This window comes from Mobula hypostoma, chromosome 2, assembly GCF_963921235.1.
Source record: "Mobula hypostoma chromosome 2, sMobHyp1.1, whole genome shotgun sequence".
NCBI classification, from domain to species: Eukaryota; Metazoa; Chordata; class Chondrichthyes; order Myliobatiformes; family Myliobatidae; genus Mobula; species Mobula hypostoma.
In genome coordinates this window covers 173207045-173351223 of record NC_086098.1, presented here as the reverse complement: position 1 = coordinate 173351223, position 144179 = coordinate 173207045, and the positions used below count along the sequence as shown (strand labels likewise).

General features: G+C 43.2%; 1 protein-coding gene and 1 pseudogene across 1 annotated transcript; both read right to left on the bottom strand.

Annotated features, from left to right (window-relative positions):
- Nucleotides 1-43628: 43628 nt before the first annotated feature.
- Nucleotides 43629-113345, bottom strand: LOC134357761 (deoxynucleoside triphosphate triphosphohydrolase SAMHD1-like). Its single transcript, XM_063069393.1, has 16 exons — nt 113171-113345; nt 111477-111543; nt 102681-102750; nt 87733-87893; nt 86143-86258; nt 85712-85782; nt 83931-84089; nt 70690-70790; nt 65528-65636; nt 63110-63201; nt 62602-62717; nt 53097-53236; nt 46288-46380; nt 45450-45554; nt 44583-44720; nt 43629-43679 (listed from the first exon to the last, which is right to left on the bottom strand). Exons 1-16 carry the CDS (start codon nt 113343-113345, stop codon nt 43629-43631), a joined length of 1764 nt encoding a protein of 587 aa, XP_062925463.1.
- A 5763-nt stretch (nt 113346-119108) lies between these two features.
- The window catches only part of LOC134357753 (deoxynucleoside triphosphate triphosphohydrolase SAMHD1-like), a 73050-nt pseudogene continuing 47979 nt past the window's right edge, over nt 119109-144179 (bottom strand).

The following is a 144179-nucleotide window of genomic DNA, read 5'->3' as shown; positions in this document are numbered from 1 at the left end:
AGATGGTAGTTTGCCTCCCTGGTGCCAGGGTCCGGGATATTGCTGATCGTGTCCAAGATATCCTGAAGTGGGAGGGTGAGGAGCCAGAGGTCATGGTACATATAGGTACCAATGACATAGGTAGGAAAAGGGAAAAGGTCCTGAAAGGAGAATATAAGGAGTTAGGAAGGGAGTTGAGAAAAAGGACCGCAAAGGTAGTAATCTCGGGATTACTGCCTGTGCCACGCGACAGTGAGAGTAGGAATGCGATGAGGTGGAGTATAAATGCGTGGCTGAGGGATTGGAGCGGGGGCAGGGATTCAAGTTTTTGGATCATTGGGACCTCTTTTGGCGCAGGTGTGACCTGTACAAAAAGGACGGGTTACACTTGAATCCCAGGGAGACCAATATCCTGGTGGGGAGATTTGTGAGGGCTACTGAGGTGACTTTAAACTAGAATGGTTGGGGGGTGGGAATCAAATTAAAGAGACTAGGAGAGAGGAGGTTAGTTCACAATAGGGGGATGGGAACAAGTGCAGAGAGACAGAGAGGTGTAAAATGAGGGTGGAAGCAAAAAGTTGTAAGGTGAAAAGTAAAAATGGCAGGCTGGAAAATCCAGGGCAAAAATCGAAAAGGGCCATTTTTCAACATAATTGTATAAGGGCTAGGAGTGTTGTAAAAGCAAGCCTGAAGGCTTTGTGTGTCAATGCAAGGAGCATTCGTAACAAGGTGGATGAATTAAAAGTGCAGATTGTTATTAATGAATATGATATAGTTGGGATCACAGAGACATGGCTCCAGGGTGACCAAGCATGGGAGCTCAACATTCAGGGATATTTAATATTCAGGAGGGATAGACATGAAAGAAAAGGAGGTGGGGTAGTATTGCTGGTTAGAGAGGAGATTAACGCAATAGAAAGGAAGGAAATTAGCCTTGAGGATGTAGAATTGATATGGGTAGAGCTGCATAACACTAAGGGGCAGAAAAGCATAGAACCATAGAAACTACAGCACAGAAACAGGCCCTTTGGCCCTTCTTGGCTGTGTCGAACCATTTTCTGCCTAGTCCCACTGACCTGCACATGGACCATATCCCTCCATACACCTCCCATGCATGTATCTGTCCAATTTATTCTTAAATGTTAAAAAAGAACCCACATTTACCACCTCATCTGGCAGCTCATTCCATACTCCCACCACTCTCTGTGTGAAGAAGCCCCCCCCTAATGTTCCCTTTAAACTTTTCCCTCCTCACCCTTAAAAACGCTGGTGGGAGTTGTGTACAGGCCACCTAACAGTAGTAGTGAGGTTGAGGATGGCATTAAACAGGAAATTAGAAGTGCATGCAATAAAGGAACACCAGTTATAATGGGTGACTTTAATCTACATGTAGACTGGGTGAACCAAATTAGTAAGGGTGCTGAGGAAGAGGACTTCTTGGAATGTATGCGGGATGGTTTTTTGAACCAACATGTCGAGCAACAGAGAGCAGGCTATTCTAGACTGGATATTGAGCAATGAGGAAGGGTTAATTAGCAATCTTGTCATGAGAGGCTCCTTGGGTAAGAGTGACCATAATAGAAACATAGAAACATAGAAAATAGGTGCAGGAGTAGGCCATTCGGCCCTTCGAGCCTGCACCGCCATTTATTATGATCATGGCTGATCATCCAACTCAGAACCCAGCCTTCCCTCCATACCCCCTGACCCCTGTAGCCACAAGGGCCATATCTAACTCCCTCTTAAACATAGCCAATGAACTGGCCTCAACAGTTTGCTGTGGCAGAGAATTCCACAGATTCACCACTCTCTGTGTGAAGAAGTTTTTCCTAATCTCGGTCCTAAAAGGCTTCCCCTCTATCCTCAAACTGTGACCCCTCGTTCTAATATGGTGGAATTCTTCATTAAGATGGAGAGTGACATAGTTTCTTTTTTTTCTTTTTAAATCTTTTTATTAGTTTTTCAAAATTATAAACTCAATAACAAGGTTGGTACAAAGAGATTGGAAAAATGTTCATCAGCATATATAAAATGAATTTTAAGTAAGATAGAAATAAAAGATTTCCAAACTCATAATGAGATTAAACATTAACAAAGAAATAAAAAGAAAAAAAATATATAAACAAAAAAACCCAAAAGAAAAAGAGAAAAAAAAAACCCAAAAAAAGGCAAAACAGGGCTAGACCAACAGCTTCTATCAGACGCAATCAATAATGTCGTTAACTCCGCTCCTCTCACCATATAATTTAAAAAAAATTTGGAAAGGTCAGATTACATCATATGAAAATGTTGCATAAAAGGTTTCCAAGTATCTTCAAATTTAACCGAAGGGTCAAAAATATCACTTCTAATTTTTTCTAAATTTAAACTTAATATGTTTTGAGAAAACCATTGGAATGTAGTTAGAGGATTAGTTTCCTTCCAGTTCAACAAAATAGATCTTCTCACTATTAAAGTAACAAAAGCTATCATTCGAAAGGCTGAAGAAGATAAAGATCTATGTTCTACCATTGGCAATCCAAAGATTGCCGTAATAGGATGGGGTTTTAAATCAAAGCATAGAACTGTTGAAATAATATCAAAAATGTCTTTCCAATATTTTTCCAAAAGAGGACAGGACCAAAACATATGAGTTAAAGAAGCCACTTCAGAGTGACATCTATCACAAGTAGGGTTTATATGGGAATAAAAACGAGCTAGTTTATCTTTGGACATATGAGCTCTGTGTACTATTTTAAATTGTATTAAAGTATGTTTAGCACATATAGAAGAAGTACTAACTAATTGAAAAATGTTATCCCATTTCTCTATAGGTAGGGAAAGTTGAAGTTCCCTTTCCCATTCATTTTTAATTTTAACAGATATATCTGGCTGTAATTTCATAATTATATCATAAATTATTGCTATTAATCCCTTCTGCAAAGGATTAAAACCTAAAATTTTATCAAAAATGCCAGAAGGATTTGTAGTCGGAAAGGTAGGCAACGTAGTATTTAAAAAATTTCTTATTTGTAAGTATCTAAAAAAATGGGATCTAGGCTAATCAAATTTCTCAGATAACTGCTCAACAGAAGTAAAGCAGTTATCCAAAAACAGATCACGAAAACATATTATATCTTTTGTTTTCCATATCAAAAAGGCTTGGTCCATTACCGAGGGTTGGAAAAAGAAATTAGACATAATAGGGCTTGATAACATAAATTCATTCAGGCCAAAAAATTTATTAAATTGAAACCATATTCGCAATGCATGTTTAACTATAGGGTTGAAAATTTGTTTATTCAAATTAGATAGTGCAAAAGGCAGTGAAGTTCCTAAAATGGAAAGAGTGACATAGTTAATTCAGAAACAAAGGTTCTGAACTTAAAGAAGGGTAACTTTGAAGGTATGAGACGTGAATTACCTAAGATAGACTCTATCTATTCCTCTTATTATCTTGTACACCTCTATCATGTCTCCTCTCATCCTCCTTCTCTCCAAAGAGTAAAGCCCTAGCTCCCTTAATCTCTGATCATAATGCATACTTTCTAAACCAGGCAGCATCCTGGTAAATCTCCTCTGTACCCTTTCCAATGCTTCCACATCCTTCCTATAGTGAGGTGACCAGAACTGGACACAGTACTCCAAGTGTGGCCTAACCAGAGTCTTATAGAGCTGCATCATTACATCGCGACTCTTAAACTCTATCCCTCGATTTATGGAAGCTAACACCCCATAAGCTTTCTTAACTACCCTATCCACCTGTGAGGCAACTTTCAGGGATCTGTGGACATGTACCCCGAGATCCCTCTGCTTCTCCACACTACCAAGTATCCTGCCATTTTACTTTGTACTCTGCCTTGGAGTTTGTCCTTCCAAAGTATACCACCTCACACTTCTCCGGGTTGAACTCCATCTGCCACTTCTCAGCCCACTTCTGCATCGTATCAATGTCTCTCTGCAATCTTTGACAATCCTCTACACTATCTACAACACCACCAACCTTTGTGTCATCTGCAAACTTGCCAACCCACCCTTCTACCCCCACATCCAGGTCGTTAATAAAAATCATGAAAAGTAGAGGTCTCAGAATAGGTCCTTGTGGGACACCACTAGTCACAATCCTCCAATCAGAATGTACTCCCTCCACCACCACCCTCTGCCTTCTGCAGGCAAGCCAATTCTGAATCCACCTGGCTAAACTTCCCTGGATCCCATGCTTTCTAACTTTCTGAATAAACCTACCGTGTGGAACCTTGTCAAGTGCCTTACTAAAATCCATATAGATCACATCCACTGCACTACCCTCATCTATATGCCTTGTCACCTCCTCAAAGAACTCTATCAGGCTTGTTAGACATGATCTACCCTTCACAAAGCCTTGCTGACTGTCCCTGATCAGACCATGATTCTCTAAATGCCTATAGATCGTATCTCTAAGAATCTTTTCCAACAGCTTTCCCACCACAGACGTAAGGCTCACTGGTCTATAATTACCCGGGCTATCCCTACTACCTTTTTTGAACATGGGGACAACATTCGCCTCCCTCCAATCCTCCGGTACCATTCCCGTGGACAACAAGGACATAAAGATCCTAGCCAGAGGCTCAGCAATCTCTTCTCTCGCCTCGTGGAGCAGCCTGGGAATATTCGGTCAGGCTCCGGGGACTTATCTGTCCTAATGTATTTTAACAACTCCAACACCTCCTCTCCCTTAATATCAACATGCTCCAGAACATCAACCTCACTCATATTGTCCTCACCGTCATCAAGTTCCCTCTCATTGGTGAATACTGAAGAGAAGTATTCATTGAGGACCTCGCTTACTTCCACAGCCTCCAGGCACATCTTCCCACCTTTATCTCTAATTGGTCCTACCTTCACTCCTGTCATCCTTTTTTTCTTCACATAATTGAAGAATGCCTTGGGGTTTTCCTTTACCCTACTCACCACGGCCTTCTCATGCTCCCTTCTTGCTCTTCTCAGCCCCTTCTTAAGCTCCTTTCTTGCTTCCCTATATTCCTCAATAGACCCATCTGATCCTTGCTTCTTAAACCTCATGTATGCTGTCTTCTTCCACCTGACTAGATTTTCCACCTCACTTGTCACCCATGGTTCCTTCACCCTACCATTCTTTATCTTCCTCACTGGGACAAATTTATCCCTAGCATCCCGCAAGAGATCTCTAAACATCGACCACATGTCCATAGTACATTTCCCTGCAAAAACATCATCCCAATTCACACCCGCAAGTTCTAGCCTTATAGCCTCATAATTTGCCCTTCCCCAATTAAAAATTTTCCTGTCGTCTCTGATTCTATCCTTTTCCATGATAATGCTCAAGGCCAGGGATTGGTGGTCACTGTCCCCCAGATGCTCACCCACTGAGTGATCTGTGACCTGACCCGGTTTGTTACCTAGTACTAGATCTAGTATGGCATTCCCCCTGGTCGGCCTGTCCACATACTGTGACAGGAATCCGTCCTGGGCACACTTAACAAACTCTGCCCCATCTAAACCCTTGGAACTAATCAGGTGCCAATCAATATTCGGGAAGTTAAAGTCACCCATGTTAACAACCCTGTTATTTTTGCACCTTTCCAAAATCTGCCTCCCAACCTGCTCTTCTGTATAGCTGCTGCTACCAGGGGGCCTATAGAGTACCCCCAAAAGAGTAACTGCTCCCTTCCTGTTCCTGACTTGCACCCATATTGATTCAAAAGTAGATTCTGCTACATTACCCACCCTTTCTGTAGCTATAATAAGATCCCTGACCAGTAATGCCACCCCTCCTCCCCTTTTTCCACCCTCTCTATCCCTTTTAAAGCACTGAAATCCAGGAATATTGAGAATCCATTCCTGCCCTGGTGCCAGCCAAGTCTCTGTAATGGCCACTACATCATAATTCCATGTATGTATCCAAGCTCTCAGTTCATCACCTTTGTTCCTGATGTTTCTTGCATTGAGGTACACACATTTCAGCCCTTCTCCCTTACTGTCTTTACACCGTTTATTCTGCTTCTCTTTCCTCAAAGCCTCTCTGTATGTTAGATCTGGCTTTACTCCATGCCCTTCTTTCACTGCTCTATCGCTCTGGCTCCCATCCCCCTCGCAAATTAGTTTAAACCCTCCCGAACCATGCTAGCAAACCTACCTGCAAGGATATTGCTCCCCCTCGAGTTCAGGTGCAACCCATCCCATCTGTACAGGTCCCACCTTCCCCAGAAGAGATCCCAATGATCTAAAAATCTAAAACCCTGCTCCCTGCACCAACTCCTCAGCCACGCACTCAACTGCCATCTCCAATTCTTACCATCACTGTCACGTAGCACTGGCAGCAATCCTGAGAACGCCACCCTTGAGGTCCTGTTCTTCAGCCTTCTGCCTAGTTCCCGAAACCCACACTTCAGGACCTCATCCCTCTTCCTGCCTATGTCACTGGTCCCAACATGTATCACAACTTCTGGTTGCTTTCCCTCTCATACCAGGATGTCGTGCACCCGGTCAGAGGCATCCCGAACCCTGGCACCTGGGAGGCAACAAACCATGCGGATGTCCTTCTCACGTCCACAAAAAATCCTGTCTGCTCCCCTGACTATAGACTCTCCAATGACGACAGCTCTCCTCTTCTCCGTCCCACCCTTCTGCACCAGCTGTCCTCTTCTCCGTCCCACCCTTCTGCACCTGACTGTGTGGATAGATTCTCTATGTGGATAGAGGATAGAGAATTGGTTAGCAGACAGGAAGCAAAGAGTGGGAATAAACGGAACCTTTTCAGAATGGCAGGCAGTGACTAGTGGGGTACCGCAAGGCTCAGTGCTGAGACCCCAGTTGTTTACAATATATATTAATGATTTAGATGAGGGAATTAAATGCAACATCTCCAAGTTTGCGGATGACACGAAGCTGGGTGGCAGTGTTAGCTGTGGGGAGGATGCTAAGAGGATGCAGGGTCGCTTGGACAGGTTAGGTGAGTGGGCATATTCATGGCAGATGCAATTTATTGTGGATAAATGTGAGGTTATCCACTTTGGTGGCAAAAATAGGAAAACAGATTATTATCTGAATGATGGCCGATTAGGAAAAGGGGAGGTGCAACGAGACCTGGGTGTCATTATACACCAGTCATTGAAAGTGGGCATGCAGGTACAGCAGGCGGTGAAAAAGGTGAATGGTATGCCGGCATTCATAGCAAGAGGATTCGAGTATAGGAGCCGGGAGGTACTACTGCAGTTGTACAAGGCCTTGGTGAGACCACACCTGGAGTACTGTGTGCAGTTTTGATTCCCTAATCTGAGGAAAGACATTCTTGCCATAGAGGGAGTACAAAGAAGGTTCACCAGATTGATTCCTGGGATGGCAGGACTTTCATATGATGAAAGACTGGATCAACTAGGCTTATACTCTCTGGAATTTAGAAGATTGAGGGGGGATCTTATTGAAACATATAAAATCCTAAAGGGATTGGACAGGCGAGATGCAGGAAGATTGTTCTCGATGTTGGGGAAATCCAGAACGAGGGGTCACAGTTTGAGCATAAAGGGGAAGCCTTTTAGGACCGAGATTAGGAAAAACTTCTTCACACAGAGAGTGGTGAATCTGTGGAATTCTCTGCCACAGGAAACAATTGAGGCCAGTTCATTGGCTATATTTAAGAGGGAGTTAGATATGGCCCTTGTGGCTAAAGGGATCGGAGGTATGGAGGGAAGGCTGGTACAGGGTTCTGAGTTGGATGATCAGCCATGATCACACTGAATGGTGGTGCAGGCTCGAAGGGCCGAATGGACTACTACTGCAACTATTTTCTATGTTTCTATGTTTCTATGTTTGAGGCTTGAGCTTGGAGACAGGCTGTAGTCTTGAGGTTCCAGCTTGGAGACAGGCTGGGGTCTCGAGTCTTGGAATGCGGAGGCTGATAACTCGGAGGCTGGAGCTCGGAGACAGACTGGGAACTCTACATCAACATAGAACCGGGACTCAACCTCTCCACACCAAGGTGGGACAGGACCATCCATCGGGTAATGGCAGAACAGCTGGACTTACCCAACAGAGGCAAAGACAAGACAAGACAAGACAGGTCCCCCAGCAGGGCAATGGCAGAATGGCCTGAGCTACCCCACGGAGGCGAGGAAAAGAAGAGACAAACACCAAAGAATGACAGACAGTTCCATCACTGCATCGGCGTTGCTCCGAGTAGCAGTTACGGCCAGCAGCCTCGACTGGCTACGGAAACAGCCGGATCCCTATCTAGCTCAGAGTGGCTGACGGCCACTCAGCTGGCCCAGGAAACAGCCGAATCCATACGGCAAAGACAGCTCCAACTACTGACAGCAAGGCTCCATGAGGGGATGGTTCCCCAACGTGGCCTAAAGATGGCAAGTGGCTGCTCTAGCCTTCCACCAGCAGGTTGCTCCCAAGGGATCTTGACAAGACAAACCAGCAGCCCACACACGACCCCAAGGCCACTTATATTCCAAGCCCCAAGATGGGAATCAGGTGCCTATGATTAACCCAACCAAAACAAAGGACAGCTGGAAGACCTGGAGTCCTGAGTCCACGGACCGGACCGTGAACCGGAATGTGGACTTCACTGACCGGACCATGACACTCATTGCTGGTTCATCACCTCAGCAGTGCAGCTACGCTTGTTCTGAGCTGCCGAGAATGGGTCGAGTCGAGAGCCTGTCATCCACTGTTCCTAGGTCGAGTTAAGAGCCTGTCGTTTGCAGTTCCTGGGTCGAGTCGAGAGCCTGCCGTCCAGCTGAGTTTTGCCAGCCGTTTGCTGCTTCATGTGCTACCCGGAGTCGAGATACAAATGGATTGTCATTGTTTGGTTTTTGTCGTCTCGTTTCCAGCTGAGTAGGGCCGGCCGTTTTGCCACTACTCCGAGTTGGGAATTCTGTCTTTTCGTGTCCAGCTAAGTGATTGCCAGCCATTTGCCACTTCATGAGCTACTCCCTGTCAAGATTCGTATTGTCTGGCGTTGGTAGGTTTAGTTTTCTTGTTCCCAGTTGAGTAGGTCCGGCCGTTTGCTGCTACTCCGAGTTGGGAATTCTGTCTCCTTGTGTCCAACTGAGGTTGCTGGCCGTTTGCCGCTGCTCCAAGCCAAGATATGAATCATCTGTCTTTGTTTGGTGTTGTTGTCTCTGTGTTCCAGTTCCAGGTTCCGAGTCCAAGTCATGTCCAAGTCCTAGCTCCGAGTCCAAGTCATGTCCAAATCCGTCTCCATGTCAAGTCTCCGTGCCTGTGTCCTGCACCTGGGTGCACTTCCAGTCACTCCAGCTGCTCATTGCAAAATCAACTTCAGGGCTAGGGATTTATGCAATGCCTTCTGGGAAGGTTGATACCATCCTGCAAAGCATTTGCATTGGCAAGAGGCATTTCTGTGCATAGTGTAGTCTCCTACTCCTTTCACAGCTCAGGTCTGGTTATCAAAGTAGAAAACAGAATCAAACTCTGTACATTTTGGGGATATATTCAATGGCAACCTATACAAGTATAAGACCATAAGACTGAGGAGCAGAGTTAGGCCATCTGCCCATCGAGTCTGCCCCACCATTCGACCAGGGCCAATCCTTCTTTTTAATCTCCCCCTCAACCCCAGTTTCCGGTCTTCTCCCTGTAACTTTTGATGCCATGTTCAATCAAAAACCTATTAATCTCTGCCTTAAATATGCCCAACGACCTGGCCTTCACAGCTGCATGTGCAACAAATTCCCCAAATTCACCACCCTTTGGCTAAAGAAATTTCTCCACACCTCTTTTGAAAGGGCGCCCCTCTATCCTGAGGCTATGCCCCCATGTCCTAGACTCTCCCACCATTGGAAACATCCTTTCCACATCTACTCTGTCTCAGCTTTTTAATATTTGAAAGGCTTCAATGAGATCCCCACTTATCCTTCTGAATTCCAGCCTAATTCCTTTCATTCGCCTGCTGTAGGTGTGTGAGCTTCTCTAGATTCATCAGGCAGGATTTTCCCTGAAGGAAACCATGCTGACTTTGTACTAGCTTGTCCAGTGTCACCAAGTACTCCATCACCTCATCCTCAACAATTGACTCTAACATTTTCCCAACCACTGAGGTCAGCCTAACTGGTTTTCAATTTCCTTTCTGCTGCCTTCCTCCTTTCTTAAAGAGTGGAGTAACATTTGCAATTTTCCGGTCCTCTGGCACCATGCCAGAGTCCAACGATTTTTAAAAGATCATTTCTAATGCCACCATAATCTCTAACACTTTTGGAACCCTAGGGAGCAGTTCATCTGGTCTGGGTGACTTATATATCTTTAGGTCTTTCAGCTTTTTGAGCACCTTCTCTCTTGTAACAGTAACTGCATCCACTTCTCTTCCTTCACACACTACAACATCAGGCATACAGATAGTGTCTTCCACAGTGAAGACTGACGCAAAATACTCATTTAGTTTATCAGCCATCTCCTTGTCCCCCGTTATTATTTCTCCTGCCTCATATACTAGCGGTCCTATAGCCACTCTCACTTCTCTCTTATTTTTAACAGACTTGAAAAAAATGTTTACTATCCTCTTTAATATTATTTGCTACTTTGCTTTCATCTTTCATCGTTTCCTGTCTAATGAATTTTTAGTTGCTCTCTGTAGGTTTTTAAAAAACTTCCTAGTCCTCTATCTTCCGGTTAATGTATGCTTTGTTGTATACCCTTTCTTTTGCTTTTACAATAGCTTTGACTCCCCTTGTCAGCCATATTTGTACTACTTTACCACTTGATTATTTCTTCATTTTTGGAATACACATGTCCTGCGCCTTCCTCATTTTTCCCAGAAACACACACCATTGTTGCTCTTACCAGCAGCTCCTTCCAATTTACTTTGGCCATCTCCTCTCTCATACCACTGTAACTTCCCTAACTCCGCTGAAATACTGCAACATCAGACTTTGCTTTCTCCTTATCAAATTTCAAGTTGAATTCAATCATACTGTGATCACTGCTCCTAAGGGTCCTTTTACCTTAAGCTCCCTAATCACCTCCAGTTCATCACATAACACCCAATCAAATATAGCTGATCCCCTAGTAAACTCATCGACAAACTGCTCTAAAAAGCTAACTCTTATGCATTCAACAAACTCATTCTCTTGAGATCCATTACCAAACTAACTTTCCCAATCGACCTGCATGTTAAAATCTCCCATGATTACCATAACATTGCCCTTTTGACTCGCCTTTTCTATTTCCTGTTGTAACCTGTGGTCCACCTACCAGCCACTGTTGGGAGGCTTGTATATAACTACCATCAATGTCCTTTTACCCCTGCAGTTTCTTTATTCAACACACAAGGATTCAACATCTTCCGATCCTATGTCACATCTTTCTACTGATTTGATGCCATTGTTTACCAGTAGAGTCACACCACCCCCTCTGCCTACCTTCCTATCCCTCTGATACAACGTGTAACCTTGGGCATTCAGTTCCCAACTACAACCACCCTTCAGCAATGATTCTGTGTTGCCCACAACATACCTGGCAAGCTGTAATCGTGCAATAAGATCATTCACCTTAATTCTTATACTACGTGCATTTAGATACAACAGCTTGAGTACCATATTTGCTATCCTTTTTGATTCTGCATCTCTTGTGATTTGATACTCAGCCTGTTGGCTACAACTAAGTCCCATCACCTGCCTGCCCTTCCTGACAATCTGACTGCATGCTATATTTACTTTTTTACCATCCGTCCTATCCTGAGTCCCTTCACTCCGGTTCCCACCCCCCGCCAAGTTTGTTTAAACCCTCCCCAACAGCTCTAACAAACCAGCTCGTGAGAATATTCGTCCCCCTCGGGTTCAGGTGCAATGCGTTACTTCTGAACAGATTGTTTCTCCCGCAGAAGAGATCCTAATTATCTAAGAACCTGAAGCCCTGCTCCCTGCACCAGCCACTCATTTATCTGTCAAATTGTCCTGTTTCTACCCTCACTGTCCTGTTCACCATCTTTAGTAATAATTCATTTTATCTGACTGTGTTCAATGACTCTATCGTCACTGCTACAACACAAGAACTGCACCAACAAAGTTACACACAATAAGATAGTGATCAGATTAAACCCAAATCTATTGATTTTCCACAGTCATTAATTATATTTTGTAAGATTCAAGAAACAGGCAAAACATTAAAAAGAAAACCCAATTAAAGGGTAAATGATTATATAACAAAGAAGAGAAAATCTGCTGATACTGAAAATCTGAGCAACACACACAAAATGCTGGAGGAAGTCTGCAGGCCAGGCAATATCTATGGAAAAAAGTATAGTCGACATTTCGGACCAAAACCCTGCTGAAGTTACTTTTTTCCAATGATCATATAACCTCATTCCAGGAGAGATACATTAAGCAGGGCTGACAGAGAGATGTGACCTAAACTCAAATGTCACAAAAATATTTCCACAACCCAAAGTAAATTCAAATCAAAGTAAATTTATTTTCAAAGTACCTATAGGCCATTCTCATGAGATTCATTGACCAGCAAAGACTCCTCAAAGTGAGTCCCGAGGTTGTATTTTCAGTTCAGTGTTGGATAACTTCACTCACCCTACCTCTGAACTGATTCCAAAACCTATGGATTCACTTTTCAAAGACTCTTACTCGTGTTCTCGATATTTACTAATACAGTTTTGTTTTCTTTTTTTGTAGTTGCAGTACTTGTCTTTTTGACACTGGTTGTTTGTCAGCCTTTGTTGTATGCAGATTTTCATTGATTCTATGTGTTTCTTTATCTTTACTGCGAATGCCTGCAAGAAAGTGATTCTTGAAATGAAGAATAAATGTAAGGAAAGGGAGTGAAGTGACATTCAGTTATCCAATCACAGAACACTTGTACATTCAGACTACCCTGAAATACCCCAATCAGGCAATTTATTGCACAGTGTTACAGCCTGTGCCCCACCAGAGATAATACCCTCCCACTTCTTGCAACAGATTGTGCAAACAGAGTGGCAGAATCCGTTCTTGCATATCTATCTCTCTCTCTCTCCCCCCACCCCCTTTGCACACAGGCCGGCTTCATCTGGGGACCACCTGAGCACCAGTAAACAACTCACATTTGTACAGTAGAATTAAATTCACCTGAGAACAATTGGGATGGGAAGGAGGAGTGAAAATAACTTCAGGTCTCCACTAAATGTCAACAAGGCTGCGGACTGCATAAACAGAGACATTACCAGACCTCAGTGATCGATTGTACACCACACTGTACTTGCATTGTCTACAAACCTGACCTGTTATCATTCAGACCACCCTCATCATTCTTGTGATGGCCAATCTGCACATTCTCCATTCTCTCACATTCTTTGCCAAAGCAACTAAATGAACTTCCATGCTAATCTGGGAAAGGATGGAGCGGGGAGTGGTTGTCCATCGTTAATACCCATCAGGAATTATCAATTGGGACACCAGATTTCCAGAAGCTATGGATTCACTTTTCAAAGACTCTTACTCGCAGACTCGATATTTACTATTATTGTTATGTTTTCTTTTTTTGTAGTTGCATTATTTGTTGTCTTTTTCACACAAGTTGTTTGTCAGGCTTTGCTGTATGCAGATTTTCATTGATTCTATTGTGAATGCCTCCAAGAAATTGAATCATGAATTGAAGAAAAAATATAAGGAAAAGGAGTTTAATGACATTCAGTTATCCAATCACAGAAAACTTGTACATTCATACTACCCTGAAATACCCCAGTTAGGCAATTGATTACACAGTGTTGCAGCCTGTGCCCCCCCAGAGATAATACCCTCCCACTTCCCTCAATAAATTCTGCAAACAGAGTGGCAGAATCCATTCTTGTATCTCTCTCTCTGTCTTTGTCTCTCTCTCCCTCCCTCCCTCTCTCTCCCTCTCTCTCCCACCCCGCCCCTCCCCCGGGCATAGGCTGGCTTCACCTGGGGACCACCTGGGGACCATCTGAGCTCCAGTAAACAACTCCCAGTTATAAGGTAGAGTTAAATTCGCCTGAGACCATTTGCAGTGGGGAGACACAGAAAAGAACCTTAACTCCCACTAAATGTCAACAGGGCCATGGACAGCATAAACAGAGACATTACCAGCTCCTCAGTGATCGATTGTACACCACAGTGTACTTGCATTGTCTACAAACCTGATCAGTTATCGTTCAGACCACCCACAACATTCTTGTGTTGGCCAATCTGCACATTCTCCTTTCTCCCACATGCCAAAGCAACTAAATGAACTTCCATGCTAATCTGGGAAAGGATGGAGTGGGGAGCAGTTATCCATTGTATTATTCCTGATAATACCCATCAGGAGTTATCAGTGGGGACACCAGATTTCCTAGTTGCAAGTCAATCACAGAATTAGTTCTGTCCTTCCATTTCCCCATATCTATGAAATTCACAAAAGCCCAAAATGTCTTTCATCTCTTAACTGGACCAGACCATGACAACCAGCCTCTCTCTTTCTAAGGAAATTCCTGTCTTCAAATGGTCTCTCTCCATCAAATCTATCGGAGGATAGTGCTGGGCTTCTGGTTTTTGGACAAGATTTAATCACTACACTTTGTACTTCTGGTCACATGGGCCAGATGGTGAGCACCACAGGGTTTTAAAAGAGATGACTGAAGAGATTGGGGAGGCATTAGTAATGGTATTTCAATTGTTGGGAAGATGTTGGAGTTGATCCTTAAGGATGCGGTTTTGGGGTACTTGGAGGCATGTGATAAAATAGGCTGTAGTCAGCGTAGTTTCCTCAAGGAAAAATCTTGCCTGACAAATCTGTTAGAATTCTTTGAAGAAATAACAAGCAGGGTAGACAAAGGAGAATTGAATTGTCTTTATTTCTTACATCCTTCACATACACATGGAGTAAAAACCTTTATGTTATGTCTCCATCTAAATGTGCCATGCACAATCATAGTAATTTATAATAATTTATAATAAATGGAACAGTCAATGTAATATAGAGTACACTCAAATCAGCATGAGTTCATCAGTCTGATGGCCTGGTGGAAGAAGCTGTCCTGGAGCCTATTGGTACTGGCTTATATGCTGCAGTACTGTTTCCTGGATGGTAGCAGCTGAAATATATTGTGGTTGGGATGACTTGGGTCCCCAATGATCCTGTGGGCCTTTTTTACACACCTATCCTTGTAAATATCCTGAATCATGGGAAGTTCACAACTACAGATGTGCTGGGCTGTCTGCACCACTCTCTGCAGAGTCCTGCGATTAAGGGAGTGTCATGGTCCGGTCCGTGAAGTCCGTATTCTGGTTCACAGTCCAGTCCATCGACCCCTTGCTCCAGGTTTTCCTGCCTACCCAGTTTCTGTTCTTGTTGAGCTCTAATTGAGTCACCCGATGCTTGTTGGGGCTGGTTGCATAAATACCTTCAGAAACCAGGGCATGGCTGCTGGATTGTTCTTGTCCTTACTCCATGTATCCCTTCCTCTGCCTTCTGTTTCCTGGCCTGAAGCCCTGCCTTGTCTTGTCGGTAACTCTCGCCTCGCCTGAAGTTCTGTCTTGCTTTGCATTGCTTGAAGCCTTGCCTTGTCTTGCTGTCTCGTCCTGGAGCCACCTCGTACCTAGCTCCCGTCCTGTCCCTTGCCTCCGCCGGGTAAGTCAGACGTCTTGCCGTTATCTGCGGTTGGTTCTGTCCCTTCCTGTCCCGTGCCTCCGTCGGGTGATGATCCGCGCTCTGCCCAGGAGTACCGCGCCCTGCCCAGGAGGAGTCTGCCTAGCCTCAAGCCTGAAGACTCCAGCCTCCTGCCTCCTGCCAAACCTCGTCTCTAGCATCTAGCCTCAAGCCTGAAGACTCCAGCCTCCTGCCTCCTGCCAAACCTCGTCTCTAGCATCTAGCCTGAAGCCTGAAGACTCCAGCCTTGTCCTGCCTGCTTGCCAAGCCTCATCCTTGCCTAGTTCTGGGGTCCGAGCCAGAGGCAAGACCCAGGTACTGGGTCCTTGTCCAATCTCTGGCTCAGAGTCCAAGCCCGGGCTCTTAGCTCTCTGGTCCTGTTCCAGGTTCCCGGTTTTTGTGTCCATGTCCTTGCTCTCACCCTGTATCCTAGTCCTGTCCCTAGTCCTTCAGTGTCTGTGTCTTGCACTTGGGTCCGTTCCCAGCCACCTCCTTATGACAGAACAATCCGGCCAACCGTGGACCCAACGACACAGACACTGTTGTTTTCCTCTTGACACCCGGGGTTCCTTTCTGATAAATACCCTCCCACCTGCCCGGGTCATCCATAGTCTGGATACCCTGTTTGGTTGCCAGGAGGCACTCGTGGGTGGGTGGGGGTACTGTCATGGTCCGGTCCGTGAAGTCCGTATTCCGGTTCACGGTCCGGTTCATCGATCCTTGCTCCAGGTTTTCCTGTCTACCGTTTCTGTTCTTGTTGAGCTCTAATTGAGGCAGCTGATGCTCGTTGGGGCTGGCTGCATAAATACCTTCAGAGACCAGGGCATGGCTGCTGGATTGTTCTTGTCCTTACTCCTTGTATCCCTTCCTCTGCCTTCTGTTTCCTGCCCTGAATCCCTGCCTTGTCTTGCCGGTAACTCTCGCCCCGCCTGAAGTTCTGTCTTGCCTTGCATTGCCTGAAGCCTTGCCTTGTCTTGCTGACTTGTCCTGGAGCCACCTCGTACCTAGCTCCCTTCCTGTCCCTTGCCTCTGCCAGGTAAGTCAGTCCGTCTTGCCGTTACCTGCTGTTGGTTCTGTCCCTTCCTGTCCCTTGCCTCCATTGGGTAAGCCAGGCCGTCTTACCATTACCTGTGGTTGGATCTGTCCCTTCCTGTCCCATGCCTCCATCGGGTGGTGATCCGTGCACTGCCCAGGAGGAGCCTGCCTAGCTTCAAGCCTGAAGACTCCAGCCTCCTGCCAAGCTTCACCTCAAATCTCTAGCCTCTGGCCTCAAGCCTGAAGACCCCAGCCTCCTGCCTCCTGCCAAGTCTCATCTCTAGCCTCAAGCCTGAAGACTCCAGCCTCCTTCCTCCTGCCAAGTCTTGTCTCCAGCTTCTAGCCTCAAGCCTGAAGACTCCAGCCTCAAGCGTGAAGACTCCAGCCTCCTGCCTCTTGCCAAGTCTCGCCTCTAGCCTCAAGCCTGAAGACCCCAGCCTCATCCTGCCTGCCTGCCAAGCCCCGTCCTTGCCTAGTTCTGGGGTCCGAGCCAGAGGCAAGACCCAGGTACTGGGTCCTTGTCCAGTCTCTGGCTCGGAGTCCAAGCCCAGGCTCCTAGCTCTCTTGTCCAGTCCTGTTCCGCGTTCCCGGTTTTCGTGTCCATGTCCTTGCTCTCACCCTGTATCCTAGTCCTGTCCCTTGTCCTTTAGTGTCTGTGTCTTGCACTTGGGTCCATTACCAGCCACCTCCTTATGGCAGGGAGGTACAGTCCCCATACCAGGCAGTGATGCAGTCAGCACGATGCTCTCAATTGCGCCCCTGTAGAAAGTTTTTAGGACTTGGGGACCCATATCAAACTTCCTCAACCACCTGAGGTGAAAGGGGTGCCGTTGTGCCTTTTACAGAACACAGCTGGTGTGTACGGACCATGTGAGGTCCTCGGTGATGTGGATGCCAAGGAACTTGAAGCTGGTTATCCTCTCAACCCCAGATCCATTGATGTCAATAAGGGTTAGCCCATCTCCACTCCTCCTGTAATCCACAACCAGCTGTTGACGTACTTTTGGATTTTCTGAAGGCCTTTGACAAGGTGGTGCACATGAGGCTGCTAAACAAGCTATGAGCCCATAGTATTACAGGGAAAATTCTAGCATGGTTAAAGCAGTGGCTGGTTGGGTGGAGGCAAAGAGTGGGAATAAAGTGAGGCTTTTCTGGTTGGCTGCTGGTGACTACTGGTATTCAACAGGCATCTATGTTGGGAACAATTCTTTTAACATTACATCTTAAAACTGCCCAGCGGATTGTCAGCACCCAAATGCCCACCATTGAAAACATCTACCATAAATGCAGCCTGGGCAGGATGAAAAGCATTATCAAGGATGCATCTCACCCTTCATGGACTTTTTACTCTCTTCCCATCGGGTAGGCACTATAGAAGCCTCCGCTCCCGCACCAGCAGGCACAGGAAGAGCTTCTTACCTGAGGCTGTGACCCTGCTGAACCTCACGTCACAGCACTAAGCAGTATTGCACCCATATTGTTCTGTCTCAGTAACTTTTATATTTGTATGCTGTAGCATTTACTTTTTATTCGCTGTTATTTTGTAAATAATACTATTCTTTTGCACTTTTGGTTAGATGCTAATAACATTTCATTGGCTTTGTATCTGTACTCGGCACTATTCAATAACGTTGAATCTAATCTTAATGATTTGGATGAGGAAGTGGAGAGGTTATGTAAGGAGTTAGACAAATTAGGAGAATGGGAATGGAATGGCAGATGGTATACAATGTCAGGAAGTGGAAAGTCATGCACTTTGGTACAAGAAATGAAAGGGTTGACTATTTTCTAAATGGAGAGAAAATACTAAAATCTGAGGTACAAAGGGATTTATTTGGGAGCCCTTGTTCAGGATTCCCTGAAAATTAATTTACAGTTTGAGTCTGTGGTGAGGACGACAAATGCAATTTTAGCGTACATTTCAAGAGAACTAGAACATAAAAGCAAGAATGTAATGTTGAGATTTTGTAAAGCACTGGTGAGGCCTCACTTCGAGCATTGTGAGCATTCCTTTCGAAAAGATGTGCTGAAAATGGAGAGGGTTCAAAGGAGGTTCAGGAAAATGATTCCAGGATTGAATGGCTTGTCAAATGAAGAGTGTTTGATGACTCTGGACCTGTATTTCCTGGAATTCAGAAAAATGAGGGGTGACCTCATTAAAACCTATCACATGGTGAAAGGACTTGATAGAGTGGATGTGGAGAGACTGTTACCTATGGTGGGAGAGTCTAAGACCAGAAGACACAACCTCAGATTGGAGGGGAATCCTTTCTGAATGGACATGAGGAGGAATTTCTTGGCAGCTGTGAAGGTTGTATGTATATTTGAGGCAGAGGTTGATAGATCCTTGATTGGTTAGGGCATGAAGGGATATGGGGAGAAGGCAAGAGATTGGGGTTGAGAGAGAAAATGGATCCGCCAGGACGGAGTGGCAGAACAGAATTGATGGGCCAAATGGCCTAATTCTGCTCCTATATCTTCTGGTCTTATATACATACTTAAATAATGAATTGACATTGACTCTGAATTTACTTTGGAAAGCAAAAAACATTTTTGTGAAGTTTGACCTTGGATCACATGGCTCCATCAGCCCTGTTCAAGCACACCCAACAACTTCCAGTGGTTAGATGGTGACACATCAATCTGTGAAAACTAAAGTGACAAGTGTGTTAGTGTCATGATACAGACCACAGAATACACTAAACTTATCACAATTAGAAATGAATAAAAAGTTTAGTTAGTCAGTCCTTGTCAAAAAGGGTTTTCTGGCCATCGGTTCTCTGCTTTGTGACACTGTTTTCTTAATGTCTGATGTGCGGATCCTCATCGGCTTCACTTGCACCTTCAGAGCAATGTACCTAGTTAGCTGTACTTAAAATGGGCCTTCCCACCAAGGCTCAAGGCAATGGTTTCGTCAGTTCGATCTCACCAGTATCCCATCTCCAGGCTGGTAGGTGTGACTCTCTGAAGCCAGTACAATCTTCTGGCCTTCAATACCTGTTAATGAAAACCTTTGAGTGTGTATCAGTGCCACACAATACAGCAACATGTTTTCACTCATGGTATGGATGTCATCTGTTTAACCCAGAGGGGAGGAGCAACTGGTAAGAGCATGAGGCATCCCAATACTATCTCACTCACAGATAAGCCTGTCACATGACTGGGAGCACAGCATGTAGTCATGAGAACCATATTACACTGTACTGCTGTCACAAAGCAACAACATTCATGATGTTTGCAAGAGAATAAACTTGAGTGTTTCCTTGAATGATGACAGTTCCTTGTTGAATTGTACTCCTGTGATCAGTAGTAATTAGAACAGGAGAAGGGTATTTGGACCCTCAAACCTCATGATTGATCTGATTTTGGCCTCAGTCTCTTCACTTTCCACCCTGAGGCCAAAATCTATCTGAGACTTGAACCTATTGAATGGCCAATTCCACAGGTCTCCAGGTAAAAAGTTCCAGAGATCCAGGAACCTCAGAGGGTGAAACAGTCCAGTTCACCGTCTTTGGAAGTAATTCACTTAATCTGACCGATTGTGTTAAATGACTCTGTCGTCACTGCTACAACACAAGAACTGTACCAACAAAGTTACACACAATGAGATAGTGATCAGATTAAACCCATCTCTATTGATATTCCACAGTCATTAATTATATGTTGTAAGATTCAAGAAACAGGCAAAACATTAAATATTGCACTGTTGATGAAGAAAACCCAAATAAAAGGGTGAACAAAGAAGAGAAGGTCTGCTGATACTGAAAATCCGAGCAAACTACACAAAATGCTGGAGGAACTCAGCGGGCCAGGCAACATCTATGAAAAAAAGTACAATCGACATTTCAGACTGGAACCCTGTTGAAGGTACATTTTTCCAATAATCATATAACCCTAATGTGATCCAAAGTCAGATGCCACAAAAATATTTCCCACTATCCAAAGTAAATTCAAATCAAAGTAAATTTATTTTCCAAGTCCTTATATGCTATTCTCATGAGATTCATTATCCAGCAAAGACTCCCTAAAGTGAGTCCATAGGTTGTGGATTCAGTTCAGTGTTGGATAACTTCACTCACCCTAACACTGAACTGATTCCAAAACCTATGGATTCACTTTCAAAGACTCTTACTCGTATTCTCGACATTTACTATTATTGTTTTTTTTTTGTGTTGCAGTACTTGTTGTCTTTATCACAGAGGTTGTTTGTCAGGCTTTGCTGTATGCAGATTTCCATTGATTCTATTGTGAATGCCTGCAAGAAAGTGAATCTTGAATTGAAGAAAAAATATAAGGAAAAGGAGTTTAATGACATTCAGTTGTCCAATCATAGAAAACTTGTACATTCATACTACCCTGAAATACCCCAGTTAGGCAATTGATTGCACAGTGTTGCAGCCTGTGCCCCCCCAGAGATAATACCCTCCCACTTCCCGCAATAAATTGTGCAAACAGAGTGGCAGAATGCATTCTTGCATCTCTCTCTCTCTGTCTCTGTCTCTCTTTCCCTCCCTCCCTCTCTCTCTCTCACTCCCTCTCCCACCTCCCCCCTGCCCCGGGCACAGGCAGGCTTCACCTGGGGAGCACCTGAGCTCCAGTAAACAACTCCCATATATACAGTAGAATTAAATTCACCTGAGACCATTTGGAATGGGGGAGGGGGGAATCAAAATGACTTCAGCTCTCCATTAAATGTCAAAAGGGCCATGGACAGCATTAGCAGAGACATTACCAGCTCCTCAGTGATCGATTGTACACCACAGTGTACTTGCATTGTCTACAAACCTGACCTGTTATCGTTCAGACCACCCACAACATTCTTGTGTTGGCCAATCTGCACATTCTCCTTTCTCCCACATGCTTTGCCAAACAACGAAATGAATTTCCATGCTAATCTGGGAAAGGATGGGGTGGGGAGCATTTGTCCATCGTTAACAACAATCAGTAATTGTCAGTGGGGACACCGGACATCCTAGTTGCTAGTCAATCACAGAATCAATTCTGTCCTTCCATTTCCCCACATCCATGAATTTCACAAAAGACCATAAGACAAAGGAGCAGAAGTCGGCCATTCGGCCCATCGAGTCTGCTCCGCCATTTTATCATGAGTTGATCCATTCTCCCATTTAGTCCCACTCCCCCGCCTTCTCACCATAACCTTTGATGCCCTGGCTACTCAGATACCTATCAATCTCTGCCTTAAATACACCCAATGACTTGGCCTCCACTGCTGCCCGTGGCAACAAATTCCATAGATTCACAACCCTCTGACTAAAAAAAATTTCTTGGCATTTCTGTTCTGAATGGGTGCCCTTCAAACCTTAAGTCTTCCCCTCCCGTACTAGACTCCTCCATCATGGGAAACAACTTTGCCACATCCACTCTGTCCATGCCTTTCAACATTCGAAATGTTTCTATGAGGTCTCCCCTCATTCTTCTAAACTCAGGAATACAGTCCAAGAGCAGAGAAATGTTCCTCATATGTTAACCCTCTCATTCCCAGAATCATTCTAGTGAATCTTCTCTGTACTCTCTCCAACGTCAGTACATCCTTTCTTAAATAAGGAGACCAAAACTGCCCACAGTACTCCAAGTGAGGTCTCACCAGCGCCTTATAGAGCCTCAACATCACATCCCTGCTCCTATACTCTATTCCTCCAGAAATAAATGCCAACATTGCATTCGCCTTCTTCACCACCGACTCAACCTGGAGGTTAACCTTAAGGGTATCCTGTATGAGGCCTCCCAAGTCCCGTTGCATCTCAGAACTTTGAATTCTTTCCCCATTTAAATAATAGTCTGCCCATTTATTTCTTCTGCCAAAGTGCATAACCATACACCTTCCAACATTGTATTTCATTTGCCACTTCTTTGCCCATTCTTCCAATCTATCCAAGTCTCTTTGCAGACTCTCTGTTTCCTCAGCACTACCAGCCCCTCCACCTATCTTCATATCATCAGCAAACTTAGTCACAAAGCCATCTATTACATCATCCAAATCGTTGATGTATAACGTAAAAAGAAGCAGCCCAAACACGGACCCTGTGGAACACCACTGGTAACTGGCAGCCAACCAGAATAGGATTCCTTTATTCCCACTCTCTGTTTCCTGCCAATCAGCCAACGCTCTATCCACGTATGTATTTTTCCCATAATTCCATAGGCTCTTATCTTGTTAAGTAGCCTCATGTGTGGCACCTTGTCAAAGGCCTTCTGAAAATCCAAATATACAACATCCACTGCATCTCCCTTGTCTAGCCTACTTGTAATTTCCTCAAAAAATTGTAATAGGTTTGTCAGGCAGGATTTTCCTTTAAGGAATCCATGCTGAGTTCTGCCTATCTTGTCATGTGCCTCCAGGTACTCTGTAACCTCATCCTTGACAATCGACTCCAACAACTTCCCAACCACTGATGTCAAGCTAACAGGTCTATAATTTCCTTTTTGCTTCCTTGCTCCCTTCTTAAATAGCGGAGTGACATTTGCAATCTTCCAGTCCTCCGGAACCATGTCAATATCTATCGACTTTTGAAAGATCATCACTAATGCCTCTGCAATCTCCACAGCTACTTCCTTCAGAACACAAGGGTGCATCCCATCTGGTCTGGGAGATTTATCTACCCTTAGACTATTCAGTTTCCTGAGTACTTTCTCTGTCGTAATTGTGACTGCACACACTTCTCTTCCCTGCCACCCTTGAGTGTCTGGTATACTGTTGATGTCTTCCTCAGTGAAGACTGATGCAAAATACTCATTCATTTCCTCCACCATCTCCTTATCTCCCATTACAATTTCTCCAGCATCATTTTCTATCGGTCCTATATCTACTCTCACCTGTCTTTTACTCTTTATATACTTGAAAAAGCTTTTAGTATCCTCTTTGATATTATTTTCTAGCTTCCTTTCATAGTTCATCTTTTCCCTCTTAATGACCTTCTTAGTTTCCTTTTGTAAGTTTTTAAAAACTTCCCAATCCTCTGTCTTGCCACTAATTTTTGCTGCGTTGTATGCCCTCTCCTTTGCTTTAACTTTGGCTTTGGCTTTGACTTCTCCTGTCAACCATGGTTGCATCCTTTTCCCATTTGAAAACTTCTTCTTTTTTGGAATATACCTGTCTTGCACCTTCCACACTTCTCGCATAAACTCCAGCCACTGCTGCTCTGCCGTCTTTCCCGTCAGTGTCCCTTTCCAGTCAACTTTGGCCAGTTCCTCTCTCATGCCACTGTAATTTCCTTTACTCCACTGAAATACCGACACATCAGATTTCGGCTTCTCTTTTTCAAATTTCACAGTGAACTCAATCATGTTATGATCACTGCCTCCTAAGGGTTCCTTCACCTGAATCTCTCTAATCACCTCCGGTTCATTACGTAATACCCAATCCAGTACAGCTGATCCCCTAGTGGGCTCAACAACAAGTTGTTCTAAAAAGCCATCTCGCAGATATTCTACAAATTCTCTCTCTTGAGATCCAGTGCCGACCTGATTTTCCCAATCCACTAGCATGTTAAAATCCCCCACAATTATCATAACACTGCCCTTCTGACAAGCCTTTTCTATTTCCTGTTGTAATTTGTAATCCACATCACTGCAGCTGTTTGCAGGCCTATAAATAACTGCCATCAGGGTCCTTTTACCCCTGCGATTTCTTAGCTCAACCCATAACGATTCTGCACCTTCCGATCCTATGTCACCTCTTTCTAATGATTTAATATCATTTCTTACCAATAAAGCCACACCTCCCCCTCTGCCTACCTTTCTATCCTTCTGATACACCGTGTATCCTTGGACGTTCAGCTCCTAGAGACATGCATCCTTTAGCCACGTCTCAGTGATGGCCACAATATCATACCTGCCAATCTGTAGCTGTACAACAAGATCATCCACCTTATTCCTTATGCTGCGTGCATTTAAGTATAACACCTTAAGACCAGTATTTGGTACTTCTCGCTTTGATTTCACTGCAACTTTATTGCACTGTAACTTATCCCAATGGCTACAATTTTGCACCATCACCTGCCTGTCTTTCCTGACATCTTTACTGCTCACTATCTAAGATTTATTTCTGTTTTCCCCTTCCTCCGCTCTATCATTCTGGTTCCCATCCCCCTGCCAAATTAGTTTAAACCCTCCCCAACAGCTCTATTAAACTTTCCCACCAGGATATTGGTCCCCTTCGGGTTCAGGTGTAACCTATCCATTTTGAACAGGTCATACTTCCCCCAGAAGAGATCCCAATTATCCAAGAATCTGAAGCCCTGCCCCCTGCACCAGTCTCTCAGCCACACATTCATCTGCTAGAATCTGAAGGAACTCAGAGGGGATTTGATCTGAAACATCAACAGATCCTTCCCACACTCCAACCACCCCCGACAGATTCTACTCAGCCTGCTGAGTTCCTCCAGCCTACTGTTTATTTCTCTTTCTACTGAGCATGATTCTTTTCATCCAGAGTTTTCTTTTCCAACTTTTTGGTGCTTTTCAAGATTCAGGATTAGTTATTGTCCTTCTTCAATACATGAGTGTAAAGGAGCCCAACATATCGATGCGATTACAAAGATTGTCACCAAAACTCCCACAATTTTCTACAGATGTACCACAAAAGCATTCTAAGTGGTTACTTCACTGTCTGGTATGACGGGATCTCTGAACAGGATCAGAAAAAGCTGCAGAAAGTTGTAATCTTATCCGGTTCCATCATGGGCCCCAGCTTCAAGGACATCTGAAAGAAGTGATGCCTCAAATAGGCAGCATCCATTATTAAGGTTCCCATCACCCAGGACATGCCCTCTTCTTATTACTACCTGCAGAGAGGTTTCAGGAACCTGAAGACACACACTCAACATTTCAGGAACAGATTTTTCCCCTCCATTATCAGATTTCTGAATGGTCTATGAACCCATGAACACTACCTCACTACTTTAGTAATTTCTAATTGTAATTTATAGTATTTTTCTGTATTACACTGTCCTGCTGCCACAAAACAACAAATTTCTTATAAACCATATAACAATTACAGCATGGAAACAGGCCATCTCTGCCCTTCTAGTCCGTGCCGAACTCTTACTCTCACCTAGTCCCGCTGACCTGCACTCAGTCCATAACCCTCCATTCCTTTCCTGTCCATATATCTATCCAATTTAACTTTAAATGACAACATTGAACCCGCCTCAACCACTTCTGCCAGAAGCTTGTTCCACACAGCCACCACTCTCTGAGTAAAGAAGTTCCCCCTCATGTTACCCCTAAACTTTTACCCTTTAACTCTCCACTTCTGAAAATCCAAATATACAACATCCACTGCATCTCCCTTGTCTAGCCTACTTGTAATTTCCTCAAAAAATTGTAATAGGTTTGTCAGGCAGGATTTTTCTTTAAGGAAATCATGCTGAGTTCTGCCTATCTTGTCATATGCCTCCAGGTACTCTGTAACCTCATCCTTGACGATTGACTCCAACAACTTCCCAACCACTGATGTCAAGCTAACAGGTCTATAATTTCCTTTTTGCTTCCTTGCCCCCTTCTTAAATAACGGAGTGACATTTGCAATATTCCAGTCCTCTGGAACAATGCCGGAATCTATCGACTTTTGAAAGATCATTGCTAATACCTCTGCAATCTCCACAGCTACTTCCTTCAGAACACAAGGGTGCATTCCATCTGGTCCAGGAGATTTATCTACCCTTAGACTATTCAGCTTCCTGAGTACTTTCTCTGTCGTAATTGTGACTGCGCACACTTCTCTACCCTGCCACCCTTGAGTGTCCGGTATACTGCTGATGTCTTCCTCAGTGAAGACTGATGCAAAATACTCGTTCATTTCCTCCGCCATTTCCTTATCTCCCATTACAATTTCTCCAGCATCATTTTCTATTGGTCCTATATCTACTCTCACCTGTCTTTTACTCTTCATATACTTGAAGAAGCTTTTAGTATCCTCTTTGATATTATTTTCTAGCTTCCTTTCATAGTTAATCTTTTCCCTCTTAATGACCTTCTTAGTTTCCTTTTGTAAGCTTTTAAAAACTTCCCAATCCTCTGTCTTCCCACTAATCTTTGCTTCCTTGTATGCCCTCTCCTTTGCTTTAACTTTGACTTTGACTTCTCTTGTCAACCATGGTTGCATCCTTTTTCCATTTGAAAATTTCTTCTTTTTTGGAATATACTTGTCTTGCACCTTCCTCACTTCTCGCATAAACGCCAGCCAATGCTGCTCTGCCGTCTTTCCCGTCACTGTCTCTTTCCAGTCAACTTTGGCCAGTTCCTCTCTCGTCCCACTGTAATTTCCTTTACTCCACTGAAATACCGACACATCAGATTTCGGCTTCTCTTTTTCAAATTTCACAGTGAACTCAATCATGTTATGATCACTGTCTCCTAAGGGTTCCTTCACCTCAATCTCTCTAATCACCTCCGGTTCATTACGCAATACCCAATCCAGTACAACTGATCCCCTAGTGGGCTCAACAACAATTTGTTCTAAAAACCATCTTGCAGACATTCTACAAATTCTCTCTCTTGAGATCCAGTGCCGACCTGATTTTCCCAATCCACTCGCATGTTAAAATCCCCCACAATTATCATAACACTGCCCTTCTGACAAAGCCTTTTCTATTTCCTGTTGTAATTTGTAGTCCACATCACTGCAGCTGTTTGGAGGTCTATAAATAACTGCCATCAGGGTCCTTTTACCCCTGCTATTTCTTAGCTCAACCCATAAAGATTCTGCACCTTCCAATCCTATGTCACCTCTTTCTAATGATTTGATATCATTTCTTACCAATAAAGCCACGCCTCCCCCTCTGCCTACCTACCTATCCTTCCGATACACCGTGTATCCTTGGACGTTCAGCTCCCAGAGACATGCATCCTTTAGCCAGGTCTCAGTGATGGCCACAGTATCATACCTGCCAATCTGCAGCTGTACGACAAGATCATCCACCTTATTCCTTATGCTGCGTGCATTTAAGTACAACACCTTAAGACCAGTATTTGGTACTTCTCGCTTTGATTTCACTGCAATTTTATTGCACTGCAACTCATCCCAATGGCTACAAATTTGCCCCATCACCTGCCTGTCTTTCCTGACATCTTTACTGCTCACTATCTTAGATTTATTTCTGTTTTCCCCTTCCTCCACTCTATCATTCCGGTTCCCATCCCCCTGCCAAATTAGTTTAAACCCTCCCCAACAGCTCTATTAAACTTTCCCGCCAGGATATTGGTCCCCTTCGGGTTCAGGTGTAACCTGTCCATTTTGAACAGGTCATACTTCCCCCAGAAGAGATCCCAATTATCCAAGAATCTGAAGCCCTGCCCCCTACACCAGTCTCTCAGCCAGGCATTCATCTGCATGATCCTACCATTCTTGCCCTTGCTAGCACGTGGCACAGGTAGCAATCCCGAGATTACTACCCTGGAGGTCCTGCTTCTCAGCTTCCTTCCTAACTCCCAGAAATCTCTCTTCAGGATCTTCTCCTTTGTCCTATCTTTAGTATTGGTACCAACATGTACCAAGACAACTGGCTGCTCGCTCTTCCCCTTCAGAATATTCTGGACCTGATCTAAAAAAGCCCAAAACATCTTTCTTCTCTTGACTGTGGATTTACTAAATCCTTTAGTCAAATGTACTGCTTAAATATTTCTCATCATCACATTTATAGAATGCTATATTTACACTAAAATAAGCTTGTGAGAAGACGGTGGATACAGATGGCTAAAGTTACACCACACCCTAGTTAAGACCTTTACTGCAATGCTGTAGGTATTTCAATTCAGCAGTTCTTTCTGTAAGAGCAGTTTGTTCTGCTTTCAGCCTGTTTGGGTTTGAGCTGAGTAAGGGGCTTTACTGTTCAACCCTGTAACTGTATGGGTTTCCTCCAGGTTCTCTGGTTTCCTCCCAGAATCCACAGAGGTACCGATAGGTTAATTGCTGACTGTAAGTTGCCCCATGATCAGGTGATGGTTAAATCAGGGGTTTCTGGGTGGCAGGTTTCGAAGGGCCGGAAATACCTGTTCCACGCATTATCTCAACCAGGCAATCAGTCAATGCATAAATAAACTTAATGAGCTGAATGACCATCTACATCATAAAAAAATATAAAATGTTGATACCAGAACCCCACCAGACATGGGTTTCAGTCACCCGATAGAGGCTATACTATGTCACCAGGGAATGCAGATGCTAGAATCTGAAGGAACTCAGAGGGGATTTGATCTAAAACATCAACAGATCCTTCCCACACTCCAACCACCCCCGACAGATTCTACTCAGCCTGCTGAGTTCCTCCAGCCTATTGTTTATTTCTCTTTCTACTGAGCATGGTTCTTTTTATCTGGAATGTTCTTTCCCAACTTTTTGGTGCTTTTCAAGATTCAAGATTATTTATTGTCCTTCTTCAATACATGAGTGAAAAGGAGCCCAACATATCGATGCGATTACAAAGAAGACATGTCACCAGTTACATTTCACAAGGACTTTGAGGAGATATTGTATGTCACCAAAAACTCCAACAATTTTCTACAGATTTCCCATGAAAGCATTCTAACTGGTTACTTCACTGTCTGGTATGGCGGGGTCTCTGTACAGGATCAGAAAAAGCTGCAGAAAGTTGTAATCTTATCCCGTTCCATCATGGGCCCCAGCTTCAAGGACATCTGAAGGAAGTGATGCTTCAAATAGGCAGCATCCATTATTAAGGTTCCCATCACCCAGGACATGTCCTCTTCTTATTACTACCTGCAGAGAGGTTTCAGGAACCTGAAGACACACACTCAACATTTTAGGAACAGATTTTTCCCCTCCATTATCAGATTTCTGAATGGTCTATGAACCCATGAACACTACCTCACTACTTTAGTAATTTCTAATTGAAATTTATGGTATTTTTATGTATTACACTATCCTGCTGCCAGAAAACAACAAATTTCTTATAAACCATATAACAATTACAGCATGGAAACAGGCCATCTCTGCCCTTCTAGTCCGTGCCGAACTCTTACTCTCACCTAGTCCCGCTGACCTGCACTCAGTCCATAACCCTCCATTCCTTTCCTGTCCATATATCTATCCAATTTAACTTTAAATGACAACATTGAACCCGCCTCAACCACTTCTGCCAGAAGCTTGTTCCACACAGCTACCACTCTCTGAGTAAAGAAGTTCCCCCTCATGTTACCCCTAAACTTTTACCCTTTAACTCTCAACTCATGTCCTCTTGTCTGAATCTCCCCCACTCTCAATGGAAAAAGCCTATCCACGTCAACTCTATCTATCCCCCTCATAATTTTAAATACCTCTATCAAGTCCCCCCGTCAACCTTCTATGCTCCAAAGAATAAAGACCCAACTTGTTCAACCTTTCTCTGTAACTTAGGTGATGAAACCCAGGCAATATTCTAGTAAATCTCCTCTGTACTCTCAATTTTATTGACATCTTTCCTATAAATCGGTGACCAGAACTGTACACAATACTCCAAATTTGGCCTTACCAATGCCTTATACTATTTCAACATTACATCCCAACTCCTTCATTTCGTGACATAAGGCAATGCTAATAAACTTGATTCTGATTCTGACGGAGAATTATTGTTACTCTGGATCTGGTGCAGAGCAAAAAAAAACACAATAAGCATAAAAACACAATAAATGTAAATATGAAAGCAATCCTATAAAACAATGAGTGTTGCTGTCCTGTATGTACATAAGATTAGCTTGTATACATAGACTGATTGAATGTACAGGTCGACCTTCACTAATCCAGCACCACTGGGACCTGAGGAGTGCTGGATTACTGAAAATGCCGAAGTACAGAAGGATCACATTAAGCATTAGCTAACCAACTCATCATACCTTTAAAATATCATCTAAATCACTACAAGTTAGATAATAATGAAACAGAAATATTAAATGAGTAGCAAGTGAAATTTTAATAAAGTAATATACTGTACAGGCACAGTTAAAATAAAGGGGACAGGTAAATGTACAGGAATTAACTTGTACAGAAAAGTTGAGTACTTCCACTTCTAAAGTGAGACTTTAATATACCCTCAGGCAAAGTTACATGTCTGCAAGTGTGGGGTTGTCAGGATCATCAACATCTCCATCTTGAAAAATGAATGAAGCATCAGGAACTGGTGCTGAAACTGGCACAACAGTTTCTTCAAAAATGTCTAGCAAAGTCACACGATCTCTCAATGCCTTATACCCTGTTGGCAATTCAGCATCTGCTGTTGTTAGTGTTCTTCTTGGTGTACATCTCCAATACAAAGCAGTCTCATCAGCATTGTACACCTGCTCGGGGCTTAATTTTTCATCGGAGACTAACTTGGCAAACACGTCAACAAACTCTGCTGCTGCTTCCTTGTCTGCTGAACGTTTTTCACAACACACTGAACAAAATTGTAAGCCGTGACACTGCTTGAACCGATGAAGCCAGCCTTCACTATAGTCACACTCATAATTTAGCCCTGGTTCTTCGTGAAACACTTTTGCTTGTTCCTTCACCACATCTCCAGATAGTTCAACACCTTCACTTACACTGTTACGAACTGCAACGTTTTAGACATAAATCAGCAGCAAGAGATTTCACACTGAGTCGGGTTTTAATGTTAAAACCACTATCTTTATTAGTAACTACTTATAATATCGTGACTTAACCAAGATAAACTAAAGTTAACAGTGTTATGTGTGTAATATAACTCTCAAATTAAGTTAAGCTTGGGGAAATAAAGCTTAAAGTCTCGAGATGATGAAGTAGGGAAAGTTCAGTCATCTACGGAATAAGCGATAGGAGAGAGGTATTTGTAATCCAGGGTGAAATGTAGAGAAGAGGTAATTACAAAGTATTTCACAGATTCCACAGTGGTAAAACGAGATAACAGTCGCTGTAGATCTGTCCGTCGTGTCGTTCCAAATCCACATACAAATTATCACCGAAAGTGATCTGTCACAGGGATATCGTCTTCAAGTGATCACCACACAGCATACCCAGGCAAGGGTTAACACATAAGCAGTCTCCATCCCAAACAAAATCCTCTCCTTTGGATTATAGGAGGTGACAGTCCCACATTCATTGTGCACTCCGTGCCGATGTTTAACCCACCCTTGCGGGCACAAGAGAGTTCCAAACCCCAGCTGTGACAAGCTGAAGCTACCGGCTTCCCAGTCTCTCTCTCGACTGTGACTGTCTGTGTCCTTGTTTTAAAGTTAACCAAGCTGCAAGTCAGTCAGTGAACAACATCATAGTCCCGCCTCAATTAGGTGCTCTTAAAGTGACAATCCACAGTAAAGGAAACCTGTGGGTTCATAACAACACCAAGATTAAACCACGTTATCAGCACTTTATCTAGTTCCGAACTTCTCTCGTCTTTCATTGTTTTTCTTACGCATATCTGTTTCTTTGAACCACTATCAGCAAAAAAAAAGCATCCGTTGTTTTTCTGTTGCTTTATATTGTACACTGTGAAAGAGCCAGTGTTGTAACACTCGCACAAGCTTTTCACCAATACACCACTGTCCAGTTTTCTCAAGAGTTCAACCTCATCTTTATGGATAATGTGCCGTGTTTTCGCTTCACAGCACGGGGTGCATTTCCTTTACTCACTGGGGCCATAACTGGGGCTAAAAAAGAGCCAATGATATTAATAAATGCAGGAAAACAAGCAGGAATGACCTGTCTGTGCTTACAAGAGCACGCCAACACGTGAACAGATGTAGCGCAACCAAAATAATGCGCAGCAGAATGGTACGGTGGCCGGGAAATTTGAAATTACAGTTGTGCAGAAAATTTGAAATCAGTACCGGATTATCAAAGGAACCAGATTACAGGTAGTCGAATTAGTGAAGGTCGACTGTACATAAAGTGAAGCTTGGTGCAGGAGTATCTGAACATAAGGTGACGCTGACGGGAAATGATTAAGTGCCTGATGTGGATGTAATGGTGGTGGGGGGTGGTGGGGTGGTGGGGTGGGTTCGTGGGTGGAGACGTTGATCAGCCTGTCATTGTGGGGGAAGTAACTCTTGTTGAATCTAGCGGTCCTGGTGTGGATGCTGCACAGCCTCTTCCCTGATTGAGTGGGACAAACAGTCCATAAACTGTTTGGGGAGACACAGCAGCATAGTGGTTAGCCCAGCACTTCACAGTATCAGTGACCCAGGATCAATTCCTGCCGCCGTCTGTAAGCTGTTTGTATGTTCTCCCCGTAGCCGCGTGGGTTTCCGTAGGCTGCTTTGGTTTCCTCCCACAATCCAAAGGCGTACTGGTTGATAGGTTAATTGGTCACTGTAAATTGTGAGTAGGCATGGATTAAATCTGGGGTCGCTGGTCAGCTTGGCTCCAAGGGCTGGAAGAGCCATCTCGGCGCTATATCTCAATAAATAAATAAATAAACAAACAGGGTGGGTGGGATCCTTCATGATGTTGCTGGCCCTTCTCCATTTCAAATTGTTTCTATGCTCTTTCTGAAATATTCTGAGCAACCAGAGATAATCATTTAATCATTTTTTTCCCCTTCAGGTGAAGAAGTTGCAGAAACAGGCAATGGAACTAAGAAATTGATCTCACTCTTTTTGAGGCTGTGGAAACCTCTCAGCTAGTCTGCCAATGTTGCTGACAATTGGGTCCCAGTTGGCCATCTGATTGGCGAGCTCTTATCTACACATTTGGATGTAATGTTTCTTATTTATGGTATAAGAAAGAGTTGAACACAAAACTTTGACACCTTTATTCTTTTACTCTTTGCTTCTCCTTTCCCTTCTCCTACTACAACTACTGTCAGTTTCTATCAGCACTTAATCAAACGATCATGAAGTAACACATTTTATGCCTCATTCTTGACTTACAAAAGAATTTTGGATAAAAAGCATCAGAATCCAACACCCTAGAATCCTTTGTTTGCATCTTTACCTTGTCTTGGTAAACAAATGTCTCTTTTAAGAGATTTCATACCTAGGTTGACTACCTAGGCATATCTGTACATTATCTTGCAAAGTACAAAGTCAATTTATTATCAAAGTGTGTATATATATATATGTTATCATATGCAGTCCTTGCCTTGTCACAACACAATATCTTACAAAATGATGGTCACCTTTCTCTATTCTGAAGTGTATGCACTACCCCTTCTCCCATCTCTCCCTCCACTCAATGCTCCATCACACAACACACCTTCCCCATGTGGTGCAGCAGATGATCTGGTATTTCTGCAATAGGAGAGTGTCACAGAAAATACTGGAAGGAGGAACACTATTACAGCAAACAGCTGGAGGGTCAGATCCTTGTTCAGACGCAGAGATGGCTGGACAGCGTGCACAGCTTGCAGGCAATCTGGTAGGTCGGAGCTGTGACTGAGTATAGATTTCAGCAAGGCATTTGATAAGGTACCCCATGCAAGGCTTATTGAGAAAGTAAGGAGGCATGGGATCCAAGGGGACATTGCTTTGTGGATCCAGAACTGGCTTGCCCACAGAAGGCAAAGAGTGGTTGTAGACGGGTCATATTCTACATGGAGTTCGGTGACCAGTGGTGTGCCTCAGGGATCTGTTCTGGAACCCTTACTCTTCGTGATTTTTATAAATGACCTGGATGAGGAAGTGGAGGGATAGGTTAGTAAGTTTGCTAATGACACAAAGGTTGGGGGTGTTGTGGATAGTGTTGAGGGCTGTCAGATGTTACAGTGGGACATTGATAGGATGCAAAACTGGGCTGAGAAGTGGCAGATGGAGATCAACCCAGTTAAGTGTGAAGTGGTTCATTTTGGTAGGTCAAATATGATGGCAGAATATAGTATTAATGGTAAGACTCTTGGCAGTGTGGAGGATGAGAGGGATCTTGGGTTCTGAGTCCATAAGACGCTCAATGCAGCTGCGCAGGTTGACTCTGTGGTTAAGATGGCCTTCATCAATTGACGAATTGAATTTAGGAGCCAAGAGGTAATGTTCCAGCTATATAGGACCCTGGTCAGACCCCAATTGGAGTACTGTGCTCATTTCTGGTTGCCTCACTACAGGAAGGATGTGGAAACCATAGAAAGGGTGCAGAGAAGATTTACAAGGATGTGGCCTGGATTGGGGAGCATGCCTTATGAAAACAGATTGACTGAACTCGGCCTTTTCTCCTTGGAGCAACAGAGGATGAGAGGTGTTCTGATAGAGGTGTGTAAGATGATAAGAGGGATTGATCGTGTGGATAGTTAGAGGCTTTCTCCCAGGTCAGAAATAGCTGCCACAAAAGGGCACAAGTTTAAGGTGCTTGGGAGTAGGTACAGAGGATACGTCAGTGGTAAGTTTTTTTACGCAGCGAGTGGTGAGTGCGTGGAATGGGCTGCCGGCAACGGTGGTGGAGGTGGATACGATAGGGTCTTTTACGAGACTTTTGGATAGGTACATGGAGCTTAGAAAAATAGAGGGCTATGGGTAACCCTAGTAATTTCTTATTTTTTGTAATTTATTTATTATTGAATTTCATCATCAAACATTTCCATAAGATGTATTTCAGATACGGTGTGTGTATATATATAATATACATTTGTCACAAATCACCACATAATATTTTTCTGAGGTATACACTTATAGAAAGGAGAGGAAAGAAAGAACAATCAAAATAATAAAACTATGTCAGAGTAGGAAGTAATCTTTTTTTAACAACATATTCATTGACTTGTGAGAATAAAATCAGGCCTATGAGGTGTTATGTCATTAAACCATTTTCCCAGTACGAATAAAATTATTCCAACTTATGATTAACAGATGCAGTTATCTTCTCCATTTTGTAAATGTCCATTGTAATTTCCATCCATATATTTAAAGTTGGACTCTCCTGTGATAACCATTTCCTGGTAAGAGTCTTTTTACCAGCCATCAGCAGTATATTCATTAAATATTTATCTCTTTTCAACCATTCTTGAGGTATATACCCAAGATATATGGTCTTACTCTCTAAGGGTATTTCACTTTTAAAGATGTCTTGTAGGGCATTATGTATCCCACTCCAATAGTCTTTGATTACGTGGCAATCCCAGAAAATATGATAATGGTTTGCATTTTGATTTCCACAATTTCTCCAGCAAACAGGGACGTTACTATCATAATGGGATTTCTGAGAGGGTGTAATAAAATATCTTATCAAGTTTTTCCACCCGAACTCCCTCCATTTCTGTGAACTGGTATACTTCCATTGATACCTCCATATTATTGTCCGGTCTTCCTCAGATATTGTTATCCCTCCTTCCTTCTCCCATTTTGTTTTAATGTATGAAGTTGAATGTGTTTTAAGATTTGACAGACCCTTATACACGCTTGAAATGATTCTACTACCGTTATCTGAATAATATGCTTTTCTAAATAGCTCTATCAGACATGTACTTGCCTTGGTTACATTTTTAACCATTCTAGTAACATACTGTCGCATCTGTAAATACCGGAAAAAGTCTTGTTTTTCTAATAAGTGTTTCTCTTTGAACATTTCAAAACTGAACAGTGTTCCTTCTTTCATTATATTGCAAATAGCTGTTATTCCTTTAGCTGTCCAGTCCTTAAATCTAGCATCCAGTGTATTCGGTGTAAGATCCGAATCATATGCACACCATTTAAGAATTGCAATGTCTCTCTCCAGTTTATATTCTTTTATAATAGTTTTCCATATTTTAAGAGACCATTTCACACACGGGCTGGCAATATTATTTATGTAACTTTGTAGGTTCTTATCAGCCAAGTTTGCCTGTATGGGGATGGGAATTATCCTCTCCTCAATTTTTTTCATTGAGCGTCATATGATGGGTTACACCAGCATATCACAGCGCTCAACTGTGCTGCAAAATAATAATCTCTAAGAGAAGGTAGGCCCCATCCCCCCTTTTCCTTGGCTAATTGCAAAGTTTTGAGATGAACCCTAGGCCTTTTACCTTGCCATATATATCTTGATAGCATCTTGTTCCATTCATTGAATTGATTTTAGTTAATCTCTATTGGTAGGGTCTGAAAGAGATATAGTAATCTGGGCAGTATATTCATTTTAATAGATTCAATCCTTGAACTGAGACCAAGAAGAGGAATTAGGTTCCATCTTGTTATATTTTCCTTTTTTTGTTATATATAGGCTGATAATTGCATTCTGATAATTTTGCCAAATCTTTTAGCATAATGATGCCCAAATATTTGACGGACTCTGTTTGACGTGCCCAAGGATATCGACTTTCAATTTTTCTTGGTGAGCTATAGTTATATGAAAGTAGTTGGGTTTTATCTATGTTGATCTTGTATCCTGATAATTAGCCATATTGTTCAAAGGATTGCATCAATTTAGGTAAAGAGTATGTTGGCTTTCCTGGATAGATCAAAATGTCATCCACGTAACAGGCCAATTTATGCTCTGTCCCTATAATAGTAATTCCCTGATATCTTCATTTTGTCTGATATATTGAGCTAATGGTTCCAGATATAATGCGAAGAGTAGCGGTGACCATGCACAACCCTGTCTCATGCCCCTTTCTAGGGTAAAACTATTAGATAAGTATCCATCGATTTTAATCCTGGCAGTAGGATTGTCATATAGTGCCTGTATAGTTTTAATAATTGTGTCATGTAGACCAAATCTATGTAAAACTCTGTACAGAAAATTCCTATTAACCGAATCAAATACCTTTTCAGCGTCCACGCTTATCACTATTGCTTCAATTTCATTTTTTAAAATATGATTCATAATGTGAAGTGTCCTTCATATATTGTCTTGTGTTTGGCGTTGTTGTATAAAACCTGTCTGATCATTATGTATCAGTGTGGGTAGAAACTCTTCTAATTGTTTGGCCATGATGGATTCTATAATCCATATTAAGAACGGATATTGGTCTAAATGACCCACGTTCCATTTTCTCCTTGCCTTCTTTCGGTATAGCTGAGATTATCGCCTCCTTCCAGCTGGGTGGCATTTGCGCCTTTCTTAGGGCCCAGTTCAGTGTGTGGAGTAAAACAGGAATTAACTCACTTCTAAACTCTTTATACTACTCTGCCAAATATACATCTGATCCTGGTGACTTGCTTAATTTAAGCCTGCTAATTGTAGTTTTTAGTTCAGCTTCAGTTATGTCAGCAGTCATCGTTCTATTTTGTTCTTTGCTTAAAGTGGGTAACTCTAAAGAATTGAGGAAGGTGTCAATTTGGGTTATGCTTCCCCCTGGAACTTTGGAATATAGAGTTTTGTAAAACATTTCAAAAGCTTCTTGAATTTCACTTAGCTTATTTTTTATCACTTTTGTTCTTGGATCCCTAATTCTATGAATTGTATTTTCTGCTGTCTTTTTTTTCAGTTTCCACGCCAGTATTTTCATAGATTTAGATCCACTTTCATAGTGTCTCTGTTTCAGAAACATTAAATTTTTTTTCTAATTTCTTGTGTAGCCAAACTATTAATTTCATTCCTAATTTTTAAAATTTCCTCCAATGTATCCTGTGCCAAACTCAATTTGTGTTTCTTTTCTAGTTCCTTCAGCTTATTTTGTAATTACTCTGATGTTCTATTCCTTATTTTTTATATGAAGATATCACTGTAATTTTCCCTCTTAAGACAGTCTTCAGAGTATCCCATAGAATGGGATGTGAAACCTCTCCACTACCATTGAGTTCTAAGTAATTTGTTCCTTAAAATAGGGATCATTGAGTAGACTTGAATTTAGTTTCCAAACAGTATTCTTTGGTTGTTGGTCAAAATCAACAGATAAATATATAGGTGCATGGTCACTTACATCTATTGTCCCAATTCCACAGGTGATTATTTTGTCTCTATCTTTTCCAAAGGTTGTGAAATAGTCTATTCTTGTATATACGGAATGGGGGGCAGAATAATGTGTGCAATCCCTTCTGTCGGGGTAAAGGTCCCTCCATATATCAATTAGACCAACATCCTCAAAAGGAGTGTTAACTTTCTTATGTAAGGACTTTGTTTCATAAGTTTTTCTATTGGAAGAGTCTTACTTTGGCTGTAATTGTAAATTTAAGTCTCCCCCACATATCAAGAGACCTTCTGTTTCCGTTACCATAATATTAGTAATTTTCTGGAAGAAACTAATTTCACTTCCTGGGAACACACATCAAAGTTGCTGGTGAATGCAGCAGGCCAGGCAGCATCTCTAGGAAGAGGTACAGTCGACGTTTCAGGCCGAGACCCTTTGTCAGGACTAACTGAAGGAAGAGTAAGAGATTTGAAAGTTGGAGGGGGATGGGGGGATCCAAAATGATAGGAGAAGACAGGAGGGGGAGGGATAGAGCCAAGAGCTGGACAGGTGATTGGCAAAAGGGATACGAGAGGATCATGGGACAGGAGGTCCGGGAAGAAAGACAAGTGGGGGGAGGGAACCCAGAGGATGGGCAAGGGGTATATTCAGAGGGACAGACGGAGAAAAAGGAGAGTGGGAGAAAGCATGTGTGTATAAAAATAAGTAACAGATGGGGTACGAGAGGGAGGTGGGGCATTAGCGGAAGTTAGAGACGTCGATATTCATGCCATCAGGTTGGAGGCTACCCAGATGGAATATAAGGTGTTGTTCCTCCAACCTGAGTGTGGCTTCATCTTTACAGTAGAGGAGGCCGTGGATAGACATGTCAGAATGGGAATGGGATGTGGAATTAAATGTGTGGCCACTGGGAGATCCTGCTTTCTCTGGCGGACAGAGCGTAGGTGTTCAGCAAAGTGGTCTCCCAGTCTGCGTCGGGTCTCGCCAATATAGAAAAGGCCACATCGGGAGCACCGGACGCAGTATATCACCCCAGCTGACTCACAGGTGAAGTGTCACCTCACCTGGAAGGACTGTTTGGGGCCCTGAATGGTGGTAAGGGAGGAAGTGTAAGGGCATGTGTAGCACTTGTTCCGCTTACAAGGATAAGTGCTGGGAGGGAGATCAGTGGGGAGGGATGGTGGTGATGAACAGACAAGGGAGTCATGTAGGGAGCGATCCCTGCGGAAAGCAGAGAGAGGGAGGGAGGGAAAGATGTGCTTAGTGGTGGGATCCCGTTGGAGGTGGCGGAAGTTACGGAGAATAATATGTTTGATCCGGAGGCTGGTGGGGTGGTAGGTGAGGACCAGGGGAACCCTATTCCTAGTGGGGTGGTGGGAGGATGGAGTGAGAGCAGATGTACGTGAAATGGGGGAGATGCGTTTAAGAGCAGAGTTGATAGTGGAGGAAGGGAAGCCCCTTTCTTTAAAAAAGGAGCACATCTCCCTTGTCCTAGAATGAAAAGCCTCATTCTGAGAGCAGATGCGGCGGAGACGGAGGAATTGTGAGAAGGGGATGGCGTTTTTGCAAGAGACAGGGTGAGAAGAGGAGTAGTCCAGATAGCTGTGAGAGTCAGTAGGCTTATAGTAGACATCAGTGGATAAACTGTCTCCAGAGACAGAGACAGAAAGATCTAGAAAGGGGAGGGAGGTGTCGGAAATGGACCAGGTAAACTTGAGGGCAGGGTGAAAGTTGGAGGCAAAGTTAATAAAGTCAACGAGCTCTGCATGTGTGCAGGAAGCAGTGCCTATGCAGTCGTCGATGTAGCGAAGGAAAAGTGGGGGACAGGTACCAGAATAGGCACGGAACATAGATTGTTCCACAAACCCAACAAAAAGGCAGGCATAGCTAGGACCCATACGGGTGCCCATAGCTACACCTTTAGTTTGGAGGAAGTGGGAGGAGCCAAAGGAGAAATTATTAAGAGTAAGGACTAATTCCGCTAGACAGAGCAGAGTGGTGGTAGAGGGGAACTGATTAGGTCTGGAATCCAAAAAGAAGCATAGAGCTTTGAGACCTTCCTGATGGGGGATGGAAGTATATAGGGACTGGACATCCATGGTGAAAATAAAGCGGTGGGGGCCAGGGAACTAAAAATCATCGAAAAGTTTAAGAGCGTGACAAGTGTCACGAACATAGGTAGGAAGGGATTGAACAAGGGGGGATAAAACCGTGTTGAGGTATGCAGAAACGAGTTTGGTGGGGCAGGAGCAAGCTGAGACAATAGGTTGGCCAGGACAGGCAGGTTTGTGGATCTTGGGTAGGAGGTAGAAACAGGAAGTGCGAGGTGTGGGAAATATAAGGTTGGTAGCAGTGGATGGGAGATCCACTGAGCGGATAAAGTCGGTGATGGTGTGGGAGACAATGGCCTGGTGCTCCTTAGTGGGGTCACGATCGAGGGGTAAATAAAAGGAGGTATCCGCGAGTTGTCGCTGTGCCTCGGCAAGGTAGAGGTCAGTACGCCAGACTACAACAGCACCCCCCCTTATCGGCGGGTTTAATAATTAGGTTAGGATTAGTGCGGAGGGAGTGGAGAGCACAGCGTTCCGAAGGAGTGAGGTTGGAATGGGAACAAGGTGCGGTGAAGTCGAGACGGTTGATGTCCCGTCGGCAGTTAGCGATAAAGAGATCCAGAGCAGGCAGAAGACCAGAGCGGGGTGTCCATGAAGAAGAGGAGGGTTGAAGACAGGAGAAGGGGTCATCGATGGGGGTGGAAGAGTCCTTGCCGAAGAAGTAGGCTCGGAGACGGAGACAGCGGAAGAAGAGTTCCGCATCATGGCGAATGCGGAACTCGCTGAGGTGTGGGCGAAGGGGGACAAACGTGAGGCCCTTACTGAGGACATTCAGTTGTCTAACGACAGAAAACTTGTACATCTATATTACCCCTGAAATACCCCAATAAGGCAATTTATTGCACAGTGTTGCAGCCTGTGCCCCACCAGAGATAATACCCTCCTACCTCTCGCAATAAATTGTTCTGCCAGCAGAGTGGCAGAATCCATTCTTCTCTCTCTCTCTCTCTCTCTCTCCTCTGCCCCTTTGGGCACAGGCCGGCTTCACCTGGGTAACACCTGAGCTCCAGTAAACAATTCGCATTTATAAGGTAGAGTTAAATTCACCTGAGACCATTTGCAGTGGGGAGACAAAGAAAAAAACCTCAGCTCCCCACTAAATGTCAACAGGGCCGTGGACAGCATAAACAGAGACATTACCAGCTCCTCAGTGATCGATTGTACACCACAGTGTACTTGCATTGTCTATAAACCTGACCTGTTATCATTCAGACCACCCACACCATTCTTGTGTTGGCCAATCTGCACATTCTCCTTTCTCCCACATGCTTTGCCAAAGCAACTAAATGAACTTCCATGCTAATCTGGGGAACAGTTGTCCATCGTTAACACCCATCAGGAATTATCAGTGGGGACAAGTCAATCACAGAATTAGTTCTGTCCTTCCATTTCCCCAACTCCATGAATTACACAAAAGCTCAAAATGTCTTTCTTCTCTTGACTGTGGATTTACTAAATCCTTTTGTCAAATGTACTACTTGTATATTTCTCATCATTACATTCATACAATGCTATATTTACTCTAAAATAAGCTTGTGGGAAGACGGTGGGCACAGATGGCTAAAGTTACTTGCGATGAGTAACCAGTGTCTGCATGCACCAGTTTACACTACATGAAAACACCATTCAGTACAAAGGACTGACCTCACCTGTAATCTTCTCACTTACCCCCTTGGACACTAACCACCCAGATTGAGTAATAACTGTGCAGTCTTTGAGAATTTGGCTTCCAATGTTGACTAGTTTCCACTTCGGCAAGGATGAGATGTTTGTGATATCTGAACAAGATTCCCCATGTCATGAAGAGTGAAGGATCGAATGAGCTTGTATTTCAGAGCTGGGAATGAAGCAGCTTGGGTGGGGTTTGACAGTACTTGGGACGATCTGAATACTAATCTACAGTGTTCCTATTTGCGTCTACAAATGATATCACATCATGATGCTTGTATCCCTCATATAAAACATTGCATTAAAAACTCTCTATTATTGGTCAGAAATCCATACTGTTCTACAATGAAACCTGGAAACACTGGTCCATTCTCACCCTGCAGTGATTGAACATTAAGTGGCCAACAAAGCGGGAGGAGAAACTAAGCTTGGCTTGAATTTTAACAGGTTTAAAGTTTATAAAAGCCACAAATCATAACTTTTAACCCCACACATATGGGCAAGGAATTTGCGTAAAACATGTTTTAATGCACTGATTTCTATAGTGCAAATCCAGCTGCCTTTTCACAAGATAAAAACATCCTAAGGACGTTAAAAAGCAAGTGATTCCGCTGACCATTATTAAAAAGTGCAAAAGCAAAATGTCGTCAATTCCCAGAAGGGATGGAAGGTGTAGCTCCTCCACCCTGACGGCGGCCTCACCTTGGCTCAACAAGGTGTGAGGAATACAAGGTGTCGGAACAGGAATGGGAATCAGAATTAAGAAGTTTGGCCACCAGGAAGTCCTGCTTGTGGCAGACAGTGTGGAGGTGTTTGACGAAGCGGTCCCCCAATTTATGATGGGACTTACCAATGTAGAGGAGGCCTCATCGGGAGCACCGTATACAATAGACAACGCACCTGATTTACAGGTGAAGTGTTGCCTCACCTGGAAGGGCCATTTAGGTCCCTGAATTGAAGGAGGAGGTGAATGGACAGGTGCAGCCTTTAGGTTGTTTGCAGGGTTGTGTGCCTGGAGGGAAATTAGTGGGAAGGGAGAATGGAGAAGGGAATCGCAGAGGGAGCGATCCCTGCAGAAAGCTTGGTGGGGGGTTGGTGGTGAACTAAAGATATGTTTACTGTGAATGTTGTATTCCACACTCTGCAATGTTCTGCATAGAGACACAAACTACATGGTTTACAGTTTGAGGTTAGGTATCAAATGGAACAGGAAGCAATCAATCAATAAGATATTGTGTTGACAAAGGAAACAATTCTTCTCAACTAACTTGCTGCTAAATCATTTAGATTTCAATTTCTTCACACGAAGATTTCTTTTCACTATTGAAGCAAGCGCTCTGTTAACTGGGAATCAGAAAATAATCAAGGAAACTACGAGATTAAACCAACAAGGACGAGAAATAAAACAATTACATGATGCACAGGAAATTCCCTACTCTTCCTATTTGAAGAGCTACAACATTCTCTTTCTACTTAAACAGCTTTATCGCTCCATGCCTGACGATGTGATTGATCGTCACTCCTGGGCTTGTCGCAACACCGGCGCAGGGTCAGTATCATCACTATCCTGCAGGTGGATACAAACATGCAATGATTACCCACCATTCTGAAGGGAAAAGAAAATCACTTCACGTTATTTAAACTTGAAAAGGGCTTAAGAAAAATAATTTCCTTGCACTGCCACACATCCTCCAAATCCACACTGATTTCACCTTTCAACGAAAGCCCCTTCCACCCCCTCAGGTTGCAAACCCCTCCCACCCATCTTCTCCTTGCCATTATTTCTGAGGAAGGAAAGGGGACATTTCCACAGTCTCCCTGCATAACAAACGTCAAACTATGACTGGAGAAGCTCACACACCCACAGCAGACGAAAACCAACACCAATATTTCCGGAGTATAGCAGCCAAACGGAAAAAGGATTGAGAACATCTGCAAGAGGCAATGTCTCAGGACAGTGAGATCATTCAGCACCTTATCCCTCTTCCTGTCGTTGCCATTGGGCAGGAGGCAGAGAGCAGCAAAAAGCTAATTTTGTGGCATCTATATGCAGGGTATGTATGCCCATGATAGTCACATGACATTACAGCACAGAAACAGGCCCTTCAGCCCATCCAGTCCATGCCAAACTATTAATCTGTCTAGTCTCACTGAGCTGTGCCCATACTATCACCCTATATACCCCTCCCATCCATATACCTAACCTAGTTTCTCATAAGTGTTGAAACTAAACCTGAATCACTTCTGCTGACCACTCATTCCACACTCTCATCTCCCTCTGTGTGAAGAAGCTTCCCATCATGAGCTCCTGAAACATTTTGCCTTTCTTCCTGAACCCATGGCTTCTTGTTTTAATCTCACCCAATCTAGAAAGCCTGCTTGCATTTCCCATATCGATATGCATCATAATTTTATCGAACGACTTTGCAGAAACCATTACAGTAGCACTGAGACAACTTCCTCTTCTTACCCATGACTTGGGTAACTTCCTGTTCCTACACCATTGGGCAAAGTGTTTCCGTGCAGCTCGCACACTCTTCTTGTCGGTCTTCTTGCAGTACGCTTGGATCAGCTGCTCTGAAAACTTCTTTGGTAGTATCTGAGATACCTGGGTGGGCACCAGAGAAAGAGAGAGAGAGAGAGATTAATACCCACAACCACGAGGAGATATACAAACATACGAGGTTGTTGGCCACACAGTCCCTCGAGCCTATTGCACCTTCCAGTAAGATCACGACTAATCTGTTGTAACTTCCAATCCACAACCTTGACTACCCACAGTGACCACTCACTAGTTTATCATGCCTTTGTCTTAAAAATACTCAAGTTCTCTACTTCAAAGAAAAAAGTTCCAAGGATGCATGATCACTGAGAGAAAGGGCTTTGCCTCACCTCTTAAATGAGCATCCATCTAGTTTTAAAACTGAACGCCCAGTTCTACAGTTTCAAAAAGAAAACACCCTTTTCACTTCAATCCTGGCAAGCCCCGTTCGACTATGTTTCAAACGATTCTCCTCCCACATTTATAAAGTCCAGGAAATGCACGTTAAGCCTGTCCAAACTATCCTGTTATGACAACTGACCACAATGAGCTTCCTAGAGCAATGGAGCAAGGTTCAGATCACAGACACACCAAGTTCAGAGCTGGATCCCAGTGAGACGGCCAATATCTCCAGAGACTATGATGGCTGGAAAGCAAACTGAAAAGACTGGAAAGCCCACAATGAGAGCCCCAGTCACACCCCCAACAGTGGCCGGTGCAAGGCTGGAAGGAAACAAGTTCACACACTGCTTCAGCAGCCAGATGTGTTTATACCTCTGATGCTCGGGAGGTTACCTGCTCTCTTCTGATTGGGAAGGCCTTGTCGGGGTTATTCTTGCGGTAGAATCGAACATTATTAATGGGGTTTTTCTCTTTCATCCCGTAGTTCATTGGAATAACCTAGTGTGAGAAATTTTAGTTATATTTATTCACAGTAAAAAACAAATTACTCTCTCGTAAACAGCCACAAAATAAAACAAACTGTGTTTTTTATCGCATTGGTCGCAAGCCCATCGATTATCAAAGTTACTCTGTTAATAGAAGTGCAGCCTCTTAGTTCCACAGTGCAGGCTCAATCCCAAACTCCTGTACAGAGATTACACAATTTCCCTGTGAACACGCAAATTTCCCTGAGGTGCACCAGTTCCCCCAACATCCCAATGACATACGGGTTAATGTCTGTGGTAAATTACACCTACAGTGTGAGTAAGTGATAGGATCTGGGGGGATTTGACGGAAATGAGAGAAGAATCAAATGAGATGTGTGCACAGGTGTTTGGTGATTGCCACAGAGTCAGTAACCCGGGTTTAATCCTGACCTCAGGGACTGTCTATGTGGAGTTTGCAGGCTCTCCCTGTAACCAAGGGGAATTCCTCGGGGTCTCAGATTTTCTCCCAATTCCCAAACTGTGCACATTTGTAGATTAATTGACCACTGTACTGTACCCTTGGTGTGCAGGTGAGTGCTGGAATCTGTACTGAGTTAATAGGAACATGTGGAGAATAAAATAGGTGAGGGTAGGATGAGGTAAATGGTACTTGATGACTGGCCAAAGGGCTTGGTTCCATAATGGCACAATCTGCCAGATGTATGGAGAACTCTCCTCTCCATCATTAACGAGCCAGTACTCACATTTACAATGAGATCTTTTGCCTCGAGTTGAACATCCACAGGTTCTGAGGGAACAGCTGCAATCACTTTAGCCTCCAGATCATCAAACTCCTCCTGATGGAGAGAGAACATTTCAAGTGAGTTTGATTAAATTTGTAAATGTACAAATAAAATCCAATGTACAATAAAACAGTGACCACGGTCTGTGACAGTCAACGCCTACAGGGATTGTAATTTTATAAATGACCGTCTAGGGACACCAAACGTTTTTGAGAGCATATGCCCAAATTCTCTCGAATGCCATTATAATTTTGAGCAGAGATTATCAATGGTTGATGAATTAGTAACAATAATTATGGACTTTTATTCCCAAGGAAATATAATGAGTCCCGTTGCTTATTTATGTGCATTCATTGTGTAACGCCCTGGTTAAGATTTTTACGATGCTGTAGGTATTTCATTTCAGCAGTTCTGTAAGAGCAGTCTGTTCTGCTTTTAGCATGTTTGGGCTTGAGCTAAAGATAAGAGGCTGTATCTTTCACTTAGGAATGTTGTGTCAGCCAATCAGGATGGTGGAATTGGGAGAAGGTTGAAGAAAACACTGCGTGGAGAGGTTTTTGTAATGGACACTGTGGTGTGGGTTGAGGTTTTTTTGGCAGAAGCTGGGAGAAGATGGAGGGAAGATGGCTGAGGATGCCATCCCTGTTGCACAAGGTGCTTTGTTCAGATTAAAAGCTTCAAGGAGGAAGGACCAGTTCCCCCATGGGGGAGCCTGTTTGTTCAAGATGGATTTCCAGCGACATTCGGAAAATGGTGTGTGCTTTCGCGCAGACCGTGGTCCAGCACGTGAGTTAAAGATGAGCTCCAATGGATGTGCACATTTGGACTGGGTTAACTGCAATCGGCCCTTTTTATCTTTTTTTCTTTTCTTTTCCCTGCTGACTGTTTGATAAAGCTGACGTTTGTAAATATACTTTCTTTATAATTGTATGCAGTGCATCATCTGTTATTTCTTGTCAACAGCTAATTGCATGGGGGCAGTATTTGCACAGTATTCACACAGACCAGGGTTCCAGTGGTTCAGACATCCCAACTTCCCAGTTTTGGTGGGGCCCAAGTCATACCAACCCTAGATATATGGAGTTTGAGGTAGGTGGTTTTCTCATTGCTGAGTCCACTGGCTGTCAGTGAGGGGCTAATGATACTTGTTAGAAAAGGGGTTTCAATTGTTTTACTTCAATAAACGTATAACAGAGAGAGATTGAAAAAAATGAAGCATTTCAGAAAATCTGTTCAAAAATTATTGTAGGAGCAATGTATCTGTTCTCTGTCTGCTTTGTACTTTTGTGCTATGGGGTTTATTATGTTTATGATGGTAACTGGCTACATGAGTGGAGGTGGGGTAAATCGAAGGGAGTAAGTTGCGTATTCTTGTTTATTTCATTGCAGTTTATAGCTTGGGACTGGTGGAGCTTGTATTGTTTGCTGACTGCTGAGATAACACTCAATAATGCTTAGTTGAATGTTTGCTAATTGCTGATAAAGGATCAAATGAAAGGATCGACTTTTGGAGCAATCATTGGAGCTGTGGGCACGTCACCCAAGTTTAATAGTCCATATGGTCGCAGGTAAGAGGCAAATGTTCTGTTTAGATTTTGGATTAGTTTTGCACTACTTTTCTGTCAGCAAAATTTTTCAGTAGTTATACTAAATGAACATCAGCTTTTGGATATGCTGAGAAATTAAAAGCACCACAGCTTGGAGCAGCTTGTTGATTCATGTTGTGTATTTTAGATTTGAAACAAAGCATTGAATGGTCAGTGTTGCTGTGTCTGACTGGGTTGGACGGAAAAGCTCTACAGTGTTTTCCTGAAGTGCTTGACCCTTAAGTCTGTTGTAAAGCTGAAGAAATGAATTGCTTCCATTGTTGAAAATTGGAATTGAAACTGCCATTGTTTTGTCTGGGACAAGATGAGTTCAGCTGGAAGCAGTAACTTGGAAGGCAACACCGAGAGTAATTAAACATATATGCGATGTGGAAGGTCATTTCCCTGGGGAAATGAAAATATTTACAAAGTGAAAGAACAGTCTGTAACCAGGGATACAGCTGATGAGTTACAGGATGATGTATGCAATGAGGAGAGCGTGTCTAACGTACATATAGCACGTATTGTAACCACAAGCCAAACATCCCATGCGTCTGATACCACATCAGTATACTTTAGAATAGAGGCTGATTTAGCTGATTATATGCAAGGAAACACATATTAAGGGATAAGCACGGTCGGATTGGGTAACAAGGCAGTAAAGACCATTGTGTAAGTGGAGCAAGAAATTAGGAAAGGCAAAAGGAAATTTGACCTTTTCTCTAAGATCATAGTGAGTACTGGGTAAGTGACAGTGGACACATGTTGTTGCATTTGTCTTAGACCCAAATGAAATCCCGCATGGAGTCTGATCCAGCTTTGGTCTCCTAAACTGGCGAAAGGACATGCATGACATTGTAGAAGAGCTGCACAAGAATGCTTTCAGAGTTGGCAGAGAAATTAAACAGACTAAATGTGGATTTGAGGTTAGAGGAACAAGAGGTCCTATTGAAATCCACAGACTGAGAGCTCACAGGATAGATGCAGGAAAGCTGTGTACAAAAGGAATGGGGTTGCACCTGAACCCAATGGGACCAATATCCTTGCAGGCAGGTTTGCTGGAGCCATTGCGGAGAATTTAGACTAATTTGGCAAGATATTGAGAACTGGAGAGACAGGGCTGAGGATGGGGCAGTTGGCAGACAAATAGAGGCAGTGTGTTGTGAGACTGCATGAACAGGCTGAAGATTGGGCAAAATTGCAGTCAATGGGATGAGTGACAATGTAAGAGGGGGTCAAAGTTGAAAAGGGTGATGAGTACAGGACTGAAGTTGTTATATTTGAATGCACACAATATATGGAATAAGGTAGATGAACCTGTAGCACAGTTACAGATTAGCATGTAGGACACTGTGGGCATTACTGTGAGTGTAACGTCGATGGATACACATTGTATCGAAAGGACAGGTAGGTAGGCAGAGGGACTGGGTGGCTTTGATGGAAAAAATGCAATCACATCATTAGAAAGAAGTGACATAGGGTCGAAAGCTGTAGAATCATTGTGGGTCGAACTCAGAAACTGCAAAGTTAAAAAGACCCCAAACAGTAGCAAAGATGTGGCTTACAAGTTACAACTGGAAATAGAAAATGGATGCTAAAAGGGCAAGGTTATGATAGTCATGGGTGATTTCAATATGCAGGTAGATTGGGAAAATCAAGTTGATGCTGGATTTCAAGAAGGGGATTATGTAGAATGCCTAAAAGATGCCTTTTTAGAGCAGTTCATGGTCGAGCCCACAAGGGGATCAGCTATTCTGGATTGGGTGTTGTGCAATGAACTGGAATTGATTAGAGAGCTTAAGGTAAAGGAACATTTAAGAGCCAGTGATCACAATTGACAGAATTCACCCTGCTATTTGAGAAGGAGAAGCTAATGCCACATATATCAATATTACAGTGGAATAAAAGGAATTGCGGAGTTATGAGAGAGGAGCCGGTGAAAACTGACCAGTCTATGTGGACTTCTGGGGCACCTATTGAGTGGCGATCTCGAGCAGCACCAGAGCTCAATGGATATTAAATATTCCCATTTCAGCCTGATACAGATGGGAATCACAAATACATCCAAGGTCTGTACAGTCAATAAAGATGTTGCAATGCAATTGAATAAACTATCACTGCTTAAAACCAATGGAAACAAAGCTGATTGTAGCTGTATTTCTCACTGGATTCCATGTTGGAAACGTGGCTGCAGGTCAGGAATACAAGTGCGTTTAAAAAAATGAAGCTTTAGACTCACAATATCAACTATTTTGCTGGCAAAGCAAACATACAGTATACAGAAAATAAAATCGAAGATCTTAGAGCTAAGGTGCTGTATCAGAGGGACATTAGGATCTCATGCATCCTTTGCTTCCAAGAATCCTGGTTAACCCCTTCCATATGCAGTGCAGTGATTCAGATTGTCAGGTTTACTATACACTGTCAGGATGGGACTATTGATGTCTCAAAAGCAGGGGTGGAGCTGTGTGCCTCATGATCAACTCCTCTTGGTGCACAAACGTACAGTGCTGACCCAATTTTGCTCACCAAACCTGGAATGTCTTGCAATCAATTGCCATCCATTTTACTTGCGGCAGGAGATTTCTGTGATCATTTTGGAACCAGTGTACTTTCCACGTCAACCAGTGTCAAACAGGATTTAGATGATCTGAGCAATGGGATCAACATGCAGAAAACAGCAGAAATTGATGCCTTCATCATAATTTTGGGGGATTTTAACCAGGCCAGCCTGAAAAACTCACTAAATAATTACCAACAACAGATTATTTGTAGTACCAGTGCGAACAACACATTGGACTGTTACACCATCATTAAGAATGCTCTCCGTGCTCTTCCATGCCCTCACTATGGAAAGTCTGATCACCTGGCTGTACTTCTACTCCCTGAGAATAGGCAGAGACTGAAGACTACAGCACCAGTAGTGAGGACCCAGGAGGTATGGACAAGGGAAGCACAGGAGTGGTTGTAGGACTGCTTTGAATTGGTAGACTGGACTGTGTTCAGAGATTCATCTTTGTATCTGGATGAGTATGACACAATTGTTACTGACTTTAGTTCAGCTGGAAGTAGTATTCTAAAGGCAGGATGATGCAACCCTGGCTGACAAGAGAATTCCAAGACAAAATAAAAGCCAAAGAGAGAACATCTAATACAGCAAAAATAGTGGGAAGTGAGAGGATTGGGAATCTTTCATAAACCAACAGAAGGCAACTAAAAAAGTCATAAAGAAGGAAAGATAGAATTTGAAACTAACCTTGCCAATAATATAAAAGACAACAACAAAAGTTTGTTCTGATATATAAAGTGTAAAAGAGAGGGGAGAGTAGATATTAGACCACTGGAAAATGATGTTGGGGAGGTAGTAATGGGAGACAACAAAATGGTCGATGAACTGAATAAGTATTTTGCATCAATCTTCACTGTGGAAGACACTAGCAGTATTCTGGAAGTTTGAGCGTGTTGGGGACAGAAGTGAGTGAAGTTGCCATTACTAGGGAGAAGGTGCTGGAGAAACTGAAAGGTCTGAAGGTAGATAAGTCACGTAGACCAGATGGTGTACACTCCAGGGTTCTGATGGAGGTGGCTGAACAGATTGTAGAGGCATTAGTATTGATCTTTCAAGAATCGATGGACTGTGGTATGGTTCCAGAGGACTGGAAAGTTGCAAATGTCATTCCACTCTTCAAGAGTGGGGAAGAGGCAGAAGGAAGAAAATTACAGGCCAATTAGTTTGACCTCAGTGGTTAGGAAAATATTGGAATTGATTGTTAAGGATGTGGTTTCCGGTATTTGGAGGCACATGAAAAAATAGGGTGTGGTAGGCATGGCTTCCTTCAGGGAAAATTTTGCCTGATAAATTTGGTGGAATTCTTTGAAGAAATAACAAGCAGGATAGACAAATGAGAATTGGAGTACGTTATCTACTAGGATTTTCACAGGGTTGTGGCAACTGAGGCTGCTTAACAAGTTAAAAGCCCGTTGTATTACAGGAAATATATTACCATGGATAGAGCATTGGTTAATTGGCAGGAGGCAAAGAGTGGAAATAAATCGAGCCTTTTCTGGTTTGCTGCCGGTGACAAGTGGTGTTCCATGGGGTGTGTGTTGGGACTGCACTTTTTAATTTGGATGATGGAATGGATATCTATGAAGACAGGTGGAGGAGCAGGTAGTTTGCGGAGGCAGAGAGGCTACAGAAGGACTTAGACAGAGTGGCAGAATAGACAAAGTGGTAGATGAAATACAGAGTTGGGAAGGGTATGGTCATGCACTTTAGTAGAAGAAATAAAAGGGTAGAATATTTTCAAAATGAAGAGAAAATTCTAAAAACTGAGATGCAAAAGGACTTAGGTGTCCCCGTGCAGGACTCACTGAAGGTGAATTTGCAGGTTAAGTTAGTGTTGAGGAAGGCAAATGCAATGTTAGCATTCATTTGGAGAGGATTATAACATAAAAGCAAGAATGTAATGTTAAGGCTGTATAAGGTGCTGGTGAGGCCTCATTTGGAGTACTGTGAGCAGTTTTGAGCCCCTTACCTAGGAAAGGATGTGCTGTCATTGCAGAGGTTTCGATGAAGGTTCACAAAAATGATTCCGAGATTGAAAGGCTTATCATATGAGGAGCGTTTGATGACTCTGGGCCAAAAATCACCGGAATTCAGAAGAATGAGGGGCATCTCAGTGAAACCTAACAAATGTTAAAAGGTCCGCACAGAATAGGTTTGGAGAGAATGTTTCATCTGGTGTGGGAGTCTAAGACCAGAATGGAGGTACCTCTATTGAGAACGGAGATAAGGAGGTATTTCTTTAGCCAGAGTGTGGCGAATATGTGGAACTTATTGCCACATGCGGCTGTGAACACCAAGTCATTGGGGTATATTTGGGGCAGATTAGTCAGTGCCTGAAGGGATATGGGAGAAGGCAGGAAATTGAGAGAAATCCATCAGCCATGACAAAATGGCAGAGCAGGTTGAATCAAGGGTGTTGGAATGGTGCAGGAACATGATGCTGAGGTAGAACAGCCATAATGTTGAATAGCAGAGAGCCTTAAAGGGTTAAAAGGATTACTATTACAGCTGACTCTTCCATTATCAGCTTGTTCCAAGGGAAGGTTCGCTGCTCTCTGGTTGTGGGAGTAATATAGAGAGCTGTGGCAGAGACTACCAGCCAAAGTAATAATTACCTGCTTAATTATTGTCCTTGCTTTAGACTGTGTCTGCCCAATACATTTGTACAATCTGCGGTTTAGGATGTTGTTCAGGATTGTCTGTGCCTTTTTCATCCCATGTTTAGGGGAAATCAGAATCTGTTGAAAGATACTGTCTGTAAAAGCAAAATAGAAGATCAAAGGAAAACATTACACCACCATGTAATTGCACTGATTTAACAAAGTTTTGTTTTCCGGTTGACTTAAAGCGAATTAGGAAGATAAATGTGTGATTCATTATTAGCAATGGAGTTGTACAGTTACAGAGCAATATAACACAGACCCAGGCCTATCCTGTACATGCCAAACTGTTATTCTGTCGAGACACTTTGGCCCGTTCCTGTACCATAGTCTTGTAAGGAAAAAGTTCAATGTGATTCTTACTTGTTATACACAAAAATAAAATGGAAGTCTGAGAGACAAAATAGTGCTAATTTGCAGTGAGATTATTTAGGAGAGTACAAGAGACCCAGTTGACAGCAAAGTTTGAGAAAATTAGGGGAGTACACGTGTACAGCCATAACAGTGGAAGATGGTGAAAACTTGACTTTCACTGGAAGCTGATTTCATGGTGCAGGTATCACATGCATGGACTCCTGAGTGCTTTCCATTTCTGCTGGTTCTTTAACCCGTCACGGGGTACGTGACAATAGGTACATGGAGCTTAGAAAGATAGAGGGCTATAGGTAAGCCTAGTAATTTCTCAGGTTGGGGCATGTTTGGCACAATTTTGTGGGCCGAAGGGCCAGTATTGTGCTGTAGGTTTTTTGTGTTTCTATGTTTCTAAGAGCAGCAGTGTAGAAATGAAAATATTACTTATCATCCTCTAAATGAGCTGAACTGCAGAATGCTGACATATAGATGACAAACAACAATGGACTCAGCACCGATCCCTACGCCACACTAGTCACAGGCCTTCAGTTAGCGAGACAACAATCTACAAACTACTCTCAGGGTTCACCTATGAAGCCAATGTAAAATCCAATTTACTAACTCATCCTGAATGCCAGGAGACCGGATGTCCTGTTGTTAACAGTCTCCTCCGAGTTCTGCATCCAAAGAGTTTGAACTTTTCCAAAAAAAGGGAATGATATTACTTTAATTTAGAAAAGTGATTAGTGATGTACAGTTTTCTGTTTAAATCTCTCGGGACTCTCTTGGCGGCGCTCGATGGAGTAGGTCATTTTTGGCTGGGCTCCGGAGTTTTTTCAATTTTTCTATCACCCTTCTATTATATATATTGAAGTGTCTTTAATACCTTTATATGTTTGAAATTTGAACTTTAATCAACGGAAATGTCTAGGCAAAGAAAGGCATTAGCCAAGGGCAAAGAAATTGAAAATGGATACAGGAAGAAGAAAGGTACTTTTGAACAATTTATACAGCCTCAACTTACTTTGCAAGCTATCTCGAATTTACTGGATGAAAAACTCGACAAGAAATTCGCTACATTGGAAGCAATGTTGAAGGAGAATCAAAGTAAATTGATAGCACTTGGAAAAGAGAGCGAAAAACGGTAACGGCAAATTTCAGAGCTTACTGAAGCGGGGAAACAGAGAGATTCCAGAATGAACTCTTTGGAAAAGAAATTAAATTTGACTACTCGTACATTGGAGCAGTATAAAGCCAAGATTATTGATTTGGAGAGTCGTAGTCGCAGACAGAATTTGTGAACAATAGGACTCAGTGAAGACGTTGAGAGTGGGGACCTTACTAAATTTTTCTCTCAATTTTTAATGGAAGGCTTTGGATCGGAGGTCTTCTCTTCCCCTCCAGTACTTGATTTTGCCCATCAATCGTTAAAACAAAAACCCTTGAAAGAATTGCATCCGCGTCCTGTAATTCTCCAGTTTCACTACGTGAGTATTAAGGAGCACTTAATCCGAATTGCTCGTTGGAAAGGAATTATCGTTCATCAAAATCTTAAGTTTCGTTTGGTTGAAGATTATTGCCCTAAGGTAATTCAAGAAAGATTGCGTTTTAGATCGATGATGTCGGAATTATATCAAAGGAACTTTCGCCCGGCGTTGTTATACCCCGCCCGCTTAAGAGTTGTTGTACCTGATAATTCGATTAAATGGATTAAAATTGTGGACGACGCACAACAATTTCTCGAAGAACATTCCTCGAGCTCGGATGTTTAATTAATTTACCGTTCTTTGGAGTTTGTATACATCTGGTTTATTAGTTAATAATCAGCATATAGATTTGGACATTTTACATTCGTAGAGCTTTGGCCTTGGGCTGACTCTTCTGGTACTTTGTTTTCGCATATGTCTGCTCTATGTTAATATCCCTTTTCTTTTTCTCGATTATTTTATTTTTCTTTTATTTTTAACCATCTGTTTTAGAAAATTATTAAGACTTTGACTTGGTGATCATTTGATTTTTCTTGAAATATTATTAAGATTGTACTTTGTTTTATTTCTTAAGACCAGGTCTTTTAAAATGGTCTGTAAAGGATTGTTTTTTTTCATCTATGTTTGGCATTTCAATTGTAATGTTTAGACTATGGGCGGTTTTTATTTTTATAATTGGAGATTTGCCGTCAGAGAGATGGGGGTTGGGTGGTTCTTAGTTAGTTTACTGGCTGCCTATTGGCCAGGGTTCTGGGTTTTGTGGGAGGGGGAGGGGATTAGTTTTACTTTATTTTTTCTCACTTGGGCTGACTTGAAGCTCCAAAAATGTCTGTATTGTCGTAACTTCTGGTTCCTCTTTAAACTTTTGTTCCTCTTCCTGATTTGTGAGTTTCCTGTGCAATTTGGTTAACCCTTTACTTACCATATGGTTTATTTAAGGAAAATGGATAATATTATTAACTTTATTTCATGGAACATGAATGGTTTGAATTATCCAAATAAATGGAAGAAGATTTTTAAAGTTTTTCAGAGATTGAATGCTCAGATTATTTTTGTGCAGGAGACTTGTGAGGAAGGAGGATAATCAGCGTTTTTTTTTGGGCTTTAGAAAGAACAACAGTTTCATTCAAACTCATCGACGAAAGTGAAAGGTGTTTCCATTTTTATAGACTCTTCGATCTCATTTGTTCATTATGATATAATTTCAGACCCATATGGTAGATTTCTATTAATTACCGGTTTACTTTATAACCAAAAAGTAGTTTTGGTTAATGTTTATGCACCAAACACTGATTATTCTGAATTTTTTATACACTTTATTTGTATCTCTTCCTAATTTAAATGAATATATGTTAATAATGGGAGCTGTACTTTCTTCCTGGTTATGTAGAATTTTTAAAGATGCCTTATCCATGGGTAAATTACCACAATCCTTTTATGAAGCATTTATCTCATTAATTCCTAAAAAAGATAAAGATCCCACTGAATGTTCATCATATAGACCTATATCTTCATTGAATGTGGATTCTAAAATTTTTTCTAAAATATTAGCAATTAGAATAGAGAAGGTACTATGACAAATTGTCTCCGAAGATCAGACATAATTTATTAAAAATCATTATTCACATTTTAGTGTTAGGAGGTTAATGTACAGTGTATACACTACTTCAGTTAAAACTCCAGAATGTGTTATTTCGCTTGACAGAAGGCCAACAGAATCCAACAGACTTGAATGGGAATATTTATTTGCTATACTTGAGAAATTTAATTTTAGCTTGAATTTTATATCCTGGATTCAATTGATATATTGTATATATCAGGCTGCTGTATTTACCAATAATCAGAGATCCCTGATTTTTAGGCTTTTCGAGGTACTAGACAGGGCTGTCCTTTAAGCCCTTTACTTTTTAATATTGCCCTGGAGCCCTTGGCAATTGCTATTGGTGACTCACCTAATATATTTGGCATTATTCGTGGGAATGGGGCGCATAAAGTATCACTATATGCAGATGACCTGTTACTATATATCTCTAACCCAGAGAAATCCATCCCTGCAGTAATAACACTATTTGCTCAATTTAGTCATTTTTCTGGTTATAAATTGTATTTTAATAAGAGTGTGCTTTTCCCATTAAATATGCAAGTTCCAATTTATGGACAAACACCATGTAGATTAGTTACTGATTATTTTACTTATTTGGGTGTTAAAATGACTAAGCATAAGGATCTATTTAAAGTTAATTTTTTACCCTTAATTGATCATGCTAAACAACTGTTTATTAAATGGTCCCCTTTGTCCTTATCTTTGATTGGTCAAATTAATACTATTAAGATGATTATTTTACCTAAATTTTTGTATCTACTTCAGGTGGTATCAATTTTTATCCCTAAATCTTTTTTTGATATTATTGATTCTAAAATTTCTTCATATATATAGCAGAATAGAAATCCCACGTTAAGTAAGAAATATTTACAGAAATCAAAAAAAGGCAGTTTGGCTTTGCCGAATCTTAGATTTTACTACTGGGCAATCAACATTTGATATTTAATGTTTTGGACATAAGAATTGGATGAAACTCAATGTCCATGATGCATGAACCTCGAGCGGGAGTCTGTACAGGGTTTTCGTTAGCTTCTATTCTAGGAGCTGCGCTTCCCTTCGCACTTACTAAATTGAATAAACGAATGATAAATCCAATAATTAAACATACAATACGAATATGGTTTCAATTTCATAAATTCTTTGGATTGAACAAATTTATCCTGTCAAGTTCTATAAAATCTAATTTTTTCTTTCAACCATCTAGAATTGATCAGGCTTTTCTTTTATGGAAAACAAAGAGAATAACTTGTTTTCGTGATTTATTCATGGATGATTGTTTTATGTCTTTTGAACAATTGTCTAATAAATATATTTTGCCTAGATCATACTCTTTCAGATATTTACAGATTAGAAACTTTTTGAACACTACTTTATCTACCTTTCCGATATTGCATCAAATTGAAGTTACAGAAAATTTTTTAGGTTTAAACCCCTATCAGAAGTGATTAATAGCAATTATTTATGATCTGATTACGAAAATATGTCTAGGTACATCTGATAAAATTAAGCAAGAGTGGGAAAGAGAACTTCAAATATCTCTATCTACAGAGAAATGGGAAAAAAATTCTTCAATTAGTCAATGCTTCCTCAGTGTGTGCCAGACACGCCTTGATACAATTTACGGAGGTTCACCGGGCTCATATGTCCAAGGATAAGCTAGCTCGTTTTTATTGCCACATAAATTCTGTTAGTAATAGATGTAAATCGGAGGTAGCTTCCTTGACACATATCTTCTGGTCTTGTCCTCTTCTAGAAAAATATTGGAAAGATATTTTTGATATTATTTCAGTAGTTCTGCGTATTAATTTACAACCTCATCCTATCACTGCAATTTTTGGACTACCAGTGATAGACTCTACTTGTTTATCCTTGTCAGCATGTCACCTAATTGCATCTGTTACATTAATAGCCAGAAGATCCATTTCATATAAATGGAAAGATTCTAATCCCCCCACTACATTTCAATGATTTTCCCAAACGATAGCATGCCTAAACTTGAAAAATTTAGGAGTGGTACTATGGATCCTTTGGTTAAATTTGAAGAAACTTGGAGACCATTTATTCAATATTTTCATATGATGTACATTGATCCTTTCTGAATCCTTTGTAGTAAATTTTGTGTTCATGTATACAGGAGCGGAGTTAACGACAAATAATAATTTTAATCGATGTAATATGACAGCCCAAGCTTTTTTTTTAGTTTAGTTTTTCTTTAGATTAGGGGGTTTTCTTTTTTTTCTTATTTATAAAATATCTTTTTCATGGTTAGTTACTTGAGATTGGGAGGCTAAATCATATTTGTTACTTGGAATCTGTGCTTGTTCATGTTAACTGTTATTATTGTAATCCTTATCTCTATGTATCATTACTATTACTATTATGTTTAATTTTGAAACTTAATAAAAAGATTGAAAAAGAAAGAAAATTTCTCGATGTTATAGTTTTAGACTGCAGACCCCAAGACCAACCATAACATGATAAATGAAGTCAAGCAACTCTTGGAATTCAATTCTGTGGCACAACATGTTTGTCAATGGAAGACCCATCCTCTGAATACATTGCCCACAGTCGCTGGACCTTTGTAAGGGAATCAAGGAATACAGAGATGCTGCAGAGATAGGATTTCTGCCATGGTCTTCAATAGTCGAGAATGTTTGATGGACCAAATGGCCTTCTGTTACTCTGGATTCTTACTTTCTTCACTTGTTTGAAGGGAAGGCTCACTGCCTTCTGCCTGGAGGAGTAATCAGAAGGTGCAGTGATGTGTACGTAGTGAAGTTCCGGAACAGCCACTGTTCTTCAACCATTCGGTTCTTGAAGCATCTGACACAAGCCTAGTCACCACATTTACCAATACTATGACCAGGTTGATTGTGTATAATTTGTTTTATTTTGTAGCTACTGCCTATTACCCAGCTGGTATTTAGAGCAGCAAAGAAGGTCCACAATCTCTGTTTGTCCTTGGCCGTCTTCTCTATTGTGCCCCCAGTGTAATTCAGGGTCCTCATTTCTGCCTCAGTGATGTGGCATCAAGTTGTCTTTGGTCTCTTGTGTTTCCTCCACCCTTCAGGGGTCCAATGAAGTACTGTCTTGATGATGGAGTCGGCCTCTCTTATCATCATGTGCCAAATCCATCTCCAATGTTTCCTCATGATGATTGTGGCCAAGTCCTCTTGATGACACTGAAAGAGAAGGGCATGGTTGGAGATCCTTCTTGGCCAGAAAATACAGAGTTTCTTCCGGAGGATCATTGTATGAAATGACAACGGGTTAGCATTGAGCTCATCTGGAAGTGAAGTTCTGCTGTTCCCAATGTCACAAGATTTAACTTTGTCGTACATTATGGCATTCAAACCCTGTCACAGCTGTGGAGCATCCCTCTTTGATTCCAGTCTAGTCCAGAATCTCCACTTCGCCTGAGAGACAGCTTTCCGGAGATCATACCTACACCGTTTGTAGCATTCTTGACCTCCAAACTTGAATGCTCCTGATGCAGCTCTCAGCAAATTCCAGATTTCATTGTTCATCCAGGGCTTCTGATTGGCGAAAACCCTGAAGGATTTTGTGGGGATACACTCATCCATTGCTGTTTTAATAAAGTTTGTAATGACTCTGGCAAAGTCTCTCAGCACCTCAGATGAGTTCTTGAACATGGCCCAGTCCACTGACTCAAGGCAATCCTGTGGCCGTTCCTCTGCCTCCCGAAACCATCTCTTACTTGTCTTGACCTCTGGCGTCTTGCTCTTTAGTCTCTGTCTGTATTCAGGTAGTAAAAGTACAGCCAAATGATTCAACTTGCCAAAATGTAGTCTCCGGAAAAAAAACGGGCATTCTGCATCGCAGTGTAGCAGTAGTCTCATGCGTTGGGACCTCTGGTGCAACAGATTACATGCTAGTGATAATTTTCCTTCAAACGGACCTGGTTAAAGTCACTGACTATAATTTACAATGCATCAGGATGGTCCGTTTCTTGTTCACAGACAGCTTCATGCACTTTCACAAATGTTTGCTTATAATTAGCCACTGGTGGTATGTAGACTGCAGTCAGGATCACGGAGGAGATCTCCATGTAGAATTGTCTACATTTAATTATTAATTGTCCTCATTCAGGGGACAAGAAGTAGAAATTCATAAGGCCAGTGCTGTTGTGAGGATGGAACTAGACTCTCTGACGGCGGTGTCTGAAAAGAGGATGCTGTCCAAGTTGCATGCCATCTTGGACAATGTCTTCCATCCACTACATAATGTACTGGTTGGGCACAGGAGTACATTCAGCCAGAGACTCATTCCACTGAGATGCAACACAGAGCGTCATAGGAAGTCATTCCTGCCTGCAGCCATCAAACTTTACAACTCCGCCCTTGGAGGGTCAGACACCCTGAGCTAATAGGCTGGTCCTGGACTTATTTACTGGCATAATTTACATATTACTATTTAACTATTTATGGTTTTATTACTATTTATTATTTATGGAGCAACTGTAACGAAAATCCAATTTCCTCCGGGATCAATAAAGTATGACTATGACTATGACTATGAAATAACCCCAACATCGATCTATTAAAGAGAATTGACTAAAAAGCTTACGCTGCCACCTTTTCCCTTTGCGGAGTTGAAGGTTTGATCTATTCTGAAAATTGTAAAACTTTCCGGTCGTACCACTGGGTCAGGTGTGTCTACACTTAACCAAGTTTCAGTGCAACAACAACTGAGATCTGCTTTATCTGCCTCTGAGACAGCAGCCTTGTCCTGAGATTGTCAATCTTATTTTCCAGCGACTGCACGTTCACCAACAAGATGGTGGGGAGAGGAGGCCTCATCCTCCTGCACTTCAGCCTGGTTTGAATTCAATCTCTCCTGCCGTGCTTTCAGCCATGCCGTTGACCCTTAAAGGTGCCACGCTGAACCAGTCCGTATTCAACTGTCGAACGTGTGATCTGAAGATCATTGACGTAATTTCGTTGTCTGTTGTTAAGAGGAAACTTATATTCTGCAGATGCAGTAAGAGTGATTCAAAAGGAGTATATTTAAGAGGAGAACCAGTACAATTTCCTGCAGCCTGCTGAGAGTCGCCAATGTACACCAGCACCATCTTGGAGTGGGCCGTTGTTCAATCTAGTTGTTGTCACGTCCGCTGGATGAGCACCATGTCAGTTTATGGATTTCATGGTGTGGAAAGAGGGTCCCTGCTTTGACCAGAATGTTCATGGCACAGAATTTTAACAGTCTCACCATTGTTATTCATCGTTTCACATCCATGGTGCCCATGACCCTTGTGAAGTGCAAGTTGATAGAACAAAGAACATAGAAATATACAGCACATTACAGGCCCTAGTTATTCCCCACTTTAGTGTTTAGATCTCCCATGACGATGATTATTCCATGGCATGGTGTTAACTCTACCTCCACTTGCAGCTGTTCATAGAAGCTGTCCTTTTCTTCAATACCACTATCATTAGTCTGAGCATAGCACTGGATCACAGTCATGTTCACTCGCTTCCCTCTCAGCCTGACTCTCATCATTCTACTGTAGATTGGTTTCCACTCCAGCAAGCACTTCTCAATGTCCTTCTTCAAAATGACAGTTACACCATCATGATGCTGACCATCTTCCCTTCCTGAGTATAAAACTGTTTCACCAGTTGCTGCCTTTAGCCTGAGTAAAGGAAAGAACAAAGGGGAAAAAGAGCAGAGGGGGAGCAGTTACTGGAAGTTTGAGAATTCCATGATCATGTGCCAGGTTGAAGATTACCCAGATAGAATACGGGGTGCTATTTTATAACAAAATGCAGCAGGCTAGAGTGATGACAAGGCTTGCCCAGAGAAACCTGCAAAACAGAATTTGATCTTCAAATAAGCAGCAAAAGAATGAAAAGCAACAGGGGAAAGACTAGGGCAGTGGGATTTATTGGTGGACACTCACAAATAGGTAGCAATGGCTGGACGGCCTTGTCCTGTGAAGTGAACATCCAGGATTAAAGAGTAAATTCTGGTCAGACTTAAGGACAGGAGTACTCACCTGTGAGTTTGGTGTAAGCCTCCATGTCATCAATGGCTGTTGACATTTTAAACTGCTTCCCAGCTGAGCCGCTGAACCGGATGTGTGGATCTGCCAACACCATTGCTTCCGTGATCCTAGTGGATGAACATGTTTAGAATCGTGTCAGTACTGTTGTCCCACAGCCTCCTCATGATGTTGACAGCAAATACAAGAAATGGATGTGGGAATGGCCTCAGCATACTTGGGTTATGGGAGAGGAAGGTGAAAGAAACACGTCTTCAGATTCTCTACTCATCAGCAACACCCGAGTGAACACTGCAACAAACACACCATGTTCTGGTTAGTAAAGGGTGTGACCAAATTATCTGTCAGTTAGTAGCCAAAGGCTGACCCATGTGGGTCACAGTGCCTTTCACACAGGCCAGTGCCTTTCATCAGCACAAGGGCTGGGAAAAGATGAGTGGGTGGACACAAGGGTGTAAAACGAGTGAAAGCACCGTACCAGCCACACTGCAGGAATACTCACATGCTCTCAATGATGTTGACCACTTTGTGCTGATAGGCCCTGCGATGCAAGGCGTTACGTGTGTAAAACATGTTGTACAAGTCACCAGCTACCTGTAGAACAAGATGGAAAATGAGAGATCACTTCACCCTGTATGTGTCAGGAACAGATCCCAGGCATTGAAGAGTATCAACATGCAAGTTATTCACCAATCTCATGATGATGACTTTTATGCCCGTTAGCAGATCTGACAGATGCCAATATCTCTGCTCCATCACATAACCCCATTCATTCAGGGATTTTAATGTCAAATTATTGTCCAACAGCCATTCCTGTAAACTGACCGTTGTCCCACCACCACTCTTAAACCTCTGTACCTCTATTATTTGTGGCTCCTCCTCCCCATTTTCCTTAATTTTCCATTTTTTAATTTTAAGTAGTTTTTATATCTGCAGATGAATTTCTAAATAGCCAGCAAGTTCTGAATGAGTGAGAACATAGACCATTACACCACAGTGCTGACCACAGAAACTACTCCACAATCAATCCAACACTTCCCTCCTACATAACCCTCCATTTTCCTTCCATCCATGTGCCTATCTAAGAGTACCATAAATATCCATAATGTATTGGCCTCTACCACAATGCCTGACAGAACAGTCCACACACCCATCACTCTTAGTCAGCCAAACCTACCTCTGACACCCAACTATATTTCACTACAATCACCTTAATCACCTTAAAATTATGCCACCTCATATTATCCCTTTCTGCTGTGGTAAAAAGTCTCTGACTGTCCGCTCTACCTATGCCTTTTATTATCTTATACACTTCTATCAAGTTAGCTCTCATCCTCTTTCATTCCAGGAGAAAACCATTACCTCGTGGCTCTGGAACTCAATTCCATGACTACTGAAGACCATCAAACCATATTCCTTCTTCATAATCATATCAACTAGTGCAGTAACTTTTGAGGGCTATGAATGTGGATTAAAAGACCTCTCTATTCCTCTGCTAAGAATAGAACCATTAACCCTGTACTAGTTATGGCTACCCAAAAGTTTAAATCTTCTCTTCTACCGTAGTTCAGTCAGACCCATTCTCATTGGTCCCCCATTGTGATCTCAGCTGTTCTTTGACTGTTCAGCTTTGTGCAAAGCCAGTTATCACATAGAAACATAGAAATCTACAGCACATTACAGGCCTTTTGGCCCACAATGTTGTGCCGACTATACAACCTGGTGTAGAAATTGCCTAGAATTTCCCTCTTGCATCGCCTTCTATTTTTCTAAGCTCCATGTACCTAACTAAGAGGCTCTTAAAAGACCCTATTGTGTCCGTTTACACCACTACTGCCGGCAATGCATTCCACACATCCACGACTCTCTGTGTGAAAAAACTACCGCTGATATCCTCTCAGTACTCATTTCTAAGCACCTTAAAACTATGCCCCTTCGGCCATTTCAGCCCTAGGAATAAGCCTCTGGCTATCCACACGATCAATGCCCGTAATCCTCTTATACACCTGTATCAGGTCACCTCTCATCCTCTGTCGCTCAAAAGAGAAAAGGTCAAGTTCACTCAAACTATTCTCATAAGCTATGCCTTCCAAACCAGGCAACATTCTTGTAAATTTCCTCTGTACTCTTTTCTATAGTATCCACATCCTTCCTGTAGTGAGGTGACCAGAGCTGAACACAGTACTCCAAGTGGGGTCTGACCAAGGTCTTACATAGCTCTAACATTACCTCATGAATCTTGAACTCAATCCCAGGGTTGATGAATACCATACGCCTTCTTAACAACACTGTCAACTTGCGCAGCAACTTTGAATGTCCCATGGATACAGACACCATGATCTCTCAGATCCTCCACACTGCCAAGACTCTGACCATTAATATTATATTATGTCTTCAAAATCTCTCTCTGGTGTTGCTCTTCATTCCCTTTTTCCATGTTCCACTCTCCTCTCCCATCAGATGTCTTCTTCAGCCTATTACCTTTTCCAACTATTAGTTCCCAGCTATTCACTTTATCCCCCACCCCGCCGTCCCCACTCACCTACCTTCCCCCCACCTGACTTCACCGATCAGCTTCCAGCTTGTACTCTTTCCCTTACACCCCCACCCCGCAATAGCTTCTTCTCATTTCCTTTCTGGTCTTGATGTAGGGTCTCAGCCCAAAACATTGATTCTTCATTTCCCTCTATCGAAGCTGCCTGACCTCCCAAGTTCCTCTGGTACCTTGTTTGTATTACTCTGGATTTCCGGTATGTGTGGAATCTTTTGTATGCACTTCTCTATGGTGCTAGAATAACTACCTTTGAGATAATATTTCTGACTGGCAGTATACAACAGTTACAATTAGTTCAGGCTGGATAAGCCAAGGATTTTCAAACCAAACTTAAGAGACTTCACTGCCTCTCAAAACATTCATCACCTTATCTCGAGTGCATATGATCTTCATATTGTTGACTTCACAGACTCGAGCATACTTCAGGATGCGTAGATAGTCAAAGTTGTTCCGGATTCCAAGATGGTAACTGTCCCTTCAGAGACAAGAAGACACATTAATAGCATCCTCTGTCATGTCTTTGGTAACTGGTTTATTGTGACGGACCGGGATACAGTTTTGAAAAGCTTTGTTTCCCTTGCCATCAAATCAGATTATCCTAAAAGACAACTTTGTCAAAGTAGGAGAAAAGGAAAAGCAATAACAGAAGGGAAAATATAGTTACAGAGAAAGTGCAGGCAGACAAATGATGCGTGATAGGTAGATTGAGAGAGCAAGCATTCACCTTTATCATTCATCAGGACTGTTCAACATTGACATTTTTGAAATTTTCGTTTTTTTTTCTCCAACGGCGTTCAGAGAGGCGGGACTGCGCAGGCGTGTGACATCGGGCAGTGCAGCGCGGCAGATTTAAAAGGGCAGAAATCCTGCTTCGGGTTTGATTCGAAGAAGGAAGTCTGAGAGTCGGAGCGGGAGTGCGGAGAAAGACATTTTTGAAATTTTCGTTTTTTTTTCTCCAACGGCGTTCAGAGAGGCGGGACTGCGCAGGCGTGTGACTTTAAACTAGAATGGTTGGGGGGTGGGAATCAAATTAAAGAGCCTAGGCGAGAGGAGGTTAGTTCACAACAGGGGGATGGGAACCAGTGCAGAGAGACAGAAGGGTCTAAAGTGAGGGTAGAAGCAAAAAGTAGTAAGGAGAAAAGTAAAAGTGGCAGGCTGACAAATTCAGGGCAAGCATCAAAAAGGGCCACTTTTCAACAAAATTGTATAAGGGCTAAGAGAGTTGTAAAAGAGCGCCTGAAGGCTTTGTGTGTCAATGCAAGGAGCATTCGTAATAAGGTGGATGAATTAAAAGTGCAGATTGTTATTAATGATTATGATATAGTTGGGATCACAGAGACATGGCTCCAGGGTGACCAAGGATGGGAGCTCAACGTTCAGGGATATTCAATATTCAGGAGGGATAGACATGAAAGAAAAGGAGGTAGGTTGGCGTTGCTGGTTAAAGATGAGATTAACACAATAGAAAGGAAGAACATAAGCCGGGAAGATGTGGAATCGATATGGGTAGAGCTGCGTAACACTAAGGGGCAGAAAACGCTGGTGGGAGTTGTGTACAGGCCACCTAACAGTAGTAGTGAGGTCGGAGATGGTATTAAACAGGAAATTAGAAATGTGTGCAATAAAGGAACAGCAGTTATAATGGGTGACTTCAATCTACATGTAGATTGGGTGAACCAAATTGGTAAAGGTGCTGAGGAAGAGGATTTCTTGGAATGTATGCGGGATGGTTTTTTGAACCAACATGTCGAGGAACCAACTAGAGAGCAGGCTTTTCTGGACTGGGTTTTGAGCAATGAGGAAGGGTTAATTAGCAATCTTGTCGTGAGAGGTCCCTTGGGTAAGAGTGACCAAAATATGGTGGAATTCTTCATTAAGATGGAGAGTGACATAGTTAATTCAGAAACAAAGGTTCTGAACTTAAAGAGGGGTAACTTTGAAGGTATGAGACGTGAATTAGCTAAGATAGACTGGCAAATGACACTTAAAGGATTGACGGTGCATATGCAATGGCAAGCATTTAAGGATTGCATGGATGAACTACAACAATTGTTCGTCCCAGTTTGGCAAAAGAATAAATCAAGGAAGGTAGTGCACCCGTGGCTGACAAGAGAAATTAGGGATAGTATCAATTCCAAAGAAGAAGCATACAAATTAGCCAGAAAAAGTGGCTCACCTGAGGACCGGGAGAAATTCAGAGTTCAGCAGAGGAGGGCAAGGGGCTTAATTAGAAAGGGGAAAAAAGATTATGAGAGAAAATTGGCAGGGAACATAAAAACTGACTGTAAAAGCTTTTATAGCTATGTAAAAAGGAAAAGATTGGTAAAGGCAAATGTAGGTCCCCTACAGACAGAAACAGGTGAATTGATTATGGGGAGCAAGGACATGGCAGACCAATTGAGTAATTACTTTGGTTCTGTCTTCACTAAGGAGGACATAAATAATCTTCCGGAAATAGTAGGGGACAGAGGGTCCAGTGAGATGGAGGAACTGAGCAAAATACATGTTAGTAGGGAAGTGGTGTTGGGTAAATTGAAGAGATTAAAGGCAGATAAATCCCTAGGGCCAGATGGTCTGCATCCCAGAGTGCTTAAGGAAGTAGCCCAAGAAATAGTGGATGCATTAGTGATAATTTTTCAAAACTCGTTAGATTCTGGACTAGTTCCTGAGGATTGGAGGGTGGCTAATGTAACCCCACTTTTTAAAAATGAGGGAGAGAGAAACCGGGGAATTATAGACCGGTTAGCCTAACGTCGGTGGTGGGGAAACTGCTGGAGTCAGTTATCAAAGATGTGATAACAGCACATTTGGAAAGCGGTGAAATCATTGGACAAAGTCAGCATGGATTTGTGAAAGGAAAATCATGTCTGACGAATCTCATAGAATTTTTTGAGGATGTAACTAGTAGAGTGGATAGGGGAGAACCAGTGGATGTGGTATATTTGGATTTTCAAAAAGCTTTTGACAAGGTTCCACACAGGAGATTAGTGTGCAAACTTAAAGCACACGGTATTGGGGGTAAGGTATTGGTGTGCGTGGAGAATTGGTTAGCAGACAGGAAGCAAAGAGTGGGAATAAACGGGACCTTTTCAGAATGGCAGGCAGTGACTAGTGGGGTACCGCAAGGCTCAGTGCTGGGACCCCAGTTGTTTACAATATATATTAATGACTTGGATGAGGGAATTAAATGCAGCATCTCCAAGTTTGCGGATGACACGAAGCTGGGCGTCAGTGTTAGCTGTGAGGAGGATGCTAAGAGGATGCAGGGTGACTTGGATAGGTAGGGTGAGTGGGCAAATTCATGGCAGATGCAATTTAATGTGGATAAATGTGAAGTTATCCACTTTGGTGGCAAAAATAGGAAAACAGATTATTATCTAAATGGTGGCTGATTAGGAAAAGGGGAGGTGCAACGAGACCATGATGATAATAAATGGCAGTGCAGGCTTGAAGGGCCGAATGGCCTACTCCTGCACCTATTTTCTATGTTTCTATGTTTCTATGTAATAACAGTAGAATGAAGCTGTCTGAATATGGAGGTACAGTTTCAAGCTTTTCCATATCTTGCTCAATGGAAGGAGAAGACGAGAGAATCTCTGGGGTTGGGGCTGTAGCTGCAGACAGAGTCCATGGAGAGGAAGCCGGCTTTCATGTTGGCCGGAGCTGCGTCTGTATCTCTCTGCAATTCCATGCAGTCTCAGACAGAGCATTTCCATATCAAACTGTGATCCAGTCAGGACGCTATAGTGCATCAACAAAAATCAGTGAGAATCAATGGGAAACAGGTTGAATTACTTCAGTTTTCTGAAGAAGCAATGGTGGGTGTAAGAGGGAATGGAAGACACACACACACACAACTTCAAACAAGAGAAAATCTGCAGATGCTGAAAATCTGAGCGACACACACAAAATGCTGAAGGAACTCAGCAGACCAGGCAACATCTATGAAAAAGAGTACAGCTGATGTTTTGGGCCGAAACTCTTCGGCAGGACTGAACTTGACCATGACCTGTGATTAAGCATTCTTTACAAATTTGGCTCCAGTTCCATAACTTTTTTAATCTTAAAAAATTTAAACTTTGCAGTTTAATTTATCGAAATTACTTTTTTAAGCCTTCTTTGAGTGATCCACTTTTTTTACTTTGGAAAAATAAAGGTATTAATTCTTTTCTGGATGTATTTAAAGATGATAGATTGATGTCTTTTGAACAATTAATTGATAAATATTCTCTTTCATATTCACACTTTTTGCAATACCTTCAAGTTAAGACATTTCTTACAAAAATTTTAAGTAATTTTCCGTATATATTGCAGATTGATCTGTTAGATACTATTATGAGTATGAGCCTTTCAACGAAGGGTTCTATTGGAAGAATTTATAATTTATTATTACAATGGGATAAGCATCCTTTATTTAAGATTAAACAGGATTGGGAAAAAGAACTCAATTTGACTCTAATGATGGAGGATTGGACGTGGATTTTGTAGTTGGTTAACTTTTCTTCAATTTGTGCTAGTCATTCACTGATTCAATTTAAAATTGTACATCGTTACCATTTGACGAAGGAGAGACATTCTAAAATATTTTCTAATGTTGTTAGTTATTGTGATAGATGTAAAACTGAGATAGCTATACTGACACATATGTTTTGGTCTTGTTCTATATTGGAACAGTTCTGGAAGTCAGTTTTTTCAATAATTTCTAAAGCACTTAAAATTAATCTACAACCTAATAAATTAACTGTGCTTTTTGGAATAATTCCTCAAAGTATTCATGGTATTTCTATGTCTGACCAACATGTTATTGCATTTGTTACATTGATAGCTAGGAGGGCCATTTTGTTGAAGTGGAAGGATACATCAGCTCCCACTTTGTCACAATGGTTCTCTCAAGTGATGCTATGTCTTAGTTTGGAGAAAATTAGAAGTCGAACCTTTGAACCTTTATTTGATTTTGAGAAAAGATGGGGTTCATTTGCCCGTTATTATCATTTGAGCTAATTGATAGATTTTCTCCACGATCTAATTGTAAATTTTTTGGTATATTTTTCTTTCTTGCTGGTGGTTTGATGTCTATTTTTAGAAGCTTTTTGTATGACGCATGGCTCCGGGGTTGTACACCTAATGGAATTTTTTCCCCCACATGTTCTGCTTAGTATGGTTATTTTCTTATTATCACAAATTTTTTTTTCAATATTTAAGATAATTTTTTTTTCTTTGAGACATTGTAAGTGTTGTTACTTTGATGTACTCATGTTATTACTTTTGTATAATACAACAATAAAATATTTGAAAAGAAAGGAAAGGAAAAGAGTACAGCTGATGTTTCGGGCCGAAACTCTTCGGCAGGACTGAACTTGACCATGACTTGGCCATTTCTGATTTTCAAACATTAAGCTCCCAGCAGAAACAATTAAGCCTGGTCCAAATTAACTAAGCCATGTTCCTGGTAAGCTCACACTGAGAAAAGGCAGAGATGATGAAACACCCATAAGCAGTTGATGAAGACTACAGAGAGGCCTACATACCTGGCAAAATAATCCCACTTATCGACATCAATCCCAGTTCGCTTATTGGCAACGATTTCATACAGAAAGCTTTTCTCCTTAGAACGACCTTTGTACAGCCACTGGGGAGACGAGATGGCAGAGTTAGTGATGAGCAGCACACAGGAGAGTGAAGATGGATCCACCACTGGGGCTCTCCCTCATTCCCTCCACATGACATAGACCGAGTGCAACACCATTAGGAAAACCAAACCATACTCGCCCAGAATGAGATGTAGCACCTCACCCAAGATCAGCAACAGGAACTAAAGAGGCGAACAGTGAGTGGAGATGGGGGTGTGGGTGAAGTCCTCAATGAAACCTACTCATCTGTACTTACCAAGGAGTCACAGAGTCAGAGAGCCCTACCGCACAGAGGGAGGCACTTCAGCCCATCTACCCAGTGCCAAACTGTTATTCTGCCTCGTCCCATTGACCCACACCAGGATTAAAGTCTCCAACTCCCACTCAAGTTCAAGTTAACGTTTATTGTCACCTGACTGTATATATTTACAACCAAATGAGATAATCTTCCTCCAGACCATGGTGCACCCACAAATTATATACCTCACACACCACATAAAACAACATATTACAAGTATAAAATAGTATATATCAGTATATATAAAATATAATTTGAAGTGTATGTAGTGCGCAGCACAGATAAACAGTAAACAGCTTGCTGTCGGTGTGACGAGATCTCAGAGGTGGCAGGTATTCATTAGTCTCACAGCCTGAGGGAAAAAGCTGTTAGCAGTCTGGTAGTTCTAGTCCTGATGCTTCTGTGCCACCTACCGACAGCAGGGGTTCAAAGAGATAGTGGGATGGGTGGTAGGAATCCTCAACAATGCTTTGGGCCCTTCATATACAACACTCCTATAGGGGGGAGGGAGCCCTGCAGATCCTCTCAGTGTGTTTCATTACAGATGGGAGGGGTGATAAGTACTACTTTGATTTGTCGTCCCAAAGTGCAATACCTCACACTTATTTGCACGAAATTCCATCTCACATTTTCCAGATCCTAGTGCAAGTTTTGACTTCTTGCTGTCTACTATACCCCCAATTACGATGTCATCCACAGATTTGCCGATCCAGTTTTCCATCGTACCATCTAGACCGTTTATATAGATGACAAATATCAATGGCTCCAGTGCTGATCCTTGCGTCACACTAATCATGGACCTCCAGTTAGAGAGGCAATCATCTACAAAGTACTCCCAGGATTCACCTACGAAGTCTATGTAAAATCCAATTTCACTAACTCGTCCTGAATGCCAGGAGACTGAACATACTTCTGATAACAATCTCCTCTGAGTTCAGAGAATTACTGCAAGCCTTGATAGTCTTCTTCACTGTCCACAATGTCATCTGCAAATTTCATGATAATGTTTACCACATTATCATCCACACTGTTGATGTCACTACGGAAAAGGATCTTGGCGATTGTAGGGATGACTTGCAGTGGACTGAAAAGCTTGAGAATGTAGTTATTAAAAAAGAGGATGTGCTGGAACTTCTGGAAAGAATCAAGTTGGATAAGTCACAGGGACCGGATGGGATGTACCCCAGGCTACCATGAGAAGTGAGAGAGGAGATTGCTGATCCTCTGGTGATTATCTTTGCATCATCAAGGAGGACGGGAGAGGTTCCGGAGGATTAGAGGGTTGTGGATGTTGTTCCTTTATTCAAGAAAGGGAGTAAAGATATCCCAGGAAATTGTAGGCCAGTGAGTCTTACTTCAGTGATTGGTAAGTTGTTGGAGAAGATCCTGAGGGGCAGGATTTATGAACATTTGAAGAGGCATAATATGATTGGGAATAGTCAGATGGCTTTGTCAAAGGCAGGTCGTGCCTTACAAGTCAAGTCAGGTCACTTTTTATTGTCATTTCGATCATAACTTCTGGTACCAGTACACAGTAAAAACAAGACGTTTTTCAGGACCAAGGTGCAACATGAAACAATACAAAAACTACACTGAACTATGTAAAACAACGCAAAAACTACACTAGACTACAGACCTACCCAGGACTGCATAAAGTGCACAAAACATTTCAGGCATTACAATAAATAATAAACAAGAAAATAGGCACAATAGGGGGCAGTAGGTTGGTGTCAGTCCAGGCTTTGGGTATTGAGGAGTCTGGTGGCTTGGGGGAAGAAATTGTTACATAGCCTGGTCGTGAGAGCCCGAATGCTTTGGTGCCTTTTGCCAGATGGCAGGAAGGAGAAGAGTTTGAATGAGGAAGTCCTTCATAATGCTGTTCGCTTTGTAGATGCAACGTGTGGTGTAACCATCTGTAGTGGCAGGAAGAGGGACCCTGATGATCTTCTCAGCTGACCTCACTATCCACTGCAGGGTGTGGCGATCCGAGCCTGATTGAATTTTTTGAGGATGCAGCTAAGCACATTGATGAAGATAGAGCTGTAGATGCAGTGTATATGGATTTCAGCAAGGCATTTGATAAGGTACCCCATGCAAGGCTTATTGAGAAAGTAAGGAGGCATGGGATCCAAGGGGACATTGCTTTGTGGATCCAGAACTGGCTTGCCCACAGAAGGCAAAGAGTGGTTGTAGACGAATCATATTCTGCATGGAGGTCGGTGACCAGTGGTGTGCCTCAAGGATCTGTTCTGGGACCCTTACTCATCGTGATTTTTATAAATGACCTGGATGAGGAAGTGGAGGGTTGGGTAAGTAAATTTGCTGACGACACAAAGGTTGGGTGTGTTGTGGAAAGTGTGGCGGGTTGTCAGAGGTTACAACGGGATATTGATAGGATGCAAAACTGGGCTGAGAAGTGGCAGATGGAGTTCAACCCAGATAAGTGTGAGGTGGTTCATTTTGGTAGGTCAAATATGATGGCAGAATATAATATTAATGGTAAGACTCTTGGCAGTGTGGAGGATCAGAGGGATCTTGGGGTCCGAGTCCATAGGACACTCAAAGCTGCTATGCAGGTTGACTCTGTGGTTAAGAAGGCATACGGTGCTTTGGCCTTCATCAACCGTGGAATTGAGTTTAAGAGCTGAGAGGTAATGTTGCAGCTTGGGTCCAAGTCCATAGGATACTCAAAGCTGCTATGCAGGTTGACTCTGTGGTTAAGAAGGCATACGGTGCATTGGCCTTCATCAATCGTGGGATTGAGTTTAAGAGCTGAAAGGTAATGTTGCAGCTATACAGGTCCCTGGTCAGACCCCACTTGGAGTACTGTGCTCAGTTCTGGTTCCCTCACTATAGGAAGGACGTGGAAACTATAGAAAGGGTGCAGAGTAGATTTACAAGGATATTGCCTAGATTGAGAAGCATGCCTTATGAGAGTAGGTTGAGTGAACACAGCCTTTTCTCCTTGGAGCGATGGAGGATGAGAAGTGACTTGATAGAGGTGTACAAGCTAATGAGAGGGATTGATCGCATGGTTAGTCAGAGGCTTTACCAGAGCTGAATTGGCTAGCATGGGAGGGCATTGTTTTAAGGTGCTTGGAAGTAAGTACAGAGCAGATGTCAGGGGTAAGTTTTTTTTTACACAGAGTGGTGAGTGCGTGGAATGGGCTGCTGGCCGCGGCGGTGGAGGCGGAAACGATAGGGTCTTTTAAGAGACTCCTGAATGGCTACATGGAGCTCAGAAAAATAGAGGGCTATGAGTAAGCAACACACATCAAAGTTGCTGGTGAACGCAGCAGGCCAGGCAGCATCTCTAGGAAGAGGTACAGTCGACGTTTCGGGCCGAGACCCTTCGTCAGGACTAACTGAAAGAGGACCTAGTAAGAGATTTGAAAGTGGGAGGGGGAGGGGGAGATCCAAAATGATAGGAGAAGACAGGAGAGGGAGGGATGGAGCCGAGACCTGGACAGTTGATTGGCAAAAGGGATATGAGAGGATCATGGGATAGGAGGCCGAGAAAGAAAAGGGGGAGGGGGGAAACCCCAGAGGATGGGCAAAGGGTATAGTGAGAGGGACAAAGGGAGAAAAAGGAGAGAGAGAAAAAGAATGTGTGTATATAAATAAATAACGGATGGGGTACGAGGGGGAGGCGGGGCATTAGCAGAAGTTTGAGAAGTCAATGTTCATACCATCAGGTTGGAGGCTACCCAGATGGAAAATAAGTCAGCCTGAGTGTGGCTTTATCTTCACAGTAGAAGAGGCTGTGGATAGACATATCAGAATGGGAATCGGATGTGGAATTAAAATGTGTGGCCACTGGGAGACCCTGCTTTCTCTGGCAGACAGAGCGTAGGTGTTCAGCGAAATGATCTCTCAGTCTGTGTCAGGTCTCGCCAATACATAGAAGGCCACATCGGGAGCACCGGACGCAGTATATCACCCCAGCCGACTCACAGGTGAAGTGTCGCCTCACCTGGAAGGACTGTCTGGGGCCCTGAATGGTGGTAAGGGAGGAAGTGTAAGGGCATGTGTAGCATTTGTTCCGCTTACAAGGATAAGTGCCAGGAGGGAGATCGGTGGGGAGGGATGGGGGGGACAAATGGACAAGGGAGTCGCGTAGGGAGTGATCCCTGCGGAAAGGGGGGGGGAGGGAAAGATGTGCTTGGTGGTGGGATCCCGTTGGAGGTAGCGTAAGTTACGGAGAATAATATGTTGGACCCGGAGGCTGGTGGGGTGGTAGGTAAGGACAAGGGGAACCCTATTCCTCGTGGGGTGGCGGGAGCATGGAGTGAGAGTAGATGTGCATGAAATGGGGGAGATGGGTTTGAGAGCACAGTTGATCTAAAGGTGTAGCTATAGTCTTCCTTCACCCCTTGCTGTGCTTGATATGATCCTGACGACCATAACCATCCACCTTATCCATGTAAAGCTGCCCGACACCACAACAACCACTCATCTCCCGGAGCACACCTGCCACTGTTGGTGAGTACTATGCACCAGAGGATGTTAACTTTCTATGATTTATTACATTGAATATTACCTTAAATTGATTACGTATAATATAAATGTTGTCTTGTAGTGCTGCTTTTGTGTCGCATTGGTATAAAAATGTGAATAAATTACAGATAAAACATATCTAGGAATTTCTCCATTTAAATAATTATTCACATTATGCGATTTCACATTATGCATCAACTTCAAGGAACATATCCCTCGCATATAACGAGGATAGGGTGTAGTTCTAAGGTAGGGACATGTTCGGCACAGCTTTGTGGGCCAAAGGGCCTGTATTGGGCTGTATGTTATCTATTTTTCTATATAAACGACAAAAACAAGAAACCAGCACTGATCCCTGAGGGACACCATTCATCACTGGGCTCCATCTACTAGTAGGAGAAGTCTACTACCAGCCCTGGCTTCTCCCAGCAAGCTAATGCTGAAACCATTTACTACTTTATCTTGAATGCATGCAACTGAACCTTGTTGAACAACCTCCCTGCAGGACCTTGTGAAAGGCCTTGCTAAAGTCCACATAGATCATGTTCACGACCTTTCCTTCATTAACTTTCCTGGTAACCTCCTCAAAAAATTGTATAAGAATGTTTAGACATCACCTACTGTACAAAAAGCCATACTGACTATCCGTAATACTTACACATCCCCTCCATTACAATGCATTAGAATAATTCACCCACTACTGATATCTGACTCACCAGCCTATAAATTACTGGTTTATTCTTAGAGCCTTTCTGGAACAATGGAATAACATTAGCTTTCCTTTTGTTCTCTTCTTCCAAAAAAAGACCTCAATATTCCTCAAATCCAAGGGTTCCCAAACCTGTTAGACTTGCCTTTTATTCTAAGGCAAGCTTAAGAGGATGATTGTACCTAATGGTGACTCCTTTGCTTGTGTAACACCCTGGGAAAGGTTTCACTGCTAATGTAATGGTCTTTCTGTACAGGCAGTGTTTGGTTCGAGATAATGGGCGCTTTGGAATGTGAGCTGTCCAATGACGGGAGTGTGTTTTCGTGCTGTGTGCCCGACACCAAGGTGATCTGGGTCCTTTGTTTGGCGGGAGATGGAGAGTGAAGACGCCAGAAAGGAGTGGAATTGGAGTGGGGCTGGGAGTCAATGAAGCCCGGGGAAATCGACGGAGGTTTGGCGAAAGGGAAACCATGAGCTCCAACTTGTGCACATTGGATTGTTTTATTAAAATGGGCCCTTTTTGTTTCCTTTACTAACCCTTTCGGCAAATTAAGAATTATATAGCTAAATCATTTAATTGCGTGTGGTGTACTGTCGGTTAGTAACAGGGTAACAAATCACACAGCATCCACACAAACAGGAGGTTTTGCACCTCAATTTCAAACGTTTGGCAGGGCCAGAGATTGTCTCCTCTAGACTTACACAGCCGACAGAACATGAAGGTTACGCTTGCATCTTCGAAAACAGCTTCATTTCTGTCTTTGAATCTCTATTTACCCCTTTCAGGTTCTTTTGAAGACTCTGACCTGGAGTTACACACTAACTTCAGTTCTTTGCGGAATTGGGACCCGCTCTCAGGGCCTCATGACCGGCTGCTTTTCGATATGCCAAGGACACGGCCTGGAAAACTAGCACGCCTTCAGAGTGCCTTTACTTCCTGAGAATACTAAAGAAATTTGGCCTGTCCCCTAAACCACTCACTATTTTTTTATAGATGCACCGTAGAAAGCATTCTTCTAGGGTGTATCACAACCTGGTATGGAAGTTGTCCTGTCCAAGACCGAAAGAAGCTGCAGAAGCTTGTGAACACGGTGCAGCACATCACACAATCCAATCTTCCATCCATGGACTCACTTTACACCGCACGCTGTCGGAGCAGTGCTGCCAAGATAATCAAGGACACGACCCACCCAGCTTTTCGTCCCTCTTCCCTCCAGGAGAAGGCTCAGGAACTTGAAGACTCATACGGGGGTGATTTGGGGTTCTAACATTTAACTGTCATTCATTCTTTGGGGCACTCCTCTGTTTTCGTGGATGTTTGCAAAGGAAAAGTATTTCAGATGTATTTCAGATTAATTTCTCTGCCATTAAATGTACCTTTTGAAACCTAGCAAGAACATACAAGCTTAGTACTCTCGATACTTCACTCTTGAAGGCCTCCCATTTACCAAGCACCTCTTAAACAGAAAACAATCCATCCCAATCCATACCTGCTGCACTATGCTCTCGATCACTTCAACACTTTAAATTCCCTGGACACGATCTCCACATTTTCACTATGGATGTCCAGTCCCTAAAGACTTCTATTTTCCCCTCGGGAAGGCCTTACAGCTCTCCACTTCTTTTTAACAACAGACTAAACATTTCTCCACCAGCATCCTTCTCTGTCTTGCAGAGCTCGTTCTCAACCTCAAACAATTTCCCCTTCAACTCCGTCCACTCTCTGCAACCCCAAGGTGTAGCCACGAGCCCCCACATGGGCCTCAACAATGCCCACCTGCTGGTCAACAACATGGGACTGTCCATATTCCAACACCATACGCAAAATGTTTCCCACTTCTTTCTATGCTACGTCAATGACTGCATTGGTGCTGCTTCCTGCACCCATGCTGAACTCAGCAATTTCATCAACTTTGATCACTTCATCAACAATATTCCTGGATTTCAGTGCTTTAAAAGGGATGGGGGGGAGGGGAGGAGGAGTGGCATTACTGGTCAGGGATACTATTACAGCTACAGAAAGGGTGGGTAATGTAGCAGGATCCTCTTTTGAGTCAGTATGGATGGAAGTCAGGAGCAGGAAGGGAGCAGTTACTCTACTGGGGGTATTCTATAGGCCCCCTGGTAGCAGCAGAGATACAGAGGAGCAGATTGGGAGGCAGATTTTGGAAAGGTGCAAAAATAACAGGGTTGTTATCATAGGTGACTTTAACTTCCCTAATATTGATTGGCACCTGATTAGTTCCAAGGGTTTAGATGGGGCAGAATTTGTTAAGTGTGTCCAGGATGGATTCCTGTCACAGAATGTGGACAGGCTGACTAGGGGGAATGCCATACTAGATCTAGTACTAGGTAACAAACCGGGTCAGGTCACAGATCTCTCAGTGGGTGAACATCTGGGGGACAGTGACCACTGCTCCCTGGCCTTTAGCAGTATCATGGAAAAGGATAGAATCAGAGAGGACAGGAAAATTTTTAATTGGGGAAGGGCAAATTATGAGGCTATAAGGCTAGAACTTGCAGGTGTGAATTGGGATGAAGTTTTTGCAGGGAAATGTACTATGGACATGTGGTCGATGTTTAGAGATCTCTTGCAGGATGTTAGGGATAAATTTGTCCCGGTGAGGAAGATAAAGAATGGTAGGGTGAAGGAACCATGGGTGACAAGTGAGGTGGAAAATCTAGTCAGGTGGAAGAAGGCAGCATACATGAGGTTTAGGAAGCAGGGATCAGATGGGTCTATTGAGGAATATAGGGAAGCAAGAAAGGAGCTTAAGAAAGGGCTGAGAAGAGCAAGAAGGGGGCATGAGAAGGCCTTGGCAAGTAGGGTAAAGGAAAACCCCAAGGCATTCTTCAATTATGTGAAGAAAAAAAGGATGACAGGAGTGAAGGTAGGACCGATTAGAGATAAAGGTAGGAAGATGTGCCTGGAGGCTGTGGAAGTGAGTGAGGTCCTCAATGAATACTTCTCTTCAGTATTCACCAATGAGAGGGAACTTGATGATGGTGAGGACAATATGAGTGAGGTTGATGTTCTGAAGCATGTTGATATTAAGGCAGAGGAGGTGTTGGAGTTGTTAAAATACCTCGGACGGATAAGTCCCCGGGGCCAGATGGAATATTCCCCAAGCTGCTCCACAAGGTGAGGGAAGAGATTGCTGAGCCTCTGGCTAGGATCTTTATGTCCTCGTTGTCCACGGGAATGGTACTGGAGGATTGGAGGGATGTGAATGTTGTCCCCTTGTTCAAAAAAGGTAGTAAGGATAGTCCGTGTAATTATAGACCAGTGAGCCTTACGTCTGTGGTGGGAAAGCTGTTGTAAAGATTCTTAGAGATAGGATTTATGGGCATTTGGAGAATCATGGTCTGATCAGGGACAGTCAGCATGGCTTTGTGAAGGGCAGATCGTGTCCAACAAGCCTGATAGAGTTCTTTGAGGAGGTGACCAGGCATATAGATGAGGGTAGTGCAGTGGATGTGATCTGTATGGATTTTAGTAAGGCATTTGACAAGGTTCCACACGGTAGGCTTATTCAGAAAGTCAGAAGGCATGGGATCCAGGGAAGTTTGGCCAGGTGGATTCAGAATTGGCTTGCCTTTAGAAGGCAGAGGGTCGTGGTGGATGGAGTACATTCAGGTTGGAGGGTTGTGACTAGTGGTGTCCCACAAGGATCTGTTCTGGGACCTCTTCTTTTCGTGACTTTTATTAACGACCAGGAGTTGGGGTAGAGGGTGGGTTGGCAAGTTTGCAGACGACACAAAGGTTGGTGGTGTTGTAGATAGTGTAGAGGATTGTCGAAGATTGAAGAGAGACATTGGTAGGATGCAGAAATGGGCTGAGTAGTGGCAGATGGAGTTCAACCCGGAGAAGTGTGAGGTGGTACACTTTGGAAGGACAAACTCCAAGGCAGAGTACAAAGTAAATGGCAGGATACTTGGTAGAGTGGAGAAGCAGCGGGATCTCGGGGTACATGTCCACAGATCTCTGAAAGTTGCCTCACAGGTAGATAGGGTAGTTAAGAAAGCTTATGGGGTGTTGGCTTTCATAAGTCGAGGGTCGGAGTTTAAGACTCGCGATGTTATGATACAGCTCTATAAAACTCTGATTAGGCCACACTTGGAGTACCGTGTCCAGTTCTGGTCACCTCACTATAGGAAGGATGTGGAAGCATTGGAACGGGTACAGAGGAGATTTACTAGGATGCTGCCTGATTTAGAGAGTATGGATTATGATCAGAGATTAAGAGAGCTAGAGCTTTACTCTTTGGAGAGAAGGAGGATGAAAGGAGACATGATAGAGGTGTACAAGATATTAAGAGGAATAGATAGAGTGGATAGCCAGTGCCTCTTCCCCAGGGCACCACTGCTGAATACAGGAGGACATGGCTTTAAGGTAAGGGGTGGGAAGATCAAGAGGGATATTAGAGGAAGGTTTTTTACTCAGAGAGTGGTTGGTGCGTGGAATGCACTGCCTGAGTCAGTGGTGGAGGCAGATACACTAGTGAAGTTTAAGAGACTACTAGACAGGTATATGGAGGAATTTAAAGTAGGGGCTTATATGGGAGGCAGGGTTTGAGGGCTGGCACAACATTGTGGGCCGAAGGGCCTGTACTGTGCTGTACTATTCTATGTTCTATGTTTGCCTTCAACTTTCACATCCGTCTCAAATTTACTTGCTCCATCTCTGACACTTCTCTCCCTTCTAAAAATCTTTCTCTCCATCTCTGGAGATAGACCATCTTTCAGAAAGCTACTGACTCTTACAGCTACCTTGACTCGAAAGCTGCCCACCCTGTCACCTGTAAACATGCTATTCTCTTTTCTCAGATCCTCCGTCTCTGTATCTGTTCTCAGGGTGAGGCTTTCAGGTCTGGAACAGCTGAGATGTCCTCCTCCTTCAGAGAACAGGGTTTCCATCATCGACCATCAATGCATCTCCTTCATTTCCTGCACATCTACCCTCACCCATTTTCCCTCCAGCATAGTGGGGATAGGGTTCCCCTGGACCTTACCCACCACCCCATGAGCCTCTTCATCCAGGACAGCATTCTCCCGAACTTCTACAGAGGGATCCTACCACTAAGCACATTGCTCATGTTGCAATGAGCGGCGGGATGAGGACCCAAGTGCAGGACACAGGCACGGAGACTTGACACGGAGACGGACTTGGACATGACTTGGACTCGAAGCCTGGACTTGGACTCGAAGCCTGGACTTAGATTTGACTGGAACACAGAGCCTGGACTTGGACTTGACTGGAATACGGAGCCTGGACTTGGACTTGACTGGAACACAGAGCAACAAAACCAAACAACGAGAGACAATTCGTATCGCGGCTCGGAGCAGTGGCAAACGGCCTGCAATACTCAGCTGGATACAAGATGACAAAAGCAAAGAAAGGCAGATAATTCGTATCACGGCTCAGAGCAGCAGCAAACGGCCTGCAATGCTCAGCCGGACACAAGACGACAAAAACAAACAATGACAGTCCATTCAAATCTCGACTACAGGTAGCACATGAAGCGGCAAACAGCAGGCAAAACTCAGCTGGACGGCAGGCTCTTGACTTGACCCAGGAACAGCAGATGACAGGCTCTCCACTCGACCCAGGAACTGCGGACGACAGACTCTCGACTCGACCCAGGAACTGAGGACGACAGGCTCTCAACTCGACCCAGGAACTGCGGACGACAGGCTCTCGACTCGACCCAGGAACAGCAGACGACAGGCTCTCGACTCGACCCAGGAACTGCGGACGACAGGCTCTCGACTCGACCCAGGAACAGCAGACGACAGGCTCTCCACTCAACCCAGGAACAGCGAATGGCAGGCTCTCGACTCGACCCAGGAACTGCGGACGACAGGCTCTCGACTCAACCCAGGAACTGCGGACGACAGGCTCTCCACTCGACCCAGGAACTGCGGACGACAGGCTCTCAACTCGACCCAGGAACAGCGGATGACAGGCTCTTGACTTGACCCATTCTCGACGGCCCGGAACGAGCAAAGTCGCACTGCTGAGGTGACGAACCAGCCACGAGTAGATATAAGCCGGAGTTTTCATGCTGCCAGTTCAAATGAGGATCAGGTGCTCTAATCAAGGAGACCAGTGGAACACGGGGAGAAGGAAACTCACTGAAATGAGTGGTCAACGGACCGGACCACGACAGTTCATGAACCAAGTCTTTGCATTCCACAGGGATTGCTCTGTATGTGACTCTGTCCACTTGTCTCTATCTGCTTATCTCCCTTCTGGACACCTCCCTCACCATCATTCAGTGCTCTAAACAGTCCTTCCATGTGAGGTGACACTTCACCTGCAAGTCTCACAGATCACCTATTGTATCCAGTACTCACACATTCGGGATTTTGCCATGGCCATCTAATTTGATTTGAATTCCCATTTTGACATGTCATTTCATGACCTCCTTCTACTGATTCAATGAGGCCACACTCAGCATAGAGGAGGAACAACTCATGTTCTATCTGGAAACGTCCAATCTGTTAGCATAACCATCAATTTCAATAATGTCCAGTAATTTCTCCCCCACCTCCTTTTCTCTTTATCCATTCGCCATTCTGGGTCCCCTCTTACTTTTCTTCTCCTCTTCTGCCCATCGCTTCCCTCCAGTGCCATAGTTTCAGTAGGCGAGACTTGTCTCAGTATAGCTGTGACATTTTCACTGACTAATAATGCCACCCCTCCTCCTTTAATACCTCTCCCTCTATCATGTCTAAAGCAAAAGAAGGCTGGAACACTGAGCTGCCAGTCTTGCCCCTACTGCAGCCAAGTCTCACTGCCTACATTACTCATTGCATTGAAATAGATGCAACTCAGAACATTAGTCTCACCATGTTCAACATTCTGTTTCCTTTGTTTGTATGTAGGTTTAACATCTTCATTCCCTGCAGCCCATCCACTAGCTGCCCAAACATTCTGGTTCCCATTCCCCTGCGACTCTAGTTTAAACTCCCCAGAGCAGCTCTAGCAAACCTTCAAGAAAGGATATTAGTCCCCCTCCAGTACGGGTGCAAACTCTCCTCTCTATACAACTCTCACCTTCCCTCAAGAGAGCCCAATGATCCAGAAATGTGAAGCCCTCCCTCCTGCACCATCCTATGTGTTAAGCTGCATTATCTTTCTATTTCTGGCCTCACCTGCACATGGCACTGGTAGCAAGCCTGAAATCACCACCATGTAGAACCTCTCCTTTAAATTAGTGCATAAACCCTCGAACTCTCCCTACACGACCTTGTCACACCTCCTGCCTATGTTATTTATTCCGACATTGGACATGACCTCTGGATGTTCACCCTTCCCCATAAGAATGCTTTTGACTCGTTTCAAATGTCCCTGAGAGGGAATATACAATTCTGGAACTACATTCTCACTACTAGAACCTCCTCTCTGTTCCCCTAACCAATGGCTCCACACCTTATGTCTGAGATTGACTCATCATTGCCTCCTCAATTCAAGGTCTACTAATATTAGACAAGTCCAACGACGGCAGTGACAGCCCATCGTGCTAATGAACAGTAGTGATCAGGGGAGAAAAGAATTAATTCAATCATTTAGCTCTCTTTGGGTGCACATAGACCCATGTAAAATTTCCATAGTTCAACAGTGTCACTTACCTTTGAATCCTTAGAATCATTGCCTACTTTTGGACCTCTGATCAGTTCCTTTATAAAAGTCACATCTTGTGGCAACACTAGACCATACTTTTTCAGCACCACTTTCAAGTTATTGGAGGAGATCAAGTGGTTGAACATCTTTACGGAAGCATCCTCGTGCTGCACCAAAAGCAAATCAGAGGAAAGAGCGAGTCGTCATTCTATGCAAATGACTGACATTAAAATTAACAATTTTAACTGGGGCAGTGGTCTAGTTTACTGCATTAACCCCCATGGACAATAAGTTGATGTCACACCACACAGTGCTAGCAACTCATGTTAATTTCAATATAATTTTTTGCCATGTCAGTCACATAACACAGAAACAGGCCTTTCGGCCCAACTGCCCCATGCTGACCAAAATGCCCATAACAGCAACTCCCATTTGTCAGCATTTGGCCCATAATCTTCTAAACCCGTCCCATCCATCTACATGTACAATTATCTTTTAGAATTTATTAAATTGTACCTTTGTCAACCACTTTCTCTATCAGCTCATTGTACATGCATACCTCTCTCTGTGTAAAAAAAATGTTGGCCAAGTTTCTATGAAATCTCTCTCCTGTCAACTTAAACCCATGCCGTCTAGTTCTTGAATTGAACCTATCTACGCCACTCATGATTTTATACACCTCTGAATGATCAGCCCTCTCTCCCCTGTCCTTTAATCAATGAAGTCCCAATCTGCTCACCTCTCTCAGTCGCTCAAGTCACAGTAACATCCTTGTAAACTTAGAGACATTTATTCTGAGACCAGGTTGACTAGAAAACTGAACACAACATTCCCAGTATGGCCTCAGCAACATGTTGTACAACTGCAACATTATGTCCAACGTCTACACTCAAATCCCTGAATGATGAAGGCAGGTGTGTGAAATGCCTCCTTCACCACACAGTCCAGCTGTCACCCCACGTTCAAGGAAACCATGATTGTTCAGATCTTGTCCTAGAAATGAATGGTAAACCGCCACCTCTGACCACAGCTGTCTGCTTCAAGGATGGCCAGGTCTAAGGCTGACTGCTCCAGAGGGCAATAGACAACAACATGGCTGCAACTCCAGAGTCACAAATGGACCAGGCTATGAGCGCCATGACCATGGCTTTCTGTCCCAGATTTAATCCATTTCAAATTATCCTACCACTGTTAACCTTTGGATTTCTTTCTGTGCAACCAGCCTTCATGTTACCATCTCTTCTACATGGCACACACAGTTCTATTTCACAGAGCCATACCCGTTGGAAGCTGGGTTGAGACATCTCACTCAGAATGCAAACAGGGACATGGGACACTAATTATTAGATACCTAATAAGGTAGTCACCATGTTCATGGTCTTTTGCTGTTTTAGCCCATCTACTTTAAGGTTTGACATCCTGTGCATTCAGAGATGCTGTCCTGCAGTGAGTTGCTGTTGCCTTCCTGTCAGCATGAACCAATCTGACCATTCTCCTCTGACCTCTCTCATTAACAAGGCATTTTTCTCCCACAGAACTGCTGATTACTGGACTTTTTTTTTGTTTATTTGTTTCTTTGGACCATTCTCTGTAAATCCAGATACCATTGTGTGGTTCTACAAAAGTGGTAGAAGAGTCATTGTGACATTCCCTTTACTGGAAATCTGCTGCTTCACTCTGAGTGAATATCCTTGACAACAAGGTCTGCATTGATGGGATTCTGGCACCTAACCCACTGCCTCATCTTTGCTAATACACACCTTTACTCAAAGCATACGGAGAGAGTTACCTTCCATTTCAAATTTTTCCGCGTTTTGGAGATAAATTTTCTATCAAACAAGTGCGAAAATGGTCCATGACCTGGGAAATGAAACATCAGTGTTACAGTGGAAAAACACTCAATTTCCCAGAAGGGCCAGAGAAGGACTCAGGATTAAGATCGCATCGGTGTGAGTTCACCCCAAAAGAGCAATACACCTCCAGCAAATCACCGCCTGGATTATTGTGACCTGCACCATCACTCCCTGGAGACCACGAGCTGGGTTTGAAGTCTTTCTCCTAGACATCCCTCTTTGCACTAAGCCCAATCTCTGAAGTCAACAAATAGCCCAAACTTTGCAAAACAATAAAAGGGAGGATGCTGTCCCACCAACTGCTCCCATGCCCCAGTAGTGCCTTCACCTGCGAGGTACATTGGCCTCTACACAGCTGTTCTCTCACCTAGATCGTGGCAGAGTCCCGCGATCTGAACACACAGGATATCCCGATGGTCAACCTGAAGTTCTGGTTGGTGCCTAGCCAGGACTTTCACCAGTTTTCCTGCCAGATGCGCCACACTGCAGGGCAAAGAGACAGCAATCAAATATAGACACATAAACTTTCTTCCACTGCATTCAAATACTATTTACCCTAAATATCCATAGTTCATACATATAGAAGCTAATAATTGCCTTGGCATAGTCTCTGCTATTTATTAATACCAATGGTGAGATGTTGAACAGGTTGGGACTTTACTCATGGGAGGAAAGATTAATAAGGGTGATCTTATAGAGGTGTATCAAATCAGGAGGGGCACAGGCAGGGTAAATGCATAGTCTTGAGATCATGGGTTTAAGGTGAGGGGGGAAAGATTTACTCGGAATCCGACTGGCAGTCTTCCTCACTAAGAAGGTGGTTGATAGATGGCATACACTGTCAGAGGAAGTGGTTAAGGGAGGGACGTTAATGAGAACCAGCTTCAATTCTCTCCAGGTTAGAGGTCCATTCAAAAGGGGATGTTCATAAACACAGTGTCGACACACAGTCTTGTCCTCTCTGCTCTGATCTCAGTTCTGCAGTTTGCCTATCACCACTTTGCTCCACACTGTCCCGTGGTCTCTGTCGCACTCAGTAATACCGGGTCACTGTCTGCCTGCCGGACAATGCTCTCTCTCACTCAGTCAACATCACAATCAAGGAATTCACATCGTATTACTTCAGAGTTTTGTTACAGCATTTCACAGACATGTTGGTTGTCCATTGCTTCTGACAATGATGTGACCTCTTTGGGAACAGTTTTACAGGAAAAAAAGCCATTGCCCTGGGGCAGTTTCACTCTTGTGGCCTCAATAATCTTGGTCCAATGGTATGAAAAATCGTCACGACTGGGGACTTCCTTGGCTGCAGTGGATAGTCGTGTCACCTTCTGTGTGTGTCATGCCCGTCGCTCTCCATGAGGCGTTGCAGCGCCATCTTCTTGGCCATTGGATCTTGTAATTGGTCTCATCTGCCCAGTCCGCCAAAACTGGCTTCAACTGCTGGCGTAGGCGTGTCCACTGTCTTACCAGGGTTGGAGCTTCCCGGCTACCCTCAAACAAGAGAAAATCTGCAGATGCTGGAAATCCAACACAAAATGCTGGAGGAACTCAGCAGGCCAGGCAGCATCTACAGAAAAAAGTACAGTTGACGCTATGGACCGAAAGTCTTTGGCAGGACTGGGAAAGAGAAAAGCTGAGGAGTAGATTTAAAAGGTGGGGGAGGGGAGAGAGAACGACAAAGTGATAGGTGGGAACTTCCCAGCTCTTTAACTCATCCCTCCCCCTTCAGGTTTCACCTATTGACGGACTTTGCTTTGGATGGAAGACCTACATGTGACAACTCATCAATTGACCAGACTAACTTCCTGGATTGTCCTTACCCGATGGGGTGCTCGAATCTCTGTGAATCCTTACCCGATGAAGTGCTGAACTCGCCCCGAGTCCTTACTCAATGGAGTGCTTGAATTTCCCCGAGTCCTTACACGATGGGGTGTTGAAATCCCCGAGTCCTTACCCAATGGAGTGGTCGAATCTGTTGTGGGAGGCCCCAGGATACACAAAGTATGCCCCTCCAAGCTGCTTAATGAAGCGGAGACGCTGGAACTGCGGCGTGTCTATGATGCGGACGAGCAGTGGGTGCATCTCAATGTGGCCATGGATTGGGTCGTTGAACACCTGTGGGGGAATTGAAAGGTCTCTGCTCACATCACAAGGCACCTTTCTGTCCCTCTGTCGAAGACAATGCCTGACCAATTGTATTTTGTGTTTTATTCCCCTAAATAAATGAGTGAGCCTAACATCTGCAGAGGGAAAGTTATTGAAAGCTATTCTAAGGAACTGGATATATAAGTAATTGAATAGAAAGGGACTAATTCAACGTGACTTTGTGCATGGAGGGTCACTTCTAACCAATCTTGTAGATTTGTTTGAGGAAGTTTCCAGGAAAGTTGATGAAGGCAAGGCAATAGATGTTATCTATATGGACTTAAACAATATCTTTGACAAAGTCCTGCATGGGAGGTTGGTCAAGAATGTTCAGTCATTTGACATTCAGGATGAGGCAAAAAAATTGGATTGGGCATTAGTTTTATTCAAGAAGCCAGAGGGTGATTGAAATTGGTAGCCTCTCTGACAGTGAGGAAGGCTATCAAAGTATGTAAGAGGATCTGGACCAGCTGGAAAAGTGGCAGATGAAATGTAATGCAGACAAGTGTGAGGTGTCGCACTTGATGAGGACAAACCAGGGTAGGACTTAGATGATGAGTGGTAGGGCACGGAGTTTTCCACCATTTTCTTTTTCAGCAACTGCATCATTGATTTCCTCACTTACAGACCACAGTCTGTTTGGATTGGTAACACTCACCGTCAGCACAGGTGCACCACAAGGCTGGGTTTTTAGCCCCTGGGTTAGTCACTTTATAACTATGATTGTGTGGCTACGTACAGCTCCAATGCTATGTTTAAGCTTGTTGACGACACCACTGTTGATGGCCAAAGCAAAAGTGGTGATGAATCAGCATACAGGAGGGAAGATTGAAAATCCTGCTGGAAAAAGTTTCTAATAAAGATAATGGCACAATTGTAATAGGGGATTTCAATATGCAAGGGGATTGGGAAAATTAGGTTGATGTCAGATCGTCAGGGAGGGAATTTGTCGAATGCCTGCAAAATGGCTTTTCAGAGCAGCTTGTGCTTGAGCCTATTTGGGGAAAGCCTATCTTAGATTGGGTGTTGTGTAATAACCCAGATCTTATTTGGGAGCTTAATGTAAGGGAACCCTTAGGAGGCAGTGATCATGATAGAATTGAATTCATACTGCAATTTGAGAGGAAGAAGAATAACTCACATATTGTATATCTGTATTGCAATGGAATACTGTAAAGGGAATTACAGAGGCATGAGAGAGGAGCTTGCCCAGGTGGATTGGTGGGGATGATGGCAGAGCAGAGATGGCTGAAGTTTCTGGAAATAGTTCACCAGGCACCGGATTGGACGTGCCACAGAAGAAGTTCTCTGGTGGCATGGGTAAGCAACCGTGGCTGACAAGGGAAGTTAGGAACTGCAGAAAAGCCAAGGAAAGGACATATAATGTAGCAAAAGTAAATGGGAATTTGGATGATTGGGAAGCTTTTAAAAATCCAACAAAAGGGAACTAAAGAAGCTACAGGAAGGGAAAAGATGAAATATGAATGTAGACTGGCCAATAATAAAAGCAGAGTACCAAAAGTTATTTCTGTTATATAAAGAGTAAAAGGGAGATGAGAGTTGATTTCGGACACCGGAAAATGATGGTGGTGAGGTAGTAATGGCGGACAAAAAATGGCAGATGAACTAAATGGGTACTTTGCATCTGTCTTCACTGTGGAAGACACTAGCAGTGTGCCAGAGGGTTGTGAGTGTCAGGGAGCAGGAGTGACAGACATTGCTATTACAAAGGAAAAGTGCTAGGCAAACTCAAAGGTCTTAAGGTGGATAAGTCACCTGGGCCAGATGGAATACATCCCAGAGTCCTGAGAGAGGCTGCTGAAGAGATAACAGATGCATTGGTCATGATCTTTCAAGAATCTCTTGATTCTGGCATGGTCCTGGCTGGACTGGAACATTGCAAATATCACTCCACTTTTCAAGAAGGGAGGAAGGCAAAAGAAAGGAAATTATAGACCAGTTAATCTAACCTCAATGGTTGGGAAAATGTTGGAGTCTGTTAATAAGGATGAGATTTTGAGGTGTTTGGAGACTAATGATAAAATAAGTCAAAGTCAGCATGGTTTCTGTAAAGGGAAATATTGCCTGACAAATATGTTAGAGTTCTTCGAGGAAGTAACAAGCAGGGTGGACAAAGGAGAGGCAGGGAATGTCATTTATTTGGATTTTCAGAAGGTATTTGACAAGGTTCTTCACATGAGACCGCTTGACAGTATAATATCCTATGGCGTTACAGGAAAGATACTGGCATGGATAGCAGAATGGCTGACAGGCAGGAGGCAGTGAGTGGGAATAAAAGGGGACTTCTCTGGTTGGCTGCTAGTGGCTACTGATGTTCATCAGGGATCAGTATTGAAACTGCTGCTTTTCACATTGTTTGTCAATGATTTAGATAATGGAATTGATGGCTTTGTGGCAAAGTTTGCTGATGGCAAGAAGATACGCGGAGGGGTAGGTGGTGTTGAGGAAGCAATGTAATTGCAGCAGGACAAATTGGAAGAATGGGCATAAAAATGACAGATGGAAAACAGTGTTGGGAAATGTATGGTAATGCATTTTGATAAAACGGGGAGAAGGTTCAAACATCAAAGGTGAAGAGGGGCTTATTGCTCGTGTAAGACTCTCAGAAGGTTCATTTGTAAGTTGAGTCTGTGGTAAAGAAGACATATGCAATGTTGGCATTTATTTCAAGGGGAATAGAATATAAAAGCAAGGAGATAATGCTGTGGCTTTATAAGACACTAGTCAAGCCACACTTGGAGTACTGTCCACTGTTTTGGGCCCCACATCTCAGAAAGGATGTGTTATCATTGGAAAACACCCTGAGAAGGTTCACAAGGATGATTCCAGGAATGAAGGGGTTTACATATGAGGAGCATTTGGCATCTTTGGCCCGTAGTCACTGGAATTCAGAAGAACATCTGGGAATCTCATTGAAACCGACCTAATGTTGAAAGGACTGGATCAGGTGGATGTGGAGAGGATGTTTCCTCTAGTGAAGATGTCCAGAACTAGAGGGCACAGCCTCAAAATTGAGGGGCAACGCTTTAGACCAGAAGTAGGGAGGAATTTATTTAGCTAAAGTGTAGTAACTCTGTGGAATACTCTGCCACAAACTATGGTGGAATCCAAGTCCATATGTATATTTAAGGCGGAAGTTGATTGTTTCTTCGTCACTCAGTGTATAAAAGGAATGTTGTTTCATTGGTGGCATTCATGTATATGGTTGAATGACAATAAACTTGAACTAGGTTTGGCAAGTCATCTCAAATTATGACAAACTTCTATAGATGCACAGTGGAGAGTATTCTGCCTGGTTACATCATGAACTGACATGGGAAACACCAATGCCCAGAAATGGAGATGTCTACAGCAAGTGATAGATACAGCCCTGACCATCACCAGCAATTCCTTCCCCACTTAAAACCACAAGTTTTAGGAGCAGAATTAGGCTATCTGGCCCATCGAGTCTGTTCCCCCATTTCATCATGCCTGATCCATTTCTCTCTCAGCCCCAATCAACTGCTTTCTCCTGTAACCCTTCATGCCCTGACTAATCAATAATCTATCAACCTTTGCCTGAACTATCCATAAAGGCAGCTTCCACAGCATTCTGTGGCAAAGAATTCAATAGATTTGCCACTGCCTGGCTAAAGAAATCCCTCCTCATATCCATTCTAAAAGGATGCCTGTCTATTCCCAGGCAGTATCTTCTGGTCCTAGACTCTCCCACATTTCCACATCCACTTAATCGAAGCCTTTCGCCTTTCGATAGGTTTCAGTTAGATCACCCCTCATTCTTGTAAACTCTAGTGAGTGGACGCCCAATGCCATAAAACACTCATCTATGACAAGACATTCAATCCTGGAATCATTTTCGTGACCCTCCTTTTAACCCACTCCAACGTCAGCACATGTTTTCTGAAAACAAAGGGACCCAAAACAGCTCACAATACTCCAAATGAGGCCTCACCAGTGCTTTATAAATACAAAATAATCTGCGGATGCTGGGGTCAAAGCAACACTCACAACACGCTGGAGGAACTCAGCAGGTCGGGCAGCATCCGTGGAAACAACAGTCAACGTTTCGGGCCGGAACCCTTCGTCAGGACTGAAGAGGGAGGGGGCAGAGGGCCTATAAAGAAGGTGGGGGGAGGGTGGGAAGGAGAAGGCCGGTAGGTTCCAGGTGAAAAACCAGTAAAGGGGTGAGGGAAGGGAAGCAGGGAGGTGATAGGCAGGAAAGGTGAAGAAAGAACAGGGAAAAACACAATGGGTAGTAGAAGGAGGCAGAACCATGAGGGATGGGATAGGCAGCTGGGAGAGGGGGCAGAGTGAAATAGGGATAGGGGAAGGGACGGGGAGGGAATTACCGGAATTTGGAGAATTCTATGTTCATACCAAGGGGCTAGAGACTACCTAGACGGTATATGAGGTTTTGCTCCTCCAACCTGAGTTTAGCCTCATCATGGCAGTAGAGGAGGCCATGTATGGACATATCTGAATGGGAGTGGGAAGCAGAGTTGAAGTGGGTGGCTACTGGGAGATCCTGTCTGTTTTGGCGGACGGAGCGGAGGTGCTCAACGAAGCAGTCCCCCAATCTGCATCGGGTTTCACCGATGTAGAGGAGGCCGCACCAGGAGCACCAGATGCAATAGATGATCCCAACAGACTCAGAAGTGAAGTGTTGCCTCACCTGGGAGGACTGTTTGGGGCCCTGAATGGTGGCAAGAGAGGAGGTGTAAGGACAGGTGTAGCACTTATGCTTACAGGGATAAGTGCCAGGTGGGAGATCCGTGGGGATCAGGGAGTCGCCGGGGGAATAATCCCTGCGGAAAGTGGAGAGGGGTAGAGAGGGAAAGATGTGCTTAGTGGTGGGCTCCTGTTGCAGGTGGCAGAAGTTGCGGAGGATAATGTGCTGGATCCGGAGGCTGGTGGGGTGGTAGGTGAGGACAAGGGGAACTTTGTCCCTGTTGTGGTGACGGGAGGATGGGGTGAGGGCCAAAGTGCGGGAAATGGAGGAGATGCGGGTGAGGGCATCATTGATGACGGCAGAAAGGAAACCACGATCCTTAAAGAAAGAGGACATTTGAGATGTCCTGGAATAGAAAGCATCATCCTGGGAGCAGATGTGGTGGAGACGGAGGAACTGGGAATAGGGAATGGCATTTTTGCATGTGGCGGGGTGGGAAGAGGTATAGTCGAGGTAGTTATGAGAGTCAGTGGGCTTGTAGAAGATGTCAGTGAGCGGTCTGTCTCCAGAGATGGAGACCGAGAGATCGAGAAAGAGGAGAAAAGTGTCCGAGATAGACCAAGTGAATTTGAGGGCTGAGTGGAAGTTTGAAGTAAAGTTGATGAAATTGACGAGCTCAGCATGAGTGCAGGAAGCAGCACCAATGTAGTCGTCAATGTACCGAAGGAAAAGATGAGGACCAGTACCAGAATAGGTTTGGAGCACAGACTGTTCCACATAACCAGCGAAGAGGCAGGCATAGCTGGGGCCCATGCGAGTGCTTTATAAAGTCTGAACATAGCATCCTTGCTTTTATATTCTAGTTCTCTTGATATGAATGCGAACTTCGCATTTTCCTTCCTCACCACAGACTCAACCTGCAAATTAACCTTTCGGAATCCTGCACAAGGACTCCCAAGTCCCTTTGTACCTTAATTTTTTGTATATTTCTCCATTTAGGAGATAGTCAACCCTTTCATTTCTTCTACCAATGTGTAAGATCACGCACCCCCTGACAATGTATTCCATATGCCACTTCTTTGCCAGTTCCCTTAATCTGTCCAAGCCCTTCCATAGTCTCTCTACTTCCTCAAAACTACTTGGCCCTCCACCTATCTTCAAATCATCTGCAAACTTTACCACAAAGCCATCAATTCTATCATCCAAGTCATTGACATATAACATAAAAAGCAATGGTTCCAGCACAGACCCCTGTGAAACAACACTAGTCACCGGCAGTCAACCAGAAAAGACTCGCTTTATTCCCACTCTTTGCCTCCTGTCAAACAGCCACTGTGTTGTTCATGCTGGTATCCTTCCTATAACACCATGGCCCCTTGTTAAGCAGCCTCATGGGTGGCAGCTTGTCAAAGGCCTTCTGAAAATCCAAGTATACAACATCAACTGATTCTCTTTCGTCTGTCCTGCTTGTTATTTCTTCAAAGAATTCCAACAGATTTTTCAGGCAAGATTTCCCCTTGAGGAAACCATGCCAACTACGACTTATTGTATCATGTGCCTCCAGTTACCCTGAGATCTCATCCTTAACAATTGAATCCAACATCTTCCCAACCACTGAGGTTAGACTAACTGGCCTATAATTTCCTTTCTTCTTCCTTTCTCCTTTCTTGAAGAGTGGAGTGACGTTTGCAATGTTCCAGTCTTCCGGAATCACACCAGAACCTAATAGTTCTTGAAAAATCATTACCAAGGCCTTCACAATCTCTTTAGCAACCTCTTTCAGAACCCTGGTGTGTACACCATTTGGTCCGCATGATTTATGTAGCTTCAGACCTTTCAGTTCTCTAGAACCTTCTCACTGGTAATGGTAACTTCACACACTTCATGACCCCTGACACTCTGGAACTTCCACCATAGTGCTAGTGCTTTTCACAATGAAGGGCAATGCAAAGTACTTATTCAGATTGCCTGCCATTTCTTGTCCCCATTACGACTTCCCCAACATCATTTTCCAGAAGTCCGATATCCACTCCTGCTTCTCTTTTACACTTTATGTATATGAAGAAATTTTTGATATTCCTTTTAATATTATTGACTAGCTTATATTCGTATTCCATCTTTTCTTTCTTAACGACCTCTTAGTTGCCTACTGTTTGTTTTTAAAAGTTTTCCAATCCCCTAACTTCCCACTAATGTTTGCTCTATTATATGCCTTCACTTTGGCTTTTATGTTGGCTTTGACTTCTTTTGTTCACTACAGTTGTGCCATCCTGCCTTTAGAATACTTCTTCCTCTTTGGGATGTATATATCTTGTGCCTTCTGAATTGCTTCCAGAAATTCCAGCCATTACTGCTCTGCCATCATCCCTGCCAGGGTTCTTTTCCAATCAATTTTGGCCAACTCCTCTCTCATGCCTCTGTAGTTCCCTTTACTGCACTGTAACGTCAGGGTGAATTCCAACATATTATGATCACTTGCCCCTAAGGGCTCTTTTCCAGTTCATTGAACAACACCCAATCCAAAATATCTGATCCCCTATTAGGCTCAACCACAAGCTGCTCTAAAATAACATCTCACAGCCATTCTTGAAATTCCCTCTTGGGATTCAACACCCACCTGATTTTTGCCATCTACCCTCATATTGAAATCCCCATGACTATTGTAATATTGCCCTTTTGGCATGTATTTTCTATTTCCCATTGGAATTTATAGATCACATCCTTACTATGGATTGGGGGATCTGTGAATAAATCTCCTCTGTAAATAAATCTCATCAGAGTCTTTTTATCCTTGCAGTTCCTTAGTTCTACTCACAATGATTCTCCACCCCCTGACCCTATGTCATCTCTTTCTAATGAGTTGATTTCATTTTTTACTAACAGAGCCTTGCCACCCTCTCTGCCGTCCTGCTTGTCCATTCGGTACAATGTGTATCCTTGGACATTAAGCTCCCAGCTGTAATCATCTTTCAGCCATGATTCAGAGATGCCTCCATCATCATACATGCCAATCTGTAACTGCGCTGCAAGTTCATCTGCTTTATTCCGTATACCGCGCACATCAAATATAACACTTCCAGTCCTGTATTCACCAATTTCGATTTTGTCAGCCTTTTACATTGCAACTTGTCCCACTGACTGCAACTGAGTCTCTCCCTGCTATGGGCAGACGTTCCCACTTGCTTCAAAAAGGCAACAATCATACCAGTGCTCATGAAGAATAATGTGGGCTGCCTTAATGACTATCGCCCAGTAGCACTCACATCGACAGTGATGAAATGCTTTGAGAGGTTGGTTATGACTAGACTGAACTCCTCCCTCAGCAAGGACCTGGACCCATTGCAATTTTCTTATCGCTACAATAGCTCAACGGCAGACACAATCTCAACAGCTCTCCACATGGCTTTCGACCAGCTAGACAACACAAACACCTACGCCAGGATGCTGTTCGTCGACTATAGCTCAGCATCTAATACCATCATTCCCACAATCCTGATTGAGAAGTTGCAGAACCTGGGCCTCTGTATCTCGCTCTGCAATTGGATCCTCGATTTCCTGACTGGAAGACCACAGTCTGTGCGGATTGGTGATAACATATCCTCCTTGCTGACGATCAGCACTGACGCACCTCAGGGATGTGTGCTTAGCCCACTGCTCTACTCTCTGTATACACATGACTGTGTGGCTAGGCATAGCTCAAATACCATCTATAAATTTACTGACAATACAACCATTGTTGGTAGAATCTCAGGTGGTGAGAAGAGGGTGTACATGAATGAGCTATGCCAACTAGTGGAATTGTGCCACAGCAACAACCTGGCAGTCAACGTCAGTAAGACGATAGAGCTGATTGTGGACTTCAGGAGGGGTAAGACGAAGGAACACATACCAATTCTCATAGAGGGATCAGAAGTGGAGAGAGTGAGCAGGTTCAAGTACCTGGGTGTCAAGATCTCTGAGGATCTAATCTCATCCCAACATATCGATGTAGTTATATAGAAGGCAAGACAGCGGCTATACTTTATTAGGAGTTTGAAGAGATTTGGCATGGCAACAAATACACTCAAAAACTTCTATAGTTGTACTGTGGAGAGCATCCTGACAGGCTGCATCATTGTCTGGTATGGAGGGGCTACTGCACAGGACTGAAAGAAGCTGCAGAAGGTTGTAAATCTAGTCAGCTCCATCTTGGGCATTAGCCTACAAAGTACCCAGGACATCTTTAGGGAGTGGTGTCTCAGAAAGAGAGTGTCCATTAAAGGACTTCCAGCACCCAGGGCATGCCCTTTTCTCACTGTTACCATCAGGTAGGAGGTACAGAAGCCTGAAGGCACACACTCAGTGATTCAGGAACAGCTTCTTCCCCTCTGCCATCCGATTCCTAAATGGACATTGAAGCTTTGAACATCACCTCACTTTTTTTAATATACAGTATTTCTGTTTTTGCACATTTTTAAAATCTATTCAATATACGTAATTGATTTACTTGTTTATTATTATGTTTTATTTTATTTTTTTCTCTCTCTCGCGGACCTGACTGAAGACAGCTCTTTTTACGCAATCTCCCTGGTTGCTCAGCCACTGCCCAAATATCAAGCACATTTGCCAAAGAAAGCAGCACCCATCATCAAGGACCCCCGCCATCCAGGCCATACTCCCGACTACACTCTCAACTGATGCTCCGGTCAACAGATACACATCCAAAGTCCATTTACAACTCTTGTTCTAGGCATCTTATTTTGGTTAATCAGGGCATCAAAGGTTAGTGGATGAAGGCAGGAAAATTAGGTTGAGAGAGAGAATAAATCAGTCATTATGGGATGGAATGGCTGAGCAGAGTTGCAGAGTCGAATAGGGTAATTCGGCTCCTATATCATATATACATTGGTTGTTTGTGAGGCTTGGTTCATGGAAGTTTTTTCATTAATTCTATTGTATTTATTTGTTTTCCTATAAATTCCTGCAATAAAATGAATCACTGGGGGGTGGGAACCAAACTGAACAGATGGAGGAAGAGGCGGTTGGCTCACAAATAGAGAAAGTTTGCAGACAGTGCGAGAGGGAGGATAGGCAGGTGATAGAGAAGGGATGCGCTCAGACTGATGGTATGAGATGTGTCTATTTTAATGCAAGGAGTATTATGAACAAAGCGGATGAGCTTAGAGTGTGGATCAGTACTTGGAGCTATGATGTTGTGGCCATCGCAGAGATTTGGATGGCTCAGGGGCAGGAATGGTTAGTTAGTGTGCCAGGGTTTACATGTTTCAGAAAGGACAGGAAGGGAGGCAAAAGAGGTGGGGGCATGGCACTATTGATCAGAGATAGTGTCATGGCAGCGGAAAAGGAGGAAGTCATGGAAGGATTGTCTATGGAGTCTCTCTGGCTGGAAGTTAGGAATAGGAAGGGGTCAATAACTCTACTGGGTGTTTTTTATATACCACCTAATAGTAACAGGGACACCGAGGAGCAGATAGGGAGACAGATTCTGGAAAAGTGTAATAATAACAGGGTTGTTGTGGTGGGAGATTTTAACTTCCCAAATATCAATTGGCACCTCGCTAAAGCAAGGGGTTTAGATGGGGTAGAGTTTGCTAGGTGTGTTCAGGATGGTTTCCTGACAGAATATGCAGATAAGCCTACAAGAGGAGAGGCTGTACTTGATCTGGTATTGGGAAATGAACCTGGTCAAGTGTCAGTGGGAGAGCATTTTGCAGGTAGTGATCACAATTCTATCTCCTTTACCATAGCATTGGAGAGGGATAGGAACAGACAATATGAATGAGTTTGTTGATTCTGTTAGGAAAGCGTAAGGGGAAATATGAGGCTATCAGGCAGGAACTTGGAAGCCTAAATTTGGAACAGATGTTCTCAGGGAAATGTATGGAAGAAGTGTGGCAAATGTTCAGGGGATATTTGCATGGAGCTCTGCATAGGTACATCTCACTGAGACAGGGAAAGGATGGTAGGGTACAGGAACTGTGGTGTACAAAGGCTGTTGTAAATCTAGTCAAGAAGAAGAGAAAATAGTGGTGAGTGGGCTACAGGCGACAGTGGTGGTGGTGGATACACAGAAACATAGAAAACCAACAGCACAATACAGGCCCTTTGGCCCACAAAACTGTGCCGAACATGTCCCTGTCTTAGAACTACCTAGGCTTACCCATAGCCCTCTAATTTTCTAAGCTCCATGCACCTGTCCAGAAGTCTCTAAAAAGACCCTATCGTATCTGCCTCCATCACTGTCGCTGGGAGATGTGGCCGAGTACAGGGCTACGGTAGGAAACTTTGTCACATGGAGTGAGGAGAATTATCTGCAGCTTAATGTGAAAAAGACTAAGAAGCTGGTGGTAGACCTGAGGCGAGCTAAGGTACCGGTGACCCCTGTTTCCATCCAGGGGGTCAGTGTGGACATGGTGGAGGATTACAGATACCTGGGGATACAAATTGACAATAAACTGGACTGGTCAAAGAATACTGAGGCTGTCTACAAGAAGGGTCAGAGCCGTCTCTATTTCCTGAGGAGACTGAGGTCCTTTAACATCTGCCAGACAATGCTGAGGATGTTCTACGAGTCTGTGGTGGCCAGTGCTATCATGTTTGCTGTTGTGCTGGGGCAGCAGGCTGAGGGTGGCAGACACCAACAGAATCAACAAACTCATTCATAAGGCCAGTGATGTTGTGGGGATGGAACTGGACTCTCTCACGGTGGTGTCTGAAAAGAGGATGCTGTCTAAGTTGCATGCAATCTTGGTCAATGTCTCCCATCCACTACATAATGTACTGGGTGGGTACAGGAGTACATTCAGCCAGAGACTCATTCCACCGAGATGCAGCACTGAGCGTCATAGGAAGTCATTCCTGCCTGTGGTCATCAAACTTTACATCTCCTCCCTTGGAGGGTCAGACATCCTGACCCAATAGGCTGGTCCTGGACTTATTTCATAATTTACTGGCATAATTTACATATTACATCTTCCAGAAATATTAAGGGACAGAGGGTCCAGTGAGATGGAGGAACTGAGCGAAATACATGTTAGTAGGGAAGTGGTGTTAGGTAAATTGAAGGAATTGAAGGCAGATAAATCCCCAGGGCCAGATGGTCTGCATCCTAGAGTGCTTAAGGAAGTAGCCCAAGAAATAGTGGATGCATTAGTGATAATTTTTCAAAACTCGTTAGATTCTGGACTAGTTCCTGAGGATTGGAGGATGGCTAATGTAACCCCACTTTTTAAAAAAGGAGGGAGAGAGAAACTGGGGAATTATAGACTGGTTAGCCTAACGTCGGTGGTGGGGAAACTGCTGGAGTCAGTTATCAAGGATGTGATAACAGCACATTTGGAAAGCGGTGAAATGATCGGACAAAGTCAGCATGGATTTGTGAAAGGAAAATCATGTCTGACGAATCTCATAGAATTTTTTGAGGATGTAACTAGTAGAGTGGATAGGGGAGAACCAGTGGATGTGGTATATTTGGATTTTCAAAAGGCTTTTGACAAGGTCCCACACAGGAGATTAGGGTGCAAACTTAAAGCACACGGTATTGGGGGTAAGGTATTGGTGTGGGTGGAGAATTGGTTAGCAGACAGGAAGCAAAGAGTGGGAATAAACGGGACCTTTTCAGAATGGCAGGCGGTGACTAGTGGGGTACCGCAAGGCTCAGTGCTGGGACCCCAGTTGTTTACAATATATATTAATGACTTGGATGAGGTAATTAAATGCAGCATCTCCAAATTTGCGGATGACACGAAGCTGGGTGGCAGTGTTAGCAGTGAGGAGGATGCTAAGAGGATGCAGGGTGACTTGGATAGGTTGGGTGAGTGGGCAAACTCATGGCAGATGCAATTTAATGTGGATAAATGTGAAGTTATCCACTTTGGTGGCAAAAATAGGAAAACAGATTATTATCTGAATGGTGGCCGATTAGGAAAAGGGGAGGTGCAATGAGACCTGGGTGTCATTATACACCAGTCATTGAAAGTGGGCATGCAGGTACAGCAGGCGGTGAAAAAGGCGAATGGTATGCTGGCATTTATAGCGAGAGGATTCGAGTACAGGAGCAGGGAGGTACTACTGCAGTTGTACAAGGACTTGGTGAGACCACACCTGGAGTATTGTGTGCAGTTTTGGTCCCCTAATCTGAGGAAAGACATCTTTGCCATAGAGGGAGTACAAAGAAGGTTCACCAGATTGATTCCTGGGATGGCAGGACTTTCATATGAAGAAAGACTGGATGAACTGGGCTTGTACTCGTTGGAATTTAGAAGATTGAGGGGGGATCTGATTGAAACGTATAAGATCCTAAAGGGATTGGACAGGCTAGATGCAGGAAGATTGTTCCCGATGTTGGGGAAGTCCAGAACGAGGGGTCACAGTTTGAGGATAGAGGGGAAGCCTTTTAGGACCGAGATTAGGAAAAACTTCTTCACACAGAGAGTGGTGAATCTGTGGAATTCTCTGCCACAGGAAACTGTTGAGGCCAGTTCATTGGCTATGTTTAAGAGGGAGTTAGATATGGCCCTTGTGGCTACAGGGGTCAGGGGGTATGGAGGGAAGGCTGGGGCAGGGTTCTGAGTTGGATGATCAGCCATGATCATAATAAATGGTGGTACAGGCTCGAAGGGCTGAATGGCCTACTCCTGCACCTATTTTCTATGTTTCTATGTTTCTACTATTTAACTATTTATGGTTCTATTACTATTTATTATTTACGGAGCAACTGTAACGAAAACCAATTTTGTCCGGGATTAATAAAGTATGACTATGACTATGACTATGACTATGGCAGCCCATTCCATGCACTCACAACTCTGCATAAAAACCTTACCCTTGACATCTCCTCTTTACCTACTTCCAAGCACCTTAAAACTGTGTCCTCTCGTGCGAGCCATTTCAGCCTCTGACTATGCACACGATCAATGTCTCTCGTCATCTGATACACCTCTATCAGGTCACCTCTCATCCTCCGTCACTCCAAGGAGAAAAGGCTGAGTTCACTCAACCTATTCTCGTAAGACATGCTCCCAATTCCATGCAATATCCTTGTAAATCTCCTCTGCACCCTTTCTATGGTCTCCACATCCTTCCTATATTGAGGCGATCAAAATTGAGCAGAGTGCTCCAAGTGGGGTCTGACCAGGGTCCTATATAGCTGCAACATTACCTCCTGGCTCCTAAACTCAATCCCACGATTGATGAAGGCCAATGCACCGTATGCCTTCTTAACCACAGAGTCAACCTGCATAGCAGCTTTGAGTGTCCTATGGATTCGGAACCCAAGATCCCTCTGATCCTCCACACTGCCAAGGGTCTTACCATTAATACTATATTCTGCCGTCATATTTGACCTACCAAAATTAGCCACTGCACACTTATCTGGGTTGAACTCCATCTGCCACTTCTCAGCCCAGTTTTGCATCCTATCAATGGCCCGATATAATATACGATACGGTCTTTTAAGAGACTCCTGGATAGGTACATGGAGATCAGAAAAACAGAGGGCTATAGTTAACTCGAGGTAATTTCTAAGGTATGGACATGTTTGGCACAGCTTTGTGGGCCAAACAGCCTGTATTGTGCTGTAGATCTTCTATGTTTCCATCACAAAGTAGTATATGGTAACATATATGTACTTTCATAATAAATTTTTACTTTGACTTACCTTGCTTTTGGTTCTATCTGTTATGTGTTTCATGCACCTCCCACCCCCCGCAAACCCCATGTAGGGACAGGCTCCACATTCCACACTATTGTGATTTGCATAACCTTGCGTGACACTTTCCCTCACCAATGGAAATGTCTTCTCCGTTCAGTCCTTTCATTTACGAAGGCCCCATTCAAGTCACCTACCCACACTGTATTCCCTCTCTGGAGTAGTGAGCCCATGGTTCAGCTGACAGTTACTTCTCACTGGATCATGCGGTTTATTAGCCCCTTATTCGTCTCTGGGCATCCATTAACTTCAACCAGCTTCTAACCTGCTTCAAATCTCAACACTGTGACTGAACCAGAGTGATAATTAACAGAAGCCCGGTGACGCTTTCATGCCCCTGGCAGGCATATTATCTTACCTTTGTCTCAAAACACCACTGCAAGAGGTCATTGATGCACCTGAAAAGATTTATTCGATTTCCCAGGTCTCTAGATGGACAATAGAACAGCAATCACAACAAGTCATCTCCAGGGTAATGAGGGAACTTTGATACACAGCAAAATATGTCCACACTACATCCAATATTAATTCCCAGCCATCCATGAAGTAGCTCCTCTCTGAATGGTCCCAAGCCCAGCTGCAAAAGGAGGAGGATTGGACATGGGGCTAATCACCCCATCCCATAAAAACACAGAGCTACAGCAATACCAACAAAAACTCCAAGGATATCATTCCTGGGCGAGGAAGGATCTTCGACTTGATGTCATATGAGGTTGTGCTGTGGAAAGTCTGTGGAAGCCACAGGGCCAATCGACCTTCTGTCAGCTAGGACCTCCTCTCAGCTGGCCCAGAACAGAGGACTCTAGTCCGCTGTTGTTGGCAGTCTATGCTCCTGTATTGGGTAGTTGGTTTAACTAACGAACTATCTATATACTGCTCGGTAACAAACACAGAGAAGTAAACTCCATACAGTATCTATCTGGAATAGCTGCAGGGTGGCAAGCTCGTAGAGCACTGTCTCACAGCCCCGATGACCCAGGTTCGATCCTGATTACTGGTGTTATGGGGAGTTGTGGAGATTGCACAAACTCCACGGCAATGGCGTCTGTGAATGCCGGACTGAAAATTAACAGTCTAAGGAACTCAACAGGTTAGGTAGCATCTATGGAAAGTAACAGAGTTGACATTTTGGGCCAAAACCCTTCATCAGGGTCTCATCCGAACTGCTGGGGTCCTCTGGCTTTTTTTGTGTTCTACTCTGGATTTCTAGCAGCTACAGGATCTCATGTTAAAATTAATAGTCAGAGATCAGAAACATGCTTTCTTCATCATGCAGAGTTCTGGGATGTTGAGCATCGACAATTTGGTGAACAAGACAACGAAAAACACAGAGCGGGGTTTGGGGCAGCTGATGGGAACCACAAATGGCAGGAAACTAGCATCACTGAGCACATTGGCAGAACTGACAGTGGCAGGAGACAATGAGTGTGAATAAAGGTGGCCTTTTCTGGTTGGCTGATGGTGACTAGTGGTGTTCCTCAGTGGTCGGTGTAAGGACAACTTCTTTTTTGACGTTATATGTCAATGATTTAGATGACAGAATTGATGGCTTTGATGGACAATTATTCAGAGAAATGGTTGTTGTGATGTGTCTAACTTGGTAGTGTTGTGCGTCGTGCTTGTCGCTCTGACTTTCAGCTTCCTCCATTGCTAGCAGTCTCGTGAAAAGCAGAGATGAATGCTTAAGGCTCTCCCTGCCAGTACATAGTCTCTCCAACAGCAAGCCTCATGTAGTGCCTCCTGGCTGGTTACACATGTAAACTGAACTCCTTTTGAACTCAAGCTGAACTACAGAGGACAGGGAGGAGGTCTGGCCCATGCACACGTAACATGCAGGCCCACCGGTGTGTGGACACACCTTGCTGCTCTTGAACCAATTCCCCAGCTCTGGGTAAATAGACCCACTGCCTTGTGGACAGCCTTGGGAGAGACAAAGGCTATGGGAGTAAACCCAGACAGAAAATTCAGAGTGGAGCCTCTAAGGCAGATGTACATCACTGAACATCCTTCCAGCAACTCCTGCAGCTAAGCTGGTGCAAAACATATTGCTCTGCTTTCCTTTGGACGACAGCGGTGAGGCCGAGAGGGAGATCTTGATGACTGAGCATCACAGGGTCTCTATACCTTCAGCCCGAGTTTGAAAAAAAACCATTGTACTTCAAGAGAGATGGATGAAATCATCATCATCCGGATGATACGCAGACGGGTGGAGGGGCAGGTAGTGTTGAGGAAGCAGGACTAAGACAAATTAGGAAAATGGACAAAGAAGTGGCATTAGAAATGACCTTTCAAGAACCAATGGATTCTGACATAGTTCTGGAGGACTGGAAAATTACAAATGTCACTCCACTCTTCAAGAAGGAAGAGTGACGAAAAAAAGAAATTATAGGCCAATTGGTCTGACCTCAGTTGTTGTTAATTTGTAATTGGGTAATGATGAGTTTGAGTACAGAGAGGAAATTAAGAACCTGGTGGCATGGTGCGAAGACAATAACCTATCCCTTAACGTCAGCAAGATGATGACTTCAGAAGGTGTAGCGGACCGCTTGACCCAATTTAGATCAGTGGTGCGCAAGTGGAACAGGTCAAAAGCTTTAAGTTCCTCGGGGTTAATATCACAAAGGACCTGACTTGTTCTAACCAAGCAGAGTTCACTGCCAAGAAGGCCCAGCAGCGCATTTACTTCCTGAGAAAACTAAAGAAATTTGGCCTGTCCCCTAAAACCCTCACTAATTTTTATAGATGTACAGTAGAAAGCATTCTTCTAGGGTGTATCACAACCTGGTATGGAAGTTGTCCTGTCCAAGACCGGAAGAAGCTGCAGAAGATCGCGAACACGGCACAGCACATCACACAAACCAATCTTTCATCCTTGGACTCACTTTACATCGCATGCTGTCGGAGCAGTGCTGCCAGGATAATCAAGGACACGACCCACCCAGCCAACACACTTTTCATCCGCCTTCCCTCTGGGAGAAGGTTCAGGAGCTTGAAGATTCATACGGCCAGATTTGGGAACAGCTTCTTTCCAACTGTGATAAGACTGCTGAACGGATCCTGACCCGGATCTGGGCCGTACCCTCCAAATATCCGGACCTGCCTCTCTGTTTTTTTGCACTACCTTACTTTCCATTTTTATATTTTCTATTTATGATTTATAATTTAAATTTTTAATATTTACTAATTGTTACTATTTTTAATATTTAATATTTGTAATCCAGGGAGCGGGAAGCACAGAATCAAATATCGCTGTGATAATTGTACATTCTAGTATCTATTGTTTGGCGACAATAAAGTATAAAGTATAAATGTTGGAGTCAATAGTGAAGGACATGGTTTCAGGGAATTTGGAGGCACGTGAGAAAGTAGGCCACAGTCAGCATGGTTTCCTCAAGGGAAAATCTTGCCTGACAAATATGTTAGAATTCTTTGAAGGAATAACAAGCAGGACAGAGAAAGATAATTGATGGATGTTGTCTACTTGGATTTTCAGAAGGCCTTTGACAATGAAGCTGCTTAACAAGTTACGAGGCCATGGCATTAGAGGAAAGATACTATTACTAGAAAGAGCTTTTTCTGTTTGGTTGCCAGTGACTAGTGGTCTTCCACAGGGGTCTGTGTTGGGGCCGCCTCTCTTTGCGTTATACGTCAATGATTTGGATGACAGAATTAATGACTTTGTGGCCAAGTTTGTGGACAATATGAAAGTAGGTAGAAGAGCAGGTAGTATTGAGGAAGCAGAGTAGCTACAGAAGAACTTAGACAGATTAGGAGAATGGGCAAAGAAGTTGCTGATGGAATAGTGTTGGAAGGTATGGTACTGCACTTTGATAGAAGAAATGAAAATGTAGATTATTTTTGAAATGGAGAGAAAATTCAAAAATCTAAGGTGCAAAAGGACATGGGAGTCCTCATGCAGGATTCCCGAAAGGTTAATTTGCAGGTTGAGTCGGTGGTGAAGGCGGCAAATGCAATGTTAGCATTCATTTCAAGGTGCCTCGTTCATAAAAGTAAGGATATAATGCTGGGGCTGTGTAAGACATTGGTGAGGCCTCACCTGCAGTACTGTGAGCAGTTTTGGGCCCCCTATCAAAGAACATATGTGCTGGCATTGGACAGCATTCAGAGGAAGCTCGCGAGAATGATTCTGGGGAGAGAAAAAGTCCAGTTAAAGTCTGAGGAGCACGTAATGTTTCTGGGTCTGTACTCACTGGAGATGAGATGAATGAGAGGGAATCACATTGAAATGTATCAAATATTGAAAAGTCCAGGTAAAGTAGATATGGAGAGGATATTTCCTATAGTTGGGGCGGGGGGAGGAAAGGGTGGAGTCTAGGACCAGAGGAAACGGCCTCAGAATAGAGGGACGTCTGTTTGGAACAGGAATTTCTTTAACCAGAGTGTGGTGAATCTGTAAAATCCATTGCCACTTGGAGGCCAAGTCATTGACCATAAGACCATAAGATATAGGGGCAGAAATAGGCCATTCAGCCCATCGAGTCTGCTCTGCCATTTCATCATGCTGATCCAATTTTCCTCTCAGCCCTAATCTCCTACCTTCTCCCCATACCCTTTCATGCTGTAACCAATCAAGAATCTGTCAACCTCTGTTTTAAATATACATTGGTGCCAATGACAAATAGAAAAAGGGAGGAAGTCCTGAAGAGAGAATTCAGGGAGATGGGTGGGAAACTGAAAAGCAGGAGTTCCAGGGTAGTAATCTCAGGATTGCTGCCTGCCACGTGCTAACGAGCGCAAGAATAACATGACCAGGCATATTAATGTGTGGCTGAGAGACTGGTGTAGGGAGCAGGGCTTTTGGTCCCTGGACTGTTGGGGCCTCTTCTGGGGGAGGTACGACCTGTACAAAAAGGACGGGTTACACCTGAACCCAAATGGGTCCAATATCCTAGCAGGCAGGTTTAATACAGCTGTTAGGGAGGGTTTAAACTAATTTGGCAGGGGGATGGGAATCAGAGTGATAGGACTGAGGAAGGGGAAAACAGAAATAAATCAAAGATAGTGTGCAACAGAGATGATAGAAAGGACAAGCAGGAGATGAAGCATCATCACAGCCTATGGGATGAGTTACAGGGCAATAGAGGTGTGGTGCTGTTAAAACAGAGAGGAACAAGTACCGGACCTAAAGTGTTATATTTGAACACATACAGCATAAGAAATAAAATGGACAATCTTGAAAATCAGCTACAGATTGCCAGTATGACCTTGTGGCCATCTTCGAAACTTGGCTAAAGAATAGCTGTCATTGGGAGCTGGACATCCAAGGATATACAGTATATCAAAAAGATAGGTTAGTCAGCAGAGGGGGTGGTGTGGCCCTGTGTATAAGAAATAACATAAAATCATTAGAATGGGATGACATAGGATCGGAAGGTGTAGAGTCTCTATGGGTTGAGTTAAGAAATGGCAAGGGTAAAAGGACCCTAATGGCAGTTGTATACAGGCCTCCAAACAGCAGCCGGGATGTGGATTACAAATTACAGCAGGAGATAGAAAAAGCGTGTCAGAAAGGCAATGTCATGATAATTGTTGGTGCTTTTAACATGAAAGTGGATTGGGAAAACTAGGCCAGTACTGGACCTTGAGAGAGAATTTGTAGAATGTCTAAGGGATGGATTTTTAGAACAGCTTGTTGCTGAGCCCACTAGGGGATCAGCTGTATTGGATTGGGTGTTGTGCAATGATCTGGAGGTGATAAGCGAGCTTAAGGTTAAGGAACCCTTGGGAAGAAGTGATTACAATATGATCCAGTTCACTTTGAAATTTGAGAAGGAGAAACTAAATTCCAATGTGTTGTTATTTCGGTGAAATAAAGGAAATTACAATGGCATTGGGAGTGGAACTAGCCAAAGTTGACAGGAAAGGGACACTAGCAGGAAGGACAGCAGAGCAGCAATGGCTGGAGTTTCTGCAAAAAATGAGGGAAGTGCAAGACAGATACATTCCGAATAAGAAGAAATTTTTGAATGGAAGAGGGACACTTCTGTGGCTGACAAGTGAAGTCAGAGCCAAAGTAAAAGCAATGGAAAGGGCATAAAGGAAGCCAAAGCTAGTGGGAAGATAGAGGATTGAGAAGCTTTTAAAAACTTGCAGAAGGAAACTAAGAAGGCCATTAGGAGGGAAAAGATGAATTATGAAAGGAAGCTGGCGATTAATATCAAAGAAGATACTGAAAGCTGTTTTAAGTATATAAAGGGTAAAAGAGAGTTGAGAGTAGATATAGGACCAAAAAAAGATAACGCTGGAGATAATGTAATGAGAGACGCAGAGATGGCAGAGGGACTGAATGTTGAGGGCTTGTTGGATGGTGTTTGTATCCGCTGGGTCCATGTAGGCCAGATCGTTCTGTTGCGAAGAACGAGTGAATCCATACGCAAGACAGTGAGACGGAGGTAGAGTAATCTGAAGAGTCTTCATTAATGGTTGCAGGCAGGGGAGTGAGGATTAGGCAGAGGAAAGCAGAGGAATGAGTGAGGCTTGACTGGGGATCGAACCCAGGTTGCTGCGGTGAGGGCACGGTGTTTAACCACTGAGCCAGCGGAGATTGTAGGCAGGTGGTGGAACGAGGCAGAACAGGGATGCAGACCAGGGTGTGAGCGTGGCTGGAGGAGAACGGCAGGCAGGAGGATGAATGGGAAGGCATGCGGCATGCAATGCTCCTGTTAACATGGAGAGACAGAGTTACCACAGGCAAACAACAGCCCAGAAACAAAACTTAGAATACACAATTCTAAGCAGCCTAGAACGTGAACTACCACACTGGCTGAAGCAACGATCTGGCGATGAGTGGATGGAAAGCCGGGGTATTTATGCGGCAGGTTAGATGAGATTCAGGTGCGCTGCAATCAGGAAGCCCGGGAGAACAAAAGGAATGCCACGCCCACCCTCCCCCCCCCCCCACACACACACACACACACACACACAAACAGAGAGAGAGACAGACAGGGGAGCAGGAGAAACATGGGGAAAAGGGAATTAGGAAAACATGTGGAATAAACAGGCAGGACGGCCGAGACCATGACACTGAATGCTATTTTGCATCGGTCTTCACAGTGGAAGACATTCAAGAGTGTCATGGAAGTGAAGTATGTGCAGTGAAATTTATGACTGAGAAGGTGCTCAGGTAGCTTAATGGTCTGAGGGTGGATAAATCTCGTGGACCTGATGGAATGCACCCTCGGGTTCTTAAGGAAGTAGCTGGAGAGATTAACAATACTGTTTCAAGAATCGATAAATTCTGGCATTGTACCGGATGACAGGAAAATTGCAAATGTTACTCCGCTATTTAAGAAGGGTGGGAGGCAGCAGAAAGGAAACTATAGACCTGTTAGCCTGACATCAGTGGTTGGGAAGTTATTGGAATGGATTGTTAGGTTGAGATTACAAAGTACCTGGAGGCACATGACAAGATAGGCCAAAGCCAGCATGGTTTCCTGAAAGGAATATCCTGCCTGACTAACTGACTGCAGTTTTTTGAGGAAATTATAAGCAGGGTAGACAAAGAAGATGCAGTAGATGTGGTGTACTTGGATTTATGGGAGACCTTTGACAAGATGCCGCACATGAGGCTGCTTAGCAAGATAAAAGCCCATGGAAGTTACTAGCATGGGTGGAGCATTGGCTGGTTGGCAGAAAACAGAGTGGGAATAAAGGGATTCTAATCTGGCTCAATGCTGGTTACCAGTGGAGTTCCACAGGGGTTGGTGTTGGGACCACTGCTTTTTACGATGTATATCAATGATTTGGACAATGGCATGAATGGATTTGTGGCTAAATTTGCCGATGATACAAAGATAGGTGGAGGAGCAGGTAGTGTTGATGAAACATGGAGCTTAGAAAAATAGAGGGCCATGGGTAACCTTGGTAATTTCTAAAGTAAGTACATGTTCAGTACAGCAATGTGGGCTGAAGGGCCTGTAGTGTGCTGTAGGTTTTCTAGGTTTCTACGTTTCTAAACAGAGAGCCTGCAGAGAGACTCAGATAGTTTAGGGGAATAGGCAAAGAAATAGCAAATGGAATACAATGTTGGAAATTTTATGGTCATGCACTTTGGTGGAAGAAATAGATGGGCAGACAGTGATGGAGAAAGAATTCAAAATACAGAGATACAAAGGGACTTGGGAGTCCTTGTGCAGAATACCCTAAAGTTTAACCTCAAGGCTGAGTCAGTGGTGAAGAAGGTGTATGCAATGTTGGCATTCATTTTTTGATGTTTAGAATAAAAGAGCAGGGACATGATGTTGAGGCTCTATAAGGAACTCGTGAGACCACACTTGGAGTATTGTGTGCAGTTTTGTTCTCCTTATTTTAGAAAGGATGAACTGACATTGGAGAGAGTTCAGAGAAGATTCACGAGAATGATTCCAGGAATGAAAGGGTTACTGTATGAGGAATGTCTAGCAGCTCTTGGCCTGTATTCCCTGGAGTTCAGGAGAATGAGGGGGGATCTCACAGAAACATTCTGAATATTAAAAGGGCTGAACAGATTAGATATGGCAAAGTTATTTCCCATGGTAGGGAAGTCTAGGACAAGAGAGCATGAATTCAGGATTGAAGGACAACCAGTTGGAACAGAGATGCAGAGAAATTACTTTAGTCAGAGGGTGGTAAATCTGCAGAAATTTTTTGCTATGAGCAGCTGTGGAGGCCAAGTCATTTTGGAAGAATTGGATCAGTCCATGATTGAATGGTAGAGCAGACTCGATGGGCCGAGTGGCCTACTTTTGCTCCTATATCTTATCGTCTTATAAAGACTTGGTCTCCACAGCTGACTGTTGCAACTAATTCCACAGATTTCCACATTCTGGCTGAACAAAGTCCTCATCTCCGTTCTAAAAGGACGTCCCTCTATTCCGAGGCTGTGTCCTCCCGTTTTCGACTCTCCCACCAGAGGAAACAGCCTCACCACATCCATTCTATCAAGGCCTTTCACCATTCGATAGGTGGATTGGTGAATATGGGACCCGTGAACATTCAAGTGCAGACAAATACAGAGATGAGGATTCTATCTTTCTTCGCGGTGCCCCACACCCAAGAGAAATAGTCATGACTGTCTCTGTTCCGATGCCTCATTCCTCCTGTCATTTCAGTCCCGCCTACTACCACTCCCCTCACTGACACGGGTTATGCTTACCTCACGCCGATGCTTTCCAATTCATCCATTGTCAGTTTCGGCAGGGTCGTGCCGGATATGTTTTTATCTGTTGAGAGAGTGTATACAGAAAGCAAAAGCAAAATTCAGTAAGAATCATTCCTTCTCTCGGATCACAAAACCTACACGGTGTTTTAGAAAGACTACCAGCACCCTGTCGATCAGGAGCAGCACGGAACACACGGCTTTTGCCAACAACTTGTGAGCAGAATTTAAGCTATCAATAAAGTTCGCAACCTAACATCTGCCGACCCGAGCCCGGCAGCAGAGCACCATCTCTCTCCCAGTGACGCCGAATACGCAGCTCACGGCAAACTGAGAACGTTCGGTATGTTACTAATAGAGCACAAGTTCAGTGTTTTTAGACAACTTCGGAAGAAATTACATGTGTACCCGAAACGACTGCATGCCGAGCAAACCTGCCTATTGCACACACCCGAAGTCACCTATCACCTTCTGAACTGTCCCTCTTTCCCTCTTGCTACCATTTCATTCTGGCCGCTTCCTCCTTCCTTTGCAGTCCTGAAGAAGGGTCTCGGTCCGAAACGTCAATTGTTTATCCATTTCCATAGATGGCACCTGACCTGCCGAGTTTCTCCGGCAGTTTGTTTGGGTCTTTCTCGATTCCCAGCATCTGAACAATCTCATGAGTTTATGAACTTCTGTCTGTGTCCCTGGGGAACACTCGCCCCGCTTGTTTAATACCAAGAAACGGAGCTGATCTAGGAGACGCCGCCCCTCTTCCTGTGTTTGGCGTGTGGCTGAACTGTTGTGAGGAAATCCACAGGGAAAGACTGGGATGAACAGTAAACACCACATGTTCCTTCATCAACTCTATTTCTCGGTATCAAAGTTGTGAGGCAGGTGTTCCCAGCGAGGCAGGGAGAAGTCTGTTCATCCCGCAGTCGTTGTGGGTACACATGTCACTGCTTGCTAAGTCGTCCTCAAAAAAACCTTGACATCAACCTGACGCGTGTAATAGCAATTACATACCGAATGGATGCTTATTCGGAATCATTGACAGAGGAATGGAGCGTGCTTTTCTGCCGAGCTCGGGAACCCTGATATTAGGGTTGAGAATTTACTGATGGGGAGCTTAAATTCCTCTGTCAAATTATATTCAAATGTCTTGTCTCCCTGATGCTCCTAATTGACAGGGGATTTCTATTATTCTAAAATACTTTCTAGGTTGGCATGAACATCGATTTCTCTAACTTCGGATAATTTCCCACCCTCGCCCCTTACCCCTTCTCCATTCCGCATCTAGTTCACCTTTTATCGCTTCTCTCCTCCTCACCTGCCCATCAGCTTCCCTGGTTCCCATCCTTTTTCCCTTTTTTCCATGGTCCACTGTCCTCGCCAATCACATTCCCTCTTTACCTCTTCCCCTTCCACCGCCTCCCAGCTTCTGACTTCATGTCGCACTCCTCCACCCACCCACCTTCCCCCTCAGCTGGTCTCACCTGCTACCTGCCATCTTGTACTCCTTCCCCCTCCCGACCTTCTTCTCTGCCCCATCGAAACGTCGACTGTTTATTCCAATTTACAGATACTGAGTTACAGCCGCATTTGGCGTGTGATGCTCTGGATTTCCAGAACCTGCAGAATCTCGTGTATCATTGATGAAATAAGCGCAGGAGGAAAGGTTTTGGACATTTCTCTGATTCCATACTTGCCTCTGAACAACTTCTCGAACTGTCCCAAGCCCTGCATCCACAGGAATCCGCACACATCGTCCACGCTCCATTTCAGGAAATTCGATTTTTTCGGCGGCAAAGCTCTGCGCTTCGCGGTACTGCTGCCCGCGGCCTCTCCGTCAGAGGTGCAGGACCTCTGTCTCTTGCTGCTCATCTCGCCTCTCTGAGTGTCCAACATATCGCACAGACTATATCTGCACACTGCCCGTGACTGACAGGTGTGGCGTATCTCGAGGATTGACGCCCTCTTCCCCATCACTTAGTCATAGAAAAGTACAGCGCGGAAAGAGGCCCTTCGGCCCACCTAGTCTGTACCGAAACACTTAAACAGCCTGTTCCCATCGACCCGCACCGAGACCATAGCTCTCCATACCCCTATCATCCATGTACCTGTCCGGACTTCGCTTCAACGTTGAAATCGAGCTTGCGTGCATTACTTGCGCTGGCAGCTTGTTCCACAGCCTCACACTCCTCCGAGTGAAGAAGTTTCCCCTATGTTCTCCTTAAACTTTTCACCTTTCACCCTTAACCCATGACTTCTAGTTGTAGTCTCACCCAACCTCAGTGGAAAAAGCCTGCTTGTATTTGCCCTAACTATAACCCTCATAATTTGGGCCGTTTAGATCATATGAGATGTTGACATTTTGACACCCAGGAACTTGAACCTGTTCCCTGCTACCACTCGATGACGACTGGTGTATATTCCCTTGACTTTCCCTTCCTGGGGTCAACATTCAATTCGATGGTGGCCCTGTTGGTTCACGCCAAAAATCCCATTTTAGAAGGAAGGCCATAAGAGCAATTAATGAGATTTGGAGAGTCAGTGATAGGAACATTACACATTGTTCTCTAAATCCAGTCCCACCCCACGTGGTTGCAATAACAGACTTTGCCCTGATCCTCAGCTTCAGGGCTGGGGATTTATGCAATACCTTCTGGGAAGGTTGATACCATCCTTCAAAGCATTTGCATTGGCAAGAGGCATTTCTGTGCACAGTGCAGTCTCCTACTCCCTTCACAGCTCAGGTCTGGTTATCAAAGTAGAAAGCAGAATCAAACTCTGTACATTTTGGGGATATATTCAATGGCAACCCATACAACTATAAGACCATAAGACTTAGGAGCAGAGTTAGGCCATCTGCCCATCGAGTCTGCTCTGTCATTCAACCAGGGCCAATCCTTCTTTTTAATCTCCCCCTCAACACCAGTTCCCGGCCTTCTCCCTGTAACCTTTGATGCCATGTCCAATCGAAAACCTATTAATCTCTGCCTTAAATACGTCCAACGACCTGGCCTCCACAACTGCATGTGCAACAAATTCCGCAAATTCACCATCCTTTTGCAAAAGAAATTTGTCCGTATCTCTGTTTTGAAAGGGCGCTCCTCTATCCTCAGGCTATGCCCCATGTCCGAGACTCTCCCATCATTGGAAACATCCTTTCCACATCCACTCTGTCTAGGCTTTTCAATATTTGAAAGGTTTCAATGAGATTCCCACTCATCCTTCTGAATTCCAGCGAGTACAGTCCCAGAGCCATCAAACATCCCTCCTATGATAAGCCTTTCATTCTCCTGCTGTAGGTGTGTGAGCTTCTCTAGATTCATCAGACAGGATTTTCCCTGAAGGAAACCATGCTGACTTTGTACTATCTTGCCCAGTGTCACCAAGTACTCCATCAGCTCATCCTCAACAATTGACTCTAACATCTTCCTAACCACTGAGGTCAGGCTAACTGGTCTTTAATTTCCTTTCTGCCGCCTTCCTCCTTTCTTAAAGAGTGGAGTAACATTTGCAATTTTCCAGTTCTCTGGCACCATGCCAGAGTCCAATGATTTTTGAAAGATCATTTCTAATGCCACGACAATTTCTAACACTTTCGGAATCCTAGGGTGCAGTTCATCTGGTCTGGGTGACTTATGTACCTTTAGGTCTTTCAGCTTTTTGAGCACCTTCTGTCTACTAACAGTAACTGCATCTACTTCTCTTCCTTCACACACTACAACATCAGGCATACAGATAGTGTATTCCACAGTGAAGGCTGACACAAAATACTCATTTAGTTTGTCAGCCATCTCCTTGCCCCCGTTATTATTTCTCCTGCCTCATATTCTAGCGGTCCTATAGCCACTCTCACTTCTCTCTTATTTTTAACAGACTTGAAAAAACTTTTACTATCCACTTTAATATTATTTGCTAGTTTGCTTTCATATTTTATCTGTTCCCATCTAATGATTTTTAGTTGAACTCTGTAGGTTTTTAAAAACTTCCCAGTCCTCTATCTTCCCATTAATTTTTGCTTTGTTGTATGCCCTTTCTTTTGCTTTTACAATAGATTGACTTCCCTTGTCAGCCACGGTTGTACTATTTTACCATTTGAGTATTTCTTCAATTTTGGAATACACATGTCCTGCACCTTCCTCATTTTTCCCAGAAACACACGCCATTGCTGCTCTGCTGACATCCCTGCCAGAAGCTCCTTCCAATTTACTTTGGCCAACTCCTCTCTCATACCACTGTAATTACCCTTACTCCACTGAAATACTGCAACATCAGATTTTGCTTTCTCCCTATCAAATTTCAAGTTGAACTCAATCATACTGTGATCACTGGTTCCTAAGGGTCCTTTTACCTTAAGCTCCCTCATTGCCTCCTGTTCAATTATACAACACCCAGTCCAATATAGTTGATCCCCTAATAGGCTCATCGACAAACTGCTCTAAAAAGCTAACTCTTAAGCATTAAACAAACTTACTCTCTTGAGATCCATTACCAAACTAATTTTCCCAATCAACCTGCATGTTAAAATCTCCCACGACCAATATAACATTGCCCTTTTGACTCGCCTTTTCTGTTTCCTGTTGTAACCTGTGGTCCACCTCCCAACCACTGTTGGGAGGCCTGTATATAACTGCCATTAACATCCTTTTACCCTTGCAGTTTCTTCATTCAACCCACAAGGACCAGCAGTTTTGGTCTCCAAATTTGAGGAAGGATTTCAAGACTCAAGGCAATGGTTTCGTCAGTTCGATCTCACCAGTATCCCATCTCCAGGCTGATAGGTGTGACTCTCTGAAGCAAGCACAATCTTCTGGCCTTCAATACCTGTTAATGAAAACCTTAGAATGTGTATCAGTGCCACACAATACAGCAACATGTTTTCACTCATGATATGGATATCATCTGTTTAACCCAGAGGAGAGGAACAACTGGTAAGAGCATGAGGCATCCCAATACTATCTCACTCACAGATAGGCCTGTCACATGACTGGGAGCACAGCACGTAGTCATGAGAAACATATTACACTGTACTGCTGTCACAAAGCAACAACATTCACGATGAATGCAAGAGAATAAACTTGAGTGTTTCCTTGAATGATGACAGCTCCTTGTTGAATTGTACTCCTGTGATCGGTAGGAATTAGAACAGGAGAAGGGTATTTGGACCCTCAAACCTCATGATTGATCCGATTTTGGCCTCAGCTCCTTCACTTTCCACCCTGAGGCCAAAATCTATCTGAGCCTTGAATCTATTGAATGGCCAATTCCAAAGGTCTCCAGGTAAAATGTTCCAGAGATCCAGTAACCTCAGAGGCTGAAACTGTCCCATTCACCATCTGTAGTAGTAATTCACTTAATCTGACTGATTGTGTTAAATGACTCTGTCGTCACTGCTACAACACAAGAAATGTACCAACAAAGTTACACACAATAAGATATTGATCAGATTAAACCCAACTCTACTGATATTCCACAATCATTAATTACATTTTGTAGGATTCAAGAAACAGGCAAAACATTAAATACTGCACTGTTGACAAAGAAACCCCAATTAAAGGGTAAATGATTATATACCAAAGAAGAGAAAATCTGCCAATACTGAAAATCCAAGCAAACTACACAGAGTGCTGGAGCAACTCTGGGGGCCAGGGAACATCTATGGAAATAGGTACAGTCAACATTTCAGACCAAAACCCTGCTGAAGGTACATTTTCCCAAGGATCATATAAACTCACTCCAGGAGACACATCTTAAACTGGGCTCATGGAACTGTGGGATCCAAAGTCAGATGTGACAAAAATATTTCCCACTATCCAAAGTAAATTCAAATCAAAGTAAGCTTATTTTCCAAGTCCCTATATGCTATTCTCTTTCTTTTTCAATCTTTTTACTAGTTTCATAAAATATAAACATAACATAGCAATCATACGAATCATTGGAGATACATTGTTGTAGTTAAAATGAGTAATTATAAAACCGAATAGTATAAATTGACAAAACTCCCAATCGTGTAAGATAACAATGAATAATACAGGACAAAAAAAAAACTGGAGAAAAATCATGAAAAAGAAAAAAAAACAAAAAAAAAAACCAAACCCCACCCCAAAAAAAACTAAACTAAACAGAATTAGTCAACTAAACTAAAAAGACTTGGGCAATTCTAACAACGTAAAAATGGAAGAGAAGAAAACCTTAGTGTCAACGACTCCATTCCTCTCAACCAACAGTACAGAGAAGTAAAATAAGTTTGGAAATGGTCAAATTACATCATATGAAAATGCTGAATGAATGGCCTCCAAGTTTTTTCAAATTTAATGGAAGGGTCATAAACCACACTTCTAATTTTTTCCAAATTCAAACACAACATAGTTTGTGAAAACCAATGAAATATGGTAGGAGGGTTAATCTCTTTCCAATTCAGCAAAATGGATCTTCTAGCCATTAAAGTAAGAAATGCAATCATCCTATGTGCTGAAGAGGTTAAATAATTTGAGTCTATCATTGGTAATCCAAAAATAGCAGTAATTGGATGAGGTTGTAAGTCTATATTCAAAACCGTTGAAATAATGTCAAAAATATCTTTCCAATATCTTTCCAACAAAGGACATGACCAAAACATGTGAGTTAAAGAGGCTATCTCGCAATGACATCTGTCACATATTGGATTAATATAAAAATAATAATGAGATAGTTTATCTTTGGACATATGAGTCCTGTGCACTACTTTAAACTGTATCAACACATGCTTAGCACATACAGAGGATGAATTAACCAATTGAAGAATTTTTTCCCATTTTTCAATCAGTATAATAATCTTAAATTCTCTTTCCCAATCAGCTTTAATTTTATTGGAAACATCAGGACATAAATTCATAATTATATTATATATAATTGCTACAACACTTTTCTGAGAAAGATTTAAATCTAAAATTTTTTCCAAAGTATCCATTGGATATAAGTGTGGAAAATTAGGAGAAGCAGTAATTAAAAAGTTTCTAATCTGAAGATATCTAAAAAAGTGAGATCTGGGTAAGTTATATTTATTAGAAAGTTGATCAAAAGACATGAAACAATTATCCAAAAATAAATCACGAAAACGTACTATACCTTTGGTTTTCCAATCAAAGTAAGCCTGATCCATAGTGGAAGGTTGAAAAAGGAAATTAGATATAATAGGACTTGCTAAAATAAATTGATTAAACCCAAAAAATCTTTGAAATTGAAACCATAAACGTAAAGTGTGCTTAACTATTGGATTATTCATTTGTTTATACAATTTAGAAGAAATAAAAGGAAGCAAAGTTCCTAAAACGGAACCCAAAGAAGACCCTTGCTATATGCTATTCTCATGAGATTCATTATCCGGCAAAGACTCACCAAAGTGAGTCCATAGGTTGTGGATTCAGTTCAGTGTTGGATAACTTCACTCACCCTAACACTGAACTGATTCCAAAACTTATGCTGTAGGTATGCTGTAGTTATATACCTACTATGCTGTAGGTATTTCATTTCAGCAGTTCTGTGAGAGCAGTCTGTTCTGCTTTCAGCCTGTTTGGGTTTGAGCTGAACAAGGGCCTTTACTGTTCAATTTAGGAATGTGGTCTCCACCAATAAAGATAGTGGATTTGGGAGAAGGTTCTAGAGAACGCTGGGCAGAGAGTTTTTAGTGTGGATCAAGGTTTTTGTTGGCAGCAGCTGGGAAAAGAGGGAGACAGGCTGAGGATTTCGTCCCTGTTACATGAGGTGCCTTGTGCAGATGAATGGCTTTGAGGAAGAAGGACCACTACTCCCGTAGGAAACCCATTTGTTCGAGATGGATTACAAACAACATTCAGAAGATGCAGTTTGTACATCAAAGACAATGGTTTCTGGAAGACTTGAGTTCCACTGTGCACACGTGACAGTTTTGGTATATGGGCCCTTTTGTGTTTTTTCTTTCTTTCCTTTAATAGATGGTTGCTTAGGTTACCATTCTTAAATATACTTCTTTACAATTCTATGTAGTGTATGATGTTGTTTCTTGCTGGGGGCAGGAAATCACACAGCATTCACACAAACTGGGGTTCGGGTGGGCAAGACATCTCAACCTCACAGATTTGGCGGGACCAAAAGTCGTATACACCGTAGACGCACGGAGCCTGAGAAAGGTGGGTTTCTCGCTGTTAGTGAGGGACTAATGAGCCATTTCTAGAGACACCCAGTAAAAAGGGGCTGAGTGCCTGGAGGGAAGGGAGAATGGACAAGGGAATTGCGGAGGCAGCGATCCCTGCAGAAATCAGAGGGGGTGAACTAAAGATATGTTTACTCTGAATGCTGCATTCCACACTCTGTAATGCTCTGCATGGTGACACAAACTACATGGTTTACAGTTTGAGGTTAGGTACCAGCTGGAACAGGGAGCAATCAATCAATAAGATATTGTGTTGAAAAAGGAAACAATTCTTCTCAGCTAACTTGCTCCTAAGTCATTTAGATTTCAATTTCTTTGCATGAAGATCTCTTTTCACCATTGAAGCAACTGTAAACCATTGTACTTTTCACCACTGTAAACTGGGAATCGGAAAAGAACCAAGGAAACTATGAGATTAAACCAACAAGAATGAGAAATAAAACAATTACATGATGCACAGGAAATTCCCCACTCTTCCTACTTGAAGAGCTACAACATTCTCTTTCTACTTAAACAGCTTTATCGCTCCACGTCTAACGATGTGATTGATCGTCACTCCTGGGCTTGTCTGGACACCGGCTCAGGGTCAGTATCATCACTATCCCGCAGGTAGATACAAACATGCAATGATTAACCACCATTATGAAGAGAAAAGAAAATCACTTCACGGTATTTAAACTTGAAAAGGGCTTAAGAAAAACAATTTCCTTGCACTTCCACACCATGCTGCCACACATCTCCAAATCCACACTGATCTCACCTTTCAACGAAAGCCCCTTCCACCCCCTCAGGTTGCAAATCCCTCCCACCCATCTTCTCCTTGCCATTATTTCTGAGGAAGGAAAGGGGACATTTCCACAGTCTCCTTGCATGACAAACGTCAAACTGTGACTGGAGAAGCTCACACACTCACAGCAGACGAAAACCAACACTAATATTTCCTGAGTATAACAGCCAAACAGAAAGGATTGAGAACATCTGCAAGAGGCAATGTCTCAGGACAGTGAGATCATTCAGCACCTCATCCCTCTTCCTGTCGTTGCCATTGGGCAGGAGGCAGAGAGCAGCAAAAAGCTAATCTGTGGCATCTGTATGCAGGGTATGTATGCCCATGATAGTCACATGACATTACAGCACAGAAACAGGCCCTTTGGCCCATCCAGTCCATCCCAAACTATTAATCTGCCTTGTGCCATCAAACTATACCCGGACCACCACCGTCTGTACCCCTCCCATCCATGTATCTATCCAAATTTCTCTTAAATGTTGAAACTAAGTTTGAATCCACCACTTCATTCCACGCTGTTACTACCCTTTGAGTGATGAAGCTCCCCTTCATGATCTCCTTCAATATTTCTCCTTTCACCCTTAACCCATGACCGACCTCTGGTTGTAATCTCACCCAATCTCAAAAGCTTGTTAGCTTTTACCTATCAATACCCATCATAATTTTATCTTACGACTTTGCAGAAGCTATTACAGTAGCACTGTGACATCTCACTCTTCTTACCCATGGCTTGGGTAACTTCCTGGTCCTACACCATTGGGCAAAGTGCTTCCGTGCAGCTTGCACAGTCATCTCGTCGGTCTTCTTGCAGTACACTTGGATCAGCTGCTCTGAAAACCTCTCTGGTAGTATCTGAGATACCTGGGTGGGCACCAGAGAGAGAGAGAGAGAGAGATTAATACCCACAACCATGAGGAGATATACAAACATACGAGTTCGTTGGCCACACAGCCCCTCAAGCCTATTGTACCTTCCAGTAAGATCATGACTAATCTGTTGTAACTTCCAATTGACAATCTTGACTACCCACAGTGACCACCCAGTATTTTACATGCCTTTGTCTTAAAAATACCCAAGTTCTCTGCTTCAAAGAAAAACGTTCCAAGGATGCATGATCACTGAGAGAAAAGGCTTTGCCTCACCTCTTAAACAAGCAACCATCTATTTTTAAAACTGAACGCCTAGCTCTACAGTTTCAAAAAGAAAACACCCTTTCCACTTCAATCATGGCAAGCCCCGTTAGACTATGTTTCATACGAATATCCTCACACATTTATAAAGTCCAGGAAATGCATGTTAAGCCTGTCCAAACTATCCTGTTATGACAACCTGACCACAATGAGCTTCCTAGAGCAATGGAGCAAGGTTCAGATCACAGACACACCAAGTTCATAGCTGGATCCCAGTGCGATGGCCAGAGACTATGATGGCTGGGAAGCAAACTGAAGAGACTGGAAAGCCCACAATGAGAGCCCCTGTCACACCCCCAACAGTGGCTGGTGCAAGGCTGGAAGGAAACAAGTTCACACACTGCTTCAGCAGCCAGATGTGTTTATACCTCTGATGCTCGGGAGGTTACCTGCTCTCTTCTGATTCGGAAGGCCTGGTCAGGGTTATTCTTGCAGTAGAATCGAACCTTATTAATGGAGTTTTTCTCTTTCATCCCGTAGTTCATTGGAATAACCTAGTGTGAGAAACTTTAGTTACGGTAAAAAGCAAATTACTCTCTTGTAAACAGCCACAAAGTAAAACAATTTTTTTTTATCGCACTGGTCACAAGCCCATCGATTATGAAAGGTACTCTATTTATAGAAGTGCAGCCTCTTAGTTCCACAGCGCAGGCTCAATCCCGAACTCCTGTACAGAGGTTACACAATTTCCCTGTGAAGACACAGATTTTCCTGAGGTTCACCAGTTTATATTAGATTAGATTAGATTATGAGGACATACAGTCCTCTTTTATTGTCATTTAGTAATGCATGCATTAAGAAATGATACAATGTTTCTCCAGAATGATATCACAGAAACACAAGACAAACCACCAGAAAAACTGACAAAAACCACATAATTATAACATATATAGTTACAACAGGGCAGAGCAATATCGTAATTGATGAAAAACAGACCATGGGCATGGTAAAAAAAAGTCTTGAAAGTCCCATCATTTCACACAGACGGTAGAAGGAAGAAAAAAAACTCTTCCTGCCTTGAGCTTCCAGCATCGCAAACTTGCCGATGCAGCAGCCTGGAAGCACCCGACCACAGCCCACCCTTGATTGAGTCTGTCCGAAAACTTTGAGCCTCTGACCAGTCCTCCGACACCGAGCACCGAGCACCATCTCTGCTGAGTGCTTCGACCCCGGCCCTGGCAACAGGCAATAGGCAAAGCCAAGGATTTGGGTCCTTCCCCTCTGGAGATTCTCGATTGCACAGTAGCAGCGGCAGCAAAGCAGGCATTTCAAGAGTTTCACCAGATGTTCCTCCATGCTTCTCATGTCTGTCTCCATCAAATCAGGATTGTGCACGGCCCCTAGTTAACACATATGATATCATTTCGGAGTGGCCGCGCGCGCTGCATTGTGCCACCATCTTCTCCTCCCCCTGCCACATCCCAATGACATACGGGTTAAATGTCTGTGGTAAATTACACCTACAGTGTGGGTAAGTGATAGGATCTGGGGGGATTTGATGGAAATGAGGGAAGATTCAAATGAGATGTGTGCACGGGTGTTTGGTGATTGCCAGAGTCAGTAACCCGGGTTTAATCCTGACCTCAGGGACTGTCTATGTGGAGTTTGCAGGCTCTCCCTGTAACCAAGGGGAATTCCTTGGGGTCTCAGATTTTCTCCCAAATCCCAAACTGTGCACATTTGTAGATTAATTGACCACTAATGTACCCTTGGTATGTAGGTGAGTGCTGGAATCTGTACTGAGTCAATAGGAACATGTGGAGAATAAAATAGGTGAGGGTAGGATGAGGTAAATGGGTACCTGATGACTGGCTGAAGGGTTTGGTTCCATAATGGCACAATCTGCCAGATGTATGGAGAACTCTCCTCTCCATCATTAACGAGCAAGTACTCACATTTATAATGAGATCTTCTGCCTTGAGTTGAACGTCCACAGGTTCTGAGGGAACAGCTGCAGCCACTTCAGCCTCCAGACCATCAATCTCCTCTTGACGGAGAGAGAACATTTCAAGTGAGTTTGATAAAATTTGTAAATGTACAAATAAAATCCAATGTACAATAAAACATCGACCGCAGTCTGTGACAGTCAATGCCTACAGGGATTGTAATGTTACAAATGACCGTCTAGGAGAGCAAACGTTTTTGAGAGCATATGCCCAAATTCTCTCGAATGCCATTATAATTTTGAGCAGGGATTATCAATGATTGAGGAATTAGTAACAATAATTAGGGACTTTTACTCCCAAGGAAATATAATGAGTCCCGTTGCTTATTTTCGTGCATTCATTGTGTAACGCCCTGGTTAAGATTTTTACAATGCTGTAGGTATTTCATTTCAGCAGTTCTGTAAGAGCAGTCTGTTCTGCTCTTAGCATGGTTGGGCTTGAGCTAAAGATAAGAGGCTATGGTATTCAACTTTGGAATGCCAATCAAGATGGTGGAATTGGGAGAAGGTTCTAGAGAACACTGCATGGAGAAGTTTTTGTGATGGACACTGTGGTGTGGGTTGAATTACTTTTTGGCAGAAGCTGGGAGAAGACAGAAGGAAGATGGCTGAGGATGCCATCCCTGTTGCACAAGGTGCTTTGTTTAGATGAAAGGCTTCATGGAGGAAGGACAAATACCACCCATGGGGGAGCCTGTATATGGAATAAGGTAGATGAACCTGTAGCACAGTTGCAGAATAGCATGTATGGCATTGTGGGTATTACTGAATTCAAGTTTCAAGAAAATTATAGCTAGGAGCGTAATGTCGATGGACACACATTGTATCGAAAGAACAGGTAGGTAGGCAGAGGGAGTGGGTGGCTTTGTTGGAGAAAATACAACCAAATCATTAGAAAGAGGTAACATAGGATCGAAAGGTGTACAATCATTGTGGGTCGAGCTCAGAAACTGCAAAGGTAAAAAGAACCTGGTGGGAGTTATATATAGACCCCAAACAGTAGCAAAGATGTGGTTTACAAATTACAACTGGAAGTAGATAATGGATGTCAAAGGGGCAAGGTTACGATAGTCATGGGGGATTTCAATATCCAGGTAGATTGGGAAAATCAAGTTGATTCTGGATCTCAAGAAGGGGGTATGTAGAATGCTACAAGACATCTTTTTAGAGCAGCTCGAGGTTGAGCCCACAAGGGGATCAGCTATTCTGGATTGGGTGTTGTGCAATGAACTGGAATTGAGCAGAGAACTTAAGGTAAAGGAACGTTTAAGAGCCAGTGATCACAATATGACAGAATTCACCCTGCTATTTGAGAAGGAGAAGCTAATGCCACATATATCAGTATTACAGTGGAATAAAAGGAATTGCGGAGTTATGAGAGAGGAGCCGGTGAAAACTGACCAGTCTATGAGGACTTCTGGGGCACCTATTGAGTGGCGATCTCGAGTAGCACCAGAGCTCAATGGATATTAAATATTCCCATTTCAGCCTGATACAGATGGGAATCATAAATACGTCCAAGTTCTGTACAGTTAATAAAGACATTGCAATGCAATTGAATAAACTGTCACTGCTTAAAACCAATGGAAACAAAGCCACACTTCTCACTGGATTCCATGTTGGAAGCATGGCTGCAGGTCAGGAATACAAGTGCATTTAAAAAAATGGAGCTTTAGACTCATGAAATCTTGCTGGCAAACATACAGTCTCCAGTAAATAAAATCGAAGATCTCAGAGCTAGGGTGCTGTATCAGAGGGAATTTAGGACCTCATGCTTCATTAGTTTCACAGAATCCTGGTTAACCCCTTCCATACCGGATGTAGTGATTCAGATTGTCAGGTTTACTATACACTGTCAGGATAGGACTATTGATATCTCAAAAGCAGGGGTGGAGGTGTGTGCCTCATGATCTACTCCTCGGTGCACAAACGTACCAGTGCTGACCCAAATCTGCTCACCAGACCTGGAATATCTCGCAATTAAGTGCCTTCCAATTTACCTGCTGCAGGAAATTTCTGAGATCATTTTGGAACCAGTGTACTTTTCACCTCAACCAATGTCAAACAGGCTTTGGACGATCTGAGCAATGGGATCAACATGCACGAAACAGCAGAAATTGATGCCTTCATCATCATTTTGGGGGATTTTAACTCACTAAATATTTACCATCAACAAATCATTTGTAGTACCAGAGGAAACAACACGTTGGACTATTGTTACACCATCATCAAGAATGCCCTCCGTGCTCTTCCATGCCCTCACTATGGAAAGTCTGATCACCTGGCTGTACTTCTACCCCCTGAGAATAGGCAGAGACTGAAGACTACAGCACCAGTAGTGAGGACCCCAAAGGTATGGACTAGGGAAGCATAGGAATGGTTGTCGGACTGCTTTGAATCCATAGACTGAACTGTATTCAGAGATTCATCTTTGAATCTGGATGAGTATGACACAATTGTTATTGACTTTAGTTCAGCTGGAAGTAGCAGGATGATGCAACCCTGGCTGACAACATAAAAGCCAAAGAGACAGCATCTAATACAGCAAAAATTAGTGGGAAGTTAGAGGATTGGGAATCTTTCATAAACCAACAGAAGGCAACTAAAAAAGTCATAAAGAAGGAAAAGACAGAATATGAAATTAAGCTTGCCAATAATATGAAAGATGACACCAAAAGTTTCTTCTGATATATAAAGTGTAAAAGAGAGGGGAGAGTAGATATTGGACTGCTGGAAAGTGATGTTGGGGAGGTAGTAATGGGGGATAACAAAATGGCCCATGAACTGAATAAGTATTTTGCATCAGTCTTCACTGTGGAAGACACTAGCAATATTCTGGAAGTTTGAGCGTGTTGGGGACAGAAGTGAGTGAAGTTCCCATTACTAGGGAGAAGGTGCTGGAGAAACTGAAAGGTCTGAAGGTAGATAAGTCACGTAGACCAGATGGTGTACACTCCAGGGTTCTGATAGAGGTGGCTGAAGAGATTGTAAAGGCATTAGTATTGATTTTTCAAGAATCGATGGACTGTGGTATAGTTCCAGAGGATTGGAAAGTTGCAAATGTCACTCCACACTTCAAGGGGGGCGAGAGGCAGAAGGAAGAAAATTACAGGCCAGTTAGTTTGATCTCAGTAGCTGGGAAAATGTTGGAATTGATTGTTAAGGATGTGGTTTCTGCTACTTGGAGGCATATGATAAAATAGGGTGTAGCAGGCACGGTTCCCTTCAGGGAAAATTTTGCCTGATAAATTTGGTGGACTTCTTTGAAGAAATAACAAGCAGGATAGACAAATGAGAATCGGAGTATGTTATCTACTAGGATTTTCACAGAGTTTTGACAAGTGAGACTGCTTGACAAGTTAAAAGTCCGTTGTATTACAGGAAATACATTACCATGGATAGAGCATTAGCTAATTGGCAGGAGGCAAAGAGTGGGAATAAATCGAGCCTTTTCTGGTTTGCTGCCGTTGACAAGTGGTGTTCCATGGGGTGTGTGTTGAGACTGCACTTTTTGCGTTATACATCAATAATTTGGGTGACAGAATTAATGGCTTTGCGCCAGGTTTGCGACAATATAAAGATAAGTGGAGGGGCAGGTAGTTTGAGGAAGCAGAGAGTCTACGGAAGGACTTAGACAGAATGGGAGAATGGACATAGAAACGGTAGATGAAATAGTGTTGGGAAGGGTATGGTCATGCACTTTAGTAGAAGAAATAAAAGTGTAGACTGTTCTCGAAATGGAGAGAAAATTCTAAAATCTGAGGTGCAAAGGGACTTGGATGCCCTCGTGCAGGACTCCCTGAATGTGAATTTGCAGGTTAAGTTGGTGGTGAGGAAGGCAAATGCAATGTTAGCATTCATTTGGAGAGGATTATAATATAAAAGCAAGAATGTAATGTTAAGGCTGTATAAGGTGCTGGTGAGGCCTCATTTGGAGTACTGTGAGCAGTCTTGAGCCCCTTATCTAAGAAAGGATGTGCTATCATTGCAGAGGTTTCAATGGAGGTTCACAAAAATGATTCCGAGATTGAAAGGGTTATCATATGAGGAGCTTATCATATCATATCTTATCATATGGCTCTGGGCCAAAAATCACTGGCATTCTGGGAATGAGGGGACATCTCAGTGAGACCTAACAAATGTTAAAAGGCCTTGACAGAATAGGTTTGGAGAGGATGTTTCATCTGGTGTTGGAGTCTAAGACTGGAATAAAGGTACGTCCATTGAGAAAGGAGATAAGGAAGTATTTCTTTAGCCGGAGTGTGGTGTATATGTGGAACATATTGCCACATGCGGCTGTGAACGCCAAGTCATTGGGGTATATTTGAGGCAGAGTAGTCAGTGCCTGAAGGGATATGGAAGAAGGCAGGAAAGTAAGACCATAAGACAAAGGAGCAGAAGTCGCCCATTCAGCCCATCAAGTCTGCTCCGCTATTTTATCATGAGCTGATTCATTCTCCCATTTAGTCCTACTCCCCCGCCTTCTCACCATAACCTTTGATGCCCTGGCTACTCAGATACCTATCAATCTAAGCCTTAAATACACCCAATGACTTGGCCTCCACTGCCACTCGTGGCAACAAATTCCACAGATTCACCACTCTCTGGCTAAAAAAATTTCTTTGCATCTCTGTTCTGAATGGGTGCCCTTCAATCCTTAAGTCATGCCCTCTCGTACTAGACTCCCCCATCATGGGAAACAACTTTGCCACTTCCACTCTGTCCATGCCTTTTAACATTCGAAATGTTTCTATGAGTTCCCCCCCTCATTCTTCTAAACTCCAAGGAGTTCAGTCCAAGAGTGGACAAACGTTCCTTATATGTTAACCCTCTCATTCCCGGAATCATTCTAGTGAATCTTCTCTGTACCCTCTCCAACATCAGCATATCCTTTCTTAAATAAGGAGACCAAAACTGCCCACAGTACTCCAAGTGAGGTCTTACCAGCGCTTTATAGAGCCTCAACATCACATCCCTGCTCCTATACTCTATTCCTCTAGAAATGAATGCCAAGATTATATTCACCTTCTTCACCACCCACTCAACCTGGAGGTTAACCTTAAGGGAATCCTGCATGAGGGCTCCCAAGTCCCGTTGCATCTCAGAACTTTGAATTCTCTCCCCATTTAAATAATAGTCTGCCCATTTATTTCCTCTGCCAAAGCGCATAACCATACACTTTCCAACATTCTATTTCATTTGCCATTTCTTTGCCCATTCTTCCAATCTATCCAAGTCTTTCTGCAGACTCTCTGTTTCCTCAGCACTACTGGCCCCTCCACCTATCTTTGTATCATCAGCAAACTTAGCCACAAAGCCATCTATTCCATAATCCAAATCGTTGATGTACAATGTAAAAAGAAGCGGCCCCAACACGGACCCCTGTGGAACACCACTGGTAACTGGCAGCCAACCAGAATAAGATCCCTTTATTCCCACTCTCTATTTCCTGCCAATCAGCCAATGCCCTATCCACATATGTAACTTTCCCGTAGTTCCATGGGCTCTTATCTTGTTAAGCAGCCTCATGTGTGGCACCTTGTCAAAGGCCTTCTGAAAATCCAAATATACAACATCCACTGCATCTCCCTTGTCTAGCCTACTTGTAATTTCCTCAAAAAATTGTAATAGGTTTGTCAGGCAGGATTTTCCTTGAAGGAAACCATGCTGAGTTCTGCTTATCTTGTCATATGCCTCCAGGTACTCTGTAACCTCATCCTTGACAATCGACTCCAACAACTTCCCAACCACCGATGTCAAGCTAACAGGTCTATAATTTCCTTTTTGCTTCCTTGCCCCCTTCTTAGATAGCGGAGTGACACTTGCAATCTTCCAGTCCTCCGGAACCATGCCAGAATCTATCAACTTTTGGAAGATCATTGCTAATGCCTCCGCAATCTCCACAGCTACTTCCTTCAGAACACGTGGGTGCATTCCATCTGGTCTGGGAGATTTATCTACCCTTAGACTATTCAGCTTCCTGAGTACTTTCTCTGTCATAATTGTGACCGCATACACTTCTCTTTCCTGCCACCCTTGAGTGTCTGGTATACTGCTGATGTCTTCCTCAGTGAAGACTGATGCAAAATACTCGTTCAGTTCCTCCGCCATCTCCTTATCTCCCATTACAATTTCTCCAGCATCATTTTCTATCGGTCCTATATCTATGCTCACCTGTCCTTTACTCTTTATATACTTGAAAAAGCTTTTAGTATCCTCCTTGATATTATTTGCTAGCTTCCTTTCATAGTTCATCTTTTCCCTCTTAATGACCTTCTTAGTTTCCTTTTGTAAGCTTTTAAAAACTTCCCAATCCTCTGCCTTCCCACTAATTTTTGCTTCCTTGTATGCCCTCTCCTTTGCTTTAACTTTGGCTTTGACTTCTCTTGTCAGCCACGGTTGCATCCTTTTTCCATTCAAAAATTTCTTCTTTTCTGGAATATACCTGTCTTGCACCTTCCTCACTTCTCCCATAAACTCCAGCCACTGCTGCTCTGCTGTCCTTCCCGCCAGTGTCCCTTTCCAGTCAACTTTGGCCAGTTCCTCTCTCATGCCACTGTAATTTCCTTTACTCCACTGAAATACCGACATATCAGACTTCGGCTTCTCTTTTTCAAATTTCACAGTGAACTCAATCATGTTATGATCACTGTCTCCTAAGGGTTCCTTCACCTCAATCTCTCTAATCACCTCTGGTTCATTACACAATACCCAATCCAGTACAGCTGATCCCCTAGTGGGCTCAACAACAAGCTGTTCCAAAAAGCCATCTCGCAGACATTCTACAAATTCTCTCTCTTGAGATCCAGTGCTGACCTGATTTTCCCAATCCACTCGCATGTTAAAATCCCCCACAATTATCATAACACTGCCCTTCTGACAAGCCTTTTCTATTTCCTATTGTAATTTGTAGTCCACATTACTGCAGCTGTTAGGAGGCCTATAAATAACTGCCATCAGGGTCCTTTTACCCCTGCGATTTCTTAGCTCAACCCATAAAGATTCTGCACCTTCCGATCCTATGTCACCTCTTTCTAATGATTTGATATCATTTCTTACCAATAAAGCCACGCCTCCCCCTCTGCCTACCTAGCTATCCTTCCGATACACCGTGTATCCTTGGACGTTCAGCTCCTAGAGACATGCATCCTTTAGCTACGTCTCAGTGATGGCCACAATATCATACTTGCCAATCTGTAGCTGTACGACAAGATCATCCACCTTATTCCTTATGCTACGTGCATTTAAGTATAACACCTTAAGACCAGTATTTGGTACTTTTTGCTTTGATTACACTGCAACTTTACTGCACTGCAACTCATCCCAATGGCTGCAAATTTGCCCCATCACCTGCCTGTCTTTCCTGACATCTTTACTGCTCACTATCTTAGATTTATTTCTGTTTTCCCCTTCCTCCACTCTATCATTCCGGTTCCCATCCCCCTGTCAAATTAGTTTAAAACCTCCCTAGCAGCTCCATTAATCCTTCCCGCCAGGATATTGGTCCCCTTCGGGTTCAGGTGCTACCCGTTCATTTTGAACAGGTCATACTCCCCCCAGAAGAGATCCCAATGATCCAAAAATCTGAAGCCCTGCTCCCTGCACCAGTCTGTCAGCCATGCATTCATCTGCCTGATCCTATTATTCTTGCCCTCACTAGCATGTGGCACAGGTAGCAATCCCGAGATTACTACCCTGGAGGTCCTGCTTCTCAGCTTCCTTCCTAACTCCTGGAAATCTCTCTTCAGGACCTCCTCCCTTTTCCTATCTATGTCATTGGTACCAACATGTACCAAGACAACTGGATGGTTGCCCTCCCCCTTCAGAATATTCTGGACCCGATCCGAGACACCCCGTACCCTGGCACTGGGAGGCAACACACCATGCGGGTATCTCTATCAGGCTCACAGAATCTTCTGTCTGTTCCTCTAAATTGAGAGAAATCCACCAGCCATGACAAAATGGCAGAGCAGGCTTGAATCAAGGGTGTTGGAATGGTGCAGGAACATGATGCTGAGGTAGAACAGCCATAATGTTGAATAGCAGAGAGCCTTAAAGGGCTTAAAGGATTATTATTACACTTGACTCTTCCATTCTCAGCTTGTTTCAAGGGAAGGTTCGCTGCCTTCTGGTTGTGGGCGTAATATAGAGAGTTGTGGCAGAGACTACCAGTCCGAGTAATAATTACCTGTTTAATTGCTTTCCCTTCAGCCTGTGTCTGCCCAATACATTTGTACAATCTGCGGTTTATGATGTTGTTCAGGATTGTCCGTGTCTCTTCCAGCTCAGGTTCAGAGGAATTCAGAATCTGTTCAAAGATACTGTCTGTAAAAACAAAATACAAGATCAATGAAAAACATTATAATAACATGTAATTGCACTGATCTAATAAACTTTTGTTTTCTGGTTGACTTAAAGCGAATTGGGAAGATAAATGTGTGATTCGTACTGATTAGAGTTATACAGTTATAGAGCAAAACGACACAGACCCAGGCCTATCCTGTACATGCCAAACTGTTATTCTGTCGAGTCACTTTGGCCTATTCCTGTACCATAGTCTTGTAAGGAAAAAGTTCAATGTGATTCCCACTTGGTATACACTAAAATAAAATGGAAGTCTGAGAGACAAAATGGTGCTAATTTGCAGTGAGATTATTTAGAAGAGTACAAGAGACCCAGTCGACAGCAAAGTTTGAGAAAATTAGGGGAGTACACGTGTACAGCCATAACAATGGAAGATGGTGAAAACATGACTTTCACTGGAAGCTGATTTCATGGTGCAGGTATCACATGCATGGAAAAGCACCAGTGTAAAGGGTTTTGACGGGTATAAAAGGGACACCTGCTTGATGCAAGAGCTGAGTGTTTTGTCCAAGGCTAGAGCACGACTGGTGGCCAGTGTTGAGATAGGGAACAGTACATTGAGAGAGTCAGAGTATGTCGAGTCAGAATTAAACTTGGACTTAGACAGAGGAGAGGCTGCGTGAAAGTCTGTCGGCATTCCACAGATCAGCTCATTTAGAGGATGATAAGTATTATTTTGATTTCTACATTGCTATTACTTACTGCTATTGAGATTCGTTTTATAATTCTTAAAATTATTTAAAAATTCATTATGTGCTTTTTCCTGGTTCAGATCAGGGTTTCACATATATATTCCTAAACCAATGAGATGATACACATGTGCAAGGCCACAAGTAAACACTATTGGAACTAGCACAAACACATTACAAAAGGAAAAACAAATCTCAATAGCAGCAAGAGTAGCAGTACAGAAATCAAAATATTACTTATCATCCTCTAAATGAGCTGAACTGTGGAATGCTGACGTATAGATGACAAACAACAATGGATTCAGCACCGATCCCTACGCCACACTAGTCACAGGCCTCCAGTTAGCGAGACAACAATCTACAAACTACTCTCAGGGTTCACCTATGAAGCTAATGTAAAATCCAATTTACTAACTCATCCTGAATGCCAGGAGACCGGATGTTAACAGTTTGCTCCAAGTTCTGCGTCGAAGGATTTGTACTTTTCCAAAAAAAAAGGGATGATTTTACATTAATTTAGAAAAGTGATTAGTGATGTACAGTTTTTTGCTTAAAATCTCTCAATGTTTTTGACTACAGACCACGAGACCAACCATAACATCATAAATTCCGTGGTACAGCATGTTTGTCAATGGAATACCCATCCTCTGAATACATTGCCCACAGTCGGTGGACTTTTGTAAGGGAATCAAGGAATACAGAGATGCTGCAGAGATAGAATTTCTGCCATGGTCTTTAATAGTCGAGAATGTTCGATGGACCAAATGGCCTTCTATTACTCTGGATTCTTACTTTCTTCACTTGTTTGAAGGGAAGTCTCACTGCCTTCTGCCTGGAGGAGTAATCAGAAGGTGCAGTGATGTGTACGTAGTGAAGTTCCAGAACAGCCACTGTTCTTCAACCATTCGGTTCTTGAAGCAGCCGACACAAGCCTAGTCACCACATTTACCAATACTGTGACCAGTTTGATCACTTTCTGCTAAAGTGGAATTTTTGTTCTAATTGTGCTCCTTCTTGTAAAAATTTTATATAATTTTTTAAAATTTTGTAGTTACTACCTATTACCCAGCTGGTGTTTAGGGCAGCAAAGAAGGTCCATCGTCTCTGTCTGTCCATGGCCATGTTCTCTACTGTGCGCCAAGTGTAATTCAGGGTCCTCATTTCTGCCTCAGTGATGTGGCATCAAGTTGTCTTTGGTCTCTTGTGTTTCCTCTACCCTTCAGGGGTCCAATGAAGTACTGTCTTGATGATGGAGTTGGCCTCTCTTATCATCATGTGCCAAATCTATCTCCACTGTTTCCTCATGATGATTGTGGCCAAGTCCTCTTGATGACTCTGAAAGAGAAGGGCATGGTTGGAGATCCTTCTTGGCCAGAAAATACAGAGGATCTTCCAGAGGCTCATTGTATGAAATGATGACTGTTTGGCATTGAGCTCATCTGGAAGTGAAGTTCTGCTGTCCCCAATGTCACAAGATTTAACTTTGTAGGAGGTTATGGGATTCAAACCCTGTCACAGCTGTTGAACATCCCTCCTTGATTCTAGTCTAGTCCGGAATCTCCACTTCGCCTGAGAGACAGCTTTCCGGAGATCATACCTACACTTTTTGTAGCATTCTTGATCTCCAAACTTGAATGCCTCTGATGTAGCTCTCAGCAAATTCCAGATTTCATTGTTCATCCAGGGCTTCTGATTGACAAAAACCCAGAAGGATTTTGTGGGGACACACTCATCCATTGCTGTTTTAATAAAGTTTGTAATGACTCTGGCAAAGTCACTCAGCACCTCAGGTGAGTTCTTGAACACGGCCCAGTCCACTGACTCAAGGCAATCCTGTAGTCATTCCTCTGCCTCCCAAAACCACCTCTTACTTGTCTTGATCTCTGGAGTCTTGCTCTTTAGTCTCTGTCTGTATTCAGGTAGTGGAAGGTCAGCCAAATGATCTGACTTGCCAAAATGTGGTCTCTGGAACAAACAACAGGCATTCTGCATCGTAGTGTAGCAGTAGTCTCATGCGTTGGGACCTCTTTACAATGCATCAGGATGGTACGTTTCTTGTTCACAGACAGCTTCATGCACTTTCACAAATGTTTGCTTATAATTAGCCGCTGGTGGTATGTAAACTGCGGTCAGGATCACAGATGAGATCTCCATGCAGAGCAGTCTACATTTAATCTATAATTGTCCTCATTCAGGGGACAACAAGTTGAAATAACCCCAACGTTAATCTACTTAACGGAATTGACTAAAAACCTTCCGCTGCCACCTTTTCCCTTCTCAGAGTTGAAGTTTTGATCTATTCTGAAAATCGTAAAACCTTCCGGTTGTATCACTGTGCCAGGTGTGTCCACATTTAACCAAGTTTCAGTGCAACAACAACTGAGATCTGCCTTATCTGCCTCTGAGACAGCAGCCTTGTCCTGAGATTGTCAATCTTATTTTCCAGCGACTGCACGTTCGCCAACAAGATGTTGGATAGAGGAGGCCTCATCCCCCTGCACTTCATCCTGGTTTGAATTCAATCTCTCCTGCTGTGCTTTCAGCCATGCCGTTGACCCTTAAAGGCACCACACTGAACCGGTCCGTATTCAACTGTCGAACATGAGTGTTACAATGGGGCGTTGGGTGCGGACCCAAGTGCAGGACACAGGCACGGAGAACGGCTTAGGAAACATCTAAAACTTGACAGAATTTCTATGCACATAATATGACTGATGAGTTGCCTAAGTGCCAGACATCCAAAAGGGCAGATGCAATAAGTTGTATTGCAGGTATAACATGCAGATGTATTGCAGGTGTCTTCCTCTAGACGAGCACATGCTGGCCGAGCATGGACTTGGACTTGACTGGGACTCAGAGCCTGGACTTGGGCTTGACTTGGACACCAAGCCTGGACTTGGACTTGGCCACCAAGCGACAAAACCAAACAATGACAGACAATTCGTATCGCGGCTCGGAGCAGCAGCAAACAGCCAGCAATACTCAGCCGGACACAAGACGACAAAAACAAATGACAGTCCATTCGTATCTCAGCTCCAGGTAGTACGTGAAGCGGCAAATGACCAACAAAACTCAGCTGGACGGCAGGCTCTCGACTCAACCCAGGAACTGCGTATGGCAGGCTCTCGACTTGACTCATTCTCGGTGGCTTGGAACGAGCATAGCCATACTGCTGAGGTGATGAACCAGCCGTGAGTAGATGTAAGCTGGAGTTCTTATACTGCTGGTCTGAATGAGGATCAGGTGCCCTAATCAAGGAGCCCAGTGGAACACAGGGAAAAGGAAATTAACTGAATTGAGGAGTCAATGGACTGGACCGGACCGTGACAGTGAGATCTGAAGATCATTGATGTAATTTAATTGTCCATTGTTAAGAGGAAAATTTATATTCTGCAGATGAAGCAAAAGTAGTTCAGAAGGAGTATATTTAAGAGGAAAACTAGTACAATTTCCTGCAACCCACTGAGAGTCGCCAATGTACACCAGCACCATCTTGGAGTGGGCTGTTGATCAATCAGGTTCTTGTCATGTCCGCTGGGTGAGCACCATGTCAGTTTATGGATTTCATGGTGTGGAAAGAAGGTCCCTACTTTGACCAGATTGTTCATGGCACAGAATTTTAACAGTCTTTCACCATTGTTATTTATTGTTTCACATCCATGGTGCCCATGACCCTAGTGAAGTGCAAGTTGATAGAACATAGAACATAGAAATCTACAGCACATTGCAGGCCCTAGTTATTCAACACTTTGGTGTTTAGATCTCCCATGACGATGATTATTCCATGGCATGGTGTTAACTCTACCTCTAATTGCAGCTGTTCATAGAAGCTGTCCTTTTCTTCAATACCACTATCATTAGTTGGAGCGTAGCACTGCATCACAGTCATGTTCACTCGCTTCCCTCTCAGCCTGACTCTCATCATTCTACTGTAGATTGGTTTCCACTCCAGCAAGCACTTCTCAATGTCTTTCTTCAAAATGACAGCTACACCATCATGATGCTGACCATCTCCCCTTCCTGAGTATAAAACTGTTTCACCAGTTGCTGCCTTTAGCCTGAGTAAAGGAAAGAACAAAGGGGAAAAAGGACGGAGGGGGAGCAGTTGCTGGGAGTTTGAGAATGCAATGTTCTTGTTGCCAGTTTGGAGATAACCCAGATGGAATAGTTGGTGTTATTTTTTGGTAATGGCATCTGTAGCCCAAGGGACTTGGCCTTGGAGATGATGAATCCAGCTTAAGAAGTGGATGCTGAGATGGAGAAAGAAATTTAGAGTGAAATTTTACACCAAGTATACCGGAATTGAACAGTGAAGAGGATGTAGCTATTACTGAGGATCCAGAGAGAAGCACTGCAACATCCTCAAGCAGGGAAGGGGAAAGAGGCAGGGTGATGGAGGCCAGTTGGACCAGGAGGAGAGAGAACAGAATAAAGTGGAAAAGGGACAGAGGAGGAGCAGTTACTGGGAGTCTGAGAATTCCATTTTCATGTGCCAGGTTGAAGATTACCCAGATAGAATACGGGGTGCTATTTTATAACAAAATGCAACAGGCTGGAGTGATGACAAGGCTTGCCCAGAGAAACCTGCAAAACAGAATTTGATCTTCAAATAAACAGCGAAAGAATGACGGCCAACAGGGGAAAGACCAGGGCAGTGGGATTTATTGGTGGACACTCACTTATTGGTAGCAATGGCTGGATGGCCTTGTCCTGTGAAGTGAACATCCAGGACTAAGGAGTAAATTCTGGTCAGACTTAAGGAGAGGAGTACTCACCTGTGAGTTTGGTGTAAGCCTCCATGTCATCAATGGCTGTTGACATTTTAAACTGCTTCCCACCTGAGCCGCTGATCAGGATGTGTGGATCTGCCAACACCATTGCTTCCGTGATCCTAATGGATGAACATGTTTAGAATCGTGTCAGTACTGTTGTCCCACAGCCTCCTCATGATGTTGACAGCAAACACAAGAAATGGATGTGGGAATGGCCTCAGCATACTTGGGCTATGGGAGAGGAAGGTGAAAGAAACACGTCTTCAGATTCTCTACTCATCAGCAACACCCGAGTGAACACTGCAACAAACACACCACGTTCTGGTTAGTAAAGGACCTGACCAAATTATCTGTCAGTTAGTAGCCAAAGGCTGACCCATGTGGTCACAGTGCCTTTCACACAGGCCAGTGCCTTTCACCAACACAAGGGCTGGGAGAAGATGAGTGGGTGGACGCAAGGATGTAAAATGAGAGAAAGCACCGTACCAGCCACACTGCAGGAATACTCACATGCTCTCAATGATGTTGACCACTTTGAGCTGACAGGCCGTGCGATGTAATGTATTACATGTGTAAAACATGTTGTACAGGTTGCCAACTACCTGTAGAGCAAGAAAGGAAATGAGAGATCATATCACCATGTTTGTTTCAGGAACAGATCCGAGCAGTGAATGATCCTGTCACTATGACACTGCAGGAATTGAAGAGTGTCTACATGCAAGTTATTCACTGATCCCATGATGATGACTTTTATGCCCGTTCACAGATCCGACAGATGCCAATATCTCTGCTCCATCACATAACCCCATTCATTCAGCGATTTTAATGTCAAATTATTATCCAACAGCCATTCCTGTAAATTGACCGTTGTCTCAACACCACTCTTAAACCTCTACACCTATATTATTTGTGGCCCCTCTTCCCCATTTTACTTAATTTTCCATGTTTAACTTTAAATTGGTTTTATATCTGCAGATGAATTTCTAAATGGTCAGCAGGTTCTGAATGAGTGAGAACATAGACCATTACACCATAGTGCTGACCATTGAAACTACTCCACAATCAATCCATCACTTCCCTCCTACATAACCCTCCGTTTTCCTTCCATCCATTGCCTATCTAAGAGTACCATAAATATCCATAACGTATCTGCGTCTACCACAACCCCTGATGGTACAGTCCACACACCCACCACTCTCTTAGTAAGCCAAACCTACCTCTGACACCCAACTATATTTCACTACAATCACCTTAAAATTATGCCCCCTTGTATTATCCATTTCTGCGATGGTAAAATGTCGCTGGCAGTCCACTCTATCTATGCTTCTTCTTTCTTTTTAAATCTTTTTATTGAATAAGTATACAAAAAGGTAAGTCATATAGGCACTAATACACCGTTAGAATATAATAAAATTACAGGAGATATTAATACAGAAAACAAAGTGATACAAACAATGTAATTTAAACATAACATACTGAGGTAACATAATAGTATACTAATTTTCATATATATATATATATATATCAATTGAGAAAAGGTAAAAAAAAACCCCCAAAAAAAACCCACCGTGCAACTAACTAAAAGCAAAGCAATGGGCTAACTTGGAACCAAGTAGAGTTAAAGAACTTAAAATCACGTCCTCAAACCCGACCTCCATTAAAAACAGTAAAAAAAAACAAGAAGGGTATATAAATATGGTGCAAAAAAGAGAAGAAGAAAAAAATTACATTAAATGAAAATATTGAATAAAAGATCTCCAGGTCTGTTCAAATTTAAGTGAGGAATCATAAAGATTGCTTCTAATTTTCTCCAAATTCAAGCATAGTATCGTCTGAGAAAACCAAAAAAAGGTGGTTGGAGGGTTAAGCTCTTTCCAATGTTGTAAGATACATCTTTTCGCCATTAAAGTAAGAAATGCAACCATTCTACGGGCTGAAGGAGAAAGATTACTGGAAATTTTAGGTAGTCCAAAGATAGCAGTAATAGGATGAGGAGAGATATCTATATTCAATACCTTTGAGATAATATTAAAAATGTCTCTCCAAAAAGTTTCCAGAGTAGGACAAGACCAAAACATATGAGTTAAAGAGGCTATCTGCCCCGGACATCTATCACAAAAAGGATTAATATGAGAATAAAAACAAGCTAATTTATCTTTGGACATATGTGCTCTATGAACAACTTTAAATTGAATTAAGGAATGTTTAGCACAAATAGAGGAAGTATTGACTAATTGTAAAATCTGCCCCCAGTCATCCACGGAAATGATAGACCCCAATTCCTGTTCCCAATCTACCCTAATCTTATCAAATGGAGCTTTCCTAAGTTTCATAATAATATTATAAATCATAGCCGATGCACCTTTCTGACATGGATTAAGGTTAATTATAGTATCTAAAATGTATGTAGGAGGAAGCATTGGAAAAGAAGAAAGTATAGTACTTAGGAAATTTCTAACTTGTAGATATCTAAAAAAATGTATTCTTGATAAATTATATTTATTAGATAATTGTTCAAAAGACATAAGGGAACCAGCTAAAAATAAATCCAAAAACCGTGAAATACCCTTAGTCTTCCAAATTTGAAAAGCACGAGCCGTAAAAGAGGGAGGAAAAAATATGTTACCTAAAATAGGAATCGCTAGCCCAAATTGGTTAAGATCAAAAAATTTTCTGAATTGGAACTATCTATGCTTCTTATCACCTTTTACACCTCTACCAAGTCATCTCTCATCCTCCTTCAATCCAGGAGGAAACCATTTCTTTGTGGCTCTTGAACTCAATCCCATGACTACTGAAGACCAACAAACCATATTCCTTCTGAATAATCCTATCAACTGGTGCAGCAACTTTGAGGGTTATGAATGTGGATCCCAAGATGTGTTCCTCCTCACTGCTAAGAATAATACCATTAGCCCTGTAAAAGTTATGGCTACCCTAAAGTCTAAATCTTCTCTTCTACTGTAGTTCAGTGAGATCCTTTCTCAATGATCCGCCTCTGTGATCTCTGCTGTACTCTAACTCTTTAACCCTTTGCACATTCATTCATCATCTCTATCTGGTACTCCTCCTTAGTTCCTTTCTCCATGTTCCACTCTCCTCTCCGATGTCTTCTTCTTCGGCCTAATACCTTTTCCACCTATTAACACTCAGTTACTCACTTTATCTCCCTTTCCCACTCACCTACCTTCCCTCCACCTGACTTCACCTGTCACCTTCCAGCTTTTACTCTTTCCCTTACCCCTGCCCCAACTTCTTAGTCTGGCTTCTTGTCATTTCATTTCTGCTCCTAATGTAGGGTATCAGCCCAAAACATAGACTCTTTATTTCCCTCCATTGATGCTGCCTGCCCTCCTTACTTCCTTCAGCACTTTGTTGGTGCTACTCTGGATGTGTGTACTTCTCCATGGTGCTAGTATAACTATCTTTGAGATAATATTTCTGACTGACAATATACAACAGTTACAATTAGCTCAGGCTGGATAAGCCAAGGCTTTTCAAACCAAACTCAAGAGACTCTGTGGCTTCTCAAAACATTCATCACCTTATCTCGAATGCATATGATCTTCATGTTGTCGACTTCACAAACTCAAGCATACTTCAGGATGCGTTGATAGTCAAAGTTGTTCCAGATTCCAAGATGGTAGTTGTCCCTTCAGATATAAAAAGATACATTGATAGCATCCTCTGTCATGTCATTGGTAATTGGTTTATTGCGATATGTACTGAGATGCAGTTAAAAGCTTCAGTCTCACTTTTCATCCAATCACATTGTTCTAAAAGACGACTATGTCAAAGTAGTCTTCGTAGCTATCCCTCGAGGTTGAGGATGATGGTCTTCATTCCGTTGATCTACTTATGGGCTCTCAAGTGGCTAGAAGTGGCCCACAGAGTGAAGACACCTGTGCGTGTATTTGTTTAACGTGTACTTGATGTTGCACTCCAAGAAGCACACGATACTTCACAAATCAACCAACTGATTCCAATGGCATGGAAACCACGATGACTGGAGCTGATGGATTTGTTGCAGCCTTCATCCACCTTCACAGCCGTTGAGTTCAAAGTAACTTCATCCGCCTGTTCCACCATTAAGGTCTTGGTTGGTTTGTTTTTTGTCAGGGACCTCACCCTTGACCTTACCGCCATGGGTTACCCTACCAGGAGCATAGCTCCAGACAGCATCTCTCTTGGGATCTCAGGACCACACAAGCTTCTCCATCACGACAAGGTGACAATCCATGGAGAAGATGTCAAAGTAGGAGAAAGGCAAAAGCAATCTCAGAATGCAGAATATAATGTTACATTTCCAGAGAAAGTGCACATAGACAAGTGTAGTGGGAGGGTTGCAACAAGATAGATTGAGAGATCAAAAGTTCATCTTTATCATTCAACAGGACTGTTCATAATTCTGATAACAGTAGAATGAAGCTGTCTGAACATGGTGGTACGATCTCAAGCTTTTCCATCTTCTGCCCAATGGAAGGAGAAGACAAGAGAATGTCTGGGGTGGGAGGTGTCTTTGATTATGTTAACTGCTTTTCCAAAGCAGCTGTAGCTGCAGACAGAGTCCATGGAGAGGAAGCCGGGTTTCATGTTGGTCGGAGCTGTGTCTGCATCTCTCTGCAATTCCATGCAGTCTCAGACAGAGCATTTCCATATCAAACTGTGATCCAGTCAGGATGCTATTGTGCATCAACAAAAATCAGTGAGAATCAATAGGGAACAGGTTGAATTAATTCAGCTTTCTGAATTGAATTGAATGGAATTGAATTGACTTTATTACTTACATAGAAACATAGAAACATAGAAAATAGGTGCAGGAGTAGGCCCTTCGAGCCTGCACCGCCATTTATTATGATCATGGCTGATCATCCAACTCAGAACCCTGCCCCAGCCTTCCCTCCATACCCCCTGATCCCCGTAGCCACAAGGGCCATATCTAACTCCCTCTTAAATATAGCCAATGAACTGGCCTCAACTGTTTCCTGTGGCAGAGAATTCCACAGATTCACCACTCTCTGTGTGAAGAAGTTTTTCCTAATCTCAGTCCTAAAAGGCTTCCCCTTTATCCTCAAACTGTGACCCCTTGTTCTGGACTTCCCCAACATCGGGAACAATCTTCCTGCATCTAGCCTGTCCAATCCCTTTAGGATTTTATACGTTTCAATCAGATCCCCCCTCAATCTTCTAAATTCCAATGAGTACAAGCCCAGTTCATCCAGTCTTTCTTCATATGAAAGTCCTGCCAACCCAGGAATCAATCGGTTAACCTTCTTTGTACTCCCTCTATGGCAAGGATGTCTTTCCTCAGATTACGGGACCAAAACTGCACACAATACTCCAGGTGTGGTCTCACCAAGGCCTTGTACAACTGCAGTAGTATCTCCCTGCTCCTGTACTCGAATCCTCTCGCTATAAATGCCAGCATACCATTCGCCTTTTTCACCGCCTGCTGTACCTGCATGCCCACTTTCAATGACTGGTGTATAATGACACCCAGGTCTCGTTGCACCTCCCCTTTTCCTAATCGGCCACCATTCAGATAATAATCTGTTTTCCTATTTTTGCCACCAAAGTGGATAACTTCACATTTATCCACATTAAATTGCATCTGCCATGAATTTGCCCACTCACCCAACCTATCCAAGTCACTCTGCATCCTCTTAGCATCCTCCTCACTGCTAACACTGCCACCCAGCTTCGTGTCATCCGCAAACTTGGAGATGCTGCATTTAATTCCCTCATCCAAGTCATTAATATATATTGTAAACAACTGGGGTCCCAGCACTGAGCCTTGCGGTACCCCACTAGTCACCGCCTGCCATTCTGAAAAGGTCCCGTTTATTCCCACTCTTTGCTTCCTGTCTGCTAACCAATTCTCCATCCACATCAATACCCTACCCCCAATACCGTGTGCTTTAAGTTTGCACACTAATCTCCTGTGTGGGACCTTGTCAAAAGCCTTTTGAAAATCCAAATATACCACATCCACTGGTTCTCCCCTATCCACTCTACTAGTTACATCCTTAAAAAATTCTATGAGATTCGTCAGACATGATTTTCCTTTCACAAATCCATGCTGACTTTGTCCGATGATTTCACCGCTTTCCAAATGTACTGTTATCACATCTTTGATAACTGACTCCAGCAGTTTCCCCACCACCGACGTTAGGCTAACCGGTCTATAATTCCCCGGTTTCTCTCTCCCTCCTTTTTTAAAAAGTGGGGTTACATTAGCCACCCTCCAATCCTCATTAACTAGTCCAGAATCTAATGAGTTTTGAAAAATTATCACTAATGCATCCACTATTTCTTGGGCTACTTCCTTAAGCACTCTAGGATGCAGACCATCTGACCCTGGGGATTTATCTGCCTTCAATCCCTTCAATTTACCTAACACCACTTCCCTAATAACATGTATTTTGCTCAGTTCCTCCATCTCACTGGACCCTCTGTCCCCTACTATTTCTGGAAGATTATTTATGTCCTCCTTAGTGAAGACAGAACCAAAGTAATTATTCAATTGGTCTGCCATGTCCTTGCTCCCCATAATCAATTCACCTGTTTCTGTCTGTAGGGGACCTACATTTGTCTTTACCAGTTTTTTCCTTTTTACATATCTATAAAAGCTTTTACAATCAGTTTTTATGTTCCCTGCCAGTTTTCTCTCATAATCTTTTTCCCCCTTCCTAATTAAGCCCTTTGTCCTCCTCTGCTGAACTCTGAATTTCTCCCAGTCCTCAGGTGAGCCACTTTCTCTGGCTAATTTGTATGCTTCTTCTTTGGAATTGA

Excerpts from the sequence above, each read along its gene's own strand:
- LOC134357761 (XM_063069393.1), bottom strand. The coding sequence starts at position 113,345 with ATGAGCAGCAAGAGACAGAGGTCCTGCACCTCTGACGGAGAGGCCGCG. Across the intron at positions 70,791-83,930 it reads ATGATTCTAAGGATTCAAAG|TGGCTGTACAAAGGTCGTTC; the intron begins GTAAGTGACACT and ends TCGTCTCCCCAG. Across the intron at positions 45,555-46,287 it reads CAAAAGATCTCATTGTAAAT|GTTATTCCAATGAACTACGG; the intron begins GTGAGTACTGGC and ends TTCTCACACTAG.